Raw genomic sequence first — 144,179 nt, forward strand, 5'->3', positions numbered from 1 at the left:
AAGCTGGCCAATTATAGCTCATGCTTATTTTTTGGTAAATAAAACTTGATTTGAACAGAGCCATAATTATTCACTTACAAATTGCCTCTGGTTGGAGAACTGTGGCCCAGGAGGATGAAAATATTTAGTATCTGGTCCTTTGCAGAAGTATGCCAACTGCTGATATATGCTATGCTATGCTGTGTTGTGCTTAGTTGCGCAGTTGTGTCTGACTCTGTGTGTCATCGTGGACTGTACCGGGTTCCACTGTCCATGGGATTCTCCAGGCAAGAATACTGGAGTCGATTGCCATGCCCTTCTCAGGGCATCTTCCCAATCCAGGGATTGAACTCAGTTCTCCCACACTGCAGGTGGATTCTTTACCATCTAAACCACCAGAGAAGTCTGATATATATTATTGGGAATAATAAAAAAATCAGTTAGGGAGCTATTTGATAGCCATTGGCATATCTTGTAGAGTTACATTCCCTTTAAACAGAGTCACCATTAGTTTCATTGAGAAAAACCTTTTTTTCTAATGAGAACTAATCAATACATTAAAAAAAAATTAGCTTTTGAGTAATGGCACTACCATTCACTAAAATGCTTCAGACAAAACATGAGGATTTATCCTTAATGTCTCTTCTTAAATCCTTACATGGCTCGCCTTCAACATGTCTCCCTAAGCCAGTTGCTGCTTCTAACTTCACTGTTGCAGTCCTAGCACAAGATCTCATCATGTCTCACCTGGCCTTCAGGAATAGTAACTTAAAACATTTACTTTTTGACCCTGCTCCAAATCATTAGTATCTAATAGCTAATGGAATCTTTAAAACTCAAGTCCGATTATGGTATCTTCTGTTTAAAAGCCCGCCCTGTCTTGCCATTTCACTCAGAGTAAAAGCCAAACTCTGACCACATCATCTGGACCTACACGGTCCGGCTCCTTTCTGCCTGTGCATCACTGCCTGCTTGCTTACTGGGATCCAGCCCTATCTACCTTACTTTCCCTCAAACAGGTCAACCTGGCCTTGCCTCAGGGACTTTGCTTTTGTACCCTCTGCCCAAAATAATGTGCTCCTGGGGCCCTGCATGGTCTGCTTCTCATCACTCAGGTCTCATTACAAGCATAGTCTCAACAAAAAGATTTTCTTGAATCCTCTATTTTAAATGCCCTGCTTTATTTAACCTCACAGTCTCTTGCATGAACATTCCCTGGTTGGTTTCCTTAAGGATTTATCATTTTCAGAAAATGTCTAACTTAGTTATTTCTCATTTCTCTTGTCTTGTTACATTTCAGGTCTATGAGAGTAGAGAGTATGCCTGTTGAGTTTATTGCTATAACCATACTCCTCGAGTAGTCTCTCATACATAGTATGTGCTCAGTTTATACTTGTTGAATAAATACTGTGGGGGCTAAGATTATGATTTAATGGAATAGAAAGATACATAACATATTTACTTACTCAAAATCTAAGAATTATCTGTAAATAAAAGTCAAGAAGAAACATGTTTGATAGCATCCATAGGAAACTAGAGAATGAAAAATACGTAGGTTAGCATGGGTGGAAAAGATCTTTTTGGCAGAGGAATAAGATTCCAGCTGAAGACAGAGAGTGGGCAAACACTGAGACAAGAACCAGTTCTTGTGAAAACAAGGTAAAAAGGGAAGAACTCCTAGAGACTAACCAGATACAAAATTTGCAGAAATAACAGAAAGTTTATGACCAGAAAATAAAAATGAATGAGGTGGTTGAAAGCATAGCACACAAGACTATTTTGAATCAAATAACTTTAGTACTGTAAACTCTATACCAGAATCAAGAGATGAGGAAATTGTCTATCCAATGTCCTAATGGAGGTTTTTAGAGACGGCAGTGGCACCCTACTCCAGTACTCTTGCCTGGAAAATCCCATGGATGGAGGAGCCTGGTAGGCTGTGGTCCATGGGATTGTGAAGAGTCAGACACAAGTGAGCGACTTCACTTTCACTTTTCCCTCATGCATTGGTGGAGGTAATGGCAACCCACTCCAGTGCTCTTGCCTGGAGAATCCCAGGGACAGCGGAGCCTGGTGGGCTGCCGTCTATGGGGTCGCACAGAGTCGGACACGACTGAAGCACCTTAGCAGCAGCAGCAATGGAGGTTTTTACAGACAGTGCTCTAGTGCTTCTGCAAGTGGAAAGATGTAGAGAGTGGATAGCTTCCGTGCTTACCCTTTTCCTCTCTCTTTCCTCTTCTCAGTTACCCCATGATTGCACGAGCAATTTTCAATGGGCTCCTACTTTTGTGAGAGACAGAATGCCTGATATCTGATCTCTTTCTCTTTAATTTAGGTGTCTACCCTCTACCCTAGAATGGCTAAATGTTTCATGCTACAATAAATGTTTGTTTTTGTTTTTTTTTTTTGTCAGAACTTCTAAAGCAATTCCCTTGTTTTCCATATGAAGTAACCACTTTCTTTTCTTCTGATGTCCTATCTTCTAGTTCTTCATAGTGCACTCACCAATATTTCCTGTATGTATACAGTTCCTACTGTTCTTATGCCTGAAAACTCTTTCTCTTCTTTCCTCTGTCCTTCCTACAACCCTTTCTATGCATATCCAAACTTATTTGGAAGTTTGGAATTTGGAAGCTTATCAATTTGGAAGCTCCCATGTTACTCTCTTCCTGAAACTTTTTTCTAAGTTTTACAGCCCATTTTCCTTAAATATAGCTTATAGATGCCAAGTGCTTGTTGTGGATCAAAAACTGTGCATAAGTGTAACATCTGCAAATATATTACTGCATTTGATCCTGGGTAACCAATCAAGCATCATTATTTCCATTTTCAAGATATGAAAACTGAAGCTGAGAGGGTTTAAGAAACTTACTCAAGGTCAAATAGCTGTAACTGTCAGAGTCCCGACTTGAATGCAGGTCTGTTTGATACCAAGACCTGAGCTTATAGTGACTAAATGCTAAGGCCAAGTGAGCACTGATTACTTTCCTCCCTCAACTTAAGTTCAGTTATTCAGTCTGCATGCACCCAGCACTGCATAATATGATATCCTATCTGATTTTCCAGTCCTCTGTTCTGATTGGTCTATACCAATGCTGAATTCATCATTAAATTTCAAATATTCTCATATTTGTACTTTGTGTATCTTATTCATCTTTGTAATCTTTCCAGTGCTTATAAAAGTTCCCTGATCTGCCTATTATTTTTCTAAGGGAAAAAAATGGAATCATTAAATAGTATATATTTATTTAAATATTTAATAATTATTAATAATTAGCATTTAAATATTTAATAATTAGCATTTAAAACTTCAAGGTTGACTATAGGGTTCTTGAGAGATGTTCATTCATTCATTCACTGACTATTTATCAAGCATTCTTCACATAAGGATCTCTTAGTTTTTGACTGGAAGCATGCAAGTTACCAGGAAACAGCAAATAAAATAGATCTGGTCCTTGGCAGACAGAGCTTACAACCTATATTCACACTCTTTGTTTTTCCCTGTATAGGATGCTAAGCATCAACATACAGTGATTGATGGGGACTTCCCTGGTGGTCCAGTGGTTAAGAATCCACCTCCCAATGCAGGGGATTTGGGTTCGATCCTTGATCAGGGAACCAACATCTCAAATGACCAAGGGTACCTAAGCCAACACATTGCAACCTGGAGCGCTGCAACCAATGAGCCCTCCTGCCGCAACAAACACCCCGTATGCCACAACTAAGACCTGATGCAGCCAAAGCTCAAACTAAATACATATTTTTAAAAATCCAAACATACAGCGATTGATGGAGAGTGATATGTCCATAGGATCTTACTGAAAGTTTGGACACGATAAAAGAAAAGCAGAGCACAAAAATATAGGGAATAATTACAAATGCAATTAAAAAAAACCTTTTTTTTAAAGAACTTATTAGACTAATCAGCTAATGGAAGAAATTTGTTAGATCATGGAATACAAAATTTAATTATACATGCCTTACACATTTTTAGTTTGAAACACAAAAAAATGCAGCACGAATCTCTTGAAGACCAAGGTCTTTTCTTTATGCATGGATCATCTGATCCGTGTTTCATTTCTCTGACATAAACGATGCTAATAATGGGTTGTTTGTAATTTCCATTTTCAATGTCTATAAGGAGGAATGAGAATGTAAAAGTCTGTGATATATATTATTTTATGAATCATTTACAACTCTTTTGTTACATTAGATTTAACATTCTTTAACATTCTGTTTTGTTACATTTGTAGCAAATATACATTCCACTGTCAAATTAGTTTCCATAGAGATACCGCTCTGCATTTCCACATGGATATTTTCTCTGTTTACATTATATTTAATTAAATCATATAATTATAACAACAAGTAAGTCATTAAACAGGTTTGGGAACAAATGGTATAACAGATTCTTGGTAAACATTCAGCTCAGTTTAGCTGGTGGGAAGAAAAGGGCATGAGTCACTACAGAGTTTCTTCCTGGGTAAATTCAGTGTGCTACTGTCAGTGAGGTGTTACCTCACTGTGTTACCAAATTCAGTGAGGTGACCAACTGTCTAGGTTTTCCCAACACTGATGGTTTCCTGGGATTTGGGACTTTCAGTGCTGGAACCAAGACATTTTTAGGCAAACCACCTGGGTTGCTCACCCTAGCTATGGGTATCAGTTACAACGCTTTATAGATGAGAAGTAGATCACTGGTAAATCTGGCAAATTAATCAGGTGGAGTTTGATTAACAGAATCTATGCACTACTGCTGCTGCTGCTGCTAAGTCGCTTCAGTCGTGTCCGACTCTGTGGGACCCCACAGACGGCAGCCCACCAGGCTCCCCCGTCCCTGGGATTCTCCAGGAAAGAACACTGGAGTGGGTTGCCATTTCCTTCTCCAATGCAGGAAAGGGAAAAGTGAAAGTGAAGTTGCTCAGTCGTACCCAACTCTTTACGACTCCATGGACTGCAGCCCACCAGGCTCCTCCATCCATGGGATTTTCCAGGCAAGAGTACTGGAGTGGGGTGCCATTGCCTTCTCTGGAATCTATGCACAGACTCATATATAATCTCAGGATCCCTTATCCAGCCACGTTCTTATTTTATCTCAACATGTCTACATGACAAGTGGCAGTTTACACATACAACTGACTGGAATCATTCCAGTTTTCCCTGGGCTTTGGAGACTATACAAAAATAACCCATATTCCCACAAAGAAGAGATGATTATAATTCATGTAATTCTAAAGTTGAATGCATTTCTCCTCTTCTCCATGACCCACATCTCTATAGGATGATTGACAGTGGAATCAACAATTTCCTCATGAGAATGTACCACCCACCCCATAAGGGTGTCATCTGCCAATAGTCCCCAAGAGAAAATCACACAATCTGATATCTATTCATTTCCCAAAGTAATTTTAGATATAACACGAGATAAATGTTGGTACTTTAGGCCAGGCTGAGCTGCAGCAGACACAATCTAGTTTGCATAATATGTTCTTCATTGAAAGTTCAAAGTGTTGTGAGGTGAAGTTTTGCCCATTCTCCCCTGTAACATGTGGTTTCTGATGGAGTGCAGGAAGCAGACTGTAATGGCTCTACACCCAATATTTGTGTGGTTCTCGCTTTCAACAGCAAGGCTGTGAGGGTAACCTTTATAAGAATAGGAATATTCTTAGAGAGAAAGTGTTAGTCGCTCAGTCATGTCCAACTCTGTGTGACCCTATGGTCTGTAGCTCGCCAGCATTCTCTGTCCATGGAATTCACCAAGCAAGAATACTGGAGTGGGTAGCTATTCCCTTCTTCAGGGGATCTTCCCAACCCAGGGATCGAACCTGGGTCTCCTGCATTGCAGGCAGATTCTTTACTGCCTGAGCCACGAGGGAAGCCCATTCTTAGAAGCCCGTATCTTTCAACAACAAACTAAATATTCATTGGTTACCCCCATGATGCAACATCATATATATTTTCTAATGAACACAGGGAGATAAATATTCTATCTAGTCTGAAAACTAGAGAAAAGGAAAACATACAGAATCTCTAAGCACATGCTCCTTTGAGTTTTCAAAATAGGGAAACTTGCATTTATTATTCAGCTGATGAAAACTGCTCACAAGTTTAAGACATTCTCACCAAGGGCTGTCTTAGGACTTAGAGAAATCAGATATGAGAAAGTCCTGCCTAGGACGACTAACATTTTAATAATCATAATTCTATGAATCAAGCCTTAGTTTGAAGTTGTTAAAAATGACAAATGTAAGGTAATCCAGATAAGTCAATGTTGTATCTTTGATTTTCCCTGAAAGATACTCACCTGGAGAGAATTACATTAGACTGTGTGTTCCTAAAGCCTCCTTCCCAGGTGTTGTACTGCAAGAAAGAAGGGGGCAGTATTTTCTGGTGTGTCTTATGATGTTGTTGTTTAGTCACTAAGTTATATCAATCCTAAAGGAAATCAGTCCTGAATATTCATTGGAAGGACTGTTGCTGAAGCTGAACCTCCAATACTTTGGCCACCTGATGCGAAGAACTGACTCATTTGAAAAGACCCTGATACTGGGAAAGATTGACAGCAGGAGGAGAAGGGGATGACAGAGGATGAGATGGGGCATCACCGATGGCGATGGACGTGAGTTTGAGTAGGCTCCAGGAGTTGGTGATGGACAGGGAAGCCTAGCATGCTGCAGTCCACAGGGTCGCAGAGAGTCAGACATGACTGAGCTACTGAACTAAAGTTATGTCTGACTCTTTTGCGACCCCATGGACCATAGTCTGCCAGGCTCCTCTATCCATGAGATTTTCCAGGCAAGTATACTGGAGTGGGTGGCCATTTCCTCCTCTAGGAGATCTTCCTGACCCAGGGATCAAATCTGCATCTTGTGCATTGACTGGCAGGTTCTTTACCCTGAACTACCTGGGAAGTTGTGTCTTATGATACAAAGTGCTTTTTTAATGGCTCTGTGCATTGCAAGCTTAGTATCAGACAATATCTCCTCATGTTTAATATATTTGTTATTATTCGCAGGGCTCATATTATCAATGAAAATCATTTTAAGTCCAAGTGAGAAATAACTGCCTTGGCATATTCCTGAAAAGCTGATGGACTCTGTCACAAGATCTGGTTGGTTGGTCATCTTTGCAGACATGAGCTATGGGAAGAAAGCCGTAGGCAGTGCAATTTTACAGGGAACATATGGGCAGATATTTACAAGATCCTTGGGGAGGGACTTCTGTTACCCAGATGGTTGCCAAAATTCCTGATCCCTGCACTCTGGAAATGAGACGGGGAGAGTTAATCAGATTAGTATGAATGATGATGTGGGAACTTCCACGTGTGCCACCTCCCTGGTTCGTAGTCCTCTCATGCATGCCTTCATTATGGTCTACCCCTTTCGGAAGCTTGTAAAGTCATGGGAATGTCACCCTACAGTCACTAGTTTATTCACTCATCTGGGAGAGGATCAAGAACACACAGAGATCTTAGTGAGCAAAGTCCAGTAGAATAATGATTAAAACAATCGCTTCCTTCAAGGGCCTTGAATGATAATTTTTTTAAAAATTAAGATCCTAGTTGCTATTAAATATTATGGGTAAGTAAATATATTTTTTGTCTATAAATAAAAGTCAACAGAATCAGAACCAGTTTTGCAATTTGGTTTAAAAAATTATGAAAGGAATTTGTGAAAGAAAAAAATAATCTGAATAATTAGAATTTATTAGAAAATTTCCAATAATCATTTTCTCTGTATTATTTATCACTATGACCCCAGAATTTAGCATAATAATTGCTAAAATGTAGCAATCAATAATTTTTTAAGAAAAATTAAAATTTCTTGGACTTCAATTTGTTATTTTTGGTAGAGATCATAAAAATCAGTACTTTTTATTTTTGCACATATTTTTCCTTTGCATTAACAAAACCAGGAACTAGAAATTACTGACAGGTATGTTGAACTGAGAACCAGAAATCTTGGGTAACAGTCTGCTCTCCTACTTTGCTGTGTGATTTAAAGTAACTGATTGCAATAGAGAGATCTTGGTTTGGCATTAGACAGATTCAATAAGCCACTTTAATTCTTCCCTGCCATTGGCCATTCTGAAGCTTAATATCCTCAACTGTAAAATGGCGGTGCATAATATGAAAATGGCGAAGAACTGATGTTAGAATTAAATAATGAGAGCAGTTTTTCATTGAATTAAAAAAGCAGTAATGTGAGGTAACTTGTACAAAAACTCAATATATGCCAGACACAGTTCTAAATATATTGCAGGCATGCAATTCTCATAACAATTCTATGGCCTTGGTAATACTATTATCTCCATTTTTTGGATGGGTGGCATGAGGACCAGAGAAGTTAAGTAACTTTCCCAGAGTTACACAGCTAAGTGACAATGAGAGGATCTGAACCTGAAGTAGTTTAACTTCATAGTCTGTGCTCTTCTTCACTTCCCTGTTCACCAATAACAGATGAACACTAAAAAATTGGGTGTCCTTTAACTGTGATATTGTATCTGTGATTATTTTATCCCTAAAACAGTTTTTAAAAATACTTGTGTTCTCTGGTTATCTGGAATATGGAGAAAGTTCTGGAGAGAAATAAGGTCCTATCCAATCAGACTTGGTATTGGTATCTGAGTTGGACAGTCTCCAGCAAAAACTTCTTTCAGAGCTATCTTCTTGCCAGATCTTCAGCTCTGAAGAAATCAGGTAGAGAATGCATGTGCAGCAAGTTAGAGTCTTCTCTGCCATGGCTGATCCAAACTCTGATGGACCGGACACCAACTTCCAGTGGTTTTCAGCTCTGACCTTTCTCTCGTATCTAGGGATTCTTAGAATCATGCTGTAAGCTGAGCTCTACCCCACAGCTGAATTCAAGACTTTTCCTGAAACTGGGGCTGGATGCCAACCAAGTGGTTGCTTTAGCAATAGAGACACCTGTCTCCTAGAAAACTAAATGAGATCACCAACACATTTGCATAAACCAGCAGATGGGGAAGAGTTGCATTTGTTATCCAGTTCTGGCTGGATTTCAACCAATTATATGCATTTAAAATGTTTGGTCTTTCATTGCCAAACCTGTGAGCTATCCACTCCCCTAAAGTGTTTTTCATAAACATTTTTTATAAGATTCAAAATATTAATGGCATCTGCTTTACATTTTTTCCCACTAACTGGCTGATACATTAGATGAGACACTAATGCATCTAACCCTTTCTCATAAAACTTTGTAACAGTAATTCCACCACTGATTTCTAAATATTGAGATTGTGACTCCACCTTTACCATTGATTTTTTTAAACAAAGCATAGCTTAAGACATAATATATTTATATATTATGTTTTTATGTAATATGTTGACTTAATATCATCCACAATAATAATTTAATATCATTAATATTAAAAAATGATATTCACCAGTTTAAACCTAGGGCCAAGCTCAGTGCCTAGAACATAACAGAAATTCAGTGGAGATTTGCTGAATGACTGAGTGAATGAATTCAAGAATGAATACTTGAACGACCAGCATTTGAATGTCAGCTTTCAGAGCTTTGATAGGAGACAGTGGGAATTTCAGCAACCTTGACAGAGTCTGTTTAAGGAATAGCAATTGGTTATCCACTCCAATCAATATTTACAAAGTGCACACCACTGTGAAATCCTCCAGGGTGGGGAGGGGTAGCGTCTCTCATCTTTCCAACATACTTGTTAAGTAGGGCCACATACATGGCAGAATCTCAATAAATGCTTTTAAATGACCACAAAAGTGTAAGATTTAACCCAACTCTCCCAGGAATGCATAGTCTATATTTCAGTGGCAAAATGGCTATCTCCAACATCCTTCAGGTTGCTTCCTGCTACTCCTACAGGTCAAAATGAATATCAATCTAAGATTTACTGAAATTATCTTGACATTTTTAATAATCCAGGACTGCTGCTAGCTCAATTTCCCTTCAAAATGGAAAGATACTCAGGATATGGTTCTCCATATGACTATATTCTAAGACAGGGATTTGGAACGAAGAATCAAAAGCCCTCATCATGTGTTACTATGCAGGATATAAAGCAATTCATCTTTTGTCATTAAGTTGTGACATCTGCCTGCATGTGGCCTGAGTTTCAATGAGTTTGGCTTCCTCTAATTCCCTGGGTCATTAGTTACATAATCGTAATTATTTTCAGCTGTGCAGATTGTTTTATTTTATTTTTTTTCCATCTATTCTTCTCCTCCCCTTCTTCATCACATTTCCACACTGATGGAAACCATGAGAGTGCCATCTGGTACAACCTGTGCATGGGGCCAGTCAAATGAAAGGCAGCCACTGAAGGATGCTCACATTTCATTAGACGCATTTGTATGCTGCCTTCGCTCCCACACCATTTCCTGTCTCTCCAGATTTCACGAGCTCCCCAGAGATGACTGAATACAGCCCTCCTGCCCCAAATGCCAGTGACATCTGAAGAGTTATCTCTATTGAGGATGATGCAATTGACACCAAGTTATGGATAACTATATTTGCAGAGAATTAACATTGCCTGCATGTCTACCAACTAACTTAGGCAATTATAGAGGCCACTGCCAGAGGAGTATGAACATAACTGGAAAAGCTTCACTGTGTGTGAGTCAGACTACGCAGGCAGTGCGCAGAACCCTCAGTAGACTGTGTAGATTTTTATTTCCAAGAACAATCCTTTCATGTGCAGACAATACTCTATCTTGGAGCAATTGCCTAGAATCCTCCTCAGTAGAAATTATATTGCAGCTTGTGGGAAACAAATGTATTAGAAAGATTGTGCCTCTACCTTTTTTTAAGTCTATGCATTATCTCTAGGCAAACTGTATGATCTTCATAAATACCAGTGAAATTGGTACATTATTTCCTTTTGATATTTTTAGCTGCTTTTTTTAGTGTCACGAGGAGGAAAGGGTATTGAAAGGGAAGCCAGGAGACATGGGTTCTAGTTTAAACTTTGTGTTGTACAACCTGAGTATTTGATAACTACTTTTTGACTTAGTCTCTCTGGGTCTCAGATTCATTATGTAGATAATGTTTCTCAAAGGGTAACCCATAGATCTTTGACTCAGAATCACCTGGGAGTAATTATAAAAATTACTAAGTAAAAATGTATATTCCTGAATGACTTCTGCTTCAAGGAATATGGAATATAAATACTTTTCCATATACCTCCCACTAAGCATAAATAAAAACCATGTTTGCTAAAGCAAACATAAGAAAGGTGGAGAGAATAATGCAGATTGATTAGGGACCTCAAGACCCAAGGAGTCCAATAACAACAACAACAAAAAAGACCCTCATGGCAGTGAGTTTCTTGGGCATACCTCAGACCTGGAGTTGAAGAAGCTGGCAACCTGAGAATTCCAATGAATGAATATGAATGTAGGCCAAAAAATAAATAAATAAAAAGGCCCAACCAAAGCTAAGTTGTGCTAGCTATAGTTAGAGGCAGGAGAAGCTTAGCAAGATAGAAAAAAAAAAAAAAAACCAAAAAACTGTACAATCACCTTTGTACACCAATCAAACATCACAAAGAGAACTATGGCCTCAAGCATAACAGCAAAAGCCAAGGAAGAAGAGCCTAGGCTTTTACCCTCATGAGGCTGTGGTGAGGAGCCACAACTTTCCTGTTGGGCAGTGTCAAAGAAGGCAAACTTCAGAGCTGGGAGTGTCATCCCACAGGCAAATAATGGGGCTCCTGCCTCCACATGTCAGTGGAGACTACATGGGAAACCAGATCTTTCTCCCCAACCGCATTAATGAGCTCTACCCCTCTGATGACAACAGAACCTGAGTAGGGAGCTTGGACTTGTAATTAGCAGTAAGGAAACAACATCCTCTTCTTCCCAGACATGCCAGAGGATGTCAGTGCAAGTCAGTTAAAGCAGAAGCTTTAAATAAAATCCATTGTCTTATACTGTTAAAATGTGCAGGTTTCTATATTAAAAAAAAAAAAAAAAAGTACTTATCATGCTAAGAACCAGGAGGATCTCAAACGCTACAAAAAAAGACAAAGAAAAGAAAACCAACAGTTCTGGATACAAGATGAACTGCTAAGACTTCTCAACTATTTTAAGCTGCCATGATAAAATGCTTTGGTGAGCAATCGTAAACATGCATGAAACAAACTGAAATTAGAAAGCCTCAGCAAAGGAGTGAAAGTGTTAAAGAAGTACCCAACTGAAATTTCAGAATTGAAGAAACCAGAAAGGAGGAGATGGAGGATAGAACTAGTGAACTGAAAGATGGAAAACCAGAAATTACCCATTTTGAACAGCAGGGAAAAAAGACAACAGGAATGAACAGCCTCATAGACCTGTTGGACTATAACTAAACATTATTCAATTTAACCCCTCTTCAAAGTACCAGAGAGAGAGATAAAAATGAAGGCAAAATTGAAAAAAAAAGCATCCACAGAAATAATGGCTGAAATGTTTCAAATCTGGCATGTGACATAATCCTGCAAACTCAAAAAACTAATCAGATGCTAAACAAAATGAGCCAATAACAACCCATGACAAGATATAATATACTTAAACTTCTGAAAACTGAAGACAAAGAGAAAAATTCTTGAATGCAGCTGGGGGGAAATGGCACACTTACAGAAGAAAACAAATGAAATGACAACTTCTTATCAGAGGTTATGTATGCCAGACAACATGACAAAATATTTTTCTGGTCCTTAAAGAAAAGAAATGTCAAGCCAGATTTCTTTAACCAGCGAAAATACCCTTTAGAAAGGAAGGGGAAGTATATACATACTTAAATGAAGGGAAACCAAGAAAATCTTCATCATCAGACCCACCCTAAAAGAATGGCTAAAGGGTCTCTAAAAAGAAAGGGAAAAATTAAAGAAGAAAACACCAGGAAGGAAGAAAAAACATGGTCAGCAAAAATATGGATAAATTCATTAGACTTCTGTTCTCCTCTTGAGTTTTCTAAAGTATGTTTGATGATTGAAAGAGAAACTATGACTCTGCTGATATGATTCTAACTATATGTAGAGGAAATATTTAGACAAGTATATCCTGGGGGAGAGAAAGTTGACATAAAGAGACCTGTAAGGGGTGGGCTTTGTAACAGGAAAGCAATAGTTTTTGCTGACATTCCCCCATGCCCAACAGATTTCTCATAGTTTTTCACTGGTAAGAATTCTACCACCCTGGCAGGAAGAAACAAAGGAATCTGGGAAGTGCTTTTAGCTGAGCACATGGATTTTGTTAGGAATAAAAAAGGGAAGAAAAACTATTTTGTGGGCCACAAACAGTGTCTGATAACTAATTCTAAGAGTCAATGAAAGAATTATACACGATGTCGTTTTTAACAGGTTTAACATAAGAGGATGAGATGGTTGGATGACATTATCAAGTCGATGGACATGAGTTTGAGTAAGCTCCAGGAGCTGGCAATGGACAGAGAAGCCTGGTGTGCTGCAGTCCATTGGGCTGCACAGTCGGACATGACTGAGTAACTGAACTGAACAGAAGGCTTTGGCCAATATTAACTGCTTTAATAAATGTTTCTTTCCCTCTTTCAGGGAAACAGACAAAAATAGCACAATATAATATTTCAGATATGTAGAGTTGTTACACAGTCGTAGATCTAGTTTTTCATTGCCAAGAATAATTTCTGATCTTTTCACAAAGACAACAAGGGTTTGATGTACTTTCTGTTTTACTGGCTGAGCATGTGCAGTGAAAGTTAACAGTTCAACAGTAAACAATGTATAATGATGTAGAACCATGGGTTCACTAAATTTAGAAAGCATACAGAAAATGGCCAGTATCAATCAGTATATATATACACACACACAGAACATAGGAAAAGGTAGTGGTGATGCAGCAGCAAATAATCCCTAATCTTTCCATTAGAAGAGAAAGAACCTTCCCCCCAATAAAGTAAAACAAACCCACCCATAGCTCTCCCACTAATGGCAGAAAGTGAAGACCCTTTTGATGAAAGTGAAAGAGGAGAGTGAAAAAGCTGGCTTAAAACTCAACATTCAAACAACTAAGATCATGGCATCTGGTCCCATCACTTCATGGCAAATAGATGGGGAAACAGTGGAAACAGTGCAAGAGTTTATTTTCTTGGGCTCCAAAATTACTGTGGACTGTGACTGCAGCCATGATATTAAAAGATGTTTGCTCCTTGAAAGAAAAGCTATGAAAAACCTAGACAGCATATTAAAAAGCAGAGAGATACTTTGCCACCAAAAGTCCAAATAGTCAAAGCTATGGTTTTTTCAGTAGTCATGTATGGATGTGAAAGCTGGACCATAAGGAAGGCTGAGCACTGAAGAGCTGCTGCTTTTAAACTGTGATACTGGATTAGACTCTTGAGAGTCCCATGGACAGCAAGGAGATCCAACAGTCAATCCTAAAGGAAATCAACCCTGAATATTCATTGTAAAGACTGATGCAGAAGCTGAATTTCCAATCCTTTGGACACCTGATGCAAAGAGCTGACTCCCATGCTGGGAAAGGTTGAGGGCAAAAGAAGAAGGGAGCGACAGGGGATGATGTGGTTGGATGGCATCATCGACTCAGTGGACATGAGTTTTAGCCAACTCTGGGAGATAGTGAAGGACAAGGAAGTCTGGTGTGGTGCAGTCCATGGGGTCACAAAGAACTGTGCACAACAGCAACTGAACAACAACCACCCCTCCCCTAGATATACACTGTGGTTTCCTGTGTCCACACTCCTCTCCCAAGCCATAACTAAATATCTTATTTCAGGGAATGAAGAGAAATCACACCTGTTCTAAGCCTAATGCTGATTCTAGCATAGAACCTAGGGCATTCTGTGGGTTTCTGTGTCTTTTCCCTGTGCCTTCCACATCATCTCTTAAAGGAATTCCTTTCTACAAAAAAGTACAGCTAAGTCTACAGATGTTCTGATATACTACAGAAATGCACCCAGATATTGTCCAGATATTGCATAGTCTTATAGTATCTTTTATAAATGTGGAAATAGGTGATGCTGGTGACACTTAAGCCACCAAGGACTATGCAAGGTACTGTGGCTTTACTAATACCTGGGTGAACATTTTACTTTTAAATTATTTCTTCATATCTTTGCTTTTTTCATGTTCCCATAAAGCTTAAAATCCAAGGATTTCAGTTTAATAAGAACTGTATTAGCTGCATCTACTTACCTCACATATTCTCAGCAGCAAAGGAGCATAGTGAATGCTGAAAGCAAAAGCACATATGTATTTTTGGTAGGGAAGCTATTGATTAAAGGCCATTCATCTCATTACATACACAGAAACCAAGAGAAAGAGAAAGAGAAAAATTTGAAAAACAGGTTTGGTATATGCATATCCAGCAGATCAAAGAGAAGAGTGAATTATTTAGCATGGCACAAGTGGAAATTCAGGTAAATTTTGGCTAGAAATGAAGAAGATGCTTCCTGTCAGTAAAATAATTGGATTGTAAAATCACATCCCAGGAGAGATAGAAGGCATTTTATCTTGGATCGCTTGCAAAGGTGCAAACACACAGTGAAAATATTCTGAAAAGTCCCCATTATGGAAACAATTTCTCTTGTGGAGAACTGTTTTAATGTGGCCTACTGATTCTGTCATTTCTTTCTTTTTGAAATAAATTGGTGAAATCAGAAAAAGAAAAACAGTCTTAGTAAAGATATTAAGAAATAAATATGTGCTATGTCATTGTAGTGAATATGCCCATATTCAAAAATTTTAAATCATTAACAATGATCCATGGAACGAGAAAGTTCTAGGGGCTAAAAAGAACAAAAGTCATTTGGTCCCTCATTGGACAGAAAACAGCTATCACTTACTTAGTACCTACCTCATACCAGACACTATATAGCTTCTTTCTTAATCAGACCCAGGTTTCCCTAGTGGCTCAGATAGTAAAGAACCTGCCTGTGATGCAGGAGACCCGGGTTCAATCCCTGGGTCAGGAAGATACCCTGGAGAAGGAAATGGCAACCCACTCCAATATTCTTGCCTGGGAAATGCCATGAACAGAGGAGTCTGGCTGGATCCCAAAGAGTCAGACACAACTGAGTGACTAACACTTTTTCACTTTCACCCATTCCAGTAAAGCAGGTCTTATTATCTTCCTGCTAATATGAGAAAATTGGCTCAGAGAGCTGAAATATCCACCCACAATCACACAGCTGTTGAGTCAGAATATTAATCCAACCGGTCTGACTTATAGTTGGGAAGAAGCACAAAGCTTTCTTTTCACCAAAGCACATTTCTCTGTAGGCAAAGATCCTGAGGGCCAGAGGTTGAAGGATCTGGGCCCAAACCTTGTAGCTAGTTGATGAACGGCAGTCACCCTCCTCAAGTCTCCACCCTCTTCCTTCCTTCAGCGCTCTTCACATGACATGCACATTACCTGAACAACCTCCCTGTTTAATAACCAGGTTCTAAAGTGAAAGTGAAAATGAAAGTGCAAGTCACTCAGCCATGTCCGACTCTTTGCGACCCCAGGGACTATGTAGTCTATGGAATTCTCCAGGCCAGAATGAAGTGAGTAGCCTATCCTTTCTCCAGTGGATCTTCCTGACCCAGGAATCAAACTGGGGTCTCTTGCATTGCAGGCGGATTCTTTACCAACTGAGCTATCAAGGAAGCCTCAACCTGGTTCTAAGGACAGGGTAATTAGGGGCAGACCAAACCTGTACCTGCTTCTCCTTTTAGTGATAAACTGCTTTTCAAAAAAGTGCCTCCTTTTAGGTCACTATAGAGCACAGAGTAGAGTTCTCTGCCCTATACATAGGTTCTCATTACCAAAAGGGGGCTCAGAATCCACCTGCCATGCAGGAGACCTGGGCTTGATCCCTGGGTGGGGAAGATCCCCTGGAGAAAGAAATGGCAACCCACTCCAGTATTCTTGCCTGGAGAATTTCATGGACAGAGAAGCCTGGCAGGATACAGTCCGTGGGGTCACAAAGAGTCAGACACAGCTGAGTGACAAACATACATTACTTAAAATAGAGGAAATATATGTATATGTAGAGCTGAGTTACTTTGCTGTATGGCAGAAACTTCCAAAACATAGTAAAGTAACTATATTTTAATAAAAATTAATTTCAAAAACTGTACCTCCCTGTGAGTACCTCCTGTATATATCTTATTTTCCTCCTTCCTGTCATGTCCTTTTATGATGATTAAAGCCTTAAAAATATAAAACCCTAGAAAGTTGGAAAAGTTACACCCTTCCCAGCTACACATTTGGAAAAAGACAGCATGTTATTTGTCCTGATAAAGTGTGATCCATTTGATTTCCTTACTCTAGCTTCTTACATTCCTCTCCCCACCTCTTAGGTACCTCCCCCCACCCCATATCCCTTTTCCTACCTTCAAGTTCCTCGTATTTCTATCATTGGCATGCACTCTGCTTTCTCCGGTGTTGAGTATTCCTATCTCTGTCCAGAGCTCTGTTGGCAAAGTCTTTTTATGTCAAAACTAGTCTGACTTCTCTTTTGAGAAACGGGACTTCCTTCCTGTGATCCATGAAAGGTCAGTCCTCGCACTTGCTCTGTGGGGAGGCTAGAGATATTCTTGCTTACAAATGTAAAAGAGCCACTGGCTAAATCTTGGGTTTAAGTGACCTGGTTTATAACTTTGACTTCCAGCCACCCACAGTCAGAAGCCAAGCAGTCCATGACAGGCACTAAGCAGAGTATTTAAGAGACAATAACAATCCAAAAATATTGCTGTCCATAAAATCAACACAAAGCTAAAGGGGACTCTCCCGTGAGTTTCCTCCTTTTCCAGCTTTTGCCCTTTCCTTTCCCTTTCCTTTTGCTCTTTCCCATCCCTTTAAAAACCACAAAGATATAGTTGTCCCTTTCAATTGCAAATGAAACCCTGGCTCTCTAAACACAAGTTCCTTCTTGGCAGGCTTTGCAAAAGGACATTTAAAAACTGGATTCAAAGTAGCAGAGGGTTTCAATTCTGGAGACACCACAAAATGATTCCTTATTGGTAGCAACTGGTAAAACCTGAGCCCGAAGAAGCCAGACTGGCCCCTTCCGGATGGTCCAGTGGAAAGTGCTCTCGGAGTTTCCCGTTGAAAATGGAAATAGCATGTGTTTACAAAGGTGGTAGAAATGGCTGCTTCTCTGAATCTTAATTTTAATGCGTGTCCAACTTGAGGCTCTCTGGATGAAACGAACAGGGAAGAGGAACAGGAGGAAAATCTGCTTGAGAAAGATATGGAAACTTTGAAAGCAGAACAGCCTCCGCACATCTAACCATGAGCAGTGAAACAGGTTACCCATGGGGCTAAGACATAAAACTATAGAATCAACACACCCATGCCCACACCCACACACAAATACACAGCAAAGTTCAACCAAATACCCAGGATGGGAATACGACATGGAAGGCTTGGTTCTAAAGAGGTTGTTTTGAGAAGAAATGTTCTCTGTCATGAACTGGAATTCACTGCACAAGCACAATGCTCTCTTCAAAGATCCTGGCACAAAAACAGATAGAAGGAGCCATCCAAAAATCCTTGATAAACATACACAGCCTTTTGCACAGTGACTGGGAGCAAAGTGATTTGCAGCATGAATGACATTTTTTGACCTCAGAACAAATGCTTCCTTGGCCAATGGTTAACTCCAGGAACTAGAGTCCAGTATAGTCTCTGAGGTCTATGTTAATTAGGTGGAAAATATACGGTAGTTTGACAATGGCCAACATTAAATATTGATTTTTTGTCCCTTTTAAGTTACTATTAATAATAGGATGAGACAAATCAAGACCAAGACATTATAACCTCTAGGAAGAAAATTTTTGGAAGTGATAAGATAAACCTAAATTTTGGCGGGGGCGGGGGGGGGGGGTAGGGGGGGAAACAGAGCCCAAATATAAACATAAAGCATGCGTGCCTTATTCAGGAAAAGCAGGACTCCATGCAAAAGGCTATTCTCTTGATACAGCCACTTGAATCATTAATGTTGAAGATGTGTACATTTTTTACAGCTACATTTCTGAGTGCAATTCAATACTGACAGTGCATCCAGAGCTGTGGTATCTTTCTCAGGCAGCAATATTATAAGGAGGCTAGATGAAATTCAGGGGCAGGTAATCCAGAAGTCTGTACGTATAAATCACCTCAGTACTCTGAAGATTGCTATGATCGTCCTCACTTCATCTCTGTTGAAATCCATCCTCTACAGTTCATCCTCTATCAGGCTGAAGGCTGATTTACTAGGTGTTCTGGCCATTCAAAAGAGGTGAGGGTTGTGCAGGAAGAAAGCTAGCTAGAGCATATTAAACACTCCTGCTGTTTCCTCTTTTCATTCATATTTGAACAAAGCTGAGATAAGGTTTTTTTGTTTGTTTCCTTGTTTACTAATGTGTTCGAAGAATTTCTGTAGAAATCTGGCCAACTGATATTTCTTCATTTACTTAGAAAAATATTTGAAGGCAAAAATATACACCAGGCATCTGGCATAGTAGAGGCTGGTAATATAACAGTGCATAAACTTTCAGTTATAAAATAAGTCATGAGGATGTATAGTATAGTAACTATAGTTAAGAATACTGTATTGTATATTCTAAAGTTACTAAGAGAGTAGATCTTAAAAGTTCTTAAAATCACAAGAAAAAATTGTAACTGTGTATGGTGACCGATGATAACTAGACTTAATGAGATGATCATTTCACAATACATACAGATATTGAATCATGTTGTATACCTGAAGTTAATATGTTATGTGTCAATTATAACTTGATAAAGAGAAGAAAAAGACAGCTATAGATCCTGTCCTCATGAAACTTGCATTCTAGTGGGAGAGACAAACACACAAAAAATATATACATCAATGAATGAATGAAAGGATGAATATAAATTCAAACTGATCATTGTTAGGAAAACACTAATCCAGTTAGGGGCTAAGTTATAAAATGGGGAGAGGGAAAGTGACATGCTATGGGCAAGAAGATTTTTCTAAGGAAACAGTCCTTTAATGGACATCAAAGAAAGAACATAGAGGCAGTCATGCAAAGTTTTGGGGAGAACAACAGACATAGAAGAGATATGGCGAGGTCTCGAGACAAGAAAAGAGTTCGTAACAAAATGCAAACAAACAAACAAAAACCAAGCAAACCAAAACCCACACTAATATAACCAGAGCACAGCCAACTGGAGATAAACAGCTTGAGAGGGTAGAGACAAAATAGAGACCAGATTATGCTAAGCTGTAGGCTATGACTCATTGGGTTGGACATCTAGATGGCTATCAGCCTTGGAGTTTCAGAATGGCAAATATGTGCATGTTGGGGCGAGGGATCCAGTGATTCAAAAGGGCACGTTGATGGAGTAAGGGAATGAGTGACAGTCTCATGGCTGTGTAGTCAAAACACTGGCATCTAGTCATATATATTAAGACAGTACTGAGTGGATTTGGTGACTTGAAAGCTACTGATCTTTTTATTATACCTGTTCCTTTACAGAAAAATTTCAAAACAGAAAATAGGAGAATGTTAGGCTTGGGAGTAACCCAGAGGTCACTTGGCCCTTTAGGTTATAGGGGAAAAATTGAGGCCAAGTGATGTCAAAAGACATAGGCAGGAATAAAAATTGAATCAACCACAGCCCTCTCCACCCCAAAGGAAATCAGTACTGAATATTCATTGGAAGGACTGATGTTGAAGCTGAAACTCCAATACTTAGGCTACCTGATGCGATGAACTGACTCATTGGAAAAGACCCTGATGCTGGGGAAGATTGAAGCAGGAGGAGAAAGGGACAACAGAGGATGAGATGGTTGGATGGCACACCAACTCAATGGACATGAGTAGACTCCGGGAGTTGGTGAGGGACAGGAGGCCTGATGTGCTGCAGTCCATGGGGTCACAAAGATTCAGACTGAGCGACTGAACTGAAGTGAAGTGAACTGAACTGAAAGTGTTTTAAGGTATATAACTAAGGCGTGTGGCTAAAATGGAATGATGGAGGTGAGTAGAGCAGAGGATATGGCAGGATGAGGTCTGGGGTATTAGAAGAATCATTAATGGAAGGTTGATGAACAAACCTTCATGGAGACTTTGTTACAAGAGAATGAGAGGAAACAACCTACATTCCATTAATAGGAGATAATTCAAGAAGATTAGATAAATTCTTGTGATAGAATTTTATGTGACCCTTCAATATGTTATTTGTGAGGAGGTTTTCCTGATGTTTGCAATTGCTTATAATAAAAATGAGAAAAGCAGGACATAAACATATGAGTTCTGAAATGTGCTGTCATCCATACAATGAAAAAAAATATTAGACATACATTATAAAATATAATATTTTACTCTTCTGCCTGTTTGACATTCAATTATTATGTTCCAGGTGTTGTACTAAACCTATGTATTATCTTAATCATCTCTGCTGAGCCACATGAGAAGCCCAACAATACTGGAGTAGGTAGCCTATCCCTTCTCCAGGGGATCTTCTCAACCCAGGAATTGAACCAAGGTTTCCTGCATTGCAGGCAGATTCTTTACCAACTGAGCTATCAGGGAAACCCCTTCAGAACACTAAGAAGGCATTATGACTGTACACATGAGTAAACTGAGGCTTAAGAAGGTTTAATTAAGTCACTTGATGTTACAAGGTTAGAAAGATGCTGAGCCAGGTGAAAAATTATGTACTACTATATTTTAAATCATTTTAAGGTGAAAAATCACATATTACTATCTTTTAAATTATTACCTTTTTCTTTTTTACATTTCTCAGTTTTACACTGTGGAAATAAACTGCATTGTAATTTAAAAAATAAATTGGATGTCAAGTCAACTAAAAAGATACAATTGCAACTTGTGCTTCATTGATGATCTGATTTTCTCTTCCCCTCTCTGGTTCTCGAATACCTCTTGATAGCTGGCTTTCTAGTCTGTTTTCAATTCATTAAATACTCATTTAGCACTTACTATGTTGCTAGTATTATTGATTCTATTTACCCTCAGAACCACTGGGCATGAGCTACTGAAAACACAAGTTCCCTTTCAGTGCAATTACCCTTGTGCTAAGGAAATGACTTCTCTGCTTTCACTTGCTCCTATTTGTTAAGGCTGGGTGGCCAGAGGATTTGCACAATTGGAATTCGCTTTCTCCTTACTTGCCCTCAGCAAATTCCTTATATTTGTATGAAAATATCATTTCACAATTTCAGTGCACTCTTGCCCCATAATATTCCCACCACTTGCAAGGAAATGAGAAGTATTTTGAGACCCAGAAGCTGCCAACCTGAGTTGTGTCAGAAACACTAAATGCCTCTACCTTCTGCTCTTAGCAGCTTCTAGCTTTTCTCTAACTACTCAGGGGGAAGCAATGGTTTGCAAAGCGTTTACATCCTTTTGTTTCCTGTGTGATGGCTTTACTAATGTCTTCACAACAGTGTACTACACATATTTTATTTCAATAAAATGTTTTTAAAGAATGTGACAAATTTTCAGAATTTATGGCACCACTTTGGCTTTGATTATTTCATGTTTTCTGTCTTGTGATGTTCTAACCTAAAAAGAAGAAACTAAAAACGATGGCTTTAATTTTATATTTTCTAGAAATATCATCAAACATAAAAGTTCATTAATCTACAATATAAAAACTTAACTTAAAAAGTTAAGTTTTAACTTAACTGAAAAACTTTTCAAAGAACTTTTCTAAGACATTTGCTAAGTATTTCAAAATCATGGAATGATATAAATAATAATATAAATGATATAAATAATAATAACCCTAACAAAAGTAATAATGACTGAGGTATTACTACATGCCAGGTAATATATTAATTTTTTCAATGAAAATAATATTTATTCTACTTAACCCTCTACACAAATTATGAGTTAGGTATTATTACTGACTGTTACACTGATGGGCAGACCATGGAGAGACCAAGTAACTGTATGGTGACATACAACCTACAAATAGCAAAGCTCGGATTTAAGCCCAGCTCTTTCCCACTTAAAGGAATATCAATAACCATAATATACTTCATGATTGAATTTTATCTGACAAATGAGATGATATTTACGTCCATTCATTTATGAATAAAACCACAGCTTGGAAAGCCAGGAAAGTTTTATTAACATCCATGTCATTCAGTTCAGTTTATGCTGAGTGTCCATGAGTTAAAGGAAAGCTGCTTCAGAATTATTGATCAAAACCCATATATCTTACAATGGAAGAGAAGAAACAGTAGATCTAATTTATTGACCACAGGTCCCTAAACACAAATTGATATAATCAAATCAATTGCCTAGTTTTAATAAACCTTGTCTCCACATCCCTAATCAATAGTATGAATTTAAATTAGCTGTCACATATTTTTACAAGAATAATCTGCAACATGGAATCCTTCATCATCAGCATTATACATGGTCACATGGGAAACATACCTATTTGTAATAAATGTCAAACTGAAATGCTTTAAATTAACCATCACTTGAAATGTAATAGATGAACATGCAGTTAAGAGATGTCCATGCAGAACTGTAAGTATTAATAAAAATGACTAGCCTTAATTCAGAGACCACCGCTTGCCATACCCCATCAACGCTTCACATACTTCTCCCACTTAATCATCACTACAGTTGCATGAGATGGGTAGGATCTCCAATTCAGGGCTGAAGAAACTTAGCCACTTGGGGCTAATCATTTGTTCAAAACCCACAGATGTTAAAGTGTGCATAGCAATTTAAATTAAGGTATAGGGGTTGTGGGCCTTCCCAGGTGGTAGAATGGGTAAGAATCTGCCTGCAATGCAGGAGATGCAGGAGTCACGTGTTGGATCCCTAGAACTGGAAGATCCCCTGGAGGAGGGCATGGCAACCCATTCCAGTATTCCTTCCTGGAGAATCCCATGGACAAAAAGGAGCCCAGGGGGCTATAGTCCATAGGGTCACAAAGAGTTGGACACTACTGAAGTGACCGAGTACGCATGGGGACTGTAAGTGCTTATGCTCTTTCAACTAAATAAGACTGCCTACCTTTGCAAACACTTGGGCCTCTGTTTCATGTGGCTTCAAAATCTGAGCTATCAAGAGGCAAGGTGGACTTAATTTAGCAAAAAGAGAAAGCTATACTTTAAGATCTGTTTTTTCCTATTTAAATTACTATGATATTTTTACTAAGGCTTGACACTAGCCTCATGTATTTGTTGTTTATGCAATTACCATAAAGTCTTAATGGATGTAGAGCTACCAGAAATCCAATTATAAATTTCCTTGCAAACATTTAATAGATAGCAATAACTCATGGGTCTTTAAAAATTCCTCCATGTTAAGGAGTGAATATCAGTAATCGCTTCTCTGCATTGGTAAACAGGAATGTTGTTCGACTCTACCTGCAAACAGATTATGGAAAGAAATGTGAACACTCCATCAGTCCTGTTTTCTAGATATCATTCCCTTTTGCACAGAGTGTGATGTTGGGAATTTTTGCTTTGGCCATCAGTGGTCACTAGACAGATCAGAGGCAAATAGGTTAAACTTGCTGAACTTTACTTTATTTGCATAAAAGATAATGATGATAATACAATTAATAGAGCACTTCTTTAAATATCTTAATATTGAATGAGGTTATGTTAGTGGAAAGAAGTGTGTAAACATAAATATGAGTCAACGCTCCTGGAGATTATCACAAAATTCACCTGATTCAATCTCTCAATTTTATATACACAGAGGCCCCGATAATGAGAACAATTATGCAAGGACACAAAGTGACACTTCGAAACAACATGCTTAGGCCAACTTTTTTTGGACATTGCTCCCAAAGCAGCGTACAGGAGGCCTCATTGCACAGCTCTAGAGGGCACCATTCATATTGTGAACTGCAAACAAGGCATGCCCTGAAGCACAGCTTGAAACTGAAAATGAATGGGGCCCTTGGAGTTGTGTTGCCAAGTGGCATTGTTTCATAGCTTCATCTCAACTGGCTTTTTCTTTCCTCTTTCAAATACTTATCAAGAAGCTCATTGTTCGAATATTTAGAAATTTCTGTTCATTTTAGTGATTATCCTTGCAACATCTTATTATTTTAAACTGAATAAAGGGGTCTGTGCTGCACACCCTTTTCTCAAAACACATGGCCTTTGCATACCTCTGCATTGTAGGAGAAGCAAGGGGCTGCACACCGTAATGAAATCTACCCTTCTTCACAGAAGCCTTGGCAAACATAATAGACTTTTTTTTTTTTTTGCCACATGTTGTCCTTAATTTTCCCCTGATGATATTGTCTACTTATATTCTTTGGTTTTCAGAAACATTACACAACCTTCTATTATCTTGTCCTGTATTTCCTTGACATCCTAAAGTCTTTGCTTAGTTGTTTTCCAACAGCTTTTCTTTCCATCAGTGCTGGCATCTCCCCAAGGTCAGTTCCAGACTCTCAGTTCTTTCCCCTCTTAACCAATGGCTATCGTCCACTGGCAAAGTGAAGGCCTTGGGAATCAGAAAAACCTGTGTTTTGAATCCCAGCTCTGCTAATGATTGTATCTGTCTTCTCTGAACAGACCTTGGACTCTGTGAGCTCTGTTCTGTCATTGTCAGATGAGACTGATTATACTCTCTCAAAGATCTGATCTGTGGAATAAACACTATCATGTGTAAAAATCACCATGTGTCCTCACAAATTATACTCCTATTGCATTAATTTCAATGTTGTTGCCTTTTCACTGGAGTGTAAGTTCTTTGAGACCCGGAGATGATTCCAGCCTTGATCACTACTTTATACTCAATGCCTTGTCTGCTGCTGTTTCATAGAAGGTATGAAGTAAATGAAGCCTGAATGCAAGCTGGCAACTTTCTGATATAGTTTCTTGCTAATATTCTAGTCAAATTTATCTTGCTGGGGACAGAAGCAATAAAAGCTATAGCCTATCCATTAATTTCTGTTTCTTTTCTTTTTTTTCTAATTTTATTTTATTTTTAAACTTTACATAATTGTATTAGTTTTGCCGAATATCAAAATGAATCCGCCACAGGTATACATGTGTTCCCCATCCCAAACCCTCCTCCCTCCTCCCTCCCCATACCATCCCTCTGGGCCGTCCCAGTGCACCAGCCCCAAGCATCCAGCATCGTGCATCGAACCTGGACTGGCAACTCGTTTCCTACATGATATTTTACATGTTTCATTGCCATTCTCCCAAATCTTCCCACCCTCTCCCTCTCCCACAGAGTCCATAAGACTGTTCTATACATCAGTGTCTCTTTTGCTGTCTCGTACACCGGGTTGTTACCATCTTTCTAAATTCCATATATATGCGTTAGTATACTGTATTTATGTTTTTCCTTCTGGCTTACTTCACTCTGTATAATAGGCTCCAGTTTCATCCACCTCATTAGAACTGATTCAAATGTATTCTTTTTAATGGCTGAGTAATACTCCATTGTGTATATGTACCACAGCTTTCTTATCCATTCATCTGCTGATGGACAGCTAAGTTGCTTCCATGTCTTGGCTATTATAAACAGTGCTGCAATGAACATTGGGGTACACGTGTCTCTTTCCCTTCTGGTTTCCTCAGTGTGTATGCCCAGCAGTGGGGTTGCTGGATCATAAGGCAGTTCTATTTCCAGTTTTTTAAGGAATCTCCACACTGTTCTCCATAGTGGCTGTACTAGTTTGCATTCCCACCAACAGTGTAAGAGGGTTCCCTTTTCTCCACACCCTCTCCAGCATTTATTATTTGTAGACTTTTGGACCGCAGCCATTCTGACTGGTGTGAAATGGTACCTCATAGTGGTTTTGATTTGCATTTCTCTGATAATGAGTGATGTTGAGCATCTTTTCATGTGTTTGTTAGCCATCTGTATGTCTTCTTTGGAGAAATGTCTATTTAGTTCTTTGGCCCATTTTTTGATTGGGTCGTTTATTTTTCTGGAGTTGAGCTGTAGGAGTTGCTTGTATATTTTTGAGATTAGTTGTTTGTCGGTTGCTTCATTTGCTATTATTTTCTCCCATTCTGAAGGCTGTCTTTTCACCTTGCTAATAGTTTCCTTTGATGTGCAGAAGCTTTTAAGGTTAATTAGGTCCCATTTGTTTATTTTTGCTTTTATTTCCAATATTCTGGGAGGTGGGTCATAGAGGATCCTGCTGTGATGTATGTCAGAGAGTGTTTTGCCTATGTTCTCCTCTAGGAGTTTTATAGTTTCTGGTCTTACGTTTAGATCTTTAATCCATTTTGAGTTTATTTTTGTGTATGGTGTTAGAAAGTCCATAATTTCTGTTTCTTAAGAGAAGAAAAAACATTATCAAGATAGCAGAGGAGAAGGATGTGTGCTCATCTTCTCCTGTGAGAACTCCAAAATTACAACTTGCTGCTGAACAACCATCAACAGGAGAATGTTGAATCCCACCAAAAAAGATGCCCCACATCCAAAAGCAAAGAAGAAGCCCCAGCAACACAGTAGGAGGTTTGTGACATTGTACAGGAGGCAGGGATCAAGACAATCACCAAGAAAAAGAAATACAAAAAGGCAAAATGGTTGTCTGAGGAGGCCTTACAAATAGCTGAGAAAAGAAGAGAAGTGAAAGGCAAAGGAGAAAAGGACAGATATACCCATCTGAATGCAGAATTCCAAAGAATAGCAAGGAGAGATAAGAAAGCCTTCCTCAGTGATCAATGCAAAGAAATTGAGGAAAACAACAGAATGGGAAAGACTAGAGATCCCTTCAAGAAACTTAGAGATATCAAGGAAACATTTCATGCAAAGATGGGCTCGATAAAGGACAGAAATTGTATGGACCTAACAGAACAAGATATTAAGAAGAGGTGGCAAGAATACACAGAAGAACTATACAAAAAAGATCTTCATGACCCAGATAACCATGATGGTGTGATCACTCACCTAGAGCCAGACATCCTGGAATGTGAAGTCAAGAGGGCCTTAGGAAGCATCACTACCAACAAAGCTAGTGGAGGTGATGGAATTCCAGTTGAGCTATTTCAAATTCTCAAAGATGATGCTGTGAAAGTGCTGCACTCAATAGGCCAGCAAATTTGGAAAACTCAGCAGTGGCCACGGGACTGGAAAAGGTCAGTCTTCATTCCAGTCCCAAAGAAGGGCAATGCTAAAGAATGTTCAAACGACTGCACAATTGTACTCATCTCACATGCTAGCAAAGTAATGCTCAAAATTCGCCATGTCAGGCTTCAACAGTACATGAACCGTGAACTTCCAGATACTTAAGCTGGATTTAGAAAAGGCAGAGGAATGAGAGATCAAATTGCCAACATCTGTTGGATCATCAAAAAAGTAAGAGCGTTCCAGAAAAACATCTGCTCTATTGATTACCCCAATGCCTTTGGCTGTGTGGATCACAACAAACTGTGGGAAATTCTGAAAGAGATGGGAATACCAGACCACCATATCTGCCTGCTGAGAAATCTGTATGCAGGTCTAGAAGCAACAGTTAGAGCTGGACATGGAACAACAGAGTGGTTCCAAATCAGGAAAGGAGTATGTCAAGGCTGTAGATTGTCACCCTGCTTATTCAACTTATATACAGAGTACATCTTGTGAAATGCTGGACTGGAAAAATCACAAGCTGAAACCAAGATTGTCGGGAGAAATATCAATGACTTCAGATATGCAGATGTCACCACCCTTAAGGCAGAAAGTGAAGAAGAACTAAAGAGCCTCTTGATGAAAGTGAAAGAGGAGAGTGAAAAGTTGGCTTAAATCTCAACATTGTGAAAACTAAGATCATGGCATCTGGTCCCATCACTTCATGGTAAATAGATGGGAAAACAATGGAAACAGTGAGAGACTATTTTTTTGGCCCCAAAATCACTGTAGATGGTGACTGCAGCCATGAAATTAAAAGACACTTGTTCCTTGGGAGAAAAGCTATGACCAACCTAGCCAGCATATTAAAAAGCAGAGACATTACTTTGTCAACAAAGGTCTGTCTAGTCAAGGGTATGGTTTTTCCAGTGGTCATGTATGGATGTGACAGTTGGACCATAAAGAAAGCTGAGTGCAGAAGAATTCATGATTTTGAACTGTGTTGTTGGAGAAGACTCTTGAGAGTCCCTTGGACTGCAAGGGGATCTAACCAGTCAATCCTAAAGGAAATCAGTGCTGAATATTCATTGGAAGGACTGATGCTGAAGCTGAAACTCCAATAGTTAGGTCACCTGATGCAAAGAACAGACTCATTGGGAAAGACCCTGACGCTGGGCAAGACTGAAGGCCGGAGGAGAAGTAGATGGCAGAGGATGAGATGGTTGGATGGCATCACCGACTCCATGGATATGAGTTTGAGCAAGCTCCAGGAGTTGGTGATGGACAGGGAAGCCTGGCATGCAGCAGTCCATGGGGTAGCAAAGAGTCAGGCATGACTAAGCAACTGAACTGAACCGAAGAGAAGAAAAAACTGTTAATTCAAAATTCAAATCAAAACTTTATAAAATCCTCTTTCTCCTCTTCGGTCATCTTCTTATGGCTCCCATTTCTCAACAAGGTACCTTAAACTTTTCTGTAAATACTCATTTTTTTTTTACCCTCCTATCCCTCCTGCCTTTGTTTCTTTCATTACTCATACTGTGTAGAAGTCCAGGAACTAGCAGGGAGCAGAAGAAGAGCCAAGGTCAGGATCCTTTTCTGCTAGCAAGGAAAGAATTAGGGGAAGAAAGATAGTGCATGCATGAACGGCTTCTCCCTCTATGTCACCTATGTTCTGAATGTATAAATGAATGAATGCCATTGATTTAGTCCCACCACCTCAAAAAATTGTAGTCTTAGTATTTCCCTGGTGGCGCAGTGGTGAAGATTCTATGCCTCCAGAGTCTTCCTGGGCAGGGGGGCCAGGTTCAATCCCTGGTTAGAGAACTAGATCCAGATTGTCATAACTGAAGATCCCACATGCCACAACGGAGATCTAAGATCCCACCACAAGTAAGACCCAGTGCGGCCAAAAAAAAAAAAAAAACAAATAAAAAACAAATAACAAAAACCCTTGCAGTCCTCTTTGCCTGTTAGTCTTCTCACTACCTGTATCTAGCAAGTCCTGTCTGTACTGTGTTCATTTTGAAGTGTATTGTTTCAACTTTTCTTAATTGTAAGTAACTGATTTATGATATTCACTCATATTCTGCAAGAGCTAATGAAGACAGTGTGTTAATACAACAGATAAAGAGCTAGTGCAAACCCCAGGGGATGGACATTGGATGAGAAAAAGTTCACGTTTATTTTCCAGATAGAGACAATGAACATGGTACAAAGCAACAGAAAGCGAGATCCGAATGAGGGACGCCTCTGTCCTAAACTGACTTTCCTGTGTACTCGCTAATTATTTCATTAAGTGCTACTCTTTGTCTTTTGATTTGGGAGTTCCTTGAGAGCAGAGCCTTTATTAATTCCTTTGTTCCTTTTGCAACTCTCAAGGTATATGAGCAAGTTCTCAATAAATTGAAAAAGAGCCTTCAATTCATAAACTGTCACTTTCTTCAGACCCATGCAAAACAGAACAAATAATCCTCCTTAAAAATGATGAAGGAGGGAATTCCCTAGTGGTACAGTGGATAGGTCTAATGGCAGAGGAAAGCGAAGAGGAACTAAAGAGTCTCTTGATGAGGGTGAAGGAGGAGAGTGAAAGAACTGGCTTAAGACTTAAGACTAACTGTTAAAAAAACTGAGATCATGGCATCCGACCCCATTATTGCATGGCAAATAGAAGGGGAAAAGTTGGAAACAGTGACATTTCCTCTTCTTCGCCTCCAAAATCACTGCAGACGGTGATTGCAGCCATGAAATCAGAAGACAATTGCTTCTTGGCAGGAAAGCAATGACAAATCTAGACAACGTGTTGAAAAGCAGAGATATCACTCTGCCGACAAAGGTCCATATAATCAAGGCCAAGGTCTTCCCAGTGGTCACCTACGCTTTTGAGAACTGGACCGTAAAGAAGCAGAATGCCAAAAAATGGATGCCTTTAAAGTGTGGTGCTGGAGAAGACTCCTGAAAGTCCCTTGGACAGCAAGGATATCAAACCAGTCAATCTTAAGGGAGATCAACCCTGAATGTTAACTGGAAAGTCTGATGGTAAAGCTGAAGCTCCCATATTTTGGTCATCTGATGTGAACAGACGGCTCATTGGAAAAGTCCTTGATTCTTGGGAAGATTGAGGGCAGAAGGAGAAGAGGGTGTCAGAGGATGAGATGGCTGGATGGCATCACCAATGCAATGAATATGACTTGGGCAGACTCAGGGAGATGGTGAGGGACAGGGAGGCCTGCTGTGCTGCAGTCCACGGGGTCACAAAGAATCAGACATGACTGGGCAACTGAAAGACAACAACAGTGGATTAGAATCCACCTATCAATGGAGGAGACTATGGTTGGACTCTTGGTTTGGGAACATCCCATATGACTCAAAGTAACTAAGCCTGGGCACCACAATTACTGAGCTGGTGATCCCAGCCACATGAGTCCGCATGCTACAACTGCTGACGCCTGCACACCTAGAGCCCATGCTCCACAACAAGAGAAGCCACTGCAATGGGAAGACCATGCATGAAAACAGAGAGTAGTCCCGCTCACCGAAACTGGAGTAAGCCTGCGCAAAAGCAACAAAGACCCAGCACAGCCAAAAAGAAACAATAATTTAAAAATGTATAAACGTAACATAAACATACTTTTTAAAACAAGCTGAAGGAGGTATCTAGATATAATATGTGCTGATTGCTCTTAAAATGTTGCGTTGTCTTGCTTAATTAAATTGCTTTATTATTTTACCCCACCTACAACTGGAAAGAGTGCTGGTGAGAAGTCTCATGATCACACCTGCAACATTAACAGGGAGTGGTAAAGAACAGATGTAGGCTCAAGCCCTGGGTTGGGGACATTCCCTGGAGGAGGGCATGGCAACCTGCTCCAGTATTCTGGCCTGGAGAATTCCATGGGCAGAGGAGCCCGGCAGGCTACAGTCCATAGGGTCACAACGAGTTGGGCATGACTGAAGCTACTACACAACACATTAGTCTTTGGTGAAGAGTAAATTTAATGTAATTTTAGTAATTTTAGTAAAATTTAGAGAATTTGACTAAATAACCATTAGCAAATCTAATGGAAAGATGGTAGACCCGAAATCAACCTTAGCTTCAACAATTATAAGCTGTGTCATTTGAAGCAAATTTTAAAAATATTTATTGGTCAAGATCTACACCTGACATTGTTTCCTAGGATATTAGCAGTGAATATAAAATATTAAGGCAGTACCTGGCATGGAGTACTTGCTAAAAATTTGGTAGTGCATTCTCTACAGTAATGTACTCTTATCTACCTAACCAGATCCTACCAGCCAAAATCTACAAACTGTAAAAAAGAGAGAGATATTGAAGTTTAACCAAGTCAAATTGACTGTCACTGGCATTTAATCTCCTTTAAAATATGCTCTTAATATTTTGACTATTCCCTGTGCATTCTGTCTATTCCTTGTCAGTTTTGCTATTCACACCCTCCTAATTCATGCTGATATTTCTCAAGTCTTGGCTTACTCACCATTTGGATGCAATATTCAGGTTATCTAATTGGGGCTCATAAATAAACTCCTCCTGGACTTCATTTTTCTCTCCTTGGTTTTGGGTTACCCGGGTAAGGCTCATTTGGGGTCTTGGCACCAAGTCAGATGAAGGCAGCAAGTCTGCAGTGGAGCAGTTCCCCAGACAGTGTTTCACCAGGGGTAGGAAGAAGGCTGAGCTCCCTGGTTATCTTGCAAAACTGTATTTGATTCGGCTGAGAGCAGACTGTCTCCCCCGCCCCTTCACTTCATAACAGAGAACAAAGAAGACGGCTCCTATGAGAGATAAACTATTCAGCACTGTGTGAGATGATTAAAAACAAGAAAAAGATTCCTTGTGGGTTTTGACAGGGCTTTCTCCTCCCCCTCATGGTGGAAGGCAGAGAGCTTCAGTCAACATTCTGCTACTAAGCAAGGGGTTTGCAGCAATTCTGAACCAAGTCTAATCAAGCAAAACAAAGAATTTTTCCATGCCTTGAATAACTTGAGGTGTGTTTTTTGGGGTTGAGTAATCTCCTTCCCCAAAATGAAGTGTAAAAATGGTGTTTGTCACAGAATGACCCCAGGGAAATCTCATGTGTAATTTGTGAACTGACCATGTAAATATGTGGTTTTGAAAGTAGCTCTTTGCTGCTGATATGCCATTGATTAAGCTGCATTTTTAAACTTGCTTTTGGAATATTGTTTACCTTAAATGAGTGTTTCAAAAGGGTATTTGAGAAGAGGCTAACCTTTTGAAATGTGGCCTTTGAGACTATTTTGGAAAGGTTCATGATGCCTGTTTGCACATTCTTGAGACACACATTTCAGTCAAAAAGTGCTTACTGAGTGTATCAGAAATATCATCAGAAATGAATTATAAAGACATTAAGACACTATCAATAACACTTTATACTTATCTTGGGCAAATACCTTTTTGATTCTCTGATGATTGTGAAGGAATAAAACAGTTCTGTTTGGTTTCTAGGCTGATGTAACAAATTACCACAAACTTGATGGCTTCAGTTCAGTTCATTTCAGTCGCTCAGTCATGTTTGACTCTTTGCAACCCCATGAACCGCAGCAAGCCAGGCCTCCCTGTCCATCACTAACTCCTGGAATTCACCCAAACTCATTGAGTCGGTGATGCCATCCAACCATCTCATCCTCTGTCATCCCTTTCTCCTCCTGCCCTCAATCTTTCCCAACATCAGGGTTTTTTCAAATGAGTCAGCTCTTGCATGAAGTGGCCAAAGTATTGGAGTTTCAGCTTCAACATCAGTCCTTCCAATGAACACCCAGGACTGATCTCCTTTAGGATGGACTGGTTGGATCTCCTTGCAGTCCAAGGAATTCTCAAGAGTCTTCTCCAACACCACAGTTCAAAAGCATCAATTCTTTGGTGTTCAGCTTCCTTTACAGTCCAACTCTCACATCCATACATGACCACAGGAAAAACCATAGCCTTGACTAGACGGACTTTTCTTGGCAAAGTAATGTCTCTGCTTCTCAATATGCTATCTAGGTTGGTCAGAACTTTCCTTCCAAGGAGTAAGCGTCTTTTAATTTCATGGCTACAGTCACATCTGCAGTGATTTTGGAGCCCAGAAAAATAAAGTCAGCCACTGTTTCCACTGTTTCCCCATCTATTTGCCATGAAGTGATGGGACCGGATGCCATGATCTTCGTTTTCTAAATGTTGAGCTTTAAGCCAACATTTTCACTCTCCTCTTTCACTTTCATCAAGAGACTCTTTAGTTCTTCTTCACTTTCTGCCATAAGAGTGGTATCATCTGCATTTCTGAGGTTATTGATAGTTCTCCTGGCAATCTTGATTCCAGCTTGTGCTTCTTCCAGCCCAGTGTTTCTCATGATGTACTCTGCATAGAAGTTAAATAAGCAGGGTGACACTATACAGCCTTGATGTACTCCTTTTCCTATTTGGAACCAGTCTGTTGTTCCATGTGCAGTTCTGTTTCTTCTTGACCTGCATACAGATTTTGCAGGAGGCAGGTCAGGTGGTCTGGTATTCCCATCTCTTTTAGAATTTTCCACAGTCTGTTGTGATCCACACAGTCAATGGCTTTGGCATAGTCAATAAAGCAGAAATAGATGTTTTTCTGGAACTCTCTTGCTTTTTTCATGATCCAGTGGATGTTGGCAATTTGATCTCTGGTTCCTCTGCCTTTTCTAAAACCAGCTTGAACATCTGATAGTTCACGGTTCACGTATTGCTGAAGCCTGGCTTGGAGAATTTTGAGCATTACTTTACTAGCGTGTGAGATGAGTGCCGTTGTGTGGTAGTTTGAGCATTTTTTGGCATTGCTTTTCTTTGGGATTGGAATGAAAACTGACCTTTTGGCTTAAAACAACACAAATCCATTCTCAAAATTTTGGAGGGCAGAAATCCAAATTCAAGGTGTTGACAGGGCTAAACTCCCCCTTGAGGCTCTTGGGGAGAATCTATAATATGCAATCTCCTAGCTTCTGGGAGCTGCCATCAATCAACCCTTAACATTCCTTGGCTGGTAGTTGCATTTCTCTAGTTTCTGATTCCCTCTTTATGTGGCCTTCTTTGCTGAGTGCATCTTCTTTCTGGTGTGTCTAGCTCTAACTCCCTAGTCCTTTCTTTTATAAGAGTATGTGTGATTGCATTTAAATTCCACCCAGATAATCCAGGACAAGCTCCTCTTCTCAATATTAATTTAACAACATACATTACCTTATAAGGTAACAGTAACTGTTTTGCCATAGAAGGTGATATTCTTAGGTTCTGTGGATTAGGATAGGGTTATGTCACATCTTCGGAGAAGGCAATGGCACCCCACTCCAGTACTCTTGCCTGGAAAATCCCATGGATGGAGGAGCCTGGTAGGCTGCAGTCCATGGGGTCGCTAAGAGTCAGACAGGACTGAGCGACTTCACTTTCACTTTTCACTTTCACGCATTGGAGAAGGAAATGGCAACCCACTTCAGTGTTCTTGCCTGGAGAATCCCAGGGACGGCGGAGCCTGGTGGGCTGCCATCAGGTGGTTGCGCAGAGTCGGACACGACTGAAGCGACTTAGCAGCAGCAGCATGTCACATCTTTGGGGGGGTATTTTTCAGCCTAGCAGAGTTATTATCCCTCCTGCCTCTGAAGATTCCTGTCCATTCACATGCAAAATATATGCCCCCCATTCCAACATTTCCCAAAGTCTCAACTCATTACAGCACCAACTAAAGTCCAAAGTGCCATCTAAACATATCACCTCCAAAATTTCAAATTTCAGCATTTAAATAATCTGAATCATAAATGGATAACATTCTGGGTATGATTCATCCTGGGGCAGAATTCCTCTCCCTCTGTGGACCTGTGAAACCTAGACAAAAACTTATCTGTCTCCAAAACAGAATGGTGGGAAAGGGATAGGGTAATAATTACAGACATTCCCATTTTAGAAGGGAGAAAATAAAAGGAATAAAGGGATCATTGATCTTAAGAAAGTTCAAAATGAGGTAGGCAAATTTCTTGGGGTTTCAAGGCCTGATAATTATTCTCAGTAGCTTGAAGTTCTACCCTCTGGGTCTGCAGCTCTGCCTTTTGCTCCCCACACTGTCCTTAGAATCATTACTTTTTTTCTTTGATGGGTTGTAGGTATTTGCTTCTATAAAAGCCCAGTCTAATAGTCTGTCTTCATTTTGTCTCATTTTTATCCCTTTCTTTCCAGTCAAGTGGTATTTCTGCTCTGCCGATAAAATATTCTCAAAAAACCTTGTGGGTCATCCATGTTTCTCATGAATTGTCAAACCATTAGGCAAGAGCGCCTCCACAGATCTTTCCTGGAACACTATCTCTAGTCCTAGCTTTGACTGGGATGGCTGAGTGCATCCATGAGTCACACACCTGTCAAGCCTTCATCACATTGTCGTTCACTCGTATCCTTGGCTTTCTTTCAAAAACATTATTTCCTAACAGTGACTTCCCCAATTTTAGCTTTTTTTTCCAATTTGCATAGGCTGGGAATTACTGAAATTATTAAATTCTGGCTCATTTCTACTTAATAGTTCCCTTTTTAATTTATATCTTTCCTGTTGGATTTTTACCATCAGTGGCAAGAAGAAACCAGGCTGCATCTTCAAGATTTTGCACCAAAATCTTCTCAGCTAATTATCCAGGTTTGCTGATTAGAAGTCCTGCTTTTGACACAAATATTGGACACAATGCAGCCAAGTTTTCTGTCACTATATAACTAGGACACTCTTTCTTTCATTTTTCCAATAATAAATTCCTTATTTCACTCTGACCTCAAACCAGCAGTGCCTTTGCATTCATGTTTCTGATATCATTTTTATTTATGACTATATATATATACACACACCTACATATAGCCTCTCAAACTACAGATTTCTCTATCATACTCTTCACCCTATTCTAAGCTCTCACAAGAATCTAGCCTGCCAGGCTCCTCTGCCTATGGAATTTCCCCAGGCAAAAATACAGGATTGGGTAGCCATTCCTTTCTCCAGGGGATCTTCCTGACGTAGTGATCGAGCCCAGATCTTGTGCATTGCAGGCAGATTCTTTCCTTCTGAGCTAGCAGTGAAGCACATAGACATAGGCTCTAAAACTACAGAAGATTTTTCTATCATGTTCTTCACTTTATTCTGATTTCTCACAGGAATCTCCTTTAGTGTCCATAGTGAAAGTGAAGTTGCTCAGTCGTGTCCGACTCTTTGCAAACCCACGGACTGCAGCCCACCAAGCTCCTCCATCCATGAGAATCTCCAGGCAAGAATACTGGAGTGGGTTGCCAATAGTGTCCATATTTCTGCCAATAGCCTCTTCAAGAAAATCTAGGCATTTGCTCTCAGGCTTCTCCAAATTCTTCTAGTCTCTATCCATTTTCCGATTGCAAAGTTATTTCCTCATTTTTAGGAATTTATTACAGGAGGTGTAAAAAAAATCTGTTTTAGATTCTTATTGCCACTGTAACAAATTACCACACATTTGGTGACTTAATAGAAATGTATTCTCTCTCATAATTCATGTTCTCTCAGCAATTCAAATACGTTTCACTGAGTTGAAATCAAGGTGCCATCAAGCAGGGCTGGGCTCCTTCTGGAGGTTCCAGGGGAGACTCCGTTTCTTTCCTCCTCAGCTTTGGTGGCTGCAGGGATTCCCTGGCTTGTGGACAAATCCCTCCAATCTCTGTCTCCATCTTCAAGTCATCTTCTTTCTTCTTCTTTTTTTGCCCCCTCTGTGTTTGTGTCCAAACTCCCTCTGCCTCTCTCTTGTAAGGATACATGTGATTATATTAGATTCACCTGGATAATCTAGGATAAATGCCTCCTCTCAAGGTCCTTAACTTAATCACATCTTTTGCTGTATAAAATAATATTCACTCCTTTGCCATACAAGGTAATATTCAAAAGTTCTAGGGATTAGGTCATGGACGTATCTGTTTTTTGGGCTGTGGAGTTTTATACTTAGTGCGTACAATAGTTAACAATCCAATGACATCTTACTATGCGCCAGATGCCGTGGTAAACATTTTAGAGTGTCTTTTCTCGTAGCCCTTAAAAACCTTAAAAATATAAAGAATGTATTATTATCTCCATTTTAAAGATGAAGAAAGTAAAATCAGATTAAAATATTCCCAAAGTCTCCTAGCTATTTTGTGACACCAAAGGTCAGACACCTTATTTATACTGTTACACGATCTCTATGTGGCTTTTTCATCACAATCCAAGATGACTCCTCTTTACTTTGCATCCAACACACTTAAAAAATACCCAGTAAGGAGAATGAGTCAACTGCGAGTAGATATATTGTGGGGGTAGCATTGATTTTGGGATTACAAATGTCCATTAATTCTCATTCTCTGCCCCAGGTGAAAGATTCATGGTTGCCTGATGGCTGTATTAAATTCAGGCAATAAGTCGGGGGCACACTGTGTGACTCAAAGCACTGCTTTGCTACATGTTTCCAATCTGGCAAAAGATTTAGAGCTAGGACTCTAGACAGATGAAGAAATGAGGTGGCCAACTGTCACCATCCGTGTCCATTAAACAGCAACTTGGTCTCAGACTCCCTATGAGGCACCGAGCTGAGAGACAAAGGAAAGAAGAGGCAGTCAGTGCTGTCCTAAAAGAAAGCAGTAGAAGCTCATGCACACGTAAATGGACATACCAGAAAATCCATGGTGTTGGAAAAGACACACTGGAAAGCAGAAGGTCAAGTGCCAGTAATGACCTGAGATGGAAGAAGCTACTTTGAAAAGTCAACACGCACAGAAACTTCCATAGAAGCATGTGGCTGGGCAGACAGAAAAGAGGAAGCAGGTGGAGGTGACGGCAGTGCCGACAATGCCATGGATACACGTGTGACTGGAGCAGAACCCAAGGATGCGTTTGGAGAGGAAGGCAGTTCCAAGATTTTTACCAAGACTATGAGTCATTTTTACTTTACAAAATAACATTTATCATTTTTACTATTATTATTACTACAAACATAATCTATTTTTATGTGAAATACTACTTAGATCACAAAAACACATTAGTGAACATATAGACAATAATGATCACTGATAATGACACCTTGCAGAAATAACCAGTGTTGATATTTTATTCTGAGTTCTTCCTATTGTATATATTTATCCATATCTATATACTTTTTTCCTATATTAGCATTCTGATGCACAATCTGTCCTATATACTAATTTCTTTACTTAGAAACCTGCTGTAAAGATTTTTCAGATAATTAAATATTTCACAAAAATATGACTTCAAGGGCTGTATGTCGATTATATTGGTATATTGTTATTCATTTAATAATTCCCTAATTCGGGGTATTTAAGTTGTATCTTATTTTACCATTTTATAACTACTGATCTGACAATTATATGTGTACATATAGCTTTTATGCATATCAACTGGATATGTCAGTTTCAAATGAGAAGCAAGGGAGTCCCAGTAGTAATTCAATGTTAATATTCTCTATCTCTTTTTCTTCATTCCCTTATGTATCTGTGTGTATTATACACAGTGCCCCAAACATGTATATATATACATATGTAGACATATACACATATACATATTTCTTTTATAGAATTATTTTATATATGTAATGTTATATTAACATCATACAAGGGGTTATTACATATATATATTAGGATTTTGTGAGGTTATTACATATATAATAACCTATATATTGTATATGAAAAGTGAAAGTGTTAGTTTCTCAGTCGTGTTTGACTCTCTGGACTGTAGTCTGCCAGGCTCCTCTGTACATGGTGTTATCCAGGCAAGAATATTGGAGTGGGTTGCCATGTCCTTCTCCAGGGGATCTTCTTGACCCAGGGATTGAACCCAGGTGACCCGCATTGCAGGCAGACTATTTACTGTTTGAGCTACCTGGGAAGCCCATATATTACATATAATGATATATATTACATATAGGGTTTTTATATTGTTTCAAAGGATTACTAAATGTATAATAACTTATGCATACATATGAAATAACCCTACAAAACAGATAACAATATAGCAGCAAGGCTAAAGAGGTAGTTAAAATACAGGTGTGGAAAATCTAGGATTCAATCTCAACACTCTCTAACATCAAAATTTAAATTCTTTCCTCTAAGATGATAGCCACAAAATTAGAAGATGCTTGCTCCCTGGAAGAAAAGTTATGACCAACCTGGATGGCATATTAGAAAGCAGAGACATTACTTTGCCAACAAAGGTCCATAAAGTCAAAGCTATGATTCTTCCAGTAGTCATGTTTGGATGTGGAAGTTGGACCATAAAGAAGGCTGAACACTGAAGAATTGATGCTTTGAGCTGTGGTGTTGGAGAAGACTCTTGAGAGTCCCTTGGACTTCAAGGAGATCCAAAATGTCAATCCTAAAGGGAATCAGTCCTGAATATTCATTGGAAGGACTGATGCTGAAGCTGAAACTCCAATACTTTGGCCACCTAAAGTGAAGAATTGACCCATATGAAAAGACCCTGATGCTGGGAGAGATTGAAGGCAGGAGGAGAAGGGGACGATAGAGGATGAGATGGTTGGATGGCATCACTTACTCAACAGCTATGAGTTTGAGCAAGCTCCAGGAGATGGTGAAGGGTAGGGAAATCTGGCATGCTGCAGTCCATGGGGTCGCAAATAACTGGACACGACTGAGCTACTGAACAACAACAAGGATGATACTACTGCTGCTACCTTTATTGAGCACAAGGAGATCAGCCCTGAGTGTTCTTTGGAAGGAATGATGCTAAAGCTGAAACTCCAGTACTTTGGCCACCTTATGCGAAGAGTTGACTCATTGGAAAAAACTCTGATGCTGGGAGGGATTGGGGGCAGGAGGAAAAGGGGACGACAGAGGATGAGATGGGTGGATGGCATCATCGACTTGATGGACTTAAATTTGAGCGAACTCTGGGAGTTGGTGATGGACAGGGAGGCCTGGCGTGCTGTGATTCATGGGGTCGCAAAGAGTTGGACATGACTGAGCGACTGAACTGAACTGAACTGAATATGCTAGACAAAGAAGTACTTTTTAAGAACCATATCATACAACTCTTATGACAACTCTGTGAGGTAAACAACTGTTACTATTAATACAACTATTTTAGAGTTAAAGGAACAGAAATAGAGTTGAGTAATTAGTGTAAGGTAACATAGCTAGTTTGGCAGAAAGTGAAGAGGAACTCAAAAGCCTCTTGATGAAAGTGAAAGTGGAGAGTGAAAAAGTTGGCTTAAAGCTCAACATTCAGAAAATGAAGATCATGGCATCTGATCCCATCACTTCATGGGAAATAGATGGGGAAACAGTGGAAACAGTGTCAGACTTTATTTTTGGGGGCTCCAAAATCACTGCAGATGGTGACCACAGCCATGAAATTAAAAGACGCTTACTCCTTGGAAGGAAAGTTATGACCAACCCAGATAGCATATTCAAAAGCAGAGACATTACTTTGCCAACAAAGGTTCATCTAGTCAAGGCTATGGTTTTTCCTGTGGTCATGTATGGACGTGAGAGTTGGACTGTGAAGAAAGCTGAACACCAAAGAATTGATGCTTTTGAACTGTGGTGTTGGAGAAGACTCTTGAGAGTCCCTTGGACTGCAAGGAGATCCAACCAGTCCGTTCTAAAGGAGATCAGCCCTGGGATTTCTTTGGAAGGAATGATGCTAAAGCTGAAACTCCAGTACTTTGGCCACCTCATGTGAAGAGTTGACTCATTGGAAAAAACTCTGATGCTGGGAGGGACTGGGGGCAGGAGGAAAAGGGGACGACAGAGGATGAGACGGCTGGATGGCATCATTGACTCGATGGATGTGAGTTTGAGTGAACTCCAGGAGATGATGATGGACAGGGAGGCCTGGCGTGCTGTGATTCATGGGGTCGCAAAGAGTCGGACACGACTGAGCGACTGAACTGAACTGAATATAACTAGTTGGGCTTCCCTGTTAGCTCAACTTCCCTGGTAAATAATCCACCCAGGAGATCCCAGTTTGATTCCTGAGTCAGGGAGATCCCCTGAAGGAGGGATAGGCTATTCACTCCAGTATTCATGGGCTTCCGTGGTGGCTCAGATGGTAAAGAATCCACTTACAATGTGGGAGATCTAGTTTTGATCCTTGGGTTGGGAAGATCCCCTAGGGGAGGGCATGGCAACCCACTCCAGTATTCTTGCCTGGAGAAATCCCATGGACAAAAGAGCCTGCAGGGTTACAGTCTATGGGGTCGCAAAGAGTTGGACATGACTGAGCAAGTAAGCACAGCACAACACAGCTAGTTACCTCATTTGTCAAGAAGTCCCAGTGTGTTGGAACATGATATTGAAAGATGACTTTGTATTTCAAGGTGTTTGAGTTAGAACTCTCAGCCATTTCTCGTAGTCCCATTGGCAAATATTTCAATGGTGGCAGTGCAGTGCATTGGTTAACAATATAGACTCTACAACTAGAGGGCTCCAAGTCAAATCTCAGCTCTGGCACACACTAACTGTGTGACCTTTGACAGATACTTAACATATCTGTGAAAATTTTCTCATCTGTAAATCTGAGATAATAATAAGTTAATTGCAAAAGTGATATAAGTAAATAACAAAATGTAAATATTCTCTTATGATAAGCCTTCAAAAACTGCTAACTAATATCCATTTGTTGTTGTTCTTTAGCTGCTAAGTCACATCTGACTCTTTTGTGACTCAAGAACTATAGCCCACCATGGACAGAGAAGTCCATGGGATTTCCCAGACAAGAATAAGTGGAGTGGATTGCCATCTCCTTCTTCAGAGGATCTTCCCGACCCAGGAATTAAACCTGCATATCCTGCACTGGCAGGCAGATTCTTTACCACTGAGCCACCAGGGAAGTCCACCTAACACTCACAGAGGTAATAATAATGACAGGGACTTTCCTGGTGGTCCAGTGGTTAAAAATCTGCCTTCCAATGCAGGATACGTGGGTTCCAAATCTGACCAGGGAACTAAGATTCCACTTGCCTTGGAGCAACTAAACCCATGGGTCACAACTACCGAGCCCATGTGTTGCAACTCCTGAAGCCTCCTCTGCTTACAGTCTATTCTATACAACAGGAGAAGCCATTGCAATGAGAAACCTACAGACTGCACTGAAAACCCAGCACAACCAATAATAATAATAATAATAATAGTAAAAGATTAACTCACCTAAAAAAAGAAAATTAACAGATAAGTAAAGGCATTTTTCTCTTGGATCGGGCTATTAAGAAAACCCAATTTTGTTGGAAAATTCCGGTTAGACTTCTTCTGTTAACTTTGAAAAATCAGTGAAAATTAGAAAATACAACAGAAACATTAAAAACAACCTAACATATGGCTCCTTTATATTTCATAAAATAATTAACTATTTAGTCTTCTACTTTGGCTGAAATCAAGGGTGGCCTTAAAAATCAAAGCACCACTAAAGAACTGGAATCACTTTGCTAGCTTTTAGGAAAAGACACCAACAAGATGTAAAAAACGCCACAGACAAGGTCTGTGAGGCCCAGAGAAGGTCTGAGACATGAATAGGTGATGGTGAGTTGAGGGGACCACCCTGCTCACTCCCCCAAAACAACACATACCAATCTGTGAGCTTAATGACCTTGGCTTATTCTAAATAAGATACCTGTGCCACATCTGGTAAGACAAGACCTGGGGGACACAGAATGAAAGAATTCTACGATTTAAAGGACCACTGGTCCAAACACTCAGGTGATGGAGGGCCTAAAAGCAGAAGTGAATGACTCACACGAAGTGCCTCAGTCTAGGTGTTTAGACTCAAAACTCAGTGCTCTTTCACTTACCTCATTTATGTATGCGTGTGTGTGCAGAAATATACGTGTGTCTACGCGTGAGCATGCATATATATGCATATACTTGTTTATATATGAAAACGTATATGAATGTTTATGCAGAAACAAGTGTATAAATATGTATATTTGTACATACATATACATATTTCATTCTGTATATTCTATCAAATACTGTCAGCCCTGTTGAATAATTTATGTCATGAATTATTGATACTATCCATAGAGAAAGTTTAGGTTAATTTACATCAAGATTCTTCTTGAACACATTTAGCAATTTTTCACAGCTACACTGGAGCTTGCAAAGATATAGATTTAGTATTTGTGTTGCATGGATTTCCTTTTACTGACGTGATGTCAAACTGCAGGGACGTTTTCAAGAAAGGGTATCTCTAGAAGCAAAATCAAATGACCTTGTAACTGAAGTCTGCATTTTTGGTGAGAGCTCTCCTCTGCTTCTTTGTCACTGTGCGTAAGAAGAGCTGTGCTGCACTGCTTCAGACAAAGGAGTTGGCAAGAGAAAGGCTATGAGACGTTGCTGATTCTTGTTTCTATATTCAACAACAGTGTGCAAAGCCATGCCCAGCCTGTTTACTCTTGTAGTGATAGGCAATCACAATTCATTTCTTTAAAGAAAAATATGCTATGGTTTACCTTTCCCTGAAGCAAAAAGCCATGATAACTACCCCATGTATTGTTTTCTTTAGTAAAACTCACTCATTTCATCTACTATTGGGATAGCATTTCCTTGATCTTAACTCTTTCTTTCCCTCCAGATAGTAACCAAGCTCAGTGGTGATAAAGATTATGAAAGTCCCCTGCTCAAATGCCATAATCTTCTAAAGCTTCCCCTGTGAGAAAGTGCGATCTGGTATGTTGATTGGATTTGATTTGAAATCTGCAATCCCCTCTATCACACCAGGATGCAGAAAAGTGAGGAATAATTGGCATGTGCTCTCATTTTGATCTTTATTAGTATGTGATGTCGGGAATCTACTTACTGGCAATTTCAGCCCAGTTAGTAGGCTGTGTGTTGTTGTGGTAATAAAGCAAGCAGTTCAGCTTAAAGATTAAGGCAATCTCACACCACTCTGCTAAATCCATTGTGCAGTTCTGAGGTGGTGACTACTGTCAGGCAGGCAGGTCCTAGTTACACCGCAGTGGTGCAGCGTCTAGCATATCCCTGGCACTTACGGCGGCACATTAAAAAAATGGGAAAACTTTACCATTCCCTTGTACCACTGGAACGATTATTTCCTTAAAATCTTTGTTCAACGTGACTTGCCTCTTTTATTTAAGTAAATATGTTACAAAAGAAACTTTGGTAATATAGGTATCATTCAATAGTTATTCATAATACATATGTACATAAATATGGCACCATGAATATTTAGATTCACTACCTTTTTCTTTCCATATGTAAATGAGAGCACATAAACTTCAGAATGCTGAAGTTTGCATACCCTCAACTACTAATCATAATCATAATAATATAAAGCAACTATCATTTAAATACTTAGTAAATATAGTTAGCTCATTTAATTTGATCCTCATAATAACCTTAGGAGAACATCATTGTTTTACTCACATTATAGACAAGAAATTGATACTAAGCAAAATGAAGATTGATGATATGATAAAACTTATAATAAAAATAAACCAGAAGTTATCTGTTGAGCTGTTCTTTTACACTGAGATGTATCAATAATATCTTACTTGATTCACACAACAATCCTATGAGAACTGCTCTCTTCATTAAAGATGAGGGAATCTAACTTGCCCAGCCATGTAGTCATTAACTGAAAAAGTCAGGCTTTGAACTCCAACATCTTGCCTCCTACTTGTGCAACACACACCTCTATGTAGCACAATTTGCATAATCACACCATACGAGTCAAAAGCATACCTTACTAAATGGAGAACGAGAAGAGTTTTAGAGATATCCTAGTCCTTCTGGCTCACATTCTACAAATGAGGAAACTGAATCAGAAGTTGCAATGCTCAATCAGTTGGACTGTGATTTCAAATCACTGTGAAAAGAATTGAGCCATTTTTTTAAAAAAATTCTGTTCATTGGTGAAGCGGTATAGAATCTCCCTGCATCAGTGAAATAACCAGGAACTTTTGTACTGATAACCACACCTTCAGAGCTGTGTGTATATAGTATGAGAGAGATAATTTGCATAAACAAAAGACAACCAGCCAACTCCAACAGCAGAGGAAGGTTAACAGTTGACCTTTGCCTTCTTTCAGGGAGCACGGAAGAGCAAGGAAAAATTCAAGCTTGGGAGATGAGGATCCACAACGTACTATTTGTTTTCTTCCATTTGATTTCTTTGTTAAGATAAGCATTTCCTTGAAACTGATGCGCAGAGCTGTCATTTATCCATTTGCCATTATCACATCTAAACCCCGCAGGCCTACTTCAAATGCAAGGGATACACCTGCAGGTTCTGAATGGGTTTCCCCAACAATGCTGTGCAATTGACTTACATTTAAAAATACTTTGATCGACCCACCCCTTTGTTACAGGAGCTAGAAGCACTAGAGGAGGCTGTGGGAATAAAAAATCTGCTGCCACAGCTAAATATGTTAACTTTACCAAAAAGAGATATCTCCTGTCTTTTTAGAAGAAGGATTGCATGCAATGGGAAGATTGATGCTCCTCTGTCAGAAAGCTACCTTGGAACAGGTGCTCCCAATTAATTTCTATGAGCCACATTCACGCTGTGGTTAGATAATTAAAAAAATAACCTGGGTGAACCTTCTCATGCCAGGGGAGCTAGCACATTTGATGTAATGAAATAGCATTTAGGAATATTCCACTAAATATTCCACTAAAAATGAAATTAATCTTTATTCTGGTATATATGTTAATGAATAATACTACTGATGTTGTAGCTTTTAAAATTAAATCAAAACTGTCCTACACAACAAGAAGAGTATAAGATTGTTCTGAAAAATGTATAAAATAGAGAAAATAACAAAGAAAGTTTTCAATACACAGAGACAAGAGAATGATTCATTTCCATTTTGCTTTGCATATATATCAATATAAATGTAGTCAAACATTATTGGAAGTTTTACAAACTGAAAGCATATTCATTAAAAAAGCAATTAACCAAGCAATATACATAGATATTGTAAACTAATTAGAAAATCACTATTAAGCATAATACAAGTCTCACTTTTTATAGTAGCACAGTATTTTATCTGATATATTTTGTTTGTTTGCTTAACAGTTCAAAGAATTATATTAATGTGGTAATAAATCTTTGTGGTTGTTATGGAGTCCATGTGCCTTGGGGAGGATTTTAAATATCATGAAGCTGAGTTCCTTCCAGTTTTCTTTCTCATTAGGAGGACGAGAGAGGCCAGCCTCTTAGCAAAGATTGGACAGAGATATAAAAGAGACAATTATGTGGTCTATTACCAATTCTGATAGACCTTATGGTATTTAAATGAACAAAGCTCTCTTTGTGATTTCATTAACATGATTTCTTTTCAGAGAATGAGCAGTTCTCATCTACTTCCTCCATTTTGGAAAAACAACCCAATTTTTCTCAAGCTCATTTGAAAAAGAAGAGGTTGTTGGCCTCTCAGCAACTGATTGAGAATGTGTACAGTCTCTGAGTGTACCTGGCCCCACGGCTTGTCTCAGCCTACACTAGGGCAAGAAGCGGTATGTTATATTTCAGCGGAATAAATAGAGGTTTAAAAGCACAGAACATAATAACCCTTATTGATTTATAACTCCATGGCATTTGTTAGTTTGTTTTTCTCATTCTTTCTCTTTTTCCCTCATAGGAAAATGGGATGCATTAACATCTGTGGCCAGAACATATTGTTCTGAAAGAGTTCAAATGTAATTTGCTGGATTTCTTCATTTAAAGTTTACCCCATTATGAAGATTTTAGTATTTGCATATCATTTTTCCTTTTTTCCTTCTAAAAAGTAATTTTATACAGTAGGTAGTATAATGATTAAAATGTGTGCATTCAAATTTCCCATATTTAAAAGCCATTATGGGCATAAACAAAAATAATGGACTCATGTGAACAATGGGCTTTTCTAATATTTCATTCTGGCCTATTTTAAGAATGACTAAGGCATAGAAATCTTACTGTATATACACTATTGTACATATTGTATATTATTGTATATATCTAGACAGATCCTTTTATTACTTATCATGGTGTTCAATGTAAAAAGCTGGGGAAGATTTTTTGTTCAACTGATACCTAAGGAGACACTGCCTCATGATCTCTTTCTTTAAGCTTCAGTGCTGCTTGTAAAACATGAAACCACATATTCTGAGCATGCTCTCTCTGTATGACTTCCAAAGGTGAAAGAAAGGAAGAAGTCAAGAAAAGGTGAATTGAGCATTAAATAAAGCAAGGATCCAAATCTCTGTACAATTAAGTTCTTGAGCAGGGATAGGAGCAACTTTTAAATGTGCTATTGCAGACATATTACAGATTTCTTTGGGATTACACAAAGCTCTGAGCTCTTTCAACTTGGAGCTTTGGCCCAAGTGGGTATCTCTTCCTTTAAGCAGTCCATGGGGTTGCAAAGAGTCAGATGTAACTTAGCGACCAAACAATGACAACAAAGGCTTGTTTACTAACTTCAGCTCCTGAGACCTCCACCTTAAAGAAAGCTATTTGTTTCAGGGGTAGAAGTAGACAGATATTTTGTGGGACCTGAAGCTTATATAGATTGGAGGGGCTATTTTAAGAAAAAAATATACAATTGTAAATACAATAGGTATATTGGAAGTGAATATTAAGAATAAGAAAATAAACCAAAACGAATAACTTCAGACTTGAGATCCAGGCCACTGGCCACCAGAATCTCTCTAGACAAGTTACTAGAAATGCTTAAGTGGAAATGATATCTGACTGTCTCCTGGATTTCCTCGCCTGCTGGTACACCCCTAGAATTTCCAGGCACCTTACTAAGGGAGGGGTTGGAAAGCTGGTGTTTCCTTTGTGTTTGTTCAGTCGCTCAGTTGTGTCCATCTCTTTGCGACCCCATGGGCTACAGCACACCAGGCTTCCCTGCCCTTCACCATGTCCTGGAGTTTGCTCAAACTCATGTCCGTTGAGTTGGTGATGCCATCCAGCCATCTCATCTTCTGTTGTCCCCTTCTCCTCCTGCCCTCAATTTTTCCCAGTATCTGGGTCTTTTCCATCAGGGTGCTTCCTTAGCATTCTGGCAAATCTGCCTTCAAGTCACACTCAGACAGTCCTTCCCGGTAAGTCTTCCCTAAAAGCCTGCTTTCAGCACCCCTGTCCCGAGCTTCCAAAGCATCCTGTATCCACCTTCATCACAGCATTTACCACCTTAACCCATAAGTGCTTCATTACAGGTCAAGCGCTTCATTCCTTAGAAATCTTTAGGACAGGATAGCCAATCCCTCCCCATTTTACCCCTTGTTTCTAGCACAGTTCCTAGACCATACTATGCAGTGAATCAGTCTTTTATAATAACAGCAAATAATCGTGTACTACTTCCTATGTGCCAGGCTCTGTTCTACCCATTTTACATATATTCACTGTTAGCACAGCTATCATTATAATCAAAGTGAAACAAATGAGGAAACTGAGAAGTTTTAAATTACTTGTTCAAGGGCAAATAATCAGTTCAAGTTGGAGCTTTGATTCAAACCCATGCAGTGTGCTAATGAAGTCTATGCTTTTAGTACTAAAATATTAAAAGCTGCCTCTCAGAAAAAATGGGTATTATGGTTTTCTCTGGATATATGCCTAAGAGTAGGATTTCTGGCCGGAGAAGGCAATGGCAACCCACTCCAGTACTCTTGCCTGGCAAATCCCACGGACGGAGGAGCCTAGTAGGCTACAATCCATGGGGTTGCAGAGTCGGACACGACTGAGTGACTTCACTTTCACTTTTCACTTTCATGCATTGGAGAAGGAAATGGCAACCCACTCCAGTGTTCTTGCCTGGAGAATCCCAGGGACGGGGGAGCCTTGTGGGCTGCCGTCTATGGGGTCGCACAGAGTCAGACACGACTGAAAAGACTTAGCAGCAGGATTTCTGGCACGTATGGTAGTTCTAGTCTTAGTTTTTTAAGGAAACTCCATACTGTTCTTCACAGTGGCTGCACTGATTTACATTCCCACCAGCAATGACAATAGCCAGGACATGGAAGCAAACGAAATGTCCATCAACAGAGGAATGATGTAGGTGTGGTACATATATACAATGGAATATTATTCAGTTACAAAAAAGAACAAAATATGCCATTTATAGAAACGTAGGATGGACTTAGAGTCATACTGAGTGAAGTTGGAGAAAGACAAATGTCATGGCTTATACGTGGAATCTAAAAAAGGTACAAATGAACTTATTTACAAAACAGAAGTAGAGTCACAGATGTAGAAAACAAACTTATGGTTACCAGGGGATGGGGGGAAAGGCAAATTGGGAAACTGGGATTGATGTATACATACTACTATATATACGATAGACAAATAATAAGGACCTATTGTCTAGAACAGGGAACTCTACTAAGTATTCTATAAAAGCCTACGTAGGAAGAGAATCTAGAAAAAGAGTGGATACATGTATGTGTGTTTCCCTGGCAGCTCAGTGGTAAAGAATCTGCCTGCAATCCAGGAGACACGAGTTTGATTCGTCGGTCAGGAAGATCCCCTGGGGGAGGAAATGGCAACCCACTCCAGTGTTCTTGCCTGGGAAGTCCCATGGACACAGGAGCTTGCTGTGCTACATGCCATGGGGTCTCAAAGGAGTCAGACACAGCTTAGCGACTAGACCACCCCCACAACCGATTCACTTTGCTGTTCACCTGAAACTAACACAACATTTTAATCAACTATCTCCTATATATATATATATATATATTTTTTTTTTTTCTTAAGGCATGGGTATAAGAATACTTGCTTCATTCCTGTTTTGAGTGGCATTTGAACTCTGCCTCAAGGCACTGTTTGTACAATGATCAGCTCCTGATTATTTAAGAATTGATAATCCAATTTATGGAATTTTGAAGCCTTTTCACCCCCTACAGCTACTTGCCTGCAGGGAGCATTTACCTGCTTGTTATAACCTCCCCAGACAGGAAGGCCAGAGTGGGGAGGCTGTTAATGCCATTACCCTGCACACTCTCCCATTATCCTTCCTGCTCCTGGCGACTGGGAAAGCTAAGGTTGCAGTGGCTTGTCAGTATGTGTGGATTTCAATAGGCACAACTCCTAAGTATCTACGTTTATCCTATTCATCCCTTAAGGGCGGATCATCCAGATCAACCCTCTTGTTGGAAAGATATGTTAAGTATACAAGTGGAAGCTCAAGAATATGCACCTTAAGTAGAGTTGAAAGATTTTGAGTAGAAGACGGACAGGATAAAAACTGTATTTGAAGAGGATTAAGAGAAGGATTGCAGAAGAGGAAGAAATGAAAGACAAAGAGATCAGTCACAGGCCAGCTGGCATTCCACGCAGCCAGCTTCCCAGGTGGACACTTACACTGCAAACATGTCAACCATTTTCAGCATTTTACTTGAAAGTAATTATTTGCTGAAACTGATTTTAATTTTTCAACTCCAATGAATCTCATCAATTTGGAAAATCTTATGAAAAATTGTACTTTAGTTTTGAAGATAAAATGTGCAAATGCGGCTGGGTTCATCGAAACGGTAAATAATACTTGTGTTTCCTAGCCAGCAAACAGGTAGCGCAGTGGTAAAGAATCTGCCTGCCAGTACAGGAGATGCAAAAGACATGGGTTTGATCCCTGGGTCAGGAAGATCCCCTGGAGGAGGAAATGGCAACCCACTCCAGTATCCTTGCCTGGAGAATCCCAAGGACAGAGGAACCTGGTGGGCTAGAGTCCATGGGGTTGCAAAGAGTCAGACATGACTGAGCAAGCACACAAAATAATATTTACTAAAATTTCCCTATACCAAGGTTTACTTCTACTATGCAAAATTTTCTTTTAGTAAGAGTAAGAAATATTAGGCCATAGGAAATTTTTATTTCAATTACAGACATCGAAAGAAGGATGACTTCTCTATTCAAGAGATAGCTTTGGTGATTTTGTAATCCAGACTGTATATGTTTTATGCAACATTAATCTGCCTCATTTTGCTCAGATGAGAGGTTTTATATGTCATTCCCAGGCAAAATTGGTGACCATAACTGTGTAATGAAGTTGAGTTCCTAGCAGCTTATTAGGATTGGGTCCCTGAAATTTTTTAAAGCATACATGGAGCCTGGCAGAAATGAGCAGAATTATTCTGCAGTAAAATTTCATTCATTTAGAAGGCACTCATTTGGAGTTTATGATCGTGTGGCAATAGCTGCAGTGACCTTTAACAGGGCACTGTCTACTCAATGGAGTTATATCAAACTGATCGAGGAAAGCAAACTCTTATAAAGCATCTGCTATTACTTGAGAGGCAACATTTTAAAAGCTGAAAAATCGAAATAATTATTAGCTACTCATTTAAGTAGTTCTTCTAGAATATGTTATTAATGATACTAATTTGCATTAATTTATGCTGTAAAATGCCAATTTGTTTTAATTCTTGTAATTCCAACCACTACAATTCCTTTGTTTGATGTCATTTATTCCATGTTGAGCTAATAGAATAGGTTTTGTCTACCTAAAAAAAATAGAAAGGTCTTTGTCAAATATCCCGTGACATCATCAGAAATCATTCACTGAATGCTTTTCAAGTTTGAGATCATGTTAGAGATTTTGAGACTGTGTTTTTACGTATAACACAGGTTTTCAGTGCTCAAGCCAGGTGGTCTTTTGGAAATTCAGAAATTAACAGTTTCCTTGCCCTTCTGTTCATTTCCCAGGTGGGAAATGCCTTCTACCGAATGCGGGATCCCCTTTTTGCAGCACGACCTAAAACTTAATAGGTGCTCATGATTTTTCTTGAAAAATGGAGTGATTACATAATTGAGTGGTTCAGGTTTTTATATGGAGTGCCCTAAATTTGAAGTTGGTAACAGACAACACAGAATCACTTGGTCATGGAAGTCCTGGCACAAGATTCCAGCTGACTATTTCAAACAGCAAATGGTTAGCAAAGGTCCAGGCAAGAAGGTGTGTGGAGGATTCTAGGAGGAGAGTAGGTAGGCAACAAAATACCACACAGGCAGACAGGGCCCAGAGGGCCAACAAGAAAGACATCATCAACAGGCCAACTATGGGCCCATAAATGTCAGTTACCTGCAAGGATCAGTGAAAGGTAAACAAGAGTTTCCATGTCTGAGAAACCCTGCATTCCTTTATTTAGCTTTTCACTCAATGCTTGGTCTTAACTATTTATTGTATACATGTTCACCCAACTGTATTAGCATCTGCCTGCTGCTGCTGCTGCTGCTAAGTCACTTCAGTCGTGTCCGACTCTGTGTGACCCCATAGATGGCAGCCCACCAGGCTCCCCCATCCCTGGGATTCTCCAGGCAAGAACACTGGAGTGGGTTGCCATGTCCTGCCTAGAACTTATCATAGTTTCCCCCACTCAACAGATGCTGATTAAGTAGAATTTGTTGAAGATAAGTGGCACAAAGTAAATAAGGCTGAAGTAGGGGCTTTCCAGTTGGCACGAGTGGTAAAGAATCTGCCTGCCAATGCAGGAGACTTAGGTTCAGTCTCTGGGTAGGGAAGATCCCCTGGAGAAGGAAATGGCCACCCACTCCAGTAATCTTGCCTAGAAAATCCCATGGACAGAGGAGCCTCATGGGCTACAGTTCATGGGGTCGCAAAGAGTCAGACATGACTGAAGACTGAGCACAACACACACAAAGGCTGGAAAACAGAAGGACAATTTCAGGCAAGTTGCTCATGCGTGTAAAAATCACTCATGGGTCTCTACACACTTTTCTCTGCATCTTATGAGTGAATGTGTCTGTCTTACCCAGGACATATCTGCAATCAGGAATGATACCCAACTTTATTGTTACAACCTTTCGTATAATTTCCCCTTGTTCTTTCCATTCCTAAAGTAGAAGAGTGAGTTTGAGTAGGGAAGATTGCATAACTCTTTAAAGAACTGGGCTCAGTCAGACACAGGGTCATGGTTCCATGTGGATGCAGTAACAATTATAGTACAATTAATTAGCTATGACTGAAAGAACACAAAAACACACACTTACTATTAATAATTTACTATCATTCTTGCTTTTATCAGCTAAGCTGTGTAAACACGAAGCTGTTATCATAAGAGTAGGCTACCTCAAGAGCAGTGAAGTAAATGGAGACTTTCTTCTTTTATTAAAAATATTTTGTTTTTACTTTTGCACTTGAGCACTCCACAGAGCAACTGAGTCTCATGGTGAGATAATTCACGAGAAGCCGTAGATTGGCTAGGTTTTGTGGTTACACCTAAGGGGTTATAACTAAATTAAGGATAGGGAAGAAAACTGTCATTGTGTATCTTCAAAATCTGAAGCTGTATTTTACATACAGGAAACTGATCAACATCAGTTGACTTAAACTGAGTTTGGAAAATGCATATAGATCTGAAAGGTGTCCTTTAAACCATGTAGGCAGTCGAGATCACCCTATCAGATTAGCTATAGGCCCAAGTGGGTAAGAAAAATGTGGGATCATGGATGAAATAATCAAAAGTAGAAGAAATGTGGAAAGATAAATCAAGGAATCCGAATCAGAAGAATAGAGAGAGTGGCCATGGATCTAGAAAAATCAATCAACTTCGTAATGGAAGTGGCCTGTTGATCAATTCTTGATCACATTATTCACGTTTCTAACTTTCGGTTTTGATAGTGTCAACTAAGAAACATGATCTGCCTGCATTTTCTTCAAAGAGAGAACTCATACTCCTATAGAATATGAACTAAAAGATGACCTAAACTTCTCTGCTCCTTTTGAGTAAAGTTTGAAAATCTTGTCCATTTCTAGAAACTTTAGGTAGCTAAGCAGCATCTTATTCCTCAAACCTTGTCTCTCATGATGCCAGTAAGTACTGGATATTTACATTCAGTTGCTTCAGTGTTCTTCTTCAGAAGCAGAAAACTCACTATTTTTGGTAATGTGGGATTGAAGTATCCTGGTTCTTGGCAGAAAATCATCTACACCAACATGTTTCAAATATAACCTGACTGAATAACACTAGTTTTTTGAAAGTTTTCTTCATAAAATTTCAATGACAGCAAGTTTATAGCAAACTCACTACATAACTTGTTGGTGTATGGGATACGGTTAAAAAAAAAAAGAAGAAGAAGAAGCCAAAGCTACTCCTGTTTTAAAAAAGAAAAGACACGGAGAGGGAATCATAAAACAACATATAATCTAACTCCTTATTCTACAAGGCGGACCAAAATATTGTGGGTGTTCATATGATGTCATGAATAAATAGTTTCAAAGATTTGGGGTTTAACCAAATATGTGGTTTTTCCAGAGGGACCCTTTGACTACAAAGCCACTGCCTTTCTTTAAAAAAAAAAAATAGTTCTTCAACTAGCAAAAGCTAATTTGGAAAGCTAGCTTAACTAGGAATGAAGAAAATTCTTTTCAAGAAGAAGGACTTGCAAGCTCTATTCTGGCATTTTTGCTAACAAATAATTTGCTGTTGTGGCTCAATCTCTAAATTGTGTCTGACTCTTCAGGACTCAATGGACTGCAGCGCACAGGACTCCCCTGTCCCTCACTGTCTCCCAGAGTTTGCTCTATTTCATGTTCATTGAGTCGGTGATGCTATCTAACCATCTCATCCTCTGTCACAGCTTTTCTTCCTGCCTTCAATCTTTCCCAGCATCAGGGTCTTTTCCAATGAATGGGTTCTTCGCATTAGGTGGCCAAAGGATTGGAGCTTCAGCTTTAGCATCAGTCCTTCTGGTGAATATTCAGGGTTGATTTCTTTTAGGATTGACTGGTTTGATCTCCCTGTGATCCAAGGGACTCTCAAGAGTCTTTTCCAGCATCACAACTTGAAAGCATCAGTTCTTCAACGCTCAGTCTTCTTTATGGTCCACCTCTCACATCCATACATGATTACTGGAGAAACCATAGCTTTGACTAGATGGACCTTTGTTGACAAAGTTATGTCTCTGCTTTTTAACATGCTGTATAGTTTTCTCATAGCTTTCCTTCCAAGGAGCAAGCATCTTTAAATTTCCTGGCTGCAGTCCCCATCCTCAGTGATTTTGGAGCCCAAGAAAATAAAATCTGTCACTATCTCCATATTTTCCCCTTCTATTTGCTATGTAGTAATGGGATGAAGCCATGATCTTAATTTTTTGAACACTGGTGTTTAAGCCAACTTTTTCACTCTCCTCTTTTACCCTCATCAAGAGGCTCTTTTGATTCCAGGTTGTGACTCATCCCAGCCCAGCATTTCACATGATGTACTCTGTATATAAGTTACATAGGCAGGGTGGTAACATACAGGCTTGACATACTCCTTCCCCAACTTGGAACCAGTCTGCTGTTCCATGGCTGGTTCTAACTGTTGCTTCTTGATCTACCTACAGGTTTCTAAGAGATAAGTAAGGTGGTCTGCTATTCCCATCTCTCTAAGAATTTTCTATAGTTTGTTGTGATCCATACAGTCAAAGGCTTTAGTGTAATCAATGAAGCAGAAATAGATGTTTTTCTGCAATTCTCTTGCTTTTTCTATGATCCAACAGATGCTAGCAATTTGATCTCTGGTTCCCCTGCCTTTTCTAAATCCAGCTTGAACATCTGGAAGTTCTTGGTTCATGCACTGCTGAAGCCTATCTTGAAAGATTTTAAGCATAACCTTGTTAGCATGTGGAATGAATGCAATTGTATAATAGTTTGAACATCCCTTGGCATTCTCCATCTTTGTGACTGGAATAAGAACTGACCTTTTCCAGTCCTGTGGTCACTGCTGAATTTTCAAAATTTGCTGACAACTTGACTGCAGCACTGTCACAGCATCATCTTTTAGGATTTGAAACAGCTCAGCTGGAATCCATCACCTCCACTAGCTTTGTTCATAGTAATGCTTTCTAAGGCTAACTTGACTTAACACTTCAGCATGTCTGGCTCTAGGTGAGTGACCACACCACTGTGGTTATCTGGGTCATTAAGATTTTTTTTTTTGTATAGTTCTGTGTATTCTTGCCACCTCTTCTTAATCTCTTCTGCTCTTGTTAAGTCTTTACTGTTTCTTTCCTTTATCATGCCCATCCTTGCATGAAATATTCCCCTGATATCTCAGATTTTCTTGAAGAGATCTCTAGTCTTTTCCATTCTATTGTTTTCCTCTACTTTTTTGCATTGTTCTCTTAAGAAGACTTTCTTATCTCTCCTTGCTATTCTCTGGAACTCTGCATTCAGTTGGGTATATCTCTTCCTTTCTCCCTTGACTTTCACTTCTCTTCTTTCCTCAGCTATTTGTAAAGCCTCCTCAGACAACCACTTTGCCTTCTTGCATTTCTTTTTCTTTGGAATGGTTTTGGTCATTGCCTCCTGTACAATGTTATGACCCTTGGTCCATAGTTCTTCAGGCACTCTGTCCATCAGATCTAATCCCTTGAATCTTGTTACCTTCACTGTCTAATCATAAGGGATTTGATTTAGGTCAGACCTGAATGGCATAGTGGTTTTCCTCTCTTTGTTTAATTTAAGCCTGAATTTTGTAATAAGGATCTCATGATCTAAGCCACCATCAGCTTCAGGTCTTGTTTTTACTGACTGTATAGAGTGTCTCCATCATTGGCTGTAAAGAATATAATCGATCTGATTTCAGTGTTGGCCATCTGGTGATGTCCATGTGTAGAGTCATCTCTTGTGTTGTTGGAAGAGGGTGTTTACTATGATCAGGGTGTTCTCTTGAAAAAGAATACTGAGTGTTCTTTATCAGAGAGGCATAAGCCATGCTCAGTTGTGTCTGACTCTGCCGCTCCATGGACCCCTGGACCCTGCCAGGCTCCTTGTCCCTGGGATTCTCCCAGCAATGCCAGGGGACACCTCGCTGTCTTACCACTCCCTCCTCCAAGGGATCTTCCTGGCCCAGGGATTGAACCTGCATCTCCTGTGTCTCCTGCCATAAATGCAGCCTTAAAAACATTAGCTGAAAATGTTTCTATTCAAGAATCTGTTGAGGTTAATCAAATACATTGCTAGTGAAATGACCAATTCAAAGGATAGCTTGCACGTTTCTTTTCTGAAGACTCACAGTTCCTCATATCACCTAAGAGCCAAAACTGTAAAATGCCAAAGTAAGACTATTAAGTAACAGAACAAATGCCTTCTCCTCACCCACTGATGAATCACCTGTGTTCTTACTCTAAAGCGCTCTTAGTTTCAACTACAAATTTCACACTGCAGAAATGAAGATCAAGGGGAGTGTTGGTGGGACTTAAAATGGTTCTTACACAACACAGTGAAAAGGACTTCCATGGTGGAAAGACAGCAAAGGCTAAATCTGAAGTAGTTTCAGCCACTAGATTTCAAAGCGTTTCCTGTGAGCCCACAGATGGGTGCGGACAGCACACCACCTTCTCACGCTCAGATAAAGGTGTCGAATTACGGACAGTCCGATGACAATGTTTAGCTTCTTATCCTTCTGTGCACATGTACACACATATACACACACACATGTAACTTGAGTCACCCTGCTTACCCACCAAAATGTCACAAATATACAGACATGCAAATAAAGAACGTGCACATGTACACAAATACACATACCAGCACATACATGTGCACACATACCACATGTGAACTGACCATAATGCACACTTACCCTCACACGCATGGATGTCAATACTTTGATACCTAGCACACAATGTATGTCCACGCACACACATACTTCATATAAATACACAATCAAGCACACTCACATGTGCAACACACACATGCAGCTAACATGAACACCAACATGAACACAGAGGTGCACGGACATGCCTTAGGCAAAAACCCATGTACACAATAAGAATGAACACACGCACCTAGACCCACACACAGACACACATGTGCACAAACAATAAGGAAGAAGACTCAGAAGATTCTGGAGAAATTAAATATATCTCTATTAAAAAGCTTGTCAATTTTTGTTATAAACAAGAGAAATGGGGGAACGGGGGAAATCAATACAAAAAGGATAGAATAACCAGGTTTTCAAGCTCTGAGGCTTCCCTTTGCAGAATGGAGGTTACCATTTTAATTAAAAAGGACACAGTATCAAAGCCATAGCAAGTGATGGTAGGTGTGTCTAACTCCAAAACGCTGGGTGGCACTGCTTAATCCTCTAGGTACACAATTCAGTTCCCAGCAGAGCTGAGCAATTTGATCAAGGTCAGTAGGAACAGTAAACAGTAGAGGCTTGACCTGCCTTTGAGCACGAACCACAAGTCTACTCCCTTTAAGTTCACTTCAATATTTCATTTCATAAACAGGAAGGGGAAATGGATTTAACATAGAGATTTCTCTATTTAAAATTCTTTTTAATTTCTCTTCATAGATTAGAAGTTTGACAGTGATGAGGTGCTTATAATTTATGTATGAATCTGTTGCATTTTAAGTGTGCCCAGACACACATATGGAAAATGGAGAAGCCTGTTTTTATGTGGTGTTCTTTGCATGAACGATGTCCAGTTAGCACCCAGTAAACTCTGAGGATGCAAACAGTGCTATTTTAAACATGATTAACAAAATATAAGCGAGAGAGAAAAAAAAAAAAACAGGTTTCAATGCTCCATTTTATAACACATTCTACAAATAATTATTGTGTGTAAAGAAAAAAAGCCATTCTGTTGTCTAGAGTAGTTAAAACGTGATTCCTTACCGCCCTCTTGTGGTAATTTTAAAGAATGACGTTCTTTAAAATCCCCCCACCTTCTCACCTCCCACCACCGTTACTAAGTAATAATGACCCTCTACAGGCTTTTAACCCCACTCCAGTACTCTTGCCTAGAAAACCCCATGGACTGAGGAGCCTGGTGGGCTGCAGGCCATAGGGTCGCTAAGAGTCGGACACGACTGAGCGACTTCACTTTCACTTTTCACTTTCATGCATTGGAGAAGGAAATGGCAACCCACTCCAGTGTTATTTCCTGGAGAATCCCAGGGACGGTGGAGCCTGATGAACTGCTGTCTATGGGGTCGCACAGAGTCGGACACGACTGAAGCGACTTAGCAGCAGAAGCAGCAGCAACAGGCTTTTAGGGTGAACCACAGCAAATTGCTTGTATTTGACAGTTTTTGTCCTATAAACATGGTGATGTCATGTGTTATGGTTCTAACGAATCCTCTGATTGCCAGCATGTTTTCTGAATCCCCAGGATAATTCACATACCATATACTTGGATTTGTTTTAAATTAGACCTCCCTGTCTAACCGTAAGAGTGAGGACAACTGTATCATACTTCCTGGCCACATTTTTATCAGGATCTACCAGAAGGACATTCTGATCCGCTAGAGCTCCTTCTCGCCCTCTGTTGTATTCACAACCTCTGCTTTGTCCCTCCTTTCATAAAGGTCCCTTCCTGCCTCAGCCAATATATATCCAGTTCTTTATTGCCCAGCTCAAGGTACCTTTCTTGGATGTAACCGCTTCCAGGAATCTGCATCTGCTATTTTGATGGCCAAAATTAAAACCTAGTAAACTACTTGCTCTATACTGCCTAAATCTTGAATGTGCCCCATTCATAAAACCACTGCTATCTACCTCACAAATATGTTCTGAAGAAAGACTATCTCTCTGCTACCGATCTATGTATCAAATTATCTAATTTTATCTATCTATCCTTCCATCTATCTATTTACAGTAGACACAATGATGTTCCCCCAGAGACCTCCATGGCCTAATTTCCAGACATAGGAATATGGTACCTTACATGGCAAAGGAAAATTAAGTGTGGTAATCAGCTAACCTTAAACTTGAAAGACTAACCACGATTATCAAGTTCTTCCAATGTATCAGAGGAAGTCGTAAATGTAGAGAAAAAGGTAGGAGACAGAGAAAAAGAGATGGCAGCAGAAGTATTCAGACCAGCCTGGTCGCCTTTGAAGGAGGAAGAGGGTGTCAGTGAGCCAAGGGATATGAGTGGCCTCTAGAAGCTGGAAAAAAACAGAAAAGGGGATTGTCCTTTATAGCGTTTAGAAGTAATGGAGTCTTAAAGATGCAAATGTTATAAATCACTAACTCAAAAGCAGCAATTCATTTTTTTTTCTTTTTAAAGAAGAAAGAAAAGCTCACTATATTTCACTCAGGCCTTGTGGACTTGGTCTGGTGTCACAGACTTGAACCCATGCAGGCTTCATTCCCAAGGGTGGACTGACCTAAGGTTAAGAGACCTGGAGAGCATGTGCCAGAAAATGAATTCCCTCTTGGACATGGAGTGCCTGGTCCCCCTCCTGATGCAAGCACAAAGTCCAGATCCAGTTGAGTCTATCTACACCTGGACCAAGTGTAGGGCACCTGAAGGACGGTGCACCCTCTGGAATGGAAGAGCTTTGAAAAGCTTCCTGGTCTTCACATCTCCTGCTGTTGGGGTTCCCAGTTCGAGCCTCCTTTTTTCAGTTGCCCACCTGGTATACAGCACCCTCAGTGGGAAGATTTGATAGATGATGGTGTTTTTCTGGGCTGTAAAGTGTAAGAGGGATAAAGGAAAGGGACACAAACCTTTGGGTGTTTCTGTGGGCACATTCCACACTTACATGCTCTCCAGGACACGACTTTGCCTATCTCCATTTTCACGGGTAACTAGAGTAGGGTATGAGGAAGTGCTGCCACCTTGTGGACACATCTCGCAATTGCAACCTTAAAACCATTGGTGCTCAGAACTTGCTATTCACCAGGCCTGTAGGGCTGTAAACATCCCCTACCCTCAAGAAATGTCCCTGGGCAGGGCTGTGGAATAAGAAGGTAAAGAAGGCGGACTTCCAAAATGCCAGTTTCAGCAGGTACATTATACTTGCGCCATTTCAAAGAAGAACAGCACATTAGATTCCCCAAATCATTAATTATTAGAGAAGTACCCATCCAAAGATCAACGAAGTGTCCCTTGGCAGCAGTCAGAATGGCCATCAACAAAAACTCTGCATACAATAAATGCGGGGAAGATCATGGATGAAACACCGCCCGCCCTCCTCCCCCCCCCCCTCCACCCCCTCCCCCGCAAGCTGCACAGTTGTTTAGAACATAAACCTGTACGGGCACCATGCAGACCAGTAGAGAGATTTCTTACAAAACAAGACAGAACTATGATTAGATGATCCCACTTTTGGAATATATCCAGAAAAAATAATAATTTGCAAAGATAACTGCATCCCAATATTCATTATAGCTCTACTGACAACAGGCACGACCCAGAAGCAATCAATGTCCATCCAAAGATGCATGGATAAACAACCCGTGGAACACACATACAATAGAATATCACTTGGCTACAAAATAGCACGACGTACTGCCGTGTGCAATAAGACGGGGAAACTTGAGATAATCATGCAGGAAGTGAACAGAGAGAGAGACAAGAAACAGAGCAGCTTAGGATATCACTGATAGGTAGAATCTAAAGCTTGATAGGAATGCACTCATTTCCAAAACAGACTCAAGGACTTAGAAACCAAGCTGATGGGTCTCAAAGATGAAACATGTGTGGAAAAGGATAAATTAAGAGGTTGAGATTAATATACACACACAACAATATATGATATAGATAATCAATGTGGATTTATACTCAACACTGCCACAATCTTGTAAGAAAGCATAGTGAAATGAACAGCCACATGTATATCTAGAAATGGGTCACATTGTATACTTCAAAGAAAAAGAGCAGTTCTATTTCATACTCAAGCATGAAATAATAATGTAATTTTTAAAAGGGGGCAGAAATCAAAGCTGCCTATATTCCATCAGGCCTTGGGGACCTGGACTGGTGTTACACTCCTGGACCCATTCAAGCTCCATTCCCAAGGCTGGACTGTCCTAAGGCTGTGAGACCTGGAGACGACATGCCAGTAAATGAACCTCTTTTGGACCTGGAGTGCCTGGTCCCCCTCGGGATGGCACCACAAAGTCCAGATCCAGTTGACTCTTCCTACAGCTGAACCAAGTGTAGGGCACCTGAAGGATGGTGCACCCTCTGGAATGGAAGAGCTTTGAAAAGTTCCCTGGTCTTCACATCTCCGGTTGTTGGGTTCCCAGCTCTAGGCTTTTTTCACAGTTGCTCACCTGGCATACAGCACCCTCAGGAAGGAAGTTCGGTGGCTGAAGCTATTTGTGTGGACTGTGAAGGACACAAGCCTTTCGATGTTTGTGCTAACACATTCCACACTCACTTACATCCTAGGACAGACTTCCCCTCTTTTCCTTCTCACCAATAACCAGAGTGGGGCATGAGGAAGTGCTGCCACCTTGTGGAAATATCCAACAACTACAATTTAAAACTTCTCAGAACTTGCTGTTCACAGGGTGGAGTGAAGTGAAAGTTGCTCAGTCGTGTCCGACTCTTTGCGACCCCATGGAATTCTTCAGGCCAGAATGCTTGCCTTTCCCTTCTCAGTGGATCTTCCCAACCCGGGGATTGAACCCAGGTCTCCCGCACTGCGGGCGGATTCTTTATCGGCTGAGCCACACAATGGAAGCCCAATAATACTGAAGTGGGTAGTCTATCCGTTCTCCAGCGGATCTTCCCGACCCAGGAATCGAACCGGGGTCTCCTACATTGCAGGCAGATTCTTTACCAACTGAGCTATCAGGGAAGCCCTTACAGGGTCCAAAGGGCTATAAATATCCCCTGCCCTCAAGGGCGGTAGAAGAAGAATTCGAAAAAGGGCCGACTTACGAGATGTCAGTTTCAGCAAGTACATTGTCCTCGCACCATTTCAAAGACAAACACCAGTTTGGATGCCCCTAAACCACCAGTCAAGCGGGCCTTAGAAAGCATCACTACGAACAAAGCTAGTGGAGGTGACGGAATTCCAGTTGAGCTATTCCAAATCCTGAAAGATGATGCTGTGAAAGTGCTGCACTCAATATGCCAGCAAATTTGGAAAACTCAGCAGTGGCCACAGGACTGGAAAGGGGCAGTTTTCATTCCAATCGCAAAGAAAGGCAATGCCAAAGAATGCTCAAACTACCGCACAATTGCACTCATCTCACACGCTAGTAAAGTAATGCTCAAAATTCTCCAAGCCAGGCTTCAGCAGTATGTGAACTGTGAACTTCCTGATGTTCAAGCTGGTTTTAGAAAAGGCAGAGGAACCAGAGATCAAATTGCCAACATCCGCTGGATCACGGAAAAAGCAAGAGAGTTCCAGAAAAACATCTATTTCTGCTTTATTGACTATGCCAAAACCTTTGACTGTGTGGATCAATTTCAACTGTGGAAAATTCTGAAAGAGATAGGAATAACAGACCACCTGATCTGCCTCTTGAGAAATTTGTATGCAGGTCAGTAAGGAACAGTTAGAACTGGACATGGAACAACAGACTGGTTCCAAATAGGAAAAGGAGTTCGTCAAGGCTGTATATTGTCACCCTGTTTATTTAACTTATATGCAGAGTACATCATGAGAAACGTTGGACTGGAAGAAACACAAGCTGGAATCAAGATTGCCAGGAGAAATATCAATAACCTCAGATATGCAGATGACACCACCCTTATGGCAGAAAGTGAAGAGGAACTCAAAAGCCTCTTGATGAAAGTGAAAGTGGAGAGTGAAAAAGTTGGCTTAAAGCTCAACATTCAGAAAACGAAGGTCATGGCATCTGGTCCCACCACTTCATGGGAAATAGATGGGAAAACAGTGTCAGACTTTATTTTTCTGGGCTCCAAAATCACTACCGATGGTGACTGCAGCCATGAAATTAAAAGATGCTTACTCCTTGGAAGGAAAGTTATGACCAACCTAGATAGCATATTCAAAAGCAGAGACATTACTTTGCCAACAAAGGTTTCGTCTAGTCAAGGCTATGGTTTTTCCTGTGGTCATGTATGGATGTGAGAGTTGGACTGTGAAGAAGACTGAGCACCGAAGAATTGATGCTTTTGAACTGTGGTGTTGGAGAAGACTCTTGAGAGTCCCTTGGATGGCAAGGAGATCCAACCAGTCCATTCTGAAGGAGATCAGCCCTGGGATTTCTTTGGAGGGATGATGCTGAAGCTGAAACTCCAGTACTTTGGCCACCTCATGTGAAGAGTTGACTCATTGGAAAAGACTCTGATGCTGGGAGGGATTGGGGGCGGGAGGAGAAGGGGACGACAGAGGATGAGATGGCTGGATGGCATCACTGACTCGATGGATGTGAGTCTGAGTGAACTCCGGGAGTTGGTGATGGCCAGGGAGGCCTGGCATGCTGCGATTCATGGGGTCGCAAAGAGTCGGACACGACTGAGCAACTGATCTGATCTGATCTGATCTGAAACCACCAGTTGTAGAGATGTACCCATCCAAGGGGCTTCTCAGGTGGTGCTAGTGGTAAAGAACACACTTGCCAATGCAGGAGACATAAGAGACACAGGTTCGATCCGTGAATTGGGAAGATCTCCTAGAGGAGGCCACGTGTTCTTGCCTGGCAAATCCCATGGACAGAGGATTCTGGTGGGCTACAGTCCACGGGGTCGCAAAGAGTCTGATACAACTGAAGCGACTAAGCACGCAGCACACACCCATCCAAAGATCAGCGAGGTGTCCCCTCACAGCAGGCAGAATGATCATCAGCCAAGACCCTACATACAATAAATGCTGCAGAGGTCGTTGGCGGAGGGGGGGTGGGGGGGGAGGTGGGGGAGAGGTGGGGTGGTAGTGGGTGGCGGGGCACAGTTGTTTGGAACTTAAACTGGTACAGGCACTATGCAGACCAGTAGACAGGTTTCTTACCAAAAAAAAAAAAAAAAAAAAAAGAGCTACTTTATGATCAGATAATTCCAGTCTTGGATATATCCACAGAAAACTATAATACACGAAGATAGCTGCACTCCACCATTCACTGCAGCACTACCAACAGTCACAACCCGGAAGCAACCAGAATGTCCATCCAGAGATGAATGGGTAAGCAATCTGTGGCAATATAGACAAGGGAATATTACTCAGACATAGAACAGCAGGACATGCTGCCATGTGCAGCAGTTTGGGGGAACTCAGGATGATCGTGCAGTAAGTGAACTGAGTGAGATGGGAAAGACAATAGCTTAGGATATTGCTCACAGGTAGAATGCAAAATCTGATAGGAAGGCACTACTTTCCAAAAGAGAAAGAGACTCAAGGACTTAGGAACCAAGCTGACGGCTCCCAAGGAGGAAACATGTGGGGAAAAGAAGGAATTAGGAGTTTGGGGTTAATATACACATACAAATATATATGAGATAATCAACATGGATCTACTGTAGGTCACAGGAACTGTACTCAACCCTGTCACAATTGCATTAAAAGATTATGAAATGAATAGCTGAATATATATCTAGAAATAAATGACGTTTGCTGACACTGCAAAGAAAAACAACAGTGTAAATAAACAATACTCAAACATGAAATAATAATGTAATTAAAAAAAAAAAAGGCAGAAAGCCAAGCCTACTATATCCCCTCAGGCCTTAGAGACCTGGGCTGGTGTCACAAACCTGGACCGATGCAGGCTCCAAACCCAAGGCTGAACTGTCCTAAGGCTGAGGGAGCGGGGGAATGGGCAGCAAATGAACCTCCCTTGGACCTGGAGTGCTTGGTCCCCCTCCGGATGGAGCCACAAACTCCAGATCCAGTTGGCCCTTCCTACACTTGAGGGTTTTGCAGATGGCACTAATGGTAAAGAACCCAGCTGCCCATGCAGGAGACATAAGAGACACAGGTTCAATACGTAGTAGGGAAGATCCCCTAGAGAAGGGAATGGCAAGCCACTCCAGTATTCTCGCCTGGAGAATCCTGTGGACAGAGGAGCCTGGCGGGCGACAGTCCATGGGATTGCAGAGTCCAACACGACTGAAGCGACTTAGCACGCAAGCATGGCTGAACCAATCAAAAGGCACCCCAAGGATGGTGCACACTCTAGGATGGAAGAGCTTTGAAAAGTCCCCTGGTCTTCACATGTCCAGCTGTTGGGATTCCCAGCTCCCGTTTCCTTTTTTTCGTAGTTGCCTCACCCAGATTCACAGCATCCTCAGTAGGGAGGTTTGGCAGATGATGCTATTTCTGCGGACTGTAAAGGGTAAGAGGAACGAAGGAAAGGGGCACAAACCTTTTGGTGTTTGTGCTAACACAGTCCACACTCATTTACCACCTAGGACACGACTTTCCCTGGCTCCTTTTTCACCAGTAACGAGTGGGGCATGGAAAAGTGCTGCCTCCTTGTGGTGGTGTCATGAAACTACAACTGTAAAACCATGGCTGCTCAGAACTTACTCTTCACACGGCCTCAGTTCAGTTCAGTTCAGTCGCTCAGTCGTCTCCGACTCTTTGCGACCCCATGAATCGCAGCACGCCAGGCCTCCCTGGCCATCACCAACTCCCGGAGTTCACTCAGACTCACGTCCATCGAGTCAGTGATGCCATCCAGCCATCTCATCCTCTGTCGTCCCCTTCTCCTCCCGCCCCCAATCCCTCCCAGCATCAGAGTCTTTTCCAATGAGTCAACTCTTCCCATGAGGTGGCCAAAGTACTGGAGTTTCAGCTTCAGCATCATTCCTTCCAAAGAAGTCCCAGGGCTGATCTCCTTTAGAATGGACTGGTTGGATCCCCTTGCCGTCCAAGGGACTCTCAAGAGTCTTCTCCAACACCACAGTTCAAAAGCATCAATTTTTCGGTGCTCAGTCTTCTTCACAGCCCAACTCTCACATCCATACACGACCACAGGAAAAACCATAGCCTTGACTAGACGAAACCTTTGTTGGCAAAGTAATGTCTCTGCTTTTGAATATGCTATCTAGGTTGGTCATAACTTTCCTTCCAAGGAGTAAGCGTCTTTTAATTTCATGGCTGTAGTCACCATCTGTCGTGATTTTGGAGCCCCAAAAAATAGTCTGACACTATCTCCACTGTTTCCCCATCTATTTCCCATGAAGTGATGGGACCGGATGCCATGATCTCCGTTTTCTGAATGTTGAGCTTTAAGCCAACTTTTTCACTCTCCTCTTTCACCTTCATCAAGAGGCTTTGAGTTCCTCTTCACTTTCTGCCATAAGGGTGGTGTCATCTGCATATCTGAGGTTATTGATATTTCTCCCGGCAATCTTGATTCCAGCTTGTGCTTCTTCTGCATAAAAGTGACCAGTCCTTTTGGGTTAGGGCCCCGTCATGACTTCATTTAACCTAAATAACCTTAAGTCTCAGGACTTCCCTGGTGGTTCAATGGTTAGGAAACCACTTTGCAATGCAGGGGACACAGGCTCGATCACTGATCTATTATGGTACTAAGATCCCACGTGCCCATGCCCAGAACTACTGAGTCTGCCTGCTGAACAAAAGATCCCGCATGATGCCACAAAGATTCCACCTGCTGCTACAAAGACCTGATGCAGACAAATAAATAAGTAAACAAATATTTTAAGAAAGGACTCTACCTCCAAATACAAATGCTTCCCCTATATTTGCTAATTTTTGATCTTAGGCAAGATACTTATTCTTATAGAAGCTTCTTTTCCTGATCTGTGGTGAATAGCTAACACTAAACCTCTCTTGTCTTCAGTTCAGTTCGGTTGCTCAGTCGTATCCGACTCTTTGCGACCCAATGGACTGCAGCATGCCAGGCCTCCCTGTCCATCACCAACTCCCAGAGCTGGCTCAAACTCATGTCCATTGAGTTGGTGATGCTATCCAACCATCTCATTCTCTGTAGTCCCCTTCTCCTCCTGCCTTCAATCTTTCCAAGTATCAGGGTCTTTCCAAATGAGTCAGTTCTTCACATCAGGTGGCCAAAGTATTGGAGTTTCAGCTTTAGCATCAGTCCTTCCAATGTATATTCAGAACTGATTTCCTTTAGGATGGACTGGTTGGATCTCCTTGCAGTCCAAGGGACTCTCAAGAGTCTTCTCAAACACCACAGTTCAAAACTATCAATTCTTTGGCACTCAGCTTTCTTTATGATCCAAATCTCACATCTGTACATGACTACTGAAAAAAACATAGCTTTGACTTGACAGACCTTTGTTGGCAACGTAATGTCTCTGCTTTTTAATACACTCTCTAGGTTGGTCATAGCTTTTCTTCCAAGGAGCAAGCATCTTTTAATTTAATGGCTACAGTCATCATCTGCAGTGATTTTGGAGTCCAAGAAAATAAAGTCTCTCACTGTTTCCATTGTTTCCCCACCTATTTGCCATGAAGTGGGACTGAATGCCATGATCTTAGTTTTCTGAATGTTGAGTTTTAAGCCAACTTTTTCACTCTCCTCTTTCACTTTCATCAAAAGTCTTTTTAGTTCCTCTTCACTTTCTGCCATAAGGGTGGTGTCATCTGCATATCTGAGGTTATTGATATATCTCCCGGAAATCTTGATTCCAGCTTGTGCTTCATCTAGCCCAGCATTTCACATGATGCATGCTGCATATAAGTTAAATAAGCAGGGTGACAATATACAGCCTTGACGTACTCCTTTCCTAATTTGGAACCAGTCTGTGGTTCCATGTCCAATTCTAACTGTTGCTTCTTGATCTGGGTACAGATTTCTCAGGAGGCAGGTCAGGTGGTCTGGTATTCCTATCTCTTTCAAAATTTTCCACAGTTTGTTGTGATCCACATGGTCAAAGGCTTTGGTGTAGTAAAAAAGCAGAAGTTTTTCTGGAACTCTCTTGCTTTTTTGTTGATTCTGCGGATGTTGGCAATTTGATTTCTGGTTCCTCTGCCTTTTCTAAACCTTTTCATGTACTGTTGAAGCCTGGCTTGGAAAATTTTGAGCATTACTTTGCTAGTATGTGAGATGAGTGCAATTATGTGCTACTTTTAACATTCTTTGGCATTGCCTTTCTTTGGGATTGGAATGAAAACTGACCTCTTCCAGTCCTGTGGCCACTGCTGAGTTTTCCAATTTTGCTGGCATATTGAGTGCAGCACTTTCACAGCATCGTGGCTTCGTCTAATTCTTGGTAATTGTTCACATATTCAGGAATCACCTGGGCTTTCATTAAAACGTAGATTCTGATTCATCTGATCTAGGATGAACCTGAGATTCTTCATTTCTCACAAGCTCCAGGTAATGCTGCTGTTACTTATTCTGTTGAGCACACCTTGATTGGCAAGGTCTGAGTTAATAGGTACAAAGCATTTAGGATACTGCCTACCACATCAGAAAATCCAAAAAACCTTGACTCTGTCAGCATTATTGCAATCGAACTGATTGTAGATCAGGAGAATATGCCTTTGTAGGAATATGATTTTCTAGTTTGCACTCCAAAGCCCAGATTTGCCAAACTTCTTTCAGGTCGTCAAGATGTATTACTTTTGCACATGTCCTGGCCATTGTATCAGCTGTTTCCTCTGGTAATATCTTTATCCTCCTCTCCCTTCAGAAGTTCCAGGAGGGTAAGAGGTTATGCTTATGTACTAATGTAGTTTCATGTGGAAGGCACAGGGCTTCCCAGGTGGTCCTAGAAGTGAAGGACCTGCTTGCCAATGCAGGAAACATAAGAGACCCAGGGTCGATCCCTGGGTCAGGGAGAGCCCTTGCAGAAGGGAATGGCTAACCACTCCAGTATTCTAGGCAGGAGAATCCCATGGACAGAGGCAGGATACAACCCATAGGGTTGCAAAGACTAGGACATGACTGAAGCAACTTAGCATGCTCATTCACATGGTTGGCATAGAATAAATACTCAATACGTTTGTGTGATCTATTAATGAATGAATGCAGGGATGAGTGGGTAGGTGGATGGACGGATGTCTTGTATGGATGGATAAAAAAGCAGATGTCCCCATTTTTAAGGGATTTTTGACACAGCATTGATCAGTGACGACTTGAATTAATTTTATTTAGCCTGGAATTCTCAGACACACTAATCATCTCAAAATCTAAAAACCCACTGTTAGTACTAGTCAGCCTGTCCCCTTTTGTCCAGCTGAGAAGAATGTTTATGAACAATGGAATCCCTAACTGGGTGTTAACATGTGGCAAACATCTGTCCATGATATCTTTCATGAAGCGGTCACAGAATCAAGCTCATTTAACTTCAACTTCAGTGTAAGCCTCAGATTACAGCTTCACCAGAGTCAGCAATCTCACACATGCAGCGTGGTACACAGAAAGAAACAAGCAAATACTGAGGACCGGATCTCAATGAGCTCACCATCATTACAGGGAAGACACACTACAGTTGTTCTAGTAACTGATCATAGCTTGGCCGCATCATCTTCACAATTCAGAGAAGAGACGGTTTATGATTATTACTAAGATAAAAATAATGAACTTGTTTTCAGCTTGTACAACATGATCTCATAATTCATCGATCCACTTATAATAAAATGGATTCTTCCTTTTTGGATTGGACAAACTGAACTCTTATCAGAAATGATGTTACATTTTCAGACAAGAGGGCTTGTATCAAGCTTAATCAATCCTCTGAAAGTATAGTATGCATTCACAGAAATCTCTTAAAAATATATTCTGAGGATTTTATCTTAGTTGGAAGTATAGTACACTCAATTATGTAGGACAGAAGCCATTCAGCATGTGCCTTGAGGCTTATTAAGTTCCCCAGGACTCTTGATAATGAAGATAAACAGTCTAACCTTTCCTCAACTTGCAACCCTGGTTACCACAATGTCTCATTAGGAAGAAACTCTGTAGGAAAAACATGGATAAATGCATGCCCTCTACTTTTACACTCTAATTTTCTTCTCACTCTACAATCTGGCTACTTTCTAGAGTCAGAGAACAGTGCTTTTGTGATAGATTTTTGCTACAAAATTCTCAGCTTAGGTTTTAAGAGTTTAAAGTTGCAGACAGCTTGACAGAGTAGCTTGTAATAATTCTATAAACTGGAATGTTTAAGGGACAAATGTCGAGATGCTTTCTAGCACTTATAATAGTTTCTAAAATTTGATATGCAATTATTCCATGTTCCATTAAAAAAAGAGAAAGGAGAGAAGAAAGATATGACTATTTATGATTAGAAAAATCTACTACAAAGAAAAACAAAAGTAACAACATATACTGATCACTTCAGTTTGATGATAATAGTAGCCTAGTGCCCTGTGTTAATAAGATACAGCTGCTGAACTAACAATTTGCCTCTACTTCTCTTGAATAACTCATAGGTGGGAATAAGCCACTGAAAAGTCTTGTCTCTGTTCTCTGCTTTTTGAGATTAGATGGTCCATTGAGGAACAGGCTCCTGCTTCATTGATAGGAGAAGTAGCGGGGGAAAGCGATAAAGCACAGGTGTGGACAGAGAAAAAATCATCCTTGCTATTTGAAAGAGCCAACAAAACTCTTGAATGGTATCAAGAACTCTTCTTGAGACTCAGAAGAGTTGAGCCATGAGCCAACACCAGACAATATCTAGCTTTGCTCCCAAATAGGCTGTATACTTCCACGAGAACTGAGAATCTGCTATGCTCCTTGGTCTCCAGGCGTCTGCTCATATTGTTCTTATGCCTGGTTCACTATTTCTCTAGCCTTTATCAATCTCACCTCCCTTAACCTCACATTTTTTCTGGATAATCCCTATGTAGGCATCATGAGTGTCCTTCTCTGTCCTTTCGGAGTCCTCTAAAATGGCACTCATCTGACTTTGCAGTGTGTGCTCAGTCGCCCAGTCATGTCCAACTCTGCCTCCCCATGGACTGTAGCCTGCCAGGCTCCTCTGTCCACAGGATTTCCCAGAGAAGAATACTGGAGTGGGTTGCCATTTCCTTGTGACTGCTTGTTTACATATCCATTTCTCCCTCGAGATAGTACGTTCCTTCAGGGAACAGTGCCACTGTGCAACATTCTAACTCTACACACTGGTGCAGTCTCTGGAGCTTGGAAGACATTCAGTAAACAGAAGTAGAAGAATGAAGGAATGAATGAGACTTTCTTATATTTAAAGGAAAATTGAGGTATTTCGAGATTCAAACTAAGGTTATATCTGCCACTTCATGTGTTTATTAATTGACAATAATTCAAAATAATAGGAACTATTTCTGATTCCTAATAAGAAATAATCAGAATAATGCAAGTTAAAACCATAGTGTTAATATATCATTTTGGGAAGTCTATTTACATTTATTTTGAGAAGGAAGTGGAGAAACTGTATTCTCATACACTACCCTTGAGAGTTAAAGTTTACATGTCCTATTTGGAAAGATGTTTGGCAAGTAAGTAAATGGAAATTCCCACATCATTTTGGCCCATTCATTTTACCATTTTACTTCTCTCTCTCTCTCTCTCTCTCTCTGTGCTCAAGTTGCTTCAGTCGTGTCTGACTCTTTGTGACCCCATTGATCATAGCCCACCAGGCTTCTCTGTCCACGGGATTTCACAGCTAAGATTTCTGGAGTGAGTTGTCATTTCCTTCTCCAGGGGATCTTCCAGAACCAGGGATCGAACTCCATATATATCAGTTTAGTTCAGTCGCTCAGCTGTGTCCAACTCTTTGCCTACCCCATGGGCTGCTGCACGCCAGGCTTCCCTGTCCATCACCAACCCCTGAAGCTTGCTCAAACTCATTGAGTCGGTGACGGCATCCAATCATCTAATCCTCTGTCATCCCCTTCTCTTCCTGCCTTCAATCTTTCCCAGCTTCAGGGTCTTTTCAAATGAGTCAGTTCTTTGCATCAGGTGGCCAAAGTATTGGAGTTTCAGCTTCAGCATCAGTCCTTCCAGTGAATATTCAGAACTGATTTTCTTTAGGATGGACTGGTTGGATCTCCTTGCAGTCCAACAGACTCTCAAGAGTCTTCTCCAACACCACAGTTCAAAAGCATCCATTCTTTGTCGCTCAGTTTTCTTTATAGTCCAACTCTCACATCCATACATGACTACTAGAAAAACGATGGTTTTGATTAGAAAGACATTTGTTGTCAAAGTAATGTCTCTGCTTTTTAATACGCTATCTAGGATGGTCCTAGCTTTTCTTCCAAGGAGTAAGCATCTTTTGATTTCATGGTTGCAGACACCATCTGCAGTGATTTTGGAGCCAAAAAAAAAAAAAAAAAATCTCTCACTGTTTCCATTGTTTCCCCACCTATTTGCCATAAAGTGTTGGGACTGGATGCATGATCTAAGTTCTCTGAATGTCGAATTTTAAGGCAAAATTTTCACTCCCCTCATTCATTTTCATCAAGAGGCTCTTTAGTTCTTCTTCGCTTTCTACCATAAGGATGGTATCATCTGCATATCTGAGATTACTGATATTTCTCCCAGCAAGCTTGATTCCAGCTTGTGCTTCATCCAACCCGGAATTTCACATGATGTACCTGCATATAAGTTAAATAAGCAGGGTGACATACAGCCTTGACACACTACTTTTCCAATTTGGAACCAGTCTGTTGTTCCATGTCCAGTTCTAACTGTTGCTTCTTGACCTGCATGCAGATTTCTCAGGAGGCAGGTCAGGTAGTCTGGTATTCCCATCTCTTTCAGAATTTTCCACAATTTGTTGTGATCCACATAGTCAAAGGCTTTGGCGTAGTCAAAGCAGAAGTAGATGCTTTTCTGGAACTCTCTTGCTTTTTTGATGATCCAGCAGATGTTGGTAATTTGGTCTCTGGTTCCTCTGCCTTTTCTAAACCCAGCTTGAACATCTGGAAGTTCACGGTTCATGTACTGTTGAAGCCTGGCTTGCAGAATTTTGAGCATTACTTTACTAGTGTGTGAGATGAGTGCAATTGTGTGGTAGTTTGAACATTTTTTGGCATTGCCTTTCTTTGGGATTGGAATGAAGACTGACCTTTTCCAGTCCTGTGGCCACTGCTGAGTGTTCCATATTTGGTGGCATATTGAGTGTAGGACTTTCACAGCATCATCTTTTAGGATTTGAAATAGCTCAGCTAGAATTCCATCACCTCTACTAGCTTTGTTCATAGAGATGCTTCCTAAGGCCCACTTGACTTCACAGTCCAGGATGTCTGACTTTAGGTGGGTGGATTATTAAGATCTTTTAGTATAGTTCTGTGTATTCTTGCCACCTTTTAATATCTTCTGCTTCTGTTAGGTCCATACAATTTCTGTCCTTCTTTGTGGCCATCTTTGCATAAAATGTTCCCTTGGTATCACTAATTTTCTTGAAGAGATCTCTAGTCTTTCCCATTCTTTTGTTTTCCTCTATTTCTTTGCACTGATAACTGAGGAAGGCTTTCTTATCTCTCCTTGCTATTCTTTGGAACTCTGCATTCAAATGGGTATATCTTTCCTTTTCTCCTTTGCCTTTCGCTTCTCTTCTATTCACAGCTATTTGTAAGGCTTCTTCAGACAATCCTTTTGCCTTTTTGCATTTCTGTTTCTTGGGGATGGTCTTGATCACTGCCTCCTCTACAATGTCACGAACCTCTGTCCATAGTTCTTCAGGCCACTCTGTCTATCAGATCTAATCCCTTGAATCTATTTGTTACTTCCACTGTATAATTGTAAGGGATTTGATTTAGGTCATTCCTGAGTGGTCTAGTTATTTTCCTTATTTTCTTCAACTTAAGTCTGAATTTGGCAATAAGGGTTCATGATCTGAGCCACAGTCAGCTCCTTATCTTGTTTTTGCTGACTGTATAAAGCTTCTCCATCTTTGGCTGCAGAGAATATAATCAATCTGATTTTGGTGTTGACCATCTGGTGATGTCCACGTGTAGAGTTTCTCTTGTGTTGTTGGAAGAGAGTGTTTGCTGTGACCAATGCATTCTCTTGGCAAAACTCTGTTAGCCTTTGCCCTGATTCATTTTGTACTCTAAGGCCAAATTTGCTTGTTACTCCAGATATCTCTTGACTTCCTATTTTGGCATTCCAGTCCTCTATAATGAAAAAGACATATTTTTTGGGTGTTAGTTATAGAAGGACTTGTAGGTCTTCATAGAGCCGTTCAACAGATGGTAAAAAAATCCACCTGCAATGCAGGAGACATGGATTCGATCCCTGGGTTACGAAGATTCCCTGGAGAAGGAAAAGGCTACCCACTCCAGTGTTCTGGCCTGGAGAATTCCATGGACTCTATAGTTCACGGGGTCACAAAGCGTTGGACACGACTGAGTGACTTTCACTATATATATAAATCATTTACTGACATAATTAAGTGTATTCACTACAGCATTTGGAGTAATAGTAAAAAATCAGAAACAGCATGAATGTATTTCCAGATGAAAATGTCTAAATAAAATTGACTATAATCACAAAAGACTGATATATATAGCAGTTAACATCTTGAAGTATTATAGATAGATCTTAAAAAGCATAATGTTGTTGGGAAAAAAGTGATTTGCAAGATAATAATTTCTCCATGCTACCATTTATGTAAATAGACCCCTCATAAACCAATACAATATGTATGGTTTATACAAGTGCATTTATGTTTAAAAATAGAGGAATTGGGTGGGAATGATATTCAATGACCCCTTGATAGAGGATGTCTCTGGGAAGGAATCTAAGTGATGAGATTTGGGGGAGTAGTCAGATACCTTCATTTTCTTCATGGCACTTAACTTCTTTATTTAAAACGAAGTTTGAAGTATAACATTGGCAATGGAAATCTAAGCACTGATTGTTCAGATTATATAGTATATAACTATTTAGGTCTTCTGTGTTGTCCCCAACAATAGGACAGACAAAGTACGGGCACCAAACAATGCTCTCAAGTTTGGAGATGTGGTGGGAATGAGGCCACAGGATAGTGGACAGGACAGTATCTAGCCCTACCTGTGGGAATGAAAGGATGTCAAGTTAAGATGCCAGTACATATGAGATGTCCCTCCTGTTACCCTTAGGGAATGTCATGACAATCTTGAGTTATTTAGAGAGGCTCATGAGTGCTGTGAAACAAATGACTTGGGAAAAATAAAAGGAAAGTGATTACTATGGAAAGGAAGGAATAAAATTGGCCAAATGATGTTGCTCTTGCTGACATAGAGAGTGGAGAGGCAAACAAGCTGCCTCCCAGGTCTGGTTATTACAGATAACAGCTGTCTGAATGTAAGAGTCAGTGCACTGAATATGCAGGCAATCAATCAGTAGTCTTAAACTGTAAAACAACAACAAAAAGCATCCGTCGCACACAGCCCACAAGACAGTCACTGTGCTACCATTATTGACAGGTTTCTTAAAAGGAGATCAAAAGAAACCATATTCCATTTTCTTATAGAGAATGAAAGTGACAAGGATGAGAAGCGTGCAGTGTGTAGTATAGATAAACAAAAAGAAGGCTTTCCAACAAGTACATGTTCTGCTGACACAAAGAGAGAAAGAAAGGAGAAAGAAGCTCGGTTGTCAATTGTAAAGAGCACATCAATTAAAACAAACTGTGAATCAGTGCTGTGTGTGTATCCGAGTGCAGTTTTAACAAGATATGAGAAGGACTCAGAATGCTGAATGTCTCAGTGGTTTTAAACTGGGACCTTTGAACTCTGTTAATTTATATACTGGCTATCATAAAATTCAGCAAACTGTCGATTGCTATCATAACGCTATTGCTTTTACACTGACAGCCAGAGACAAGATTAGGCTTCAATAACAATAAACACACAGAGAGGTAGAAGGCATTTTATTACAGCAAAACTCTCAGTTCAGTTCTCATCTGCCACTGCCCCACCCCATCAGCTTGACTAAGCTGCCCAGCTAACCTGGTTCTCAGGCCTGTTACTGGAAGTATAGAAACCAAAACGACTGCTCCACTAAATCCCCCTATGCTTGAATATTTTAGAATTTTATTAAACCCATCTAGTATGCTATGGAAATTAGAAGACAGAGAAAAGTATTTTGTGAAAGAAAAGGCACTCTTTCAGTCAGTGGTGGAAGATGCATGCTATGGCAAGTTTTATAAATTTCATAAGTAATATATGATTTTAAAATTAGATATTGCAGAAGGACTCGTGGGTGTTGGAAAAATACCGCATTATAAATTGAATATGGAAATTTGCTCTTTGGCATCTTACTTTCCTTTCTCTGACATATCAGAAAAAAAATTACAAATAGTTCCCCTTCGAATCTGAAATGATCTGAAGATTAGACTCTCCTGGCCTTCAAAGAAATAGAAAATAATTTTGGAGTTACTGATAAATTTGATTCATGGTTTAAAAGGATATCAAAGCTTATTTTGAAAGAACAAAAGAATTTGTATTTTCCTGAGAGGAAAATGGAATTATTGTGTGAATAGGATTTGGAGAAATGTTATAAAGAAAATGGTAATATTGTTGGGGAGTGTTGGGAACATAAAAGGAAGAAAGTGACTAATAGGGAAGAAAGCAGAGAGGAGAATCTCCTTGTGATTGACATGGAATCAAAGAGCAATAGAAGACCCAGAAGAGAAATTAGATGAAGGTTGCCCCAGAGTCCTGAAATCCACTCCAGTCAGATAACTTACAGCTGTGATAGCTCAAAATACAGTGAATGAAATCACACAGCCCTTCCCCTTTCACCATGCTGCTGCTGCTGCTGCTAAGTCGCTTCAGTCATGTCCGACTCTGTGCGACCCCATAGACGGCAGCCCACCAGGCTCCCCCGTCCCTGGGATTCTCCAGGCAAGAACACTGGAGTGGGTTGCCATTTCCTTCTCCAGTGCATGAAAGTGAAAAGTGAAAGTGAACTCTCTCAGTCGTGTCCGACTCTTCGCGACCCCATTGACTGCAGTCTACCAGGCTCCTCCTTCCTTGGGATTTTCTAGGCAAAAGTACTGGAGTTGGGTGCCATTGCCTTCTCCACCCCTTTCACTATAGTGCTGAGTTTCCCCGGCTGGTGATCTATCGCATCTTTTTACTCAGTCATCCTAGAGGGCTGTTCTTGTGTCTGTGATCAAACCTGCCTCATGGCCATACCCAGGAGTCAGTCCTCAGGAAGTTGACAAGTGAGAAGGTTAGTGGCAAACAACTTATATTTACTTAGAAGGAGATGTTGAAGGAACCTGCTTATGTATCTTCTGTTCACATTCCATTGGCCCAAAGTTGGTCACATGGCCACATCCAAGTGCAAGGAAGGCTGGGAAATGTAGTCTCCAGTGGTCTAGTGGGCAGCCATGTTGCCCACATAAAGCTATGCTTATGGCTGCTTCACATTGTTGTACCAAAGGCAGAAACCAACACAACAATGTAAAGCAATTATCCTTCAATCAAAAATGAATTTTAAAAAACCAGAAGGATAAAATGGATATTGTCTAATAAGAAAGTTTATAAAGAAGGAAGAGGGTCCACTGCTCATAAAGAGCTGAGTGGGAAATCTGGCAAAGGGACCTGAAGGAAATATTCTGAGTCTGCAGTAGTCCTTTGAGACCCTCAGAACTCCCAGTGCTCACTGTGCCCACCTCCTACTTCTTGTTTTTGGGCATTGGCAAAATTTACCCAAGGTGGGTGCAGACTTGACTGCATCAGCAGCTAGAATCTCCTTCATTGACCCATAAGAGTTATGCCTAACTGGTCCCAGGTCTTTACTTGGGCTCTGATTAACTCGCCCCATGACCTAATTACTAGAAAATCCAGAAGAGAAGTGTAGCTGTCTGGGAGTTTGTGCAGTGATCTACTTGGGAAGTCACGCTGAAATGAATAAACTAAGGACCTGACCATAAGTTGGAATGAAAATTAATAATGCCTTTGATACTAATATTTACATAGACATGAATGAATATACAAAAAGCAATCTACTCATATAATTTTAATGTGATTTAAATGCAGAGACCATAGAGGGTAGGTCAAAAACTATCATAGAGTATGGCGATATTTTCAAATTTCAACCTTAAGTGAGGAATTCTATTAGTAGATGCTACTGTGATAGACATTAAGTATAGGAAAGGAAATTAGTTTTCTATGAAGTGTTTTACATATTAATATCTGGCAAAATTTGAACAATTCTAAATGCAGATTTTTTTCTCACTCCAGTATTAAAATTACTGTGGATGTACATGTTGAATCAAAGAGGTATTTCTTTATGTCTAAGTTACTGTTATATTACTGGGAACAAGAAACAGTTTCCTCTGATAGAATACGCTTGAGATAATATGAAATTGTAGTGAGGAAAATTTACTGATAGCTATAGAGAAACCCAAAGAATATTTCTAAATAAAAAGACTGCTAAAGGAAAAGTTATACTCTATTTTCATTCATTGTTTTAGTGTGGTAGTAATCCAACAGGAAGAATATGACATGTGTTAACCTCTCCCAAGCCTGTTTGAAATTTTGTAAAGGCCACATACAATGCATTTTATGAGCATTATGTTTGTGATCTAGAGCAGAGGAAGTGGGTTTTCTTTTTTAATTGGAGGAAAATTGCTTTACAATGTTGTGATGGTTTCTGCCATATAACAGTGCAAATCAACCATAATTACACATATATCACCTTCCTCCCCTCCTCCCATCTTACCCCTCTAGATCATCATAGAGCACCTGGCTGGCCTCCCTGTTATAGAGCAACTTCTCACCAGCTATCTGTTTTACACATGGTAGTGTATATACATCTATGCGACTTTGTCCATCCATCCCATGCTCTGCTTCCCCTACTGTGTCCACAAGTCCATTCTATATATATGCAGCTCCATTCCTTCCCTGATTGAGGACACAGGAAGTGGGTTTTCAATGTCTGTTTTGCTATGTGATATTTCCTTTGACAGCTTTTGCTTACTAATTCCCCAGCTTAGAAGTCTGATCCTTCCCAAGGTAGAAGCCAGAAATTGATGTTCGCAGCCTCTCTTGAAGCTAGAATGGAGGACTGTAACCTATGATCTACCAAGCAGATACACACAAATCAGTCTTCTAGTAGAAAACTTTAACCTGAGTAGTAGATACCATGCTTGGCCCATTTCTGCCATGATAGTTGCACATCTCATTGCCCCTGTTTCTGGCGATCCCACTAGCAGAAATTCTAGTCTCATGGGCCAGAATCCAGTGTAGCATCCATGGCCAAGGGAGCTGAGCAGTTGTGAGTGTGATTTGGATGTTCCTTCTGGATCCATAGGAGAAGGGGCGACAGAGAGTGAGATAGTTGGATGGCGTCTCTGGCTCAATGGACATGAGTTTGAGTGAACTTTGGGAGACAGTGAAGGACAGGGCTTCCCTGGTGGCTCAGATGGTAAAGAATCTGCCTGTAGTACAGGAGACCTGGATTCAGTCCCTGGGCTGGAAAGATCCCTTGGAGAAGGGAATGGCAACCCACTCCAGTATTCTTGCTTGGAGAATCCCATGGACTGAGGATCCTGGCAGGCTACAGTCCATGGGGTTGTAAAGTCAGATATGACTTAGTGATTGAGCAACAACAACCTGGATCCATAGCCTGGTTTTCTGTTCCTGATAGGGAAGGTGAGTTACACAGCATCTTGCTATTTAGACTAATAGCATGCCTCACTCATCAGAAAAACATGGGATACTAGACCTAACTATTTACATATACATTTGGATCTGGATCTACAAATTATAACAGGGTGAAAAAAGGAAATGGCAACCCACTCCAGTATTCTTGCCTGGAAAATCCCATGGACAGAGGAGCCTGGCAGGCTACAGTCCATGGGGTCGCAAAGAGTTGGACACGACTGAGCGATTTCACTTCACTTCATAATTTTAAAAGAACATTAAATGCGTATGTGTGTATCATTAAGTGTGTGGACCGGTTTCCTTGTCTACAATAGAATTATACTACAGAGGGAGCCCTGAAATTCCTAGTAAAGGGAAAATAGGTCTGATTCCTTCCACCAATACTAAGTGATATTGGGCACATCTTTTCACTTATCTGAGTCTCAGTGAACTTACCTGAAAAATGAATAGAGAAATAAATACACAAATAACATACCTGTCTGATTTATGCTACTGCTAGCTGGCTGTGTTGGTACTTGACTCTTGGCTTCATATTCGCCCTTCTGTTCCCTTTTCTGTTTTGCAAGGCAGCCAAAAGTCTCAAAACTACATTTCCCAGATTTCCTTGGTGGCTAGCTTTCATTCAGATGACAGCAAAAGGAGGAAGTGACAGGAAATTGGAAGGTTGAAGAATGGAAGCAGGAAGGAAGAGGTAGTCTCAATAGTAGCAGCAGACAATTCTGGGACCCTGGGTTCATACTCAGGCAATGAAGTTCCAGTGCCAGCAGCAGCCACAGGCCCAGCAGGAGCCATGGCAATGCAGCGACCATGGGAAAGGCAGCTCCAGGAAACTGTGAGCCTCGATACTGCAGAAGCATCGGCAGGAAAGCAGGCCCCTAACTCTCAACATGGTGGGCAGCAGTCATTCCCAGTAACAGTTGAAGCAACAGGTGATCCAGGAGCCCCAGGGAAACAGTGATCTTGAGCTCTGGATTGCATTCATCCCTAAGGGCAATACCAGCTTCCCATAGTTGCTCATTTATTAGTAACTTCATCTTTCCTTCTTACTCTTCAAGCCCTCCCAACACCTTTGCAAAGGTTTCTTTCTATCAGATCTCCTCTGCTTTGTAATGCTTGTGGTTCTTGTTTATCAGGCTATACATTAGTCAAAATCAGACAAAAGGAACATTATCTATTTTGAAATTTCTATGAAGACTTGTTGTTTCAAAATTAGAGACAATCGGTATGCACTTGGAGTTTCTTACTGAATGTGTCATGACACCAACAGAGTTTCATTTTGATTGTAAGGGAATACATTCTGTCAGATCAACACTCCCATCAAGACCAACTAGAAAAGCTGATAAAAGGAAACACAAAAAGTACGACTGAAACCACTGAGAACATTGGGATGCAGTCAGGATGTCAGAAGCCAGTATCTTGGAATGAAGTAAACTAATTGAGGTAAGCCTTAATTTTGCCCCAGCACCCACAGAATCTGCCAGCTCTTAAATGGCACAAAGTGTGAGATTTTGCAGTCAGTAAGTCTCCTGGGAGAGTGACCAGCCGTCTCGTGGGAATGGGTAGAAAACAAGGAGGGGTCAAGTCCTGCAGAGAAAGAAGGTGCGCAGAAGAGACCCCAATATATTTTGCCAGTGTCTCCTGAGCTATCATCCAATTCATAAGAGGAGCACGGCAAGAAGCTAGAGGCTGAGGAGAGAATGGCTGAAAAGTGGTCTCAGTGTGATAGAGAGGAAAAAAATGGAGTTCAGGACAACCAAATAGGGAATGTTTTAGTAAACATCTCAGGTGTTCAGCTGGAGCCCCTGTAGAGCTGACAATGATTGCAGGTCATCAAGTCACCTCAGACCCTGACTGAATTTGAGGTAATCTGTTCTTACTCTGGCTGCCTGCATAGTTTAATTTTTTTTTTAATTCACCATGTCTGGTATTAAATAAATTGATTAGTTGAATCAAGAAAAAACAAAAAAATTTCTACAATATCAACTAAATCATACACATTCCAGATATTAGAATTATAAGTTAGGGATTTTAGAATAATTATTATGCTCAAGAAAAAAAATGAAAGACTTTCAACAAGATATTCTGGACCAAAGTATGGAGTTAGAAAAAAAAGAATGGAAAATATGGAAAGGAGAATTAAAAAAGAAAATAAAATAAAAGAGGACATACATAAGTACAGTTGGCATTGAAAATATCCAATCCAAAAGAAAAGATACAAATGAAACAAACTACAATGACCAAGATGTTTTCAAGTCTAATGGCATCAAGAATCACTACAAACCACAAGGAAACATATGAAAGAGAACCATACCTTGGCCCGTCGTAATAAAAAGAATGAAAATACAAATCGGAGATAAATTTAAAAAAGTATTAAATGAAGCCAGAGGGAATTAAGAAAGAAAATGGACAGTATTTTCAGAGTAGCAACAATAAGGGTGCTAATTTTTCAATAGAAAAAAGAAAAGAAGAAAAAACAGGGAAAGGTAAAAGACTAGAAGACGAACAATGACACCGTTAAAGTGCTAAAAGAAGTAACTATAGCCTAGAACTCTATATGCAGAGAAACAAGGTAAAATGAATAGATATTTTGAGACAAAATTTGGAATAGTTTGTTCTCACCAGACTCCCACTAAAAAAAAAACTTAAGAAGAGAACTCTTTAGGCAGAAAAGAAATTGTCTCAGATTACAACACAGAAAGTCAGAAGTCAGGAAGCTATGAAGAAAAATGATAAGTGTAAACGTTCAGTTAAATACAAAATAGTATCACGTTTCCAAAATAATAATAATATTTTAAGCATTTAAAATATATGTTGAATTAAAATTAAGGACCACAAACATAGAAAAGGCAGTTCATGTGTTCAATAGTCCTGTTATTGACAGGGAAATAGTAAAAGCACTATTTTATATTAGACTCTAATAAGTCAAATATGCACATTACAATATCTAGGACAACCCACAGAAAGAATAATAAAGAAGTATATAACTAAAAGCTAATAGAAAGAGAGTGGATGAATAAATCCTTTTTCTAGTCTAAAAGAAGGGAGTTAAAGAGCAAAAGGATAGTACAGTGGGATGAACAGAAGAGGAAATGATGTCAGGGAGAGCAGCAGTTAATTAAAGCAAACAAAATAAATACTCCTGATAGATGGTAAAGTTTGCCAGTTTGGATAATAAAACAAATTATATGTTATCTAAATATGAGGACACGGATGCACTGAAACTGAGAAGATGTAAAAAATTAAATGATATAAACATTAACTAAAAGAAAACTGACGCAGCAATACTATTATCTGACAAAGTAGTCTTTAAGCCAAAAAGTATTGGGGAAAAATAAAAAAGCCACAGTTCTTGTGATAAAAGGGTCAACACCAGCAGATACTACTGTTGTCTGATATCTATTTACTTCAAATTGTCTGGTATTTCCTCTCCTACATCTTATTTGATTTGGAGTAAACTGCGATGGGTCAGAAATGAAATTATTTTTAAACTCCACTATTCTTTCAGAACAGAGTCAAAGATCTCAATGTCCATCGGAAAACAATGTCTCTATTGGGTACTTAAGGGTTTCCCTGATAACTCAGTCGGTAAAGAATCCACCTGCAGTGTGGGAGACCTGGATTTGATCCCTGGGTTGGGAAGATCCCCTTGAAGGAAAAGGCTACCCACTCCAGTATTCTCGCCTGGGGTATTCCATGGACTGGATAGTCCATGGGATTGCAGAGTCAGGTACATATTGCATTAAAAAACTGTTTCTTAGGTGATTCTTTTTTCCTAGAAAAAATTAAAAGACTAAAAATTCATAACTTCCTTGGAGCCCTTAAACTAGTCAGAAAAGAATAAAAGGAAAAGCAAGTTTAGAGATAATAATTTTACAAAAACAGTAATCTCTTGTTCTGACTCAGAGAACGATTGAAAATATAGAAAGTAAAAAGAAGTATGCTGTTCCTGCTGCTGTCGCTTCAGTCATGTCCGACTCTGTGCGACCCCATAGACGGCAGCCCACCAGGTTCCCCCGTCCCTGGGATTCTCCAGGCAAGAACACTGGAGTGGGTTGCCATTTCCTTCTCCAATGCATGAAAGTGAAAAGTGACAGTGAAGTCGCTCAGTTGTGTCCGACTCTTAGTGACCCCATGGACTGCATCCCACCAGGCTCCTCCATCCATGGGAGTTTCCAGGCAAGAGTACTGGAGTGGGTTGCCATTGCCTTCTCCAAAAAAGAAGTATATCAAATATTAAAAGTCACCTCCAAGACTATTTTAAGCAGAACCCATGGGGTTTCCCTGGTGGCCCAATGGTAAAGAACTCAATGCAGGAAAGGAAGTTTCGATTCCTGGGTCGGGAAGATCCCCTGGAGAAGGAAATGACAATCCACTCCAGTATTCTTGCCTGGGAAGTCTCATGGACAGAGGAGCCTGGCGGGCTAGAGTCCATAGGGTTGCAAAGAGTCGGACATGGCTTACAGACTAAACAACAACAAAGCAGAACCCATAACAAGTTGCTTCTTTTCTTCAAGATTGTTTGAGAAAGAATGTGTGAATCGTATTAAATATAGAGGTGTTTTATTTATTTTTTACTACATGGAGAGGGAACATATCTATATTCACTAAGTCACTTTTTTTAATATATAAACTTCGAAGACTGTATTGTATTTCCCATTTGATCCTCCAAATGTGTGTCACATCTTCCTACATGGATTTCTTTCTCTGAGGCTAATCTCTGAGGAGATAAAACAGTTTCCTTAACCTCTGGATTCAGAGGGAAGGACAGCAAATAACAAAGCCAGAGCTCATGGAATTTTATTCCACTTATCTCTCCTTGCTGGGTCAGCTCTGACTGACTGCTCTCATCAGAGACTTTCTCTCCCTCCAGACTCCCGTTTATTGCTTCCTCCCCACTCCAGAGTTGGATTCCTCATGGTTTACTTTCTGACACCTTTATTAGCCCCTCGTTAAATATCTTTAACTAGTGAAAACTATCTGTTTTCTTCAGGGCCCCTGGCTGAAACAGCATGCTGTTATTGGACTATATCCTTATTTATTACATTATTTTCCTAATACTTTCATTTAGGGTTTTCTTGAATATTTTGAATCTAAATACTGTGGTAATGAACATGCTGATGTACACAGTTCTAGGGGGCAGATTTGGTTATTTTTAAATTATATTTTTTGATTGCTGATATGTAGAAATGCTTACTAACATCCAACACTGATAAAATCTTTTCTTATTTCTAATAGTTTAACTGTGGATTTTCATATGAAGATAATCATATGAGCTATAATTATGATTTTGTTTCTTTCTTTCCAATCTAGCTGCTTCTTATGCCTGTTTGTATATTACTGCACTGCCTAGGACATATAATAAAATGTTGATTGCAAACAATATTAATGGGCATTAATTTCTTCCTGATTTCAAAGGAAATGCCTATATTTCATCATTAAATATAAACTATTGCTTTAGGATAAATTTCTAAATGTTGAATTATTCAAGCAATAGAACTGTTTTTAGCCTTTCTGGTATATAGCATGAAATTTGGTCCCAGAAAAATTAAAATATTTTGTATTACTGTCAATATTTTCTGAAAATGCCCTTTTCCGTACAATCACGCCAACACTGGGGATGAATTATATTTCTTTTGTTTTTTATTACCTGATTTTTTTTTAAGTTATGACTCATTATCATTCTCATGATAATTATGTAAACATTACAGAAAAATAAAATCTCCCTTCATCCTTCCTGATATTTCCATTCTCATCTGCTAGAGATAACCATTCCCAAACTAATTTACTAATCTGTAATTATTTGTTTAAAAATAATGTCTGCATTTTATGATACCTGTTTTAGGAGATTAAATTAGTAAATTATTGTTTAGAGGGAAAATACAATTATAACTCCTAACTTCTTGATGAGTTTATAAAAAGGCTATTCAATCCATGCTAAAATGTATTTATGGAATGCTAAAATGGCAGAAACTGAAAAAAAAATAATTGAGGTGCACAACTGAACATTACTTTCTCATTTTTCAAATGAAAAAAATGAGTTTCATTAAAATGGGAGACATAATTCTCAATTAGACAGCAGATCATACAATTAAGAATGCAGACCCAGTCCCAGTGAAGACAAATAATCTTTGTTCCATGCTGCTGCTGCTGCTGCTAAGTTGCATCAGTTGTGTCTGACTCTGTGCAACCCCATAGACAGCAGCCCACCAGGCTCCTCAGTCCCTGGGATTCTCCAGGCAAGAACACTGGAGTGGGCTGCCATTTCTTTCTCCAATGTGTGAAAGTGAAAAGTGAAATTGAAGTCGCTCAGTTGTGTCTGAGCCTTAGCGACCCCATGGACTGCAGCCCACCACGCTCCTCCGTCCATGGGAGTTCCCAGGCAAGAGCACTGGAGTAGGGTGCCATTGCCTTCTCCATGTTTGTTCCACGGTCACGCCTAAACTCAAATGTACTACAAGGAAGAAAAAGGATGAAGTTTCTGCTGATAGTCAAAAATATGATTGCATACTTGACAATGTATTTTGTTTACTGTAAAACCACTTCAGTAGTTCCTAAACCCATGAAACTATACTTTCTATTTTAAAGTATTTCAGAAGTACTTTAATCATTGAGATCCATTTTTCTTCCATGTATAAATTAGAACTGGACTGTAAAGAAGGCTGAGTGCCAAAGAATTGATGCTTTTGAACTGTGATGTTGGAGAAGACTCTTGCGAGTCCCTTGGACTGCAAGGAGATCCAACCAGTCTATCCTAAAGGAGATCAGTCCTGGGCGTTCACTGGAAGAACTGATGCTGGAGCTGAAACTCCAATATTTTGGCCACCTGATGTGAAGAGCTGATTCATTTGAAAAGACCCTGATGCTGGGAAAGATTGAGGGCAGGAGGAGAAGGGGATGACAGAAGATGAGATGGTTGGATGGCATCACCAACTCAATGGACATGAGTTTGAGTGAACTCTGGGAGTTGGTGATGAACGGGGAGGCCTGGTGTGCTGCAGTCCATGGGGTCACAAAGAGTTGGACATGACTGAGCAACTGAACTGAACTGATAAGCTCTTAAAATTACTTTAGAGATGAGCCCCAAGTTTGGGTCATTTTTCTCTAACATAGATGCTAGATGCTAAACTAAACTAAACTCAACTAAAAACAAACCATTTCAATCTACCTGCTACATATAGTTTTCCAAAGTGAGATGTTTGTTCCCTAGCTCCATAAATGTAAGTCATAAAAAATACTAAATGTTGACAGCTTTACTCCACCTGAAATTTACATTAGGTAGTCACTGGTCTATGGAAGGTACAATGTCTATGAAAGGATTCATCAAAAATATAGATATAAAACATACACCTGCCTTTTGTCTCAGAAGGCTGCATGACTTTCATCTCATCCCATAAATAATGGAGGCATCAGCACATCTATCTGCACACAATAACAAATCTCATCCTCTTGGTAATTGTAAAAACACTGAAGCCTGTTATTGACCTTGTGTAAAATATAGGCACGGGACAAAAACATGAAGAAACTTTTTGTCTGCCTATATTCACTTCTAAAGCCCCATCACACACTTTGAAAACCATTAAACTAAAAGTCAGTGATGTGAAAAGACAGAGGAAAAATATATTATCAAATAAAGCAAAACAGACAAGTTAAATCAAAAGATGCATTCAACCACACCATGTCACTCAATGTTCCTATTTTCTTTGCTGAAGTTATTTTTGAGAGATTTGCATTAAGGGAAGGCTAAAATCTTAAGATCTCAAAGCTAACTTATATACTGTTACTTCTCACATTCTTTTACTTTGCTAGCTCATTTTGCAAATCAACAGTTTCTATGGATGTATTTTCAAAGTATGAAACTTTTCCTACATTGTAAGAGGGCACATAGTCTAGTTGGGTTACATTGAAAATGATCAGCAAATACTTCTTGCAAATGATCACCATTTGCAAGTAATCATTTTATGCTCATCCTGTTCTCTGTCAGGGCTCTGAAACTACAGCACATTCCATTGTCCTGGGGAGTATAATACACATACGTTGTCGATAGATGACATAAAAATAATGTCATTATGTCTTCCAACAAACAATGTTCAATAATTACCATAATAGTCTGGAAAGGGGAGAGAGAAACATAAACTATAGCAGGGAAAATAGGCGCTTTAAAAGAGGTCAAATTTGAGCTGGTTCATCAAGATTGGAGTTGGAAAGATGGTTGCCGTGTTGTGTTAGTAGCTCAGTCCTGTCTGACTCTTTGTGACCCCACGGACTGTAGCCCACAAGGTTCCTCTGTCCACGGAATTATCTAGGCAAGAATACTGGAGTGGCTTGCCATTTCCTTCTCCAGGGGATCTTCCCAACACGGGGATCGAACATGTGTCTCTTGAGACTCCTGCATTGGCAGGCAGATTCTTTATCACCGCATCAGCTGGGAAGGATGGATGGCGAAGAAAACAAAGACTCTTCCATCCACAACAGACAAGTGGAAGAATACAGTATAAGTGGAAATGTACATGAACTTAACATGTGTTTCAAGGACAAGATGATGGATTTTACTTGGGGGCAAAAGATATGAAAGAGGTCCAAATTTGGATGAGGAATATAGTGACCGACTATTAAAGGTTTTCAAAATAGGCTGAATAGTCTGGGTTTGATCTGAAAGGTGAGGGTGCACAATTATTCAGAATGTCAGCGTCAACCTGCCCTTCCACGTGTGCTTGTGTGTTAAGTCACTGCTCTTTGCCACCCTATGGACGGTAGCCCACCAGACTCCTCTGTGCATGGGATTCTCCAGCAAGAATACTGAAGTGGGTGGCCATGCCCTCCTCCAGGGGATCTTCCTGACCCAGGGATTGAACCTGCGTCTCTTCTTCCACACTGGCAGGTGAGTTCTTTACCACTAATGCTACCTCAGAACTCCCCCACTCTTTCAATACTAGGCATCACATTTTTAAAGAGTTTATTTAGAGCACTTCAAGGTTCATAGCAAAACTGATGAACTGGCACAGAGATTTCCCATATGCACCCTTTACCCACACGAGCAGAGGCTCCTCTGTTATAAGCATCACCCACCGAGTGGTACATTTGTTACACCTGAGGGATTTATATTGCCACATCATTTCATTCAAATACCCATCATTACTTGGGTTTGTTCTCAGTGTCATACATCATATATGACAATTTGATCAAAGTGCTCCATCTGCCTGAGGCCAGGAAGAAACTTAGACTCTTTAATTCTTGGTACTAAGAAATTATCACAATTTTCTCATAAGATCAAATGCCTTTTACCATCTTGGATATTGGAAGCCATTTGAACCAAAAAGCCAACAGGTAAGTGATATGAAGTGATACAAGTGATGGGTTGGGTTATAGGAGGTAGAATGAATTAATCAATTAAAATATTGTTAAAATTATTGAGACAATGGATCCTGAAAGTATTTAAAGGTGAAGGATTTAATAGAAGATGTGCTGAAATATGGGAATAGAAAATAATGAAAAGGGCTGAAAAGGGAAATTGCATAAAGAGAGAGAGAATGGTTCACTTAAAGCAGGTGGATGAAAACTTTATTTCAGCTAAAACAAATAAGTCCGCAAATATTTACCAGGAATCTAACATTTACCAGCATAGGGCTAGAACATTATAAAACTTATCTGAACTAATTCTTATAAAATCAGTATTATTATTATTTTTTATAAAAGATGAGGAATGACTTAGAGAAATGAAAAAACAACAACAACAACAAAAAAACTTATTCCAGGTCCCATATTCTTTCAGCTCTATCATGCATCTTCTCTTTCAGATAAGATGAAATATAAGAGAAAGATGAAAAAAAAACTTGCTTAGTTGTATTTACATTAAAAATATTGATGAGGAGTTACTACCTAATTAGCAGTTTAATATTATGAAGAATTTAGCATGACACACTTATTTTCATTACTCTCCATGTTTTGAAAATTAAAATTTCTTTGTACTCTAAGTATAAAAAAATCTGTTAATCTTAATTAGTGATAAACCTGATACAATTAAACTTGACTTTCAAAATTAAGGAAGGTTTGAGAAAAAGTAATCTCATCTAATGTGCAGTAATAGGACATTATCAAAGGGAATTAAATACATTGTATGTGGAGTCCTCTAAACTATGTTTATAGTGATACTTATTTGGATCATTCAGAAAATATAAATACTGAGAATTTTTTCTTGGGTATTTTTGTTTTTCTTCCTGTTGTTTCAGAAGATTGAGCCAATTGTGTATATTTTATTAAACATTTGTCCATTCCCCATTTCACAATGTCTGAAAATATCCTCAGTTAATATTTATTGGCTGAATGACTGACTGGCAGGCTGTTGGACCAGAGATAATATTTTTTGATCTAGAAGAAATAATTAGCTAAACAGTTTAGAGTAATGTCATTCTTTTGTTTGGGATTCTACAGGCTCACCATTTCATTAAGTACTTTCCCACATTCTTACAAGAACCTCAAGATCCATCCCTACGCCTACCCACACCTTTTCTGACCTCATCTCCACCTTCTCTCCCTGTTAGTCTCTCCAGTCCAGTCACACTGGTCTTGCTATCCTCAAAAGGTCAGACGTGTATATCTATGGTGGAGTTTGCTGTACCATTTTCTCTTCCTGGAACATTCTTCCCATTTTCTTTCTTCCTTCAAGTCTTTGCTCAAATCTCATCTTCTTGAAGAGACCTATAGGAGCACCTTATTTAATTGTGCTACTAGTTGCCACCTCTAGCGCTTAGCATTTCCATTATTTTTTTTCTTTTCTTTTTCCTATAGCACTTATTTCCCTGATGGATCAGATGGTAAAGAATCTGCAATGCAGGACAGCTGGGTTCGATCCCTGGGTGGGGAAGATCCCCTGGAGAAGGGAATGGTAACCTACTCCAGTATTCTTGTTTGGAGAATCCCATGGACAGAGGAGCCTGGTGGGCTACAGTTCATGGAGTCACAAAAAGTCGGACATGACTGAGCAATTAACACTCGTGTTTTCACTGTCATAGCACTTATCACATTTTAATACTGTATGTAGTTCATTTGGAAATTAAATTTGTTTATTGCTTTCCTATTATATTTACGAGCCCAGTGAACGTGGGAATCTTTATCTTTCTTGTTCACTGATGTATCCTGAGTATCCAGAAGAAGCCCTATGTCCAAAAATATTTTTCAGATGAGTGAATGCTATGCTATGCTATGCTAAGTCACTTTAGTCGTGTCTGACTTTTAGCGACCCCATGGACTGCAGCCTACCAGGCTCCTCCATCCATGGGATTTTCCAGGTAAGAGTACTGGAGTGGGGTGCCATTGCCTTCTCTGGATAAGTGAATGAATAAGTAATAATAATGGTTAATACTTTCCAAGAGCATCTACTTTCTAAGAAAATTAAATGTTAAACTGCCTACTAAGCTTGATTGTGTTTTTCTTTTTCACTTAAGGAAAAAAATGAGGAAACTGAGATTTCGGTTGAATAATATGCCCAGACTTTCATGGCTAGTAACTAGATGTCTAACTCTAAATCTCTAAACCCTCTCTACAGGTTGCTGAGACTAGAACATACAAAAAACATGTTAGCTCTTTGCTCTTAGTGAAGACATATCACCATCCAAAGATAAAGACATATCACCATCCAAAGATAAGGATTAACATATGGAAGCTATTTGCAACAGAAGGAAAGTCCTCTGGGGAATGATGCTGTAATATGACCAAATTTATATATTTTTATTCAAGATTGAATGATGCACTATAGCAATATTCCTGGGAGAAGAAAGGATTTTTTTTCTTAAACTGTGTGACTATTCTCTCCATTTTTCTTTTACTGCTAATTATGCTTGGATTCATAAGCTAAAAACTTACTCGAAACATATATGTAAGTTTACCAATTCTTTCACACTCAGAAAAACTGCACAATGATTTTTTACAATGTCTTTATTACAATAAGGTAAATAAATTATCATTCTAATGTATTTCAATGATTTTCTATTTTAAAGTTTAATTTTTGAGACAAATAGAGCTTTTCTGTCATACTACTCAGTTATTATAACCCTCTTTCTGCCTCACTCAAATTGGGTGTCAGAGGTCAGTTAAATTTTTTTAAAAATTATTTTATTTTTTAACATTTGTTTTTGTTTATTTATTTTTAGCTGTGGTGAGTCTTCTGTTGCACGGGCTTTCTCTAGTTTGATGAGTGGGGGCTACTCTCTGGTTGCACTGTACCAGTTGCTCATTGCAGGGTCTTGCTGCAGAGCACAGGCTCTAGGGTGCGTGGGTTTAGTAGTTTGCACCATGTGGGTCAGTCGTTGCAGCTTCTGGGCCCTAGAGCACAGGCTCAGCAGTTGTGGCACACAGGTTTAGTTGTCCCGAGGCATGTGGGATCTTCCTGAATCAGGGATGGAACCTGTGTCTCCTGCAATGGCAGGTGGATTCTTTACCATTGAGCCACCAAGGAAGCCCTGAAAAATTTTAAACTTGTCAGCAACATCCATGAAGTTCCAGTAGCTTAGAAATCTCTTAACTATTCAATCTTCTGATAGTAATAAAACATTTTAAAATGCAACACAACCTTAAAATGAGGTTGTAGCAAGAGAGAAAAATCTCCAACCTGTAAAAATTTCTAAACTACAGAAGTTTCCATTAAAAAGCAACAAGAAAAAAGTGCATTTTAATTTGATGCAGTTGCAGCATATGACAAAATGGAAAATGGTTCTACTGTAAAAGGCAATCTTCCCTTTGTCAAAGCTCTGACAAGCCAAAGATGAGTTACTTATTGATCTTTCTCTTTGTAAAATAAAAGAATTGACTAAAGAAAGGAAAAAAGGTAAAGAGTTAAGCAAGCTTCATTAAAAAAACTAATGAAGGCAAAGATAATTTACCAAAAACTTATGGTATATGATGTGGATCAAAGGAAAACACTTAAGTTTTCAGTTGTGATAAGTGGAGACATTTATTTTTGTATTTTGGAACACTACTTCTTTCCTTTTATAGGGAGACTGTACCACCTTGAAAATACTGTTTTGGAGGGACTGCTACCAAAAACTACTCTCCTCCCCTCCCCCACTAGTTTGCTCCTTCCTTCTTTCCTTCCTTCCTTCCCTACCTTCTTTCTTTCTCATTCTTTCTTCCCTTCTTTCTTTCTCTCAGTTCATTTTTAAAATTACACAAAATACATAAAATAAAATTGATCATTTTAACTATTTTAAGTGTACAGTTCTGTGGCATTAAGTACACTCACATTTCTGTGTAACAATCCTTTTTTCACACTTATAAATAAAATACCTTACTCTCATCCCAGGCTTCCCAGGTGGCCGTAGTGGTAAAGAACCAACCTGCCAATGCAGGAGACATAAGAGATGCGGATTGGGTCCCTGGATCCCTGCATTGGGATGGTTTCCTGGAGGAGGGCGTGGCAACCCACTCCAGTATTCTTGCCTGAAGAATCCCAAGGATAGAGGAACCTGGCGGGTTACGGTCCATAGGATCTCAGAGAATTGGACATGACTGAAGCCATTTAGCACGCACACACACACACACTTTATCATATCACCTGCTTTATCATATCTTGTTCATATTATGTGACTTATCTGAGTCACATAATAGGAAAGTTAAGGACAAGGAGAAAGGTTTTAGGGCATTCTATAACCACATGATTTTAACTTCCCAAGTGAAGTATGTGATATAAGAACATTGATTAGCCTGGCAATTAAGACATTTTGTTTGCCTTTACTTTTTTTTTTTTTTTTTGCCTTTTTGGGGTAAATTCATGTAAATCCCACCACTCTATTCCAAATTGTGTTCCTTGAATTATCAGTTCTGGGGGTGTTTGTAGGTGTTGCCCAGAAAAGGAATATACGACCAGATAATTTTGGACCCACTAGGTTAGCAGGTTTCCTCTGCAGGAGTTTCTTAAAACGTCTCATTTGTTGATGTGCATTGTAACTCCAAGTAAGAAAGATGACCTGCAGGTTTTACAAAGGTATTTAACCATTGAACTGTGATATTACTTGAGAATATTTTAGGACTACTTTGCAATGGACTATACTTTGAAAAACATGAGAATCTCTTCTACAGATGTGTCATTCAGATTTTTACATATCATTTGGTACTTAAAAAAATAAAGATAAAAAACTCTTATTTTGATGTTTACTCATTTGGAAACCTGTCATCATTTTTCACATCCACCATCTGTCCTGGACTGCCCACTGATTACCTCAAAACTGTATCTTTCTGCCATTTGTTCATCTAATGTTTTTACTCTTGAAATTCTGTGTGTGTGTGTGCTCAGTCATGTCTGACTCTTTGAAACCCCATGGACTGTAGCTTGCCAGGCTCCTCTGTCTATGGGGTGTTGGCAAGAATACTGGAATGGGTTGCCATTTCCTACTCCAGGTGATCTTCCCGACCCAGGGATCGAACTCGCATCTCTTGCATCTCCTGCATTGGCAGGCAGATTCGTTACTACACAAATTGTACTTCCCTTCAAAAGTGGCTATGACAGGAAATATATATATATAGTGAGAGGGAGAAAGACATTCATTATCTAAATCTTAACAAACAGAAAACCCAAAGCATTCTGAGGAAAGCCTTGCAAGTGAGGTGGCTCAGGAGCTCTGTGTTGTAGCCAGGTATCAGGAAACTCTAATGAGGCCATCTCAGCAATCCCTCTGCAGACTCTCTGCAGTGGCCAGCACTGGACATGTCCTCACAGGGATGGACTGATCACTCTTCTGTTTAATACTGTGTTCACGTTGTCCCCCTCACCCACCAAAACCCACCACTACCTTTAAGAAAAGACTGACTTCTCCAGCCCCTAGGAGGCGATCAGAGTGTTCAGTTAAACCTCTGATTAAGGAGGAGAATGGGTCCCAGACCCCAGCCAGTGCCAACAGAACGTTAGCTCCTAAGAAAAACAGTCGTCAGCTGCTTAAGATCACTGGCTTTTCTCTTAAATTTTGGTTTTCTGCAAAGTCAACATAGAACCACCAACACATAGTAAGAATAACAGAACTTTTTACCTATCTTTACTTACAGCATATTCTGTGGTAGACAAAAAAACATGTAAACCCATTGGCATTGGAAAAGGCTTCATTTATTTATTTATTTTTATTATAAATTTATTTTAATTGGAGGCTAATCACTTTATAATATTGTATTGGTTTTGCCATACATCAACATGAATCTGCCACGGGGATTATTTATCTGTTTGGTTCCACTGGGTCTTAGGTGTGGCATGTGGGATGTAACCATTCCAGTTTGGGGACTGCTCTCTCTCTCACTGACTCTCTCTCCATCAAAACTTCTGTTTCTGCCCCTCTCTCCTTGGCTTAGTCCCTCTTTCAGATTCACTACCCATCCTCTCAGCTTAGTTTCAACAAGGAGCATGATCAGTTCTGAAAACAAAAGTGAGGATAACAGGGAAGGTGGGGTATGTAAAGGCAACATCTGCTTTGGGTGTTATGTCTTTGGTATTCACCAAAGACAAGTATTGTGGATTGAACTGTGTCCCCAGAAGATATGTTGATGTCCCTAATCTCCAGTACCTGTGAATATGACCTTATTTGAAAATAAGTGCTTTGCAGGTACAATCAAGTTAAAATGAGGTCATAGTGGATAGTGAAAGTCACTCAGTCATGTCCAACTCTTTGTGACCCAGGCCAGAATACTGGAATGGGTTGCCATGTCCTACTCCAGGGGATTTTCTCAACCCAAGGATTGAACCCAGATCTCCCACCTTGTAGGTGGATTCTTTACCAGCTGAGCCACCAGAGAAGCCCAAGAATACTGGAGTGGGTAGCCTATCCCTTCTCCAGCAGATCTTCTTGACTCAGGAATTGAACTGGGGTCTCTTGCATTTCAGGTGGATTTTTTACCAGCTGAGCTACCAGGAAAGCCATAAATCCAATGATGCATATCCCTATAAGAAGACAGAGATTTGGAGACACAGCGGGGAAAAGCCATGTGAAAATGGATTAAGGAATTGGAGTGATGTCACTATTAGACAAGGAACATTAAGTATTGCCAGCAACCCCTGGAAGCTCTAAAGAGCCAAGGAAGGATTCTTCAAAGAGCATTAAGAGGAAGCACGGTACTGCCCAGCCCTTGATTTCAGATTTCTAGCCTTTAGAACTATAAGAGAACATGTTTCAAACCACTCACTTTACGGTAATTTGTTATACATCCCTAAGAAACTATTATACAAGTGAGCGCAAAGGTCTAGCTAGCTGTAAGAAGAAAAGGAAAATAAATAATTAGGGAAGGATAAAACCCAGATTAACTTCCTAACAATTTATCTGGTACATCAGGAAGTTCACACTGGAGACAGTAACATCTTACAAGTTATCAGTAACTGTGGTTACTTCCAGTTTACAAATATGTATTGAATACCTCTTCTGGGCCACTTGAAGGTAAATTGGCCATAGCTTTACCCTAAAAGCCATGGAGCTTCCCTGGTGGCTCAGGCAATAAAGCGTATGCTTACAATGCGGGAGAGCTGGGTTTGATCCCTGGGTTGGGAAGAGCCCCTGGAGAAGGAAATGGCAACCCTCTGGTATTCTTGCCTGGAAAATCCCATGGATGGAGAAGCCTGGTAGGCTACAGTCTATGGGGTTGCAAAAGAGTAGGACATGACTGAGTGACTTCACTTTCTTACCCTAGAAGGAGTAAAATGCAATGGATGAGCAATAGACATAGGACCACAGGCTCTCAATAAGTGTGGAAGGATACTTTTGAGGTAGAGAGAAAGAGAATTTAATATGAACTTGAAGGTCTGGAGAATACTTCCTCCAGAAAATCAAGCCTTGGCTGGGGTCCTGCTCGCTGAGTAGGCACTGGACAAGGGAAGGATGGTATAGAGGGCATCTGAGGCATTAAAGCATAACCAACACCAAAGATGTAATATGGTGTATGGCGACCAACCATGTGTTCTGAAAGGGTAAACTTTAATACAGAAGGTAAGCCCAGAGAGGCAAATAGAGACTGGGATGTGAAAGGTCTCATGCATCATGCTAATGCAGTAGTCCAGACTTTACAGTGTGAAAACAGGAACTAATGGTAGCTTTTAAACTAAGAAGTCAGGATTTCCTTTTGCATGTTTCACTTTACTGTAGAAGATGAGCTGGAGAAAGACAAGGCCTCCTGCACAAAAACTGGAGTGGGAAATTGGCTGAGCCAGGAGTGATGTCTCACAGCAGGAAGGGTGAAGCACACTGAGGCTGCGCCCAGCACATCCTGCAGCACAAGAAACACTCTGGGGACTACTGCTTGGCTAGTGAGTGCCTCTGTCCTCTGTGCTGTGCTCTGGTGACAAGCATTCATAGGCTCAGGCTGGTTTGAATTCATAGAGTCCCTATTGGTCATCTCAAAGCAGATTATATTAAAGTCTTACAGGTGTCCTCCCTTCTCTATCCTTTTATAATGGAGTGGGTTATCGGTATTTGTATTTGGCCACTAATCCATATCTCTAGAAAAAGTTAAGATGTAGCATTATCTTTTTCTCTAATGAATTCATCCTCATGAACTCTATCCATCATAATATTCTCAAGGAAACAGACTGAAAACTGAAGGAGACAGAATACAGCTTTTCTCAGTGCCAACTATTGATTTCGAATGATCCATCAACTCTTCTTGTGGCAGCAGGTCCTGGATCACCAGACTGCTAGGCTGTCTTTGCACACTGGTGTGGCTGTTCTGCCATGTAGAACTTTCCCATACCTCTGCTTCTTCACTCACAAAAATTTACACAGTGCTCTCATTTTATCTGTCCAACCTTGTACCTTCTGATGAATGTCAAGTGTTCCATTAATTTCCCTTTGGCTCCTAGTTCACATCCATGTGGTATCATGATTTCCTTGTTGTTGTCTAGTCACTCAGTTGTATCAGACTCTTTTGTGACCCCATGGACTGTAGCCCACCAGGTTCCTCTGTCTATGGAATTTCCCATGCGAAGACACTGGTGTGGGTTGCCATTTCCTTCTCCAGGAGATCTTCCCGACCGAGGGATTAAACTCGTGTCTCCTGTACTGGCAGGCAGATTCTTTACCACTGAGCCATTAGGGAAGCCCCCATGATCTCTTTATCTATTCCTAATTATTCTTGTTGCAGTCCATGGGGACACAAAGAGATGGACATGACTGAGAGATTGAACTGAACTGAATTTTTCTTGACATACAACCTCTTGAAAAGACAAGTAAATGGTTGTCCTTTGCTTTGATGGTGAGATATAGAGTAATGCTGTTTTCACTGAATACAGTTTTTCTGGGACTTATGTTTACATTAGTCTGTCTACTTCTTACAAAAAAGGATTTGCCATCAGAAGAAATTGTGTGCAGAATTAAAGGATAAATCAATCTTAACCTTGGTGATTTGAGCTACAATAATCCATAAAGAGCCTCAAATTTAAAAAGAACATTTTATCTTCTGTTAACACAATACTTTGTTTTATTCAAGCTAATAAAAAGTTTATCCCTTTCTATAGCAAGGAAGAATAAGGACTTTTGAGCAGAGTTTTATCTAGTTAAAAAATAAAATGTACTGTCAAAAGCATAATTTAAATAACGTTAATAAAAAGAAATCTGTTTTAGAAAGAAACTCTTCTGTCTGTGACAGAAATTTAACTCCAACTAGCTTAAACAAAATAAAATCCTTACCTTATTCACAACTAGAAATTCAAGAGGTACAGATCAAAAGTGTTGGCTTAAAGCTCAACATTCAGAAAACTAAGATCATGGCATCTGGTTCCATCACTTCATGGCAAACAGATGGAGAAACAGTGGAAACAGTGAGAGACTATTTTTTTGGGCTCCAAGATCACTGCAGATGGTGACTGCACCATGAAATTAAAAGACGCTTACTCCTTGAAAGGGAAGTTATGACCAACCTAGATAGCATATTAAAAAGCAGAGACATTACTTTGTTAACAAAGGTCTGTCTAGTCAAGGCTATGGTTTTTCCAGTGGTCATGTATGGATGTGAGAGTTGGACCATAAAGAAAGTTGAGCGCCGAAGAATTGATGCTTTTGAACTGTGGTGTTGGAGAAGACTCTTGAGAGTCCCTTGGACTGCAAGGAGATCCAACCAGTCCATCCTAAAGAAGATCAGTCCTGAGTATTGATTGGAAGGACTGATGTTGAAGCTGAAACTCCAATACTTTGGCCACCTGATGTGAAGAGCTGACTCACTGGAAAAGACCCTGATGCTGGGAAAGATTGAGGGCAGGAGGAGAAGGGGACAGCAGAGGATGAGATGGTTGGATGGCATCACTGACTTGATGGACATGGGTTTGGGTAGACTCCCGCAGTTGGTGATGGGAGGCCTGGTATGCTGCGGTTCATGCGGTCGCAAAGAGTTGGACATGACTGAGTGACTGAACTGAACTGACTGAGATACAAAACTATAAAAGTCTAAAATAATCTTATCAGTTGGATATTCCTCTCTTTCCCTCTTTATGCCTTCATCTCTGAGTGCTCCTTCTTCCCATTATTCTCATTTCCTTCTACTATTAAAATGTTGATACATGTAAGCACAGAAACCAATTTTTGCTGGTTGAAATCATTTCAGTTTAAAGGGTAGAATAAAGGCATCTCTGTCTACATAGCCATCTATAAAGTCTGAGAAGTGTTGTGATCAAGTCTGTCGGACACCTCATCCATTTCCAAGTTAATCACTATGGATATCTAAGTGGGAGAGAGTGGTTAATTGTCCCCTTCAAACTACTCCCAGTAGAAATAGAGGCACTATAAAAGAAGAGGAATGATGATATTACCAAAGGGGAGGTGGTGTGCTGAGCTGGGGGAGAGGGGAGACAAAGAAAGGCTTTATCAGTACTCTGACCCCAGCTGAAGACAAGTATGGGGAAAGGTAGAAATTTCTCCAAGCACAGTAAAATCACAAAGAATACAGGAGAACAAACCAAAAAAGCATTCCACCCACTGCTGTGAAAAATGGAGACTCGATACAATTCTTGCTCCCAGCCAAGGTTTTCTAACAGAGGAATGAACCTGAGTTTACCAAGTCTGTTTTACATACAAACTAAAATGTTTGGTTGTGCGTGTTACCCCCTGCCATACAAATTATCTTCAATGGATAAAGTCATGTGATAAATGGTTTCTCCAGAATTTTATGGGTACGGGATTCTTTATGCTAACAGTTTTCTGTTATTTCTTAAGGAACACTGTCACTCTCTTACTCACTTATATATCTAGTTTAAAAAAAAATAGACAAAAGGACCAACTTATTAGTCTTTGCTTCTTCTGGTACATCTTCCTAGTGCCAGAAAAGATACTCCTAGCCTCCAGATGTTCAGAATACTAACTCCATACCATTCATTAGAGACAGCATATTTTGTATTGAATTCTAGCTAAATATTATAGTTTTGTATATCCTATTTAGAAAATTTTTGAAGAACACCTACTAAAAAGACAGAGCAGTAATAGCTAATTTTGAGCAACGACTATGAGTCGAATTATATGCTAATTCTGGGTGTATAAACATATATTTATATATTTGGATAGATGTGTATATATGTAAATGTATTTGTGTCTGCATTGCTTGAAATATACCTAAAAGATAGCTATGTCCCATTTTTAGATGAAAAAACTGTGGGTCCAAAGGTAGAATTATCTTGTCTATGATTAACTACTAATGAGAGGCAGAGCTGAGATTTGAACACCCATATGTGCTGCCCCAAAGCTCCTAGAACAATTGGGAGGGGGCATGATTAGAGAGACATAGTAAATGGCTATGGCTGCAGTTCAAGAAGATCATGGCTTCAACTGTGGTGATGCAGGGAACACGGAGAAAACTAAAGTGGGTTTAAGGATACTATAAGTTAGCATCAACAGACCTTGACATGAAAGTTGAGCTCTGCTCTATTCACAGTGTTCCAGCCTTTTGGAAGTCCCTAGAAAACACACCTTGCATGAGGATAAATGTTGGGGAGGAAGATGTTATAGGCTGCTCTGAGAATTTAACCCTCTTTGGTTGAGGAGCTTCTCCTAAATCAGAGAAGCTGGGAAAGGACACTAGTAGGTCAACATGTTAGTCAATCCCTCTCTTAACGAGCACAGGAAAGCTTAGGAGAGGGAGAGAACCCTGGTCATGTCATTCCTTTAGGCCTTAGACTGAAAGACAGGGTATTGGGGCAGGAATCTTTGAGATTCAACAATTAGTATCTTTGGGGTAATGAACCTGAGACAGAACAGAAATTCCCCCAACTCCACTAACTTTAAGCCCCAAAAGATGTCTGAGTCCCTGGCCTGGATCACCATGAACGTGGTGTTCCCTTTCCTATTTGCCTATTACTTTTGTCTCCAGGTTGCCTATGAACGTGTAGATACTCTCACTAAACTTCTAACCTTCCAGATAATGAATGCAAATTTAAACACAGATTTTACTTATTGAAAGGCATTAGTCATTTTAAACTGTATTAATGAATAACTAATTAACGTTGGGGAAATCCTGTTAAATTTCCAAAATCAAATTTAACTTTTATACGACAATGATACTCAGTCATCCATTAAACTGGTAGTAATTATCTATTAGTCTAGTGACATTCAGTACCACAGAAAGGTTGTATATTAAATGGCTTCTATTCTGGGGACCATCTCCAGACTAGAAATGAAAAAACAAAAGAATTTGAGTTGTATATGTATAGACTGGATTCAAGGTTGACAGCAGCAATGTAAGATGTAACATAGTTCCTTCCACAAACATTTTCTTCCGCCTTCTCTCTCGACCATACTTCTCTCCCTACCTCCCCCTCCTGTCCTTCCTGTTTCTTTCTCTTTCTCTGTCCTTCTATTCTTCCATCCTCCTTTTCCTTTATTAAAAAAAAAAGAACATTTCCTTATATTCTTTCCAAAATAATCCAGTAGAGGGCGAATGTTCTTTGCTTAAATTTTATAAATCTTTATGAAAATGAGTTTAAGTAAACCCTGCCTTCCTCTTTCTTTGTGTTACAAATAGAGGATTTTCACACTTCCCTGGGTTCCTGAATGTCCCTTCTTTTCTTGCAGTAATCCGTGGTTAACAAACCTACATAAATACACCAAGAAATGATTATCTTTTTTTTATTAGCAATTTGTTTATTGTTTCTAAATAAAAATGTGCTCCATGAGACATATTAAAAAAAAAAACGGTAAAGATGAAGTAATCCCCGTATCTAATTTTATGTTGCTATGAAACTCCTTCCTGTAAATGTGTAAGTAAACATCATATAGTAAAGTTGGAAAATCAAAGTCATAAATTAATAGTGAACAAGCAGAGACAAAGCAGCACTAAAAAAGTAGTTGCCTTAAAGCTTATAAAAGTTATGGCTCAATTTTAATCAGCATAATGTGGTTGCATTGTATTTATGTATGAGCAGTAGTTTTACCCTATTCAGAGAATGCTTCTGGGAGATATCCTGTGGAATTACATGTGAAATTGCCAGAAGCTCTGGGTCAACAAAATTCTTTTTCACTAATGCTTACATTAGAGAAAATATAGTATACCTTTATGTTTCTCATTTTAAAAAGAATTTAAAAATTTAACTAATTTTGAAGAGAAATCACCTAGTCATTTCACTCTCCAGGTCTCCTTGATGACTATTTCATACTTCCTCCTGTCTTTGCAAATCCCTAACATTCCTTTCCCTATGACATTAAAGCAGTCAGAAAAAAACTAGAAAAGCTCCACCCACTCCAGCCATTGCATCAACACATCTCAGAAGGTCTACAACCCACATGTTCGTTCTTACATCCAGTTTCTATTGATTTTTTCTTCTTCCACCAAAATCCAGCCCCTCTTTTTGTACTCTGGATTCTAAAGTGTATGTGTGTGTGTGTGTGTGTGTGTCTGTGTGTGGGTGGGTGTGTGTGCATGTGTGTGTGCATTTGTGTGTGTTAGTTGCTCAGTCATGTCCAACTCTTTGCATCCCCATGGACTGTAGCTCTCCAGCTTCCTCTGCCCATGGAATTCTCCAGGTTAGAATACTGGAGTGGGTTGTCATTTCCTTTTCCAGGGGATCTTCCCGACCCAGGGATTGAACCTGGGTCTCCTGTATTGCAGGCAGATTCTTTACCACCTTAAGCCATCAGGGAAGCCCATTCTGAAGTGTACTTCTCTCTATTTCTCAAACACTCCACACTTGTTCTTATCTCACAGGCTTAGTGTTCAGTGTTACCTTACCAAGAAATTTCCTTTTTCCAGATTACCACACTACCCCTGCTCACCTTGCTTACTGGTATAACCTCAGTACCCCACTTCATATGTTGCTGCCTCCACAGAAGCAAACCTGATGTCCACTAGCTTGCATTATGTCTCCACAACATTCTTCTTCTATAAACTAGCATATCATTAAAAAAATTGTACATATTATATATCACCCCAACCTAGAATAAGTTCAGTGATGACAAGTGTTATTCATTTTGTATTTTATTCACTGATCTATGTTGCCAGTTTCTAACACAGATCATGGACACTATAGATGGTTTAAAATATTGCTGAATGAATAAATTAGTATCCCCAAGTACTTGTGTTAAATCCATACCAATGTAATTGCTGGATCTGCTGGCAGACCCATTTAAAATTTGAGTGTTTCTTATAAATTCTTCTCTAAAATGATCAAACCATTTTAAAGTCCTATAAATAGTATGAGACTATGTGCTTCTCTGCAATTTAATAAACAGTTTTCATAGCTAAGTTTTAAAAGTCTTTGCCAGTCTAATAACCGAAACAAATCTTAATTTGTTTTGAGTTGCATTTGCTATATTGCTTGTTGGGTTGAGCATATTTTCCTGTCTTTGCCGGTGATTTGTATTTCTTAATGAGTAGCCTGATTTTCTAGGCAATCTGTAAGAATTAGAGACTTACCCTTTTGTCCCTTATATATGCTAAACATGTGACCAGTTTTGAAATAAGCAGGACTCTAGGGGGTTAATTCATTTTCACTCTTGCTTTCTCTTTACTTAAATGAAACTTGTTCTTCCCTAGCCGCTGGGTGAAAAATTGGGTAACTTCATTTCTAGTCATGTTTCAGTTCAGTTCAGTTCAGTCGCTCAGTCGTGTCCGACTCTTTGCAACCCCATGAATTGCAGCACGCCAGGCCTCCCTGTCCATCACCAACTCCCGGAGTTCACTCAGACTCATGTCCGTTGAGTCAGTGATGCCATCCAGCCATGTCATCCTCTGTCGTCCCCTTCTCCTCTTGTCCCCAATCCCTCCCAGCGTCAGAGTTTTTTCCAATGAGTCAACTCTGCATGAGGTGGCCAAAGTACTGGAGTTTCGGCTTTAGCATCATTCCTTCCAAAGAAATCCCAGGGCTGATCTCCTTCAGAATGGACTGGTTGGATCTCCCTGCAGTCCAAGGGACTCTCAAGAGTCTTCTCCAACACCACAGTCCAAAAGCATCAATTCTTCAGCACTCAGCTTTCTTCACAGTCCAACTCTCACATCCATACATGACCACAGGAAAAACCACAGCCTTGACTAGACAGACCAAATAGCATAGATTTAGTAAAGTATACAAATAGTACAGATTTGGAAAATGCAAAGAGTATATAGATAGTATAGAAACAGCACAGATTTAGAAAGTGCACTTTCTCATTTGATACTCCAAACTCTGAAACTGGCTTGAAGGTTGAGCCTATCTGGGCTCTGTCTGAGCTGTACAGGGAAGCCACAGTTAGAAAAAAAGGGATGTGGCTGGCTTTTGCATTCTTTCTTCTATTCTCCCAGCTTTACACTTAATTTCTAGCCCCTATAGGGCTGAGGCATTGGAGAGAGGAGGAAGGGAATGAAGGGGGCAGGGGTTAGCAAAATGCCCTTAACTGATAGATACTGCAGTAAGATGAGGTGGAGTTTTCTCTGCTTGGCAGACAGTTAAAACATACTGTCACATGGAGCTTGCATGGATTCTGTTGGGCTCTCTCACCTCTTTTTTTAAATGTTTATTTATTTACTTTTGGTTTTGCTGGGTCTTCGTTGCTATGCACGGGGCCTACTCTCTAGCTGCGGTTTGCAGGCTTCTCATTGCAGTGGTTTCTCTTCTTACAGAACCAGAGCACTGGCTCTTGGGCGCATGGGCTTCAGTAGTTGCGGCACATGGGTTCAGTGCTTGGGGCTCTGGGCTCCAGAGGATGGGCTCAATAGTTGTGCCGCATGGGCTTAGTTGCTCTGAGGCATGTGGAATCTTCCCAGACCAAGTTGAGAATTGGCAGTTGGATACTTAACCACTGACCCACCAATGAAATCCTGGCCTTCTGATCTTTTGACCTGTGCAAATGCCTGGGAATCCTGCAGTAACTCAGCTCCAGTTACTTTCCATTAGGGTTTGATTGACCTTTGTGGACAGGTCCTGAAACGCCTTCACTCAATCTATTTCCAAACTATGACCCAGATCCTGGTCACTCATGAGTGAGACATTCTGGGAGAACAACGTAAACCTAATGCAGCAGCAATTCTCTGCTTGGCTCACAAGCCCACTTCTCAACCTCGACATTTCTCAGGAGAGGATCCGGCACAATTGTCACTTGTAAGTGCAACGGACATTTTGCAGGTTCTCCTCTTGAGCCACCAGTCTTCTCAGTGGTCTTGAGAAGTGTATTTTCTCACAAAGGAGAACAGAGTGGGATTTTTCAGTACTGTAAGTGTTCACTTGAGACATCCTCTTTGTAAATACGAGTTTCCCTTGTGGCTCAGACAATAAAGAATCTGCCTGCAATGGATCCCTGGGTCGGGAAGATCTCCTGGAGAGGGACTGGCTACCCACTCCAGTTTTCTTGCTTGGTGAATTCCATGGACAGAGGAGCCTGGCAGACCACAGTCCATGGAGTCACAAAGATCTGAATACAACTTAGCGAGTTTCCCAAGTCGTGTTTGTGGTAAAGAACCGGTAGGAGATATAAAAGCTGAGGGTTTGATCCCTGGGTCGAGAAGGTCCCCTGGAGGAGGGCGTGGCAATCCACTCTCATATTCTTGCCTGGAGAATCCCATGGACAGAGGAGCCTGGTGGGCTACAGTCCATAGGGTCACAAAATTAGCTTGTCTTTTTTGCTGTATTTTCATCCCATCCCATCTTAAAATTTTTATACAATTAAATGTCTCAATATTTTCCCTGTGGTGTGTATTTTGTTCAACAACACCATGCCTAACTCAAGGTAATAAAATACCCCTATTTCCTTCTATATATTTTATTGATTAGTCTACTTATAGATAAATATTGATTCCATCTGTGATTTATTTTGATACATTTTATAATGTAAGTCATCTAATTTTATTTTTTCCTAAATGAAAGCCAGCCACTGTCAAACTGGTTGTGCTTTCCCCACCAATGAGAAATGCCATCTTTATCACATATTTAATTTCTGAGTAGGTTTCAAATCTGATCAAGCAGGTATTTTTTCCTTAGTGGATATTTGGTATTATATATTTTAAAAGGCCAGATAATCTAATTACTGAACTGAGCAACATGTCTATTTTACATGTTTCCATAAATTCTACAGAACAGTCAGCAGTCATTATTCTAGGCACCTTAATCATTTTCTGGCTTTTTTATAAGCTTAAAAATAGGATAATATATAGGCTTAGGTCTTTGGAAAACCATGAAATCATTTATAAATTTATACATTATTCTTTTTTATCTTCCCTTAATATTACAATATATTTTTAAAAATTTTTAGACAACCTACAGAATGGGAGAAAATATTTTCAAACAGTGCAGCCAACAAGGGGTTAATTTCTAAAAACCACAGACAGCTTAAACAGCTCAAATACCAAAAAAACAAACAACCTAATCAAAAAATAGGCAGAAGACCTACATAGACATTTATCCATAAAAGATATACTTATAGCCAATAAGCACATGGAAAAGATGCTTAATGTTGCTAATTATCAGAGAAATACAAATCAAAACTAAAACAAGGTATCATTTCACACCTGTTAGAATGGCCATCACCAAAAAGTCAACAAATAATAAATTTATTTAAAATAATAAATAAATAAAACCTGAGAAAAGGTGAAAGGAGAAAAGGAGAAAAAAAGGAACCTTCTAGCACCATTGGTAATATAAATTATCAATGTGAATGGGGGGGGCCACTATGGAGAACAGTATGGAGGTTTTTAAAAAACTAAATTCAGAGTTATGATATGATCCAGAGATCCCACTCTTGGGCATATATCTGGAAGAGACAAAAATATCTAATTCAAAGAAAAAACTCGACCAGGAAGAAATAGAAAATCTTAACAGACCCATCACAAGTACGGAAATTGAAACTGTAATCAAATATCTTCCAGCAAACAAAAGCCCCGGTCCAGACGGCTTCACAGCTGAATTCTACCAAAAATTTAGAGAAGAGCTAACACCTATCCTGCTCAAACTCTTCCAGAAAATTGCAGAGGAAGGTAAACTTCCAAACTCATTCTAGGAGGCCACCATCACCCTAATACCAAAACCTGACAAAGATCCCACAAAAAAAGAAAACTACAGGCCAATATCACTGATGAACATAGATGCAAAAATCCTTAACAAAATTCTAGCAATCAGAATCCAACAACACATTAAAAAGATCATACACCATGACCAAGTGGGCTTTATCCCAGGGATGCAAGCATTCTTCAATATCTGCAAATCAATCAATGTAATACATCACATTAACAAATTGAAAAATAAAAACCATATGATTATCTCAATAGATGCAGAGAAAGCCTTTGACAAAATTCAACATCCATTTATGATAAAAACTCTCCAGAAAGCAGGAATAGAAGGAACATACCTCAACATAATAAAAGTTATATATGACAAACCCACAGCAAACATTATCCTCAATGGTGAAAAATTGAAAGCATTTCCTCTAAAGTCAGGAACAAGATAAGGGTGCCCACTTTCACCATTACTATTCAACATAGTTTTAGAAGTTTTGGCCACAGTAATCAGAGCAGAAAAAGAAATAAAAGGAATTCAAATTGGAAAAGAAGAAGTAAAACTCTCACTATTTGCAGATGACATGATCCTCTACATAGAAAACCCTAAAGATTCCACCAGAAAATTACTAGAAATAATCAATGACTATAGTAAAGTTGCAGGATATAAAATCAACACACAGAAATCCCTTGCATTCCTATACACTAATAATGAGAAAACAGAAAGAGAAATTAAGGAAACAATTCCATTCACCATTGCAACAGAAAGAATAAAATACTTAGGAATATATCTACCTAAAGAAACTAAAGACCTATATATAGAAAACTATAAAACACTGGTGAAAGAAATCAAAGAGGACACTAACAGATGGAGAAATATACCATGTTCACGGATTGGAAGAATCAATATAGTGAAAATGAGTATACTACCCAAAGCAATTTATAGATTCAACACAATCCCTATCAAGCTACCAACAGTATTCTTCACAGAGCTAGAACAAATAATTTCACAATTTGTATGGAAATACAAAAAACCTCGAATAGCCAAAGCGATCTTGAGAAAGAAGAATGGAACTGGAGGAATCAACCTACCTGACTTCAGGCTCTACTACAAAGCCACAGTTATCAAGACAGTATGGTACTGGCACAAAGACAGAAATATTGATCAATGGAATAAAATAGAAAGCCCAGAGATAAATCCACGCACATATGGACACCTTATCTTTGACAAAGGAGGCAAGAATATACAATGGATTAAAGACAATCTCTTTAACAAGTGGTGCTGGGAAATCTGGTCAACCACTTGTAAAAGAATGAAACTAGACCACTTTCTAACACCATACACAAAAATAAACTCAAAATGGATTAAAGATCTAAACGTAAGACCAGAAACTATAAAACTCCTAGAGGAGAACATAGGCAAAACACTCTCCGACATACATCACAGCAGGATCCTCTATGACCCACCTCCCAGAATATTGGAAATAAAAGCAAAAATAAAAAAATGGGACCTAATTAACCTTAAAAGCTTCTGCACATCAAAGGAAACTATTAGCAAGGTGAAAAGACAGCCTTCAGAATGGGAGAAAATAATAGCAAATGAAGCAACCGACAAACAACTAATCTCAAAAATATACAAGCAACTCCTACAGCTCAACTCCATAAAAATAAACGACCCAATCAAAAAATGGGCCAAAGAACTAAATAGACATTTCTCCAAAGAAGACATACAGATGGCTAACAAACACATGAAAAGATGCTCAACATCACTCATTATCAGAGAAATGCAAATCAAAACCACTATGAGGTACCATTTCACACCAGTCAGAATGGCTGCCATCCAAAAGTCTACAAATAATAAATGCTGGAGAGGGTGTGGAGAAAAGGGAACCCTCTTACACTGTTGGTGGGAATGCAAACTAGTACAGCCACTATGGAGAACAGTGTGGAGATTCCTTAAAAAACTGGAAATAGAACTGCCTTATGATCCAGCAATCCCACTGCTGGGCATACACACTGAGGAAACCAGAAGGGAAAGAGACACGTGTACCCCAATGTTCATCGCAGCACTGTTTATAATAGCCAAGACATGGAAGCAACCTAGCTGTCCATCAGCAGATGAATGGATAAGGAAGCAGTGGTACATATACACAATGGAGTATTACTCAGCCATTAAAAAGAATACATTTGAATCAGTTCTAATGAGGTGGATGAAACTGGAGCCTATTATACAGAGTGAAGTAAGCCAGAAGGAAAAACATAAATACAGTATACTAACGCATATATATGGAATTTAGAAAGATTGTAACAATAACCCTGTGTACGAGACAGCAAAAGAGACACTGATGTATAGAACAGTCTTATGGACTCTGTGGGAGAGGGAGAGGGTGGGAAGATTTGGGAGAATGGCATTGAAACATGTAAAATATCATGTAAGAAACGAGTTGCCAGTCCAGGTTCGATGCACGATACTGGATGCTTGGGGCTAGTGCTAGGATGACCCAGAGGGATGGTATGGGGAGGGAGGAGGGAGGAGGGTTCAGGATGGGGAACACATGTATACCTGTGGTGGATTCATTTTGATATTTGGCAAAACTAATACAATTATGTAAAGTTTAAAAATAAAATAAAATTAGAAAAAAAAAACTAAAAAAAAAGAAAAATGTATGTACAGTTCACAGCAGCATTATTTGCAATAGTCAAGACATGGAAGCAACCTAAGTGTCCATGGACACATGAGTGGATAAAGAAGATATGATTTTATGTACACACACACACACACACACAAATGGAATATTACTCAGCCATTAAAAGAATGAAATAATGTCATTTGCAGCAACATGGATGGACCTAGAGATTATCACACCAAGTGAAATAAGGCAGATAAGGACAAATATATGAAACCACTTCCATGTGGAATCCTAAAAAGTACTGATACAAATGAATTTGTTTACAAAACATAAATAGACCCACAGACATTAGGAACAAATCTACGGTTACCAAAAGAGAAAGCAGGGGGAGAGATAAATGAGCAATTGGGGATTAACGGATACACAATACTATATGCAAAAATAGAAAAGCACAAGGACCGACTGTATAGCACAGGGAACTATAGTCAATATCTTGTAATAACATATAATGGAAGGATTCTGAAAAGGAATCTATTTATATAGCTAACTAAATCACTTTGCTGTATACCTAAAACATTGTAAATCAAGTGTACTTCAGTAAAAAAAAAAAAAAAAATTCTGAGCCAACTGTCATTGTAAAACATAGCCTTAATTAAAGTCTCATATCCATTTCCAAACATTATACTCAATAAGATAAAATTTATCCATTACAAGCTGCCTATTTTAAAATTAGCTTTATGCAAGAAAATTATGTATGACCTACTATTTCATCCCAAAATATTACATAGTTTAATAAATGTCAACTCTGCACTTCTTTGACATTATATCTACATTTGGTTTGAAAGACCAAAAGGGAAAAAAACTGATTTCAACAAATTTGTCTCAAATTCAGCTGAGTCTGCTGAGTTGTGATAATGGAATGACATGATGAAATGACACAAATATTGTTATACTGCAATAAATAGGATTGTGTGTTCCCCTAAGGAGGGAAAAAACAGAGACTAGCAATATCAGAAAATTTTATTTTTGTCAGTTCCATTCTGCAGGTAGCTTTTATATATTTTTATATTTTAAAATATGATGCACAATGAATGCACTGAGCAGTTCATACCTAGCCTAGTAGTTAAAAAATGAAATAGCACCAATTTTCTTTTAGTAGACTACTATAAAGAAAGCTCTCCTTAGATTACAAACATAATGAGAATATTGCACAGCATGCTGTCAACTGCACATTTGTCTAATAACAAATCCTTCTAAGGATGAAGAGTTAATTAAAAATTACAGAGCAATCTCTTACCTAGAAGTTTTAGGTCAGGCTTGGAGGATAAAAACTGGAAAATTCCTCTATCATAGACTTGAATTACCATATGGTTTCAGGAAATATATATTTGACCTCTGACTGCATATTTTTCAAAGGAAATGTAAAAGAAATTTTAGGAAAGTCTTGTGCTCAGACAGGAGTCAAATCTAGTTCTTCAATAATCTCATTTAAATTAAGGTGAAAGTGCAAAGTTCAAGAGATCTTAGTTCCCTGACCAGGGATTGACCCACACCCTCGGCGGTGACAGCTCAGAGTCCTAGCTTCTGGACCACAAGGGAATTCCAAGAGACACTGGTTTGATGATTAGAGGAAGGTGAGGAAGACAGGGGTAATGATAGAAGGCAGGCCAATTCCAAATTTTATACACATTTAAACCTGACAAGTTTTAATAAGACAGTTCCTTATTGTTTCTTTTCTTTCTTTCTTTTTAAATGAAATAAAAGTCCATCAATTCATATGCAGTCTCTTCTTGTACAGAATCAGAGGAGAAATTGGTGTCTCAAAGAAACTTTGGTCATTATTAATGGTGTTCCATGAGCTATCAGACCTCCACACACATAACAACTGTCTGCTCTCTCTGCCCTCTGACTCCTGTGCTCCAGCCAACTAGATAGCTGTCTTAGGCCTTCCTGTCAAGTTAAACTCATGGATCTGATTTGTGTTGGTCCTGCTACCTCAAATGTTTTTCAATTACTAATAGGAAGAATGCAGGTTAGAGGCAGGTGTAAAAGCTATAATCCTAAGGGAAGTGGACTGATAATATTTATTTTGTATTTAATAAATGCCATTGATGGTGCTAAGTGCTTTGTGTGACTCATTACAACATCTGATGCAGTAAGCACTCTTTTTTAAAAAATTAAATTGTCTATATATACACACACACATATAAAACACTTTTAAATTTGTACTGAATATAGCCAATTAACAATGTTGTGATAGTTTCAGGTAGACAGCAAAGGGACTCAGCCATACACATAAACATATACATTCTTCCCCACACTCCCCTCCTATCCAGGCTGCCACATAACATTGAGCTGTGTTCCCTAGAGGTAAGCCCTCTTATTATTACCAAGTTTTGAAACTGGGATACAACCCAAGGTGTCACAACTTATCAGGAGAACAGCCTGGGACCCTTGCTCTGAAACATGTTTTCCTGCTTCTCCCATGTCCTTGGGAACTGAACTGTAACAAAAAGGATCTTACCTCCCACCTGTGTATTCTTTGGGTCAAAGTACAGAGGGGCCCAGGACAAAAAGTAGGTGGTTAAATGCTACTCTCTGAAGGTAAGGACAAATGTAAGAGTAATTATGACTCCCAGTTTGTTGAAAGAAGATAGAGATGGGTGAGTAGAAGATGAACTACTTGAGCAATCCAGTGATGCTAACCAAATTACTTCATCCCTCATGCCCTCAGGCATCTTATAATGCCAGGATACCTTACCTAAAGTTCACAGACTAGAAGTTTTCAGAGTCCAGAAAAAGTTTCAGAGGCACTACCATTTTCACAACAAAGGCTCAGAGTCTGAATTGAAGAATGATGGAGATAGAATTGGCATGAAATTCAAGACAGATTTGTAACTTTTCAGTATCCACCTAAATTGAGAAAATATTTGGAGTAATGTTTTACAGCATTTTGGCAAAATAAAAATAAGAGAAACAAATAATAAAAAGATATGAAAATAACATTTTATAAAATTTTGCTTTAGAAATTTTGACTAGTGATTCAGCTGGAAAGGCAGAATTTGCCTGACCCTGTAAGCTCTACTTGGATAAGACAGAACTTCATTATTTGGACTTACTCATTCATTTGACACATATTTTTTGAGGGCCCTCTAGGTGTTGGGAACAAAATTGTAAATAAGACTGATACATTTTTTGATTTTGTGAAATTATAGTAAGAGAGACAGGTAATAAACCAGTAATTGATGAAACAAAATATGATATGGTGGTTAGAAGATAGATAACAATAAATGCAAAGCATTGGTAGATAATAAATGGAAATTTATTTGAGAGCTGAGGCTATCTGAGTAGGTGACATTAAAACTGAGACTTGAATAAAAAGATGGAATTAGCCCTGGGAAGCTCTCGAAGACTGTTCCCAGGAAAAGAAAAGTTCTTGTGCAAAACCTCTGAGGTGAAGAATCAGAGAGCAAGTGTGATGGGAGGGGTGTAGTGCATGAGATGAAGCTAAAGAACAGGCAGGGCCAGACAACACTTCAGCACATTAAAGCTCAGAATCAATATGTACATTTAATTTTAAGTACAATTCAAAACAAATGGAAGGTTACAAACAGTGATCCTATTTTTCTTTTCCAAATCAGGATATTTTTAAGAAAGGAATCCTAATTAAGGTATCAGGGCAACAGGTACAAGCTGGAATCATTCTAAGCAAAGTGTGTCCAATATGTTAATCATATTTGTAAAGAGGCGGTGAGCCATGACCTGATTGTGATGTTCAAGGATTACTCTGAATGCTGAGCAGTCAAGTAGAAGGGGACAGACAACAGAGGAGATGGTTGGATGGTGACATCGACTCAATGGAAATGAGTTTGAGCAAACTCAGGGAGATAGTGAAAGGCAGGGAATTCTGGAGTGCTGCTGTCCATGGGGTTGCAAAGAGTCGGACACAGGACAGTGATTGAACAACAACAAAGAATGGAAGGAGGGAGAATAATTAAAAAGTTTTTTTCATTAACCTAGAAGGGAAAGAATGGTAGCTTTCATGAGTGTGGAAGTAGTGAAAATTTTATTTCACTGAGCAAACACATGTGCCAGCATTGAGTAATATACTTGAATGTAGAGGCAACAGGATTTGCTAATAGGGAGCAGAAAAATTTAGCCAAGAGGGCTCATGGAGTTGGGCATGACTTAGTGACTGCACAATTAAGGGATGCTTATTCAGCATCTGGTTGGAGATGTCAAGTAGTCAGCTGGGATATGAGTTTCAAATTCATGCGAAGACATGGTTAAAGGTATATATTTAGCACTCATCAGTCTATGGATAGTATTATTGCAGTTGTCTGATCTTTGCTTTCTTAGTCTTTACTGATCCTCAGGATCCATAAACAGGTTGAAAAAGTCAAGGTCATATTTAGTACATGGTTTTCCAGAGTCTGGCCCTCCAAACAAATCAGAATCAAACTTGGTATTTGTGTATAATTCATCTTTTGATGTCCCAGTGCTGCTGCTGCTAGAGACCTTTATCTGACCTGGCACATGGTAGAGCCATGGAATCTGCATTATGAACAAGCTCTCTGGGGATTCAAGTGCCCACTAAGTTTCTGAAGCACTGCCTTCATTGTTCCCATAGCATCATATGAGTAATCAAAGAGGCAGAGAGAAGCAGGCAGCTATGCTCCTTGTGCTGGCAGAGTTTTTGATGTTGGGGGTTGAATGGGGGTGGAGGAATATGGTTCTTTTATTAGTGCCTTAATTTTGTCATTATTATCACTGTTACTTATTTTCATCCCCTGAAATGTTATTTGGACTCTGTTTCACCTTAATGCAGTATAATAGAGTGGTCCTCAAAGTTGGAAGACAGAGGGATCACAGCACAGGCTTTACTAAAAACATGGACTTAATGATCAATTTGGGTTCAAAAGTTATGCTCAGAATCTTTAACTTTAACAAGAACCTCAGATACTTCCAAAACTTCAATTCCCTAGGTGATTCAGCACAAATTCCTGCTCTGAGTTTCCACATGAGGGCTTCTAATCACTTGATGTGGAAACCCTATTATTTGGATATGTTCAAGTACAGTGTTTGATTTACATTACATTACAGCTCCATCTGTTTGTTCTCCTATTATGTTTAAAGAAAGAGATTAATGAGAGTAAACAGCTGGGTTCTACATTCACTTTCTGAAAATTAAAAAAAAATATCAAACTTTAGTTGGTTTCATGGGAACCTTATTATAGTCTCAAGAAAAGAAGCTCTCTTCCTATTAATCTTCAAGTAAATTTTCCCAAATTATGCCAATGTCAAAAAGATCCTCTCAGATGAAATGTTCAAGTGAAAATATTTTTCAGTACTCCATGTTAAGCTGCTACTCATTGTTAGCTTTATTCATTGCATCAGTTTTCCAGGTCTAAATTTAATAATTCTGAGAGTATGGTAAACCTGAATAGATTATCTAAAGGAAAAAGATAGATGCAAAGATGGAAATAAGCTACTTAACATTAGTGGAAAAGCACACGTGACTATTATTATTAATAATTCATTCTATTTTTAGGCACACCATAATTTTAAAAGCTCTGACATATCCATTACTTATTTTTCTTATAGCAGTCCTGTAAAGTAGGAGGCAATTATCATTTCCACTTTATAAGTAGAGTTCTAAGAAAAAAAGTGACTTTCCAGTAAGTGTTAGATCTAGGGCTTAAACTCAAGTATCTTTTACCCAAGTCTGGAGTGTCATACAAAATACCTGCATGACCTTGTCAAAATAAATTTGGCCATTCTTTTTTGTTCGTTTTTAAGATGATGTCTCCAGATCACACTTCTCTTTTAAAAAACTTATTTATTTATGGCTGGGCTGGATCTTTTAGCTTTGCATGTGCTTTCTCAAGGTGTGGCTAGTTCATTGCGGTGTCAGAGCTTTCACTGCGGTGGCTTCTCTTGTTTTGGAGCACAGGCTCTAGGCACACGAGCTTCAGTAGCTGCAGCTCACGGGCCCTAGAGGGTGTGGGTTTCAGCCGCTGCAGCGTGCGGGCTCTCAGTAGTCCTGGCTTGCAGGCTCTAGAGCACAGCATCAGTGATTGTGGCACGTGGGCTTAGTTGCTCTGCAGCATGTGGAGTCTTCCAGGACCAGTCTCCTGCGTTGGCAGGTGGACTCATCCCCTGTGCCACCAGGGAAATCTTAAATGTGACCATTCTTTTCCTTGACATTTGAATCAGAAATTTCCCAGTTTTCCAGCTGTTTGTGAAGTGCTTATAAACAGCTTTAGACAAGCCCTCCTGAGTGCATCAACCTCTTTTTCAATAAAATCAGAAAGTATATTTTTCATGACACTTTTGATGCAAAAAACACACCTCAAACTGTCTTAAGTAGAAAGGGAAACGTGTGTGTGTGCATGTGCGTCTGTGTGTGCATGTGTGTGAGAGGGAGGGGAATTTATTGTCTTACATGAATGAAAATTCAAGGAACAGGAAATTTTCGGGTAAAGCTAGATCCAGGGTTACACATAATGCTGTCCAGACCAGGCCCCTTTCCCGTGCTTGGTCACCTGTGTTCTACACAATGATGGGATTCAACTGTCTTTTCATGAAGGTCTCTGGAAGATTCAGGCTTTCTTTTCAAATCTCCATGTCAAGGAGCTATGCCTCCTCAGTTCATGGCATCCCAGCAAAGTTCTAGGTGTACCTTCTGTTGACTGAATCAGTGGTCTGGGGAGGAGGATTCATTGCTCTGACAGCTCATGAAGGGCAGGTCCTACCCCTGCTTGTCCATCAGCTGGAGGCTGCAGCCCACCACCCACACTGGGGATAAGGAATGGCTAGATACTTCCACTACATTGAGAACATCAAAAAATATTAAGCATAATTTTCTTCTAACATAGCATTTCCTGAGAAATGATGATACTAACTTGTTTCACCATTATGACAAGAGTTCAGGAGTTTTAGGAGTTTTTAGTATCAGTGACCACCAGTCTTCTGTGTACAAGTGGGTGACCCAAATATTTATAGATTAACTGATTTACGAATTAGTTTTAGAAAAGAAAAGAAAGAAAAAAAGTCACTTCAGTCATGTCTGACTCTTTGTAACCCCGCGGGCTACAGCCCTCCAAGCTCCTCTATTCATGGAATTCTCCAGGCAAGACTACTGGAGTGGGCATTCTCTTCTCTAGGGAATCTTTCGGACCCAGAGATCAAACTCAGGTCTCCTGCATTGCAGGCAGTTTCTTTACTGTCTGAGCCACCAGGGAAGCCCCCATAAATTAGTTTACTGCCATTTAAACAGGTGAAGGGGATGGAATAGGTGGAACATAGAAAGTTTTGGAAATTCCAAAAGCTTTAAGGCTTTGAACTTAGACTGTGAGGGGCCATTATAGTCAATCACTGTAATGCATTTATTATACTGCGGTGCTTGAACATGTCCATTGCCAGACAAAGCTCAGATTTATAGGCAATCATACATTATGTATCAGCTATAAAGAAAAGGTTTATGCTATTGCACTAAATTTCAAGAAAATAAAAAACCTGACAAAGAGGATACTACACTTAAAAAAAAAGAATTAAAAAAAAAAAAAAACCTGTAGCTTATGTTCAACCCCTTGCAGTTGCTTCAGCTCAGCAATCAGCTATGTATTTGTGTTTAGGTTCTTACAAAGCACATTGAGACACTAATAGTAGTTTTTAGAAGCAAAAGTGCTGTCTAGAAGGAAGAAAGCTTTTAGTTCAGAAGAAATTGAGTTCATTTTTCATTTTAAAGTCTTGAAGGTTTTAGTGTTACTAAGCCCTAGGACCACCCTAAGATAAGAACATCAATCCTAAATAACGGTACATCTTGGTGTTTTAGTTAGATGGCAGGGCAAGCATCAGAACCCAATTTTTAAAGAGCAATTATTATTACTAGAGAATTAAAGACTGTCGGATAATACTAGCGTAAGTTTTTAAATATTAGGGATTCTCAGCCTTCACAAAAAGACAGTAAAACTAAGAGCAAGATGAGATTAAAATAATACTTGTCACCGCAAATTCCTTGCTGGGTGAGTCATCTTTCTTGAAGAGTAAAGACAAGTTAAACACTAGATAAAATATATTGCCCTGGACTACCAAATAAAATGCAGCTGAAATTCAGTAAGTGTGCAAAAGGAATCTCATACAGATGTTTTCAATAAATGGAAAATTAATTTTTAAAAGGAAGAGATCAGAATGCTAACTTTTAATGTGTCTACACACATTTTCAACATGAAAAAGTGTCTCTGGTATAAATTAATACACATTTATTTGTACATAATGACACAGCAGTATTTGCTCCCTCTATCTGGTAGAGGGCTTCCTTGGTGGCTCAGTTGGTAAAGAATTCACCTGCAACCCAGGAGACTCAGGTTCAGTCCATGGGTGGGGAAGATCTTCTGGAGAAGGAAGTGGCAATCCACGCCAGTATTCTTGTCTGGAAAATCCCATGGAGAGAGAAGCCTGGTGGACGACAGTGCATGGGGTTGTGAAGACTCAGACACAACTTAGCGACTAAACCACCACCACTACATTTTATCTAACCAATTGTTGATAAACAATTTTTTGTGCAAATTTTTCCTATTAAAAATAATGCTGTACCTAGCATCCCAATTTATATATTAAGCACACAATTGCAAGTACATCTGTGGGGTAAATTCTTAGCAGCGAGGTTGCTGCACTGTATAGTTGTCCATTCTTTTTAATTGATCAAAACGTATTAAAGGTGCTCATACAAAAGAAAAAAAAAATCTTTCAGGCAGTGACAGTGTGAGCCAAATATATATCAAAGGTAATTCTCTAAAAAATACTCAGGATTTTAGAGTATTTGGTTTAAGTCTTTATTAGTCTTACTTCTCAGAAAATAAGGTATAGAGACTGGCAGGGGATTTTAATGAGCACATTCATTAATCAGATTCTACCTATGCTTCTTGTAAAATCATGGCTATTTTTTTAGTTTAAAAATTAATGTTGATTATATGTTGCAATATATAAAAGTGAACTTGAGAATTATTTATTTTTGATATGTAAGATAGATGAATCTAATTATCCTGGTCAACCCCTAAAATAGTGATTGGACAATAGAAGGTACTCAGTACATGAAAATTATTGAAATAATTTATTCATGATCTAGACACTTGAAAACCATAGCAAGCCTCATTTGGAGATCCAAAGGGGCTTGCTAACTTCAGCAAGTCTGGCTTGTTTCCTCCCCCAGAGCTTCCTGGTTTATAGGTTTGTAACTAAAACCTGATTTACCAGCAGAACATGGTAGTTCATGGGGCAGAATCACAGAAGAATCAGGGAACAGATTCACAGTACTCAAACATGTGAGACTGAGGTATAAAAGATGATGGCAAATATAGTAGTTCACAGTGAGAGTTATAAACTTTTGGGATTGCTGAACAACGTCTCAGGTATTCTCTACTGAGGGTTCTCAGATTTCCTCCCCCATAATTTTTAGCGGAATTATGTTATTCATTTGAAATTCAGCCAACTCTCAGAAAATTTTTTCAGCTTTATTGGGATATGATTGACAGACCATATTATGTAAGGTTAAGGGGTAAAATGTGATGATTTGATACACATATATAGTGAGAAAATTACCTTTCAGAAAATGTGAACAGTAAGATAAAAAGTCTTTTAATTTCATGGCTGCAGTGACCATCTGCAGTGATTTTGAAACTAAAACATGTTTGCTCCTTGGAAGAAAAGCTATAACTAACGTAGACAGCATATTAAAAAGCAGAGACATTACTTTGCCAACAAAGGTCTGTCTAGTCAAAGCTATGGTTTTTCCAGTAGTCAAGTATGGATGAAGAGCTGGACTAAAAAGAAAGCTGAGCGCAAAATTGATGTTTTTGAATTGATGTTTTGAATGGATGCTTTTGACCTGTGGTGTTGGAGAAGACTCTTGAGAGTCCCTTGGACTGCAGGGAGATCAAACCAGTCAATCTTAAAGGAAATCAGTGCTGAATATTCATTGGAAGGACTGATGCTGAAGCTGAAACTCCAATACTTTGGCCACTTGATGTGACAAACTGACTCATTGGAAAAGACTCTGATGCTGGGAAAGATTGAAGGCAGGAGGAGAAGGGGATGACAGAGGATGAGATGGATGGATGGCATTACTGATTCGATGGACATGAGTTTGAGCAAGCTCTGGGAGTCAGTGATGGACAGGGAAGTCTGGCGTGCTGCAACCCTTGGGGTTGTAAAGAGTTGGACATAACTGAACAACTGAACTTACTGACTGAGGTTAAATAGCAATAGTAATGGGCTAGAGAATAATGGGAGAAGAGTGGAGAACTAACTCCAGAAAGAATGAAGAGATGGAGCCAAAGCAAAAACAACACCTAGCTGTGGGTGTGACTGGTAATGGAAGTAAAGTCTGATGCTGTAAAGAACAATATTGCATAGGAACCTGGAATGTTAGGTCCATGAATCAAGGTAAATTGAAAGTGGTCAAACAGGAGATGGCAAGAGTAAATATCAACTTTTTAGGAACCAGTGAACCAAAATGGACTGGAATGGGTGAATTTAACTCAGATGACCATTATATCTACTGCTGTGGGAAAGAAATGGAGTAGCCCTCATATTCAACAGAAGAGTTCAAAATGTAGTTCTTAGGTGCAATCTCAAAAACGACAGAATGATCTCTGTTTGTTTCCAAGGCAAACCGTTCAATACCACAGTAATCAAAGTCTATGACCCAACCACTAGTGCTGAAGAAGCTGAAGTTGAATGGTTCTATGAAGACCTACAAGACCTTCTAGAACTAATACCCCCAAAAGATGTCCTTTTCATTTTAGGGGACTGGAATGCAAAAATAGGAAGTCAAGAGATACCTGGAATAACAGGTAAATTTGGCCTTGGAGTACAAAATGAGGCGGAGCAAAGGTTAACAGAGTTTTTCCAAGAGAACACTCTGGTCATAGCAAACACTCTCTTCCAACAACACAAGAGAAGACTTTACACATGGAGATCACCAGGTCAATACTGAAATCAGACTGATTATATTTTTGCAGACAAAGATGGAGAAGCTCTATACAGTCAGCAAAAACAAGACCGGGAGGTGACTGTGGCTTAGATCATGAACTCCTTATTGCCAAATTCAGACTTAAATTGAAAAAAGTAGGGAAAACCACTAGACCATTCATGTATGATCTAAATAAAATCCCTTCTGATTATACAGTAGAAGTGAGAAATAGATTCAAGGGATTAAATCTGATAGATAGAGTTCCTAAATAACTATGGACAGAGGTTCATGACATTATACAGGAGGCAGTCATCAAGACCATCCCCCAAAAAAAGAAATGCAAAAAGGCAAAAGGGTTGTCTGAGGAGGCCTTACAAATAGATGTGAATAGAAGAGAAGCTAAAGGCAAAGAAGAAAAGGAAATATATACCCATTTAAATGCAGAGTTTCAAAGAATAGCAAGGAGAGATAAGAAATCCTTCCTCAGTTATCAGTGCAAAGAAATAGAGGAAAACAAAAGAATGGGATCTAGAATAATGGGAGAAGAGTGGAGAACTAGAGATCTGATGCTTCTGAAATCCTTCAGAAGCATGCAATATGCAATATTGTTCTTTACAGCATCAGACTTTCCTCTATTTCTTTGCACTGATAACTGAGGAAGGATTTCCTATCTTATCTAGAGATCTCTTCAAGAAATTTAGAGATATCAAGGGAACATTTCATGCAAAGATGGGCACAATAAAGGACAAAAATGGTTTGGACCTAACAGAAGCAGAAGATATTTAGAGGTGGCAAGAATACACAGAAGAACTGTACAAAAAAAAATCTTCATGACCTAGATAACCACAACGGTCTGACCACTCATTAGAGCCAGATATCCTGGAATGCAAAGTCAAGTGGGCCTTAGGAAGCATCACTACAAAAAAAAAAAAAAACCGGTGGAGGTGATAGAATTCCAGTTGAGCTATTTCAAATCCTAAAAGATGATGCTGTGAAAGTGCTGCACTCAATAAGCCAGCAAGTTTGGAAACCTCATCAGTGGCCACAGGACTGGAAAAGGTCAGTTTTCATTCCAATCTCAAAGAAAGGCACTGCCAAAGAATGCTCAAACTACTGCACGATTGCACTTATCTCACACACTAGCAAAGTAATGTTCAAAATTCTCCAAGCCAGCCTTCAACAGTACATGAACCATGAACTTTAAGATAGATGTTCAAGCTGGATTTAGAAAAGGCAGAGGAATGAGAGATCAAATTGCTAACATCTGTTGGATTATCGAAAAAGCAAGAGAGTTCAAAAAAAAAAATCTACTTCTGCTTTATTGACTACACCAAAGCCCTTAACTGTGTGGATCGCAACAAACTGGAAAATTTTTCAAAAGATGGGAATACCAAACCTGCCTCCTGAGAAATCTGTATGCAGGTCAAGAAGCAACAGTTAGAACTGGACATGGAACAACAGACTAGTTCCAACTGGGAAAGAAGTATGTCAAGGCTGTATATTATCACCCTACTTATTTAACTTCTATGCAGCGTACATCATGCAAAATGCCAGGCTGGATGAACACAAGCTATAATCCAGCTTGTCGCGAGAAATATCAATAACCTCAGATATGCAGATGACACCACCCTTATGGTAGAAAGCAAAGAACTAAACAGTCTCTTGATGAAAATGAATGAGGAGAGTGAAAATTTTGGCTTAAAACTCGACATTCAGAAAACTAAGATCATGGCATCCAGTCCCATCACTTCAAGGCAAATAGGTGGGGAAACAATGGAAACAGTGAGAGACTTTATTTTTTTGGACTCGAAAATCACTACAAATTATATCTGCAGCCATAAAATTAAAAGACACTTGCTCCTTGGAAGAAAAGCAAGGACCAACCTATATAGCGTATTAAAAAGCAGAGACATTACTTTGCCAACAAAGGTCTGTCTAATCAAAGCTACGGTTTTTCCCGTAGTCATCTATGGATGTGAGAGTTGGACCGTAAAGAAAGCTGAGCGCCGAAGAACTGACGCTTTTGAACTGTGGTGTTGGAGAAGACTCTTGAGAGTCCCTTGGACTTCAAGGAGATCAAACCAGTCAATCCTAAAGGAAATCAGTTCTGAATATTCATTGGAAGGACTGATGCTAAAGCTGAAACTCCAATACTTTGGCCACCTGAGTCGAAGAACTGACTCATTGAAAAAGACCCTGATGCTGGGAAAGATTGAAGGCAGGAGAAGGGGATGACAGAGGATGAGATGGTTGGATTGCATCACTGATTCGATGGACATGAGTTTGAGTAAGCTCTGGGAGATGGTGATAGACAGGGAAGCCTGGCGTTCTGCAGTTCATGGGGTCAAAAAGAGTCAGAAACGACTCAGAGCTTGAAATGACTGAAATGAGAGAATAAACTGTCTATGAGTCTAATATGATATAAGTGAATGAATGAATAAGGTAGAATTATTCCATGTTTTAGAATGTAAGCTAATAAAATATAGAAGCAACTTTGTAGTTAAAAATCACTATTTGGCAAAACCAGGGTAAAATATCATTTCAGAAAGAATCATCATCACTAAAATTACTGGGTAAATGTTTGATGATAAACATAATATTTTCCCTAAAGAAACATATTAAATTCAGAGAGGGAAATAGGAATTCTATAGAGAGGAAAACTGGCAGATACCTCCTTAGACAAGTGATCAAAGTTAAAATCACCATTAATAGTGATTTGCTTCCTTGAGAAGGACACATCATCCCTTCGAGGTATTCCTGGGAAAAAAGCAAAGCATAACCTGAATCTCTCTGCCAGACCCAAATTGTAGGACAATCTGCAAAAGCAGAAACAAAAGAAAGACTTATATTCTTAAAAAATGTCAAAGGCATGAAAGATAAAGCCTGGGGAACCATTCCAGATTAAAGAAAATTAAAGAAGCATGGCAACAACATGGAATATGCACTGTTGGATGAAATCCTGGACAGGAAAGCTTATTTTTCCTGTTGTATTTCTAATGCATATGCAACATTAGTGAGATAATTCAGAAATTTGAATTTAAAATTTGATCTGAATAACGCCTATAGATTAGAAACTAGTAAAGTTTCAATGCTGATTTCCTATTTTTAATAACTATACTGAGGTTATGTGAGAAATATTTTAGTTTCAAAGAAATACGCATTCGAAAATTTAGGAGAAATGGGGTTTCATGTCTCCAACTTACTCTCAGACACTTTAGAAAAAAATATAGAGAAAATGTATCTGGTAAAATATTTATATATTGATATTCCTGAAATCTGGGTGAAAAGTATAGTAGAGTTCCTTGACTAGATCATAACTTTTCTCATGTATGAGATTGTTTCAAAATGAAAAGTTAAAAAATATTCTAAACCAAATACTCGGGCTACTTTATTCTTAAGCCAAATGTTATTTTTCCATATGAGGAGATCTTATCAAAATACTTGGCAGACAATGTATTGTGTTACTTTTTGAAGATGATTTAGTGTATGTTTGAAGCCAGCATTAAATAAATATTGCATATATGAGTGAAAATAATTTTAAAACAAATAAAGAAGACAGGAAAGGTAAAAGGATAAGGAAAAGAGATAGAGGATATGAGGGATGGAGAGAATGAAAGAAGAGAGGTTACAGTAGGCCTTCCCCCACCTTTATTGACCACTGAGCTTTCTCTGGTATTGGTCACCTGAGGTCAACCTAAGTCCAGAAATGTTAAATGGAAAATTCCAGAAATAAATAACTGTAAGTTTTAAATTACATGCCATTCTGAGTAGCATGATGAAATCTTGCTCCAGCCTGGTCCCCTGCCCCGACATGAAGCATCCCAAATATTCCTTTGATCCAGGATTTCCCACATAGTAGTCACTTAGTATTAAAAGCTCTATAGGTTAGCAGATGGACTGGACTGTCCAAGTGCTGCAGTCCTTGTGTTCAAGTAACTCTTATTTTGCTCAGTAGTGATCACAAAATGCAAAGAGATGTGATGTTAGCAATTAGGATTATGCCAAAAAGAAGCCATAAGACGCTTCTTTTCTGTGAAAAGCTGAAAGTTCTCAGCTTATTAAGGAAATTTTAAAAATCATTTGCTGATTACTAAAATCTGTGGTACGAATGAATCTTCCATCGCTGAAATTATGAGAAAAGAAAAAAAAAAACCTCATGCTAGTTTTGCTATCTCACCTCAAACTGCAAAAGTTATGTCCACAGTGTGAGGTAAGTGCTTAGTTAAGATGGAAAAGGCATTAGCTTTGTACAATAAGATACTTAGAAACTACATTAACATAAATTTTATTATAGTATATAGTTATAATTGGTCTATTTTATTATTACTTATTATTGTTCATCTGCTACTGTGCCTAATTTATAAATTAAAATATAATTATAGTTACGTATATATAGGAAAAAAACATAGTATATATAGGGTCCAGTACTCTCTGTGGTTTCATGCATCCACTGGGGGTCTTGGAAAGTTTCCCTCACTGATAAGAGGGAAACTGCTGTACAGGTGTTTCAACAAAGTATTGTGGCTTCGCTTCCAATGTCAATAAAGTGAATACTGCAATAAAGCAAGTCACACAAATCTTCCGGCTTCCCAGTGCATATAAAGGTAATGTTAACACTACACGGTAGTCTGTTACGTCTGCAATAGCGTTACGTCTTAGAACACAGTGTTCATACCTGAATTTTAAAATATTTTGTTGCTAAAAAATTCAGACCATCGTCTGAGCCTTCACTGAGTTGTAGTAACATTAAAGATTATACATCACCATAAAAATATGGTAAAAATGCAAAAGTTTGAAATATTATGAGAATTATATGACAGAGACCATGAAATGAGCAAATGATATTCCAAAATAGTGCTAGCGCTATCAACCCTTGCTTGACACAGGTTTGCCAGAAACCTTCATTTTATTAAAAAACGCAGTATCTGCAAGTGTAATACAGTCAAATGCAGTAAAACCTGGTATGCCTGTAGTGCCTAAATATTTAGACTTCTACCAAGTGAAAAGTGAAAGTGAAAGTCGCTCAGTCATGTCTGATTCTTACAACAGATAAAAATGAGCTCAAACTCTTAAAAAAAAAGTCATCTCATGGAAAAGTGATAAAAACAGTAAGGGGGAGGTTAAAAGGGACTATAAATATTTTTTAAATGCATGACACTTGACTGAGTTTGAATTGAATTTTTTTTTTCACAGTCTAAATTTTATTTTATTTAACTTTACAATGTTGTATTGGTTTTGCCATATATCAAAATGAATCTGTCACAGGTATACATGTGTTCCCCATCCTGAACCCTCCTCCCTCCTCCCTGCCCAACCATCCCTCTGGGTCGTCCCAGTGCACCAGCCCCAAGCATCCAGTATCGTGCATCGAACCTGGACTGGTGACTCGTTTCATATATGATTTTGGGAGAGGGAGAGGGTGGGATGATTTGGGAGAATGGCATTGAATTGAATTTTTAAAAGAAATAGTTCTAAATGCCACTGGGGACTAATGGGCGAAAAAGTAAATAAAGCCTATGTTGGAGGATATTAATTAATGCTAATCTTCCTAAGTGTGATAATGGTATGGAGGTTATGGAGGACAATGTCTATCCCTTAGGATATGCACATTGAATGTTTAGAGACAAGAATCTTAATTCCTATAAATTGTTTTCTTAAGGTTTAGCAGATTAAAAAAGAGGTGTGTCTGGGTAGATAAAGTATTAGATAGACAAATGTGCAGAGGGTGTGGTTTAATAGCCATAAATACAAAGGCAAGTGCATGCAATGTTATACTACTTCAGCATTTCTGTAGGTATGAAAATTTTGAAACTAAAAATATTTGGAAAGACTGATTGTTGAAGAAAACACTCTGTATGATATAAAAGATTATGTTCTTTGTAGTATTTTGCTTAGTTACAAATTGTTATGTTTAATGAGAACTTTCTAGTTAAAATAATACGGCAAAAAACAATAATAATAAAGTGGGCCAGTGTAAAAAGTGCTATCATATATCTTCTGCACAACATAATTTCATAGTCAGTATTTTTGTCTGATGTTTATAGTCACCAAGTCATAATTCATCTATAAGTCTAGAATTTGTTACCTTAGATTCTATGTTGCACTACGTTTGAAAGAGCTCATTAAATAAGAAATAGTTGCTGGCTTAATAAGAATATACATATTGAAAAATACTTGTGTAAGTAATGCATGTGACCAGAATTCTTTTACGGGAATGAAAAACAGGGGCCAATCTTAAGGAAAGTAACTGGTGTCTTATTTAATTTCTGCCAGTGGTCTAACTCACTCTAGAAAGTCCTGGGAGCTTTTTTAATCTACCACCTTGTGTGAACAATCCTTCTCTTAGGTCAGGGAAAATACTTGTGCAATAAGAGCCACAGGAACTTGGGAAGCCCCGATGATCTCAGAGAAGTCACACATCTTAGTTCCCAGGAACTCCATACCTGGCTACACAACAGAAATACCAAAGGAGCTTATTCTATAGATAGAATGTTGGGCTCCACTCAACACTTGCCTCAGAATCTATAGGATTCATCCCTAGGAATTTTTACTATTTTTTTTTTAAGTTCCTTTAACTGATCATGAGAAATGCTGGGCTGGAAGAAAGCACAGCTGGAATCAAGATTGCCAGGAGAAATATCAATCACCTCAGATATGCAGATGACACCACCCTTATGGCAGAAAGTGGAGAGGAACTAAAAAGCCTCTTGATGAAAGTGAAAGAGGAGAGTTAAAGCTGGCTTAAAGCTCAATTCAGAAAACTAAGATCATGGTATCTGGTCCCATCACTTCATGGGAAATAGATGGGGAAACAGTGGAAACAGTGTCAGACTTTATATTTTGGGGCTCCAAAATCACTGCAGATGGTGACTGCAGCCATGAATTAAAAGACACTTACTCCTTGGAAGGAAAGTTCTGACCAACCTAGAGAGCATATTGAAAAGCAGAGACATTACTTTGCCAACAAAGGTCCATCTAGTCAAGGCAATGGTTTTTCCAGTGGTCATGTATGGATGTGAGAGTTGGACTGTGAAGAAAGCTGAGCACCGAAGAATTGATGCTTTTGAACTGTGGTGTTGGAGAAGACTCTTGAGAGTCCCTTGGACTGCAAGGAGATCCAACCAGTCCATTCTGAAGGAGATCAGCCCTGGGATTTCTTTGGAAGGAATGATGCTAAAGCTGAAACTCCAGTACTTTGGCCACCTCATGCGAAGAGTGGACTCATTGGAAAAGACTCTGATGCTGGGAGGGATTGGGGGCAGGAGGAGAAGGGGACGACAGAGGATGAGATGGCTGGATGGCATCACCAACTCAATGGACATGAGTCTGAGTGAACTCTGGGAGTTGGTGATGGACAGGGAGGCCTGGCGTGCTGTGATTCATGGGATCGCAAAGAGTCGGACACAACTGAGCGACTGAACTGAACTGATTCCAAAGCCCTGCTAGGTATAGGAATCAACAAGAAATTTACCTTCATAGGACTGAAACAGTTTCCCTAGAAAGAGCTGATTTCTGTATGTTTAAATTCTTTCATTAAAGTTAAAAATTATTCACAACTTGACTAATAAAATAGTGAATATCTAATGCATTTGAAAATTGAAGAGCTACATTTGAATTACCTTTTTACAATTTACAATTCATGTAACATAGGAAGAATGTTATTTCTCAGCGCTCCCCTGTGAAAAGGGAATAACCGTGTCTATGAGTCAGTCCTGAGTTATGTCACTGTATTTATGCTTGTGAAACATGGTCACTTTTAAGATTTTATATTTGGAAAACCTACATCAATAAGTCTAATACAATACTAATCAATATTAGTATGCAGAATCAGCAGGCACAATGCTATAACATAAAAGGAATCAAAATTTAAATCTGCTTGTAAAATTTGGCACAAATAAATGGAAATTTGTCCTTCTTTCTTCTTCCTTTCATTTCAGGGTAAAAGAACACTCTAGAATGTCTGTATAATACTGAAGGAAATTCATCTAAAATTAAGCACATCAGAATATGCTCAAATCCACTTCTCTGTGATTTACTTAGTTTAAGTCTTCTATGAATATCATCACAAAAATTTGTCAGGGGCCTCTTGCCATATCTGCCTGTGCAAGTTGACACATGTGGGAACTTGCATTGCTATTAGATGTGATATAAAATTTCATTTATTTAAAATTACTGAAATAAGAACGAGTTTTGGAATTTAAATACATTTTCACGAGAGAATTAAGGAGGGGTTTTCAAGCCCAATCATTTTGGAACTTCTCTGGTGGCTCAGACGGTAAAGTGTCTGCCTGCAAGGCGGAAGACCTGGATTCAATCCCTGGGTCAGGAAGATCCCCTGGAGAAGGAAATGGCAACCCACTCCAGTGTTCTTGCCTGGAAAATCCCATGGACAGAGGAGCCTGGTAGGCTACAGTCCATGGCATCGCAGAGTCAGACACGACTGAACGACTTTTCTTTCACTTTTCCCTTTTCCTTATAAGAAGATAATCAGAGCCCAGGTATCACTGGTTTAAATACTAAAGTTATTTGTATTTTGCAGCAATTTCCCAAAGTTACATCCTATGCTATTACCTCAGATTCCTACAGTTTAAGGAATCTAAGATAATTCTTATGCAATTAACTTTCAGGCATGCACAAATGCTGAACAAAATAAATCAAATTTCTTAAACACTCAATGTTTTTATTAAGGAGTCATCACAGTGCTAGGTATTCAAACCTAACTTTGATAGAAAGCCAGGTGCCAGAGGAATGTATTTTTGACTAAAAGATTTGCTGTATTTTGTAACACCATGAAAAGAAAACGTTGAACAATCAAGTATAAATGATAAAAGTCTTCATGTACCCATTCATTAGAATAAACGGCTCATTAAATTAAAAAAATGAAATAAGTGCTTAAAGCCTAAGTTGTGGGGAAAGGAGTGGTCTAATCTCGTAAATACTGTGTAATGTTGACACGAGTCAATAATTCTCAGCACGATTAGATGTAGAAGACGTGAAATTTCCTGCTTTGTGCAGTGTTTCCTTTGTATCCCTCCCCACGGCAACCGATGGTAAGGCAGCACATTCTCATACTTGCACCTTTTGTGGTTTATGTACCTCATCTTAGCAGATGCTTCACCAATCATAAATTAAAGGAAGACTTCATTGCCTCTCATTTCTCTGACATTATTAGGCTTGTCACAGCACTGGATGTAGCATTTTATGAGACCTACTAAATCCCTCTTGGTGTTTTGTTGCATGTAACTATTTCTTTGTCATCAGTAATTTCTTAACATACACACACACACACACACACACACACACACACACATCTTTATGATTAGAACAACTATTCCAGAGCCTATACTTAAAGAGCTAGTTCAAAGCATTACATTGAAGTCTGAAGGAAAAAATTCTGATTATCTTTGATCATGTTGAAATTGCTAAGTGAATGCCAATTGTACCTATGAAAATGCAAATAGTTCAATCATATATATTATACTTTTTCTCTTAAAGTAAAATAAATGTCAGCATTTATAATTATTAAAATCTTTTCAATTATTAGATTTATTGGAGTCTAAAAAAGAACAAAGAGAATGCATTTCCTTTTGAAAAGATTAGGGTTCACAAACAGTGTCAAAAGATATTCTGTTTCAGTACTGAACCCTAACAGCATGGCACAGAATAAGATTTGTGTAAACCTTTAACTTGAAATATGCATGTTTTTTTTTCAACCAGTCAAGTGCTTTTAAGAGACCTGGAGTATGAATTATTATTACTGACCTAAGAGGGTCAAGTATTTTAAATCCAATCAATTCATGATTATTCATTTGTGAACTCTCCAAGCTAGTTGCTTTCTCAATCATATATCCCAACTGCTTTAATTCTTTGCTGTTTATGTTTTTTTTTTTATTAAATGGTTGATGGAAACAGAAATCCATCCTTGTCTTTATTCCAGGGTCTTTTAGCACAGTTATGCCATGATCTATGTATTGAAATTCATTAAGACATTCCACAATGCCTTACAGTTGGATTTGTTCACTCATGACACAGTTTTACCTGCCACAGTTGCTTCATATTTGTGTGTACATATATTTTCAATTCTCTAACGTAAATACAAACATCGAGCTGATGGGAAAATGTATAGTTTTAAGAAACTGACCAACTGTTTTCCAAAGTGGTTGTGAATTTTCACATTCCCAGCTGCAAGGTCTGGGAGGCCCAAGGGCTCCACAATCTTCAGAGCCCTTGGTGTGTCAGCCTTCTAAATCTTAGGCATGAGAGTGATGTGTGGTGGCAACTTTTAATGGCTTTCATCTGCATATGTACTAACAATGCTGAGACTTTTGGCCTGTATTTGTTTACCACTCATATATTTTCTTTTACCTTTGGCCCAGTATTTTCATTTTGTCTTCTTAGTATAAAGGTGTAAGAGTTCTTTATATATCTTAGACATAAGCCTTTGAAATATGTTTTGAAATATATTTTTCCCAAGTCTATGGCTTGGTTTTTCATTTTGCTAACAGTGTCTTTCAAAGAGCAAAATTTTAAATTTTAATGAACTTCCAAATTATCAATAATTTCATTTTGTGGCTCATTCTTTATGTTCCATATCTAAAAATATTTGCCTAACCTATAAAAGTTTAATAATGAGCTCTTATGTTTAGGCCTCCTGTTCATTTCTTATTAACATGATATGCAATAAGGGTCTAATTTCAATATATACACATTAAATATATATCATATCTAATTGTTTCTGCAGCCTTTATGGAAAAATTGTCTTTTTGTCATTGAGTTTCCTTCACAGCTTGGTTGAAAATCAAATGACAAGATGTGCTGTGCTGTGCTAAATCACTTCAGTGGTGTCTGACTCTTTGCAACCCCATGGACTGTAGCCCGCTGGGCTCCCCTGTCTTTGCGATTTTTCCAGGCAAGAATACTGGAGTGGGTTGCCATGGCCTCCTCCAGGGAATCTTCCCGACCCAGGGATCAAACCCACATCTCCTATATCTCCTGCATTGGCTGACGGGTTCTTTACCACTATTACCACATGGGAAGCCCTGACAAGATATATGTGGGTCTATATTTAGAGTCTCTATTTCAGCACATTAACCTTTTCATGCTAATACCACAATGTCTTGATTAATGTAGCTTCTTTTGCTATAATTTTGCTTTGTCTAAAATTTTACGGAATGGAAGTATATAGTATGCGTTATGAAGTCCTTTATTCTCGACTTCCTTTTTCTCCCTGACTTCCATTATTTGACATTATCCTTTCGAGGGTAACCCATACATACGCCTGTGTTTTGTTTCTTTAAATTTCTGAATACACTGCCAACTGTTCAGTAGTAATAGAATTCTCTCTTATTGTCAAACTACCCCTATGGTAGTTGAAAGAATCAGAAAGCAGATGAAAACGGCAAAGTAGATTGCACAATTTCTACAAGAGTCCTTAGGAAATTTCCTCAGAAATGAAAGAATAATGGAAAAAGTACTGTTGAGCAAGCAGCAAAAACTTGGTTGATAACTGAATTGCATGCATCTATAGCGAATTACATATTCAAGACACTGTGAGCATTTTCAGTGAAAATTTGATTAAAGGTAATAGTGAAATATCTAGACAATGAGGATACCAATACGGGTCTGTCAGTTTTGACATTCTGTTTTCCCTTTGTGTCAATCAAAATTTGCAAGTGGAATCATTTTCTTTTTGCCTGAAAAAAAAATTTGTTTAACATTTCTAGGAGTTCAGATGTGCTGGCGATGAATCCTCTCAGCTTTTGTTTGAGAATGTATTTATATCCCTTACATTTTTGAAATATATTCTACTTAAAAATTCTAGATGAAGTTTCTTTTTTCAGTTCTTCACAAATCTCTATTGTTTTCTACTATAATTGTCTTTTTTTATCTGGCTGCTTTTGTAATCTTTTTTTTTTTTTTTGGTCTGGCTGCTTTTAAGAATTTTTTTAATCACTTGTTTTTAATAATTCAATTGTTATTCAAGTTGGCGTGGTGTTCTTTATATTACTTCTGTCTGGGTTTGTTAAAATTTTTGATTCTATGGTTTTAGTTTTCATCAGATTTGCAAATATTTTTACCATTATTTTTCCTTATATCTTATTTTTGTCCACCTCCTACTTTGGGGTCTCAGTAACACCTTTATTAGACAGACTGATACTGCCTCACAGTTCATTATTTCTGTACCATTTTTTGTTCAGTCCTTTTTCAAGGTGCTTAATTTTGGATATTTTCTATTACTAGGCTTTCAGTTCCTCTGATATTTTTTTCTGGAGTATCTACTCTTCCATTAATCTTATCCAGTGTCATGTTTATATTTCTGATATTGAGTTGTTTATCTCTAGAAGTTCATTTGGATCTTTCTGAGGTTTTCTATTTCTCTCTTAATATAGTCATATCATTTCTCACATCTTTGTGCTTAGTCACTCAGCCATGTCCGACTCTTTGTGACCCCATGGACTGTAGCCCACCAGGTTCCTGTGTCCATGGGAATTCTCATCAAACCCAGGTCTCCAACATTGCAGGTGGATTCTTTACCAGCTGAGCCACCAGGGAAGCCCATGAATACTGGAGTGGGTAGCCTATCTCTTCTCCAGGGGAATCTTTCCAACCCAGGAATTGAACCATGGTCTCCCAGCATTGCAGGCAGATTTTTTACCAGCTGAGCTACCAGGGAAGCCATAACTATTTCAAAATTCTTCTTTATATTTGGGTCTATTTCTATAGAAATGTCTGGTAATGTTTTAATTATAAGCATTGTTTGCTTTATGTTGTTGAATGTGGGATTTTGTTTTATTGCTTCAAAGGGTGTGCAATTTTGTTTTCCATTATGGGTACCTACTTGTGAATAATTTTTATATTTTTGAGGCTTTCTTTTAAGCCTTGTTATGATAAACCCAGTGTAGATTTAATCTAGGACTAATTTAGCCCTGCTACTAAGGTGTGCCTCTTCAGAACACTTTAGCAATGAAAAGACATTTAATATTAATGCCTATTAAAAGACATTTAATATTAATGTCTATTAATAGACCTTAATACTATTAAAAGACATTTCCACTTTGACTGCTGGGAACACAAATATTTCTAGTCCTGTGTGAGTGCTGAATCGTTCAGTCTGTTTTTCAGTGGTTCTTTCTAGTCTTGGAAAATTTTATCCTGCTCACACATGGATCAGTTCTCAGCCAAAGACTCAAAGGGACCCTGGGTACAAACCTCTAGAATGCTCTCCTCCAGAGCTCTCTTCGATCCAAACTCAGCTTTCTGTTCTCTCAACTCAACATGATTTCTAGGCTTTCTTCACTCTGCACTGTGTTGTAAGAACTACTTTTAGGCAACAGACTAGGTCAATCATAGAAATCACCTAATTTGATTTCTTTCTTCTAGTCATCATAGTCATGCACTGGTGGCTATTGTCTGATGCCTCAAAACCATGATTTAATTAAATAATTTTTCCCATTTTTGAGTCCTTTCTTTGAACTCCTGGAATATATGGAAAACCATTAAAACTACAACAAATACACATTTGGCCAAATACTGAAAAGTCAAAATCAAAATTAAGTTTGAACCAAGGCTAAAGTCAGAAACAAATATCGCCATAACAAAATGAAGTTATGTGATACACAATTAAATCTAAGTTTCAGAAGGAAATACAATTATTAATAAATATTTTGGTAGTTAAATTTTAATGTTGTGATATTAGATGACAGAAACAAGTATTCTGCTGTGCTAGGAGTACTCTACTGCTCATTTGTAATATTAACTAGTGAGTCACTTACACCTGAGATTGTTGGAGGCATATATTGCATATTTGACTAGCTCTGCTGACATTAGATTCTGCTGATATTGATGTTCTGATCTAATTACTCAATGTTCCTTCATCTAAATAAAATGGACTTAATATAATAGATGAACACTGATAGCTCAGTTGGTCAAGATTCCGCCTGCAATGCAGGAAACCCTAGTTCAATTCCTGGGTCAGGAAGATCTGATGGAGAAGGGATAGGCTACCCACTCCAGTAGTCTTGGGCTTCCCTTGTGACTCAGCTGGTAAAGAATCTGCCTGCAATGCGGGAGACCTGGGTTTGATCCCTGGTTGGGAAGATCCCCTGGAGAAGGGAAAGGCTACCCACTCCAGTATTCTGGCCTGGAGAATTCCATGGACTGTATAGTCCATGGGATCGCAAAGAGTCAGACATGACTGAGTGGCTTTCACTTCACTTCACTTCATAGTAGATTAACACCTGGACTTTCCTCCTTTTCTCCACTTCCATTGCTACATTTGAAGATTTGCTGTGTAGTAAAGTTGAAATCTCACTGAAGGCAATCCCACAAACATTTTCTTACCGCTTGAAGAAAACTCTTTCAGTATTTTCAGAAGCTGATTCAAAGTTGTTTTCTTTAGTTTTTTTTTTTTTTTAATTTGTAATAATCTTTCAAATACTTGCTGCTTCTCATAATCTCTTGAGGTTATTTTCTTTTCATATTTAATCTAGATGTTTGGCAAAGTAGCAATATTGGCTATCTAGAAAAAAAAATCATACAAGTTTCCACATTGCTTACATACCAATTTTAGCTTCATTCCAGGAATAAAATGATATGAAGATCTTCAGAGCAGATGGCATACAAAAGTACTATCTATAGTATTTTTGTTACTTCTCAGCAAGGATCAGGGAAATTCTGTCAGTGCATAAGTTCAGAGATAACAGAAATGATATTAAAGTTGATAACTAAACTTTCCAAGATTGAGACAAGAGTCAAGTTCAATAGCTGCTTTGAGCTGTTGATATAAGAACTATCTTGATCTTGGCTGGAATTTCTTGAGACTTCTGGAAAATACTCGATGGTTGTCTTATTCTGCCATTATGAGGCCTCCCATATTAAAGGACGCTCTTGAGTATTCATTCTGGAACTCCTCTTGAAAAGACAATACTCAGAATTCTCAAGACAGGTGGCCTAGAAAGATTTTCATTTATCTCAGAATCTCATCATCTTCTCTCTACTGTTTTCTTCCATTTCCCTTTCCATGTTTCAAATACATAGTTTATATTTCTCACTACTTAATATTTTTCATTCATTTCTATTTTAGTTTTTATTCTTGCCAATCTGCTGAAAAAGCCCCTCAAAAAATGTTAAGTTCCTTTCAGTGACTTTTCTTAAATATCAGTGTTGGAGATGGTGCAGAGAAATAGTCGCTCTGTTACTACACTGTTGTTGCTTAATTGAATATTTACAGCAGTTTCATGCACAGCACCACAGTGAGAAGATTCCTTTTCTTTCTTTCTTTTAAAATAGGTTTGATCTCTTTTGATTAATGGTCTGACCCAATTAGCACACAATTCTTACATTCATGAAAGTGACAAAACCTGAAAACATTATCTGAACTAGAAAGTTACCCATTTTCTTATCTTTTGAAAATTTCAAGTAAAGGTATAACATTTAATTTAGAAAAAAATGATATCAAAATTAAAATCGTAATAGAGTTGGAAAACAAATTCCTTCACATAATAGAGATATTAAAAATGAATTTAAATGTCAATTTTGACCCCTCTCACTCTTCAGAGACACTGGCAAGAAAACAAACTATATGCATGAAGATTGTTTATGGTACATATTCATGCTTACTGAAAGCTGGTAGGGAAACACGACCCATCTCTGGTGAACTCTGCATAGAATTCCCTGCAGCCGCTGCTCCAAGTCTGTTCACCCTCCTTAGTACAAAACATAGGACTGCTAAGATGTTAACACTTGGAGTTCAAAGCATTTCAGTTCCATATTCTCTCTCCTCCAGTCAACAGCTCTCCTTGCCTGTTCACTCGATGCCAGCCCCTGTATGCCAGCTGTTCTACTGTGAGTGCTAGTTGCTTCAGTTGTGATTCTACTGGACTAATGTACTTTTCAAGGTACTTACTACACTGTAAGATTAAAAGAAATTTTTTTTTAACTTTTTTGTTTGGGTTTATGTATTTGTGTAAAAAGCATTATAAGCCCATTATAGTACAGTACTATATAGCCAATTGTGTTAGTTGGGTACCTAGAACAAATTGGACTTACGAGCATACTCTTGGAATGGAATTCGTTCATATGTAGGGCTTCAGTTCATTTCAGTTCAGTTGCTCAGTCGTGTCTGACTCTTTGCAACCTCATGGACTGCGCCATACCAGGCCTCCCTGTCCATCACCAACTCCTGGAGTTTACTCAAACTCATGTCCATTGAGTCGGTGATGCCATCCAACCATCTCATCCTCTGCCATCCCCTTCTCCCATCTTCAATGTAGTACTTACTGTATACCAATCAGCTTTTGCTCTAAAACAAATCACTCCAAAATTCAGTGAATTAAAACAACACCATTTATTTAGCTCACAAGTCACTGGGGACAGCTTAGTGGTTCACTGGTCTGAGTCAGCTTGGTTGGTCACTGTTAGGTTTCCTCATGCATCTTTGCTCAGATCCCAGATTGGCTGGAAGCTGGATGATATTGGCTGGTCTCTCTTACATGTTTCACACTCGGTAGGCTCTCTTCTGGGGTGTCTAAGTTTTTTTTTTTTTTCTCACATGGCTTGTCATCCTGCAGCAGAACAGCTTGCATTTCTTCACAAGGCAGTTAAAAGATTTCCGACAGCAAGAGAAAGACAGGGTGCTTCTTTATTCAGGAACTCTTCAAATATATTCTTGCATTTTATTTGATATTGTGCCAATGGCCAAAGCATGTCGTATGGCCAAACTCAGTCTCACTATTTGAGAGTACATCCATGGGTATGAATGAAGAAGGAAAGAATTTGTTGTGATTTTTATAATTGGCTTAATTATTGATTCCTATATTATTTTATCACTTATTCACAGTGACTCTGTTCTCTTTTCTAAACCCAGACTTTTAAAGAATTAATAGCTGAATCAAAGCAGATGAACTCGAGTTGGCACAACCATAATATTGTATTACTACAACAAAGAACTGACAGCAGACAGTTTATAGTAGAGAAGTATACACATTCATGATCATTCTAAGAGACAAAATAAAATTAAAGATAATTAAATTCATTAGCCTATGTGGCATAAACCCAGAGAAAGCAAGAATAGTTTTGATGGAGACGTAATGAAAAAATAGTGACCTATTTCCTAGCCTTAAATTCACCTTCCGCTAAGGTGCATGTTGGAACTCCACATGGATTTGTCCATGATATTTTATGCACATATTCAAGATACAAATGAATTATCTTCCCTCACTCAAATCTTCTTCCCACAAGTCCCTTATTTTGATTCACTCATTGATTCATTCCACAAATATTTATCTAGTAGTTACCAGGTGCTACTTTTTTCTAAGGGTGGTGATAGAGTAAACAGAGTTTCTTCCCTAAAGGATCTTACATAGAGTGCATGGTGAGTATATAGAAAAATTTAGAAATGAAGAAGTCACAGAATATTGTATCAAGATAAATACAAAGACAAAAACATACACAGGCAGTATCTCTTAGTAGGGAGTAAAAATTCAGATACCTTGGGAAACAGTGTTGCATTGCTTTTTTTTTTCCTTTTTTTTAAATTTAAATTTATTTATATTAATTAGAGGCTAATTATTTTACAATATTGTATTGGTTTTGCCATACATCAACATGAATCCGCCACGGGTGTATACGTGTTCCCCATCCTGAACACTGCTCTAACCTATGACATTGAAATTCTATTTTCAAGTATATGCCCAATATACATTCTTTCATATGTACCAAGACATAGACATATAAAACTGTTAAAAGCATCATTTGTCCATAAGAGCAACAATCTAGGGAAAAAGCCAAATGTGTATTAATATGCAATAGAGTATTATTAGATGCTAAGAAGAAAAATAAAACTGTGATTGCTGGTAAAATGCTTACATTTTAACAGACACTTTGGAAAACAGCTTCACATTATATTAATAAGTGGAAAGTCATATATCTTAAAACTTAGTAGTTCTACTCCTAAGTTTTTACCCTGGAGAAATTATTACACATGCCTACCAAAACATACGCAAAAAGATTCATGTTAACTCTATGTCAGAAAAGATTTTAGAATGTTTCAGAGTAGAAGAATGGATAAATTAAATGTACTCACACAATAGATTATTTTATGCCAGTAAAAATAAATAGAACTTGGTAAATCTTAGAGAATATAAAAAATAAAAGTCTGGAGTAGGAAATGGCAACCCACTCCAGTATTCTTGCCTGGAAAATCCCATGGACAGAGAAGCCTGGTAGGCTACAGTCCATGGGGTCACAAAGGGGACGCAACTGAGCACACACAGAGCCATCATCTAGCTCACTTTAACAGGCATTTCTGGGGACTTCCCTGGCAGTCCAGTGGTTGGGACTCCATGCTTCCAATGCAGGGGACATGGGTTCAATCCCTGATGGGGGAAATAGCATGGCCAAAAAAATAGAAGGAATTTCCAAGACCTAAAGGTGTCACCCGCCTCCCCCAGCTTTTTTTGGATAATATATCACTATTCTGCAACATTTTTATTTATGGCCATTTGAGTACTTCAACCTTTGCTCCTTACGGTGAATAATAGAAGCATATACTTTTGCAGGATCTAACACAGTAGCCTTCAAATTAGACTTGGACAACCATCAATGTGATAAATAGGATCTGGAATAAACAAAGCTTGTCCAGCCTATTGAAATCTGCACTCTGCTCTTCACTGATTCCTTGATAAGTAGGAGATACACCAGGACCAGTATTTCCCTGGTGGTGGTATGAAAACCTGATTGCCCTTTGCACCATCTACTGAAAATCTGTGGCAGCTAGTGGTGTTATCAACCATATGTTCTAATGTCTTTTTGCAGATTTAAAGATTTTATTGTAGTGTCAATTTAATATCCGCATGTGTGTTAACTCTTTGAATACTGTAGTTGATTTCTTTGTGATGGTAGTGGTGATTAGTGCTCACTTAAAATCCACCTTAGCACTTATTTCCCTCTTCTCAACTGGAAATCATATTTGTGAGGTATGGTACCCATGATCCACAGTGTATTCATGAGTCAACTTCACATTTCGTGTATCTGGTTATACATTTTACATGGCATTTAATTTGATACTCTGAATCCATCTGATTTTAATATAGTGGTGTGTGCGTGTGCCTATGGGGCACGTGCTCACTTTAGTTTCATGAGCTTGGGAAACTGATTCTACAAATATCATAAATAAGCATAAATGTATAAGGCTTATTTTTTTGGCAAAGCAATCCGTACATTTCTCTTATTTATTAAATCACTGGCTTTGGTGTTACGTAGAGATATTTGTAGACCAATTTCAAAACAGAATTAAAATATTGTGAAAATTACATCTTAATAAATGTTTATTGTTAAAAAAAAAAAGTCATAATATGACTCCCCTCTCAACTACAGGAAACCAGCTTGTAAAAGACTATAAAATCCATCCAAATTAAAATAAAGTAGTTTAAAACATTGGTAAGCTACTGAAGTTGCTGAGATTTGAGGGGTAATATTCTGAATACAACAGAAGTTGAGGTGAGCACAACATTCTCCATACTGTTTTTTCCCCATAGGCTATTTCATGAATTTTGGAGAAGGACAAAAGGCTAAAAAACTGGGCATAGAAGCTTTCATCCAAGCTTCTATGAGTCAGAAAAACCAGCAGTACCTTTGGTATCCTCAATGTCCTTGGGAGGCAAACATGGATATTCTGATATGCCAAAAGGAAGCTCCAATACTTTGGCCACCTGAAGATTGCAAAGAGCCAGCTCATTGGAAAAGACCCTAATGATGGGGAAAATTGAGGGCAGGAGAAGTAGGGGGCAGCAGAGGATGAGATGGTTGAATGGCATCACTATCTCAATGGACATGAGTTTGAGCAAACTCCAGGAAGTAGTGAAGGACAGGGAAGCCTGGTGTGCTGCAGCCCAGGAGCTTGCAAAGAGTCAGACAAGACTTAGTGGCAGAACAACAACAGGACAGTCAGCAGGAGGGGCTAAGATTCTAGAGGAAAACAAGGTGCAAATAAATGACATTGCCATCACAATTGCTTCTTTCTCAGGGAATTTCTTGAAATGTTAGCTAAACTGTGTGAAAGTATAAGAAGCCAAGCAGAAATTATTTGAAAAGCAAAGTTCTTTTCAGAAGTTTCACATTGCTAGGGAGACCAAAACTGTAGTTTATGATATCCCGAAGAGAACAAATCCGAGTAAACACACAAAGCTCTCATTTGGAATCCTGAAGAGCTTCACTCCAGAAGTAGGAATATATCAGTGACAGAGAGAACTTAAAAACAAAAACAAAAAAACTATAATTCAGCCTAAGATTAGTTGAGTCCTTGATTAGACACAGATAATCTGCCCCTACCTACTCTTATTGCAAGTCAAGGGCTTCCCTGATGGCTCAGATGGTCAAGAATCAGCTTGCAATGCAGGAGTCCCAGGTTCGATCCCTGGGTCAGGAAGATCCCCTAGAGAAGGGCATGGCAATCATTTCAGTATTCTTTCTTGGAGAAGTCCATGGAGAGAGGAGCCTGGTAGGCTACAGTCCATGGGGTCGCAAAGAGTTGGACACGACTGAGCAACTAACAAAACAACATGGAGGAAATCCCATCATCCTGAATCTCTGCAATAGTTCATACTCAGTATATGGCATTTAATAAAAAATTATGCACATGAAATGTATCAGTCAGCTATATCCACAATTATGTTGCAAAACAAGCAATCCTACAGTCTCAGCATCATGCGACAATGAGCATTTCTCTGTTTCAAGTTGGCTAGTAGTGTTTTTTTTCCTGAGGCTGTGAGTCTGCAGGTCAGCTGGGATAGTTCTGTTTAAGGTGGCATATTTGTATATCCACAGAGGTAGTTCTGCTCTGGCTGTTCTATTCTGCAGTTCAGGCTGAATGGGTGACAGTTACCCAGAATCATAAGTGTGCAAAATAGACCATGTGAGCATATCAACTGCTTTGATATCACTTCTACTAAGCACCCTTTCACCAAAGCCACCTGGCAAAGTCCAAAGTGAAGGAGTTGGCAAGTACTTCCATCACCAATGGGGCCATGGAAACTTTGGAATCTATGTGGGAAATTAATGCTAACTGGATGCAGAAAGTGAAGAGAAGGGTAAATAGGGCCAGGACTCAGTTTACTTTCTTGGTCAAAATTATTTATGCCACTTCTACTTACAAAATATCCTTATATTCATGTCAATATTCAGAAAATCTCATCCAACTATGTTATTGAGTATATATAGATATGCTATTTCAAGATTTTTTTTATAATTTTAAAAGATCAATAGTTCTCATTAATCACATTAATATGGAGAAAAAGTATATGATCTTCTCAAAATATACAATAAATCAACTGATGAGATTTAACGCACATCTATGATTAAAAACTCTTATTGAACTAGGAATAGAAGGAAATTTCCTGAATCAGACAAAAGATAGGGAGAAAAGCACTGCAGCAAACATCATATTTAATGGTAAAATTTAAAAATCTTCTCCCTGAAGACCATGAATAAGACAAAAATACTCATTCTCATTACTTTTATTCATCATTGTCCTACTGATCAAAGCTAGTGGAATAAATCAAGGGGAGCGACCCCATGGACTGTAGCCTACCAGGCTCTGAGGAGCCTCTCAGTCCATGGAATTTTCCAGGCAACAGTACTGGAGTGGGTTGCCATTTCCTTCTCCAGGGGATCTTCCCAATCCAGGGATCGAACCTGGGTCTTCCGCACTGCAGGCAGACGCTTTACCGTCTGAGCAACCAGGGAAGCCTTAGAAAAGAAAGACACAAAATTGTCATCATTCACATATGACACAACATATAAAAATCCATATAGAATCTGCAATAAAACTATTAGATCTGATGAGTGAACTTAGCGAGTTTGTTGACTATTCAGTCAATATAAAATAAGCAAACATCTATACAGAAAGTTGGAGAAGGCAATGGCACCCCACTCCAGTACTCCTGCCTGGAAAATCCCATGGACAGAGGAGCTTGGTAGGCTGCAGTCCATGGGGTTGCTACGAGTCGGATACGACCGAGCAACTTCACTTTCACTTTTCACTTTCA

Source organism: Bos javanicus, chromosome 22 (genome assembly GCF_032452875.1).
Source record: "Bos javanicus breed banteng chromosome 22, ARS-OSU_banteng_1.0, whole genome shotgun sequence".
In the NCBI taxonomy this organism is placed as follows: Eukaryota; Metazoa; Chordata; class Mammalia; order Artiodactyla; family Bovidae; genus Bos; species Bos javanicus.